Below are 141,880 nucleotides of genomic sequence, written 5' to 3' on the forward strand. Positions count from 1 at the left end.
TGCCATAAGGGTGGTGTCATCTGCATATCTGAGGTTATTGATATTTCTCCTGGCAATCTTGATTCCAGCTTGTGTTTCTTCCAGTCCAGCGTTTCTCATGATATACTCTGCATATAAGTTAAATAAGCAGGGTGACAATATACAGCCTTGACGGACTCCTTTTCCTATTTGGAACCAGTCTGTTGTTCCATGTCCAGTTCTAGTCTCCTAAGAAGCCTATATGCAAGACGAGAAGTAACAGTTAAAACTGGAGATGGAACAATGGACTGGTTCAAAATTGGAAAAGGAGTATGTCAAGGCTGTATATTGTCACTCTGCTTATTTAAATTATATGTAGAGTACATCATGCAAAATGCTGGGGTAGATGACTCACAAGCTGGAATAAAGACTTTGGGGAAAAATATCAACAAACTCAGATATGCAGATGATATCACTCTAATGGCAGAAAGTGAAGAGGAACTAAAGAGTTTCTTGATGAAGGTGGAAGAGAAGAGTGAAAAAGCTGGCTTAAAACTCAACGTTCAAAAAACTGAGATCATGGCATCCAGTCCCATCACTTCATGGCAAATAAATGGGGAAAAAGTGAAAGTAGTGACAGATTTTATTTTCTTGGGATCCAAAATAAGTGTAGACTGTGACTGCAGCCACAAAATTAAAAGACGCATTCTCCATGGAAGAAAAACTATGACAAACCTAGACAGTGTGTTAAAAAGCAGCAGCATCACTTTGCTGACAAGGGTGCATATAGTCAAAGCTATGGTTTGGTAGTAGTCAGGCATGGATGTGAGAGATGGACCATGAGGAAGGCTGAGCACTGAAGAATCAATGCTTTCGAATTGTAGGGCTGGAGAAGACTCTTAAGAGTCCCTTGGACAGCAAGATCAAACCAGTGAATCCTAAAGGAGATCAATCCCGAATATTCATTGGAAGGACTAATGCTGAAGTTGAAACTCCAATACTTTCGCCACCTGATGCAAAGAGCCAATTCATTGGAAAAGACCCTGGTGCTGGCAAAGACTGAGGACAAGAGGAGAAGGGGTGACAGTGCATGAGATGGTTGGATGTCATCACTGACTCAATGGACATGAGTTTGGGCAAACTTCAGGAGATGGTGAAGAACAGGGAAGCCTAGCATGATGCAGTTCATGGGATCACCACAAGTCGGACACAGCTTGGTGACTGAACAGTTCTAGTAGCCCATTACCAACGCTGTGTAGTTTCACATGAACAGGAAAGGGACTCGGCCATACACGTACAGGTACCCATTCTCCCCCAAACTCTCCTCCTATCCCGGCTGCCACGTAACATTGAGCAGAGCTTCCTGTGCTAGATAGAGGTCCTGTGCTATCCATTTGAAAGAATTTTGGAATGGACATGTACACACTGCTATATTTAAAAGGGATAGCCATCAAACATCTCTTTAAATTACATATTTCTTCTACCATTTTATGGATGAGGAAACTAAGTCTCAGAGAAATTAACTAACTTACCCGAGGACACTTAGCTAGTAAGTCACTGAAATATATTTGGCTTAGTCCAGACCACCCCAAGGCCTACTTCTACTCAAGACACCACCCTGCCCACAAAGGCTGTAAACTGAAACCAGAGGACCAGAAGATCCAACAACAACTCAAGAGTGTTTCCAAACACCGTGGGAGCTGATGCTAGACAAACTTGGCAGTAAGCAAAGGGCCCTCACACACCAAACATAGTGGGTGTTTTTTAGAATGCTTTATGTCTTTTGTATTCCTTATCAGCAAAAATGCAACTTCACAAGGCCAGAAGATGTGAAAGTTAGTAGATCTTATAAATACTTTGAGTGGTGTGAACAAGGTAACTGATACACCCAAGGGAGATCATAATAAGCCAGAAAGAATGTGCTGGAAAGATTCAAAACAGTGAATGGTGCGTGGGGGTGGGGGGGGCGGGGCACACAAAAACCTCGCTGGGCTGCAGAAGACTCATTGTATCTAACCTTTGGGCTTTTGCACACAATGATAAGATTAGTGAACTTCTAAATACAAAGAACGGAGAAGGCAATGGCACCCCACTCCAGTACTCTTGCCGGAAAAATCCCATGGATGGAGGAGGCTGGTGGGCTGCAGTCCATGGGGTCGCGAAGAGTCGGACACAACTGAGAGACTTCCCTTTCAGTTTTCACTTTCCTCCACTGGAGAAGGAAATGGCAACCCACTCCAATGTTCTTGCCTGGAGAATCCCAGGGACAGGGGAGCCTGGTGGGCTGCCGTCTATGGGGTCACACAGAGTCAGACATGACTGAAGTGACTTAACAGCAAATACAAAGAAAGTGTCAGAGAAAGGGTGTGATTGGGTCAGGTGGAAACAATCAGACAGCGTTGCTCATCACCCAGTTCTGCAAGGATTAACTCGCTGCCATTGCTGACTGACAGCACTCTGCGCTCCAGACAGAAGAAATGACTATGATAATAGGCCGCCCCGTGCGTTGGACAAGCAGCCCTCTTAGATGTATTAATATTAATTTATTAATCTCAGGAAGAATTTTAATGACCTCAGATTCTCTTACCTTCCCATACATAGAAAAGCACTTAAATCAGCAACTTGAGCTATCTATTTTGCGTAACTAGCAGTAATGTTTTGCCAAGATGCATGCTTGACTGCACATCAATCAGTTCACTTCAGTCACTCAGTCGTGTCCGACTCATTGCAACCCCATGGACTGCAGCACGCCAGGCCTCCCTGTCCATCAGCAACTCCTGGAGTTTACTCCAACTCAGGTCTATTGAATCAGTGATACCATCCAATCATCTCATCCTCTTCTCCTCTTGCCTTCAATCTTGCCAGCATGAAGGTCTTTTCAAATGTGTCAGCTCTTCGCATTAGGTGACCAAAGTATTGGAGCTTCAGCTTCAATATCAGTCCTTCCAATGAATATTCAGGAATGGTCTCCTTTAGGATGGACTGGTTGGATCTCCTTGCAGTCCAAGGGACTCTAAAGTCTTCTCCAACACCACAGTTCAAAACTATCAATTTTTCAGTGCTCAGCTTTCTTTATAGTCCAAATCTCACATCCATACATGACTACTGGAAAAACCATAGCCTTGACTAGACAGACCTTTGTTGGCAAAGTAATGTCTCTGCTTTTTAATATGCTGCCTAGGTTGGTTATAACTTTTCTTCCAAGGAGCAAGCATTTTTTATTTCATGACTGCAATCACCATCTGCAGTGATTTTGGAGCCCCCAAAAATAAAGTCTGTCACTGTTTCCACTGTTTCTCCTTCTATTTGCCATGAAGTGATGGGACCAGATGCCATGATCTTTGTTTTCTGAATGTTGAGCTTTAAGCCAACTTTTTCACTCTCCTCTTTCACTTTCATCAAGAGGCTCTTTAGTTTTTCTTCACTTTCTGCCTTAAAGGTGGTGTTATCTGCATATCTGAAGTTATTGGTATTTCTCCGAGCAATGTTGATTCCAGCTTGTGCTTCTTCCAGTCCAGCATTTCTCACGATGTACTCTGCATATAAGTTAAATAAGCAGGGTGACAATATACAGCCTTGACGTATTCCTTTTCCTATTTGGAACCAGTCTGTAGTTCCATGTTCAGTTCTTATTGTTGCTTCCTGACCTGCATACAGATTTCTTAAGAGGCAGGTCAGGTGGTCTGGTATTCCCATCTCTTTCAGAATTTTCCACAGTTTATTGTGATCTACACAGTCAAAGACTTTGACATAGTCAATAAAGCAGAAATAGATGTTTTTCTGGAACTCTCTTGCTTTTTCCATGATCCAGCAGATGTTGGCAATTTGATCTCTGGTTCCTCTGCTTTTTCTAAAACCAATTTGAACATCTGGAAGTTCACACTTCATGTATTGTTGAAGCCTGACTTGGAGAATTTTGAGCATTACTTTGCTAGCATGTGAGGTGAGTGCAATTGTGCAGTAGTTTGAGCATTCTTTGGCATTGCCTTTCTTTGGGATTGGAATGAAAACTGACCTTTTCCAGTCCTGTGACCACTCCTGAGTTTTCCAAATTTGCTGGCATATTGAGTGTAGCATTTTCACAGCATCATCTTTCAGGATTTGAAATAGCTCAACTGGAATTCCATCACCTCCACTAGCTTTGTTCATAGTGATGCTTCCCAAGGCCCACTTGACTTCACATTCCAGGATGTCTGGCTTTCGGTGAACGATCACACCATCATGATTATCTGGGTCGTGAAGATCTTTTTTGTACAGTTCTTCTGTGTATTTTTGCCTCCTCTTCTGAATATCTTCTGCTTCTGTTAGGTCCATACCATTTCTGTCCTTTATTGAGCCCATTTTTGCATGAAACAGGAGATGGCAAGAGTGCACATTGACATTTTAGGAATCAGTGAAATAATATGGATTGGAATGGGTGAATTTAACTCAGATCACCATTATATCTACTACTGTGGGCAAGAATCCCTTAGAAGAAATGGAGTAGCCGTCACAGTCAACAAAAGAGTTCAAAATGCAGTACTTGGGTGCAGTCTCAAAAATGACAGAATGATCTCTGATGGTTTCCAAGGCGAACCATTCAATATCACGGTAATCCAAGCCTACTCCCAACCAGTAATGCTGAAGAAGCTGAAGTCGAACAGTTCTATGAAGACCTATAAAACCTTCTGGAATTAACACCCAAAAAAGATGTTCTTTTCATTATGAGACACTGGAATGCAAAAGTAGGAAATCAAGAAACACCTGGAGTAACAGGTAAATTCGGTCTTGGAGTACAGAATGAAGCAGGGCAAAGACTAATAGAGGTCTGCCAAGAGAACACACTGGTCACAGCAAACACCCTCTTCCAACAACACAAGAGAAGACTCTACACATGGACATCACCAGATGGTCAACACCGAGATCATACTGATTATATTCTTTGCAGCCAAAGATGGAGATGCTCTATACATTCAGCAAAAACAAGACCGGAAGCTGATTGTCATTCAGATCATGAACTCCTTATTGCCAAATTCAGAGTTAAATTGAAGAAAGTAGGGGAAACCACTAGACCATTTAGGTATGACCTAAATCAAATCCCTAATGATTATACAGTGGAAGTGAGAAACAGATTTAATGGACTAGATCTGATAGATAGAGTGCCTGATGAACTATGGATGGAGGTTCGTGACATTGTACAGGAGACAGGGATCAAGATCATCCCCATGGAAAAGAAATGCAAAAAAGCAAAATGGCTGTCTGAGGAGGCCTTACAAATAGCTGTGAAAAGAAGAGAAGCAAAAAGCAAAGGAGAAAAAGAAAGATATACCCATTTGAACGCAGAGTTCCAAAGAATAGCAAGAAGAGATAAGGAAGCCTTCCTCAGTGATTGACTGCACATAGCCTGTAGCTAAAAATTACACGTAAACTGGCCTCTCTGTGTACCTCTTTGGATTCATTACTCTAAGCTACTGAACGACTATCTGCTGGGCTGTTGTCCTCAGTAAGATACTGAATAAAACATAAACTCACAGCTCTTACATTAGGGGTCTTTCTTATGGTTAACTGTTTTAGTGCCCACAAAGAGACCCAGAGCAAATTTCTCTTCTTTACCTGAATCGACAAGGATCCAGAGCGTTGGTACTGGTAAAAGTCTCCTTGTGCCCTTCACCTCCTCAACGAGTCCCAATAACTGGATGTCTCTCCTGGCCTCAGATCTCACATCTTGGTTGATGATCTTGAGTTTTATTCCATGATTGGTAAACTCCTCACTATGAGGAGAAAGTTTCTCTGAACTTAAAGCAGTTCAGAAAGAAGTACCTGGACTTTCAGTTGAAAGACACTGAGAAGGAAGGTCACTCAATGGAAAGGGTTTTTAGGTAGGGGGCTGACCTGGCTAAAAATGACCTGGTGTTGCTGGAAAGGGTTGGGGGCAGGAGGAGAAGGGGACGACCGAGGATGAGATGGCTGGATGGCATCACGGACTCGATGGACGTGGGTCTGAGGGAACTCCGGGAGATGGTGATGGACAGGGAGGCCTGGAGTGCTGCGATTCATGGGGTCGCAAAGAGTTGGACACGACTGAGCGACTGAACTGAACTGAACTGAACTGTTCTTTGTTAATTAGCTACTTTAACAGAGTTTATTTGAATAAAAGTGAAGATATCATATGAGATCTTTCAGCTTCGAAGATAAGGGACAGAGTTCCTCCTGGCCAGGCACAGATTTCTCAGGCAACTGAGAAATTTACAGAAGTGGTGGAGGTGATTCCTCTACCTGGGCAGTGGTCCCTCAGGGAAAGCCACTCACTGGTTTAAAAACTGCTCGTCTGAGGGTCACATGCATTAAGATTGGCCATGTGAGAACCCATGTTGAGATTGGCTCTGAGAGCCCATGCTGGTTTTAGACTGCCGGAGGGAGAAGAAATGACTCTTGAGTGACACCTAGAGGATTTCAGCTCAAAGCAGCACACCAGCCCGCACCGTTTTCCATAGTAATTCTGTCCTGACAAACCACCTTGAAATGGGAGGCAAAGGCTTCAGATTGAACAAAAAAGGGGCGACAGATGGATGGTGAAACCCTGACCACCCTAGCCGAGTTTATGTATGTACAGAGAGTATACTTAGAAGTACTTACTTAAATGGGAACTAAAGAAGATCTGGCCTTGAAATAGTCAAGATGAGGCTCCAAATGGGTTTTTTGTGTACGCAGCTAGAGAAAGCCAGCTTGAGAAAAACATTGTTTCCAAGTTCTGACCCTAGGGGAGCAAAAGTCCTTCTGGGAGGAAATTACACTTATCTTCCTGTGCCTGTGAAATGTGGATGTTTCTCCAAGTCTTCTCAGGATGCTCTTATCTAGACCATCTCCAATTCCTGAGACTGAGAGGGAAAAAGGCCTTTCTAAACTCTAAAACCTTTGCCAACAAATGTCCGTCTAGTCAAGGCTATGGTTTTTCCTGTGGTCATGTATGGATGTGAGAGTTGGACTGTGAAGAAAGCTGAGCGCTGAATAATTGATGCTTTTGAACTGTGGTGTTGGAGAAGACTCTTGAGAGTCCCTTGGACTGCAAGGAGATCCAACCAGTCCATTCTGAAGGAGATCAGCCCTGGGATTTCTTTGGAGGGAATGATGCTGAAGCTAAAACTCCAGTACTCTGGCCACCTCATGCAAAGAGTTGACTCATTGGAAAAGACTCTGATGCTTGGAGGGATTGGGGGCAGGAAGAGAAGGGGATGACAGAGGATGAGATGGCTGGATGGCATCACTGACTCGATGGATGTGAGTCTGAGTGAACTCCAGGAGTTGGTGATGGACAGGGAGGCCTGGGGTGCTGCAATTCATGGGGTCGCAAAGAGTCGGACACGACTGAGCAACTGAACTGAACTGAACTGAAACTCGGGCAAGAGACATAATCTATTCCAGCTGTTATTCATAAACTAGTGGGCTTCCCTGGTGGCTCAGTGGTAAAGAATCCACCTGCCAATGCAGGAGATACAAGTTTGATTCCTGGTCCAGGAAGATCCCAGATGCCTCAGAACAACTAAGCCTGTGCCCCACAACGACTGAGGCCATGCTCTAGAGCCTGGGAGCCGCAACTACTAAGCCCAAGCACTGCAACTACTGAAACGTGCACACCCTAGAACCCATGCCCGGCCACAAGAGAAGTCACTGCCGTGAAAAGCCTGTGCAGGGCAGCTAGAGAGTGGCCCTGTCCTCGGAAACTAGAGAAAAGCCCGCACAGGAGCAAAGACCCGGCACAGCTTAAGTTAGAAATTATCTATAAACTAGTGAGTTGTGTTTTATACCTGATTCATAACTAAAGCCTTAAAACAAAAGCTATGTGATCTCTAGTTGTGTCTACCTATTATGTCTTATATATTTTATAGATGTTATGTTTCTAACTTCTGACAGTATTGCCAATCTTAATTTGTAAAGCAGCTCTATTTAACTAGCTTAAAAGTAAATGCTTGTGAATTAACTATTTCTAAATGTAATAGAAACCAACACATTATTTTTAAGATTACATGACCTAGGATTGGGGCTTCCCAGGTGGCGCTAGTGGTAAAGTACCCGCCTGCCAATGCGGGACACATAAAAGATGCATTTTTATCCCTGGATCGGGAAGACGCCCTGGAGGAAGGGATGGCAACCCCACTCCAGTATTCTTACCTGGAGAATCCCATGGACAGAGAAGCCTGGTGGGCTACAGTCCATGGGGTCACAAAAGAGTCAGACACGACTGAAGCCACTGAGCCAGCCCGCACTCACGATCTAAGATTAATACTTAGTAAATATAAACAAGTTTGTTGCTTGGCTTAACTTACATAGGCCTATCTTGTCTACAGAGTTATCAATATTAAAACCTTTATTCTACCTAGGTTTACTGAAAGTGAAATAAGTTCATGTTATCTCTAACAAAATTTGTCACAAGAAAAATAACTTGGTATGATGGTATTTTCATAAGTAAACTAAATGTAAGTGAGATAAGTGCCGGGGGCCAGCGTGAGGAACTCCGCCCATGGCAAAGGTCATGAGGAAAGAGGCTTGGCATATGCAAAGGCGTGATCAAGCCTCAGGAAACCCCCTGTTCCCGAGCATCTACCCCAAAACCAGAGTCTGTTTTATGTTCTCCCCCATAACTATTTCTCTCGGAGAAGGAGCAAACGTGCAGCTCCAAGGCAATAAAAATTCTTGGGCGTGACAAGAGTGTTTCAGCTTACGGACTCCTCTGAAGGTTATCTAGCCCGCCTGTATAGGTTCGTCCAGCCACATGTGATTGTTTACAGCCTCCCAACCTGAGAGGCATGAGATGTTTTAGACTTACTACAGGCAAATTCTTTTGGGGAGTTAGAAATTATTAGTATAGTGGGTTGGTTAGGAATTATATTGGTGAAGGGTTTTTCATTTGTTGTGCCAATAATTGCTGCTAATTCCCTACCCTGGGTGTGACAAGGGTGTCTCAGGTCAAACCTCTCTGCTGACAGACTAGCTTGTGTGACAGGATTATCCATACTCCTGCCACTGAGCACATGATTGTTTACTACCTCTCAACCATAAACAGCACAGAGAGTTTCGGAGTATTTTGAGAGTCTTAATTAGCATAGGGCTTGTCTCATTGTTGAGTCAATGATTGCCACCAGGCCTCCATATCCTTAGGCACCTGGAAATATATTAATCAATGTATTTGGAATATAGAAAAGGAAATATAGTAGTTTTTGATGTTAGCAATACTAGACTTTTTGAGTTAATGAATTTTCTCTTTTGTAATAGATCACTGTACTTTGTTATAAATCACTGTGTCCTTGCTATGTAAAAATGTAACTTTTATCACTATCTTAAGACTAGATAGATCTTAAGGGGAGCATTGGTGAAAGGATTTTCATTTGTTGGGCTGATGTTTGCTGCTAAATCTCCATATTCCCTGCCCTTATAATGAATATAACTAGCCTATAGGAGAAATAAGCATTAACCTTTAAGCATATAGGAGAAATAAGTATTAACCTTTAAGATTAATCATGTTAACCTTGGGTTAAATAAATTCCTTTCTTGATTGTAACTCACTACACCCTCACCCTACAGGAATGTAACTTTATTTGGAGGGTGGTGCCTGGTTTAAGAAAAAACACCCTTGGAAAAAATAAGTTTTTTTGGTTATCAGAAAGAAAGGATCATAAAATGTCAGCAGGTCTCACTCATGGCCAGAAGATGATGTAATATCCCTAAAACCTTTTTTTTTTTAATACATTTATGTGAAGCACCTGATTTTGATAAAGGTCAGGACTGCTGACCCCCGCGTGACTCTGTATTCATCCCTATGTGTAACAAAAGGTATATAAGCAAACCCCAAAATAAAGAAATCGGATCAGTTTCCAGAAAGACTGATTCCCCCTGTCGCTTCTTTCTTGCTCCCGTTTCTCTGGCTGAATTCCCATCTGGATTCAGCCTCCTTTTCTCCACTACACTATCTCCTACTACACTATCCATTTCTAATCTCTCTCTATATCTGTAATTAAATATGTATTTTTCCAAAGATGCCGACGCCGTCCCCACCTTCGAATTCCCTGGATCCACCGGGGCTGGACCCTGGCAGATAAGAGTTTGATGTAAACTTTTGAGAATAATAACTTCCCTGGTGGCTCAGATGGTAAAGCATCTGCTGGCAGTCCGGGAGACCCAGGTTCGATCCCTGGGTTGGGAAGACCCCCTGGAGGAAGGAAATGGCAACCCACTCCAGTATTCTTGCCTGGAAAATCCCATGGACAGAGGAGCCTGGTAGGCTAAAGTCCATGGGGTTGCAAAGAGTTGGATACGACTGAGCAATTTCACTTTTGAGAATAATTATGTCTTATGGTATATCTACTGAAAAATAGTTTCTCCAGGGAATGCCCTGGTCAATGTTTTCACTGCCACATGCTCAGGTTCAATCCCTGGTCAGGGAACTAAAATCCTGAAAGGCATGCAGAATGGACAAAGAAAAGGAAAGAAAGATCTTGAATTAAAAAAAAAAAAATTTCTACAAATCTTTATGGTAACTTGAAACTTTGGAGTTTTGCTACATTAAATTAAATTATGGGAATTCATTGAATGTCTAGATTATTTTCAAAATAAGACAAAATACTTAGGCATTAATTGCTCAAGTCTAAGTTTACCTATTTTTATCTTCTTAGTAGAGAAAAAAAAAAGATGTTTCGGTTTATCAGACACATATCTTGTACCATAATGAGGAAATAAATTATGCTGGGAGGACATGCGTGTTTCTAGAGGCTGTGGAATGTGTTCATAAGCTTGCCAATCTCACACTGCTAATGTGAAAGTGAGTGAGAGTTACCCCAGTGGCTCAGAGGTAAAGAATCTTCCTGCCAATGCAGGAGATGAGGGCATTAGACAGGGCTTAGACAGGGCTTAGATCCCCCAGGATCTTAGATCCCTGGAGAAAGAAATGGCAACCCACTCCAGTATTCTTCTCTGGGAAATCTCATGGACAGAGAAGCCTGACAGGCCACAGTCTATGGGGTTGCAAAGGAGTCAGACACAACTTTAGCCACTAACAACAAATGTGAATGTAAATTTACAATTGTTTACTTCTTAGTATTCACTAGAAATTAAGATTTTTAAAGGTTAAGAATTCCAATCAATATGTGTGATGAAAACTACTAAAATTAGTAAGGAAAAACATCTTGGTAAGCAAGGAATGAAAATGTGTTTGTTAAGGGAAAAAAGTAATTTTATTCTAAAAGAAGGTTAAAAAGAGTAAGAGAGAGAAAGGGAAAACATAGGACAAAATCTGAAGGTAAAAAAGTTGTAAAAAGTTTGTGGAAGAAACCCTGAGAAAAGAGTTTTGTGCATGGTCAGGACTGGCTAAGGTGAGAATAAATTTAATTGAATGAATGACTTTTTTATATTAAAAGTAAGATAGTGCAAATCTAGAAACTGGCTTTCTCCCTGTTAAGAGGACAAAGGTTTCTCGGAATATCAATCTGCTTTTGATAACAGATTGTACAGTTTCTTCATCTTTTAAGTAACCTGTTGTAACTTTCTATATTTGCCTTTGAAATCTTTATTGTCACTTTGGTTATGTGAATAAGCATTGTTTAACAGTGACCCGTGATCCTGTTTGTCCAGGTGTTTTAAAATCTTTTTATATCTTTGACAAACTTTCCCAAATCAAATTCTAAATGAAGCCCTTTTAACCTCTAACTTTGAAACATTTTAGCAGGACTCTGATACATCTCGAAGAAAGATATTAAACAAGGCTTATTTGATATATTAAATTACAGGGGAAGCACTGTCAAATGAATGATAATAAACCTTAATTTATATTTTATGGATAAATGTTATTAATATAAATGCTCTAGGAATTATATGAAATTTGCATATGCTCTGGCATAATGTTATCAATCACAGTTCTAGTTATTATCTTAAAATGTCATATGTCATAGAAATAACCAAATTTCTTTGTCAATCACATTATAATCCAATCTTTAACCATGCCGTTTTGTTTTGACATTTATAAATAGTTACTGTTTTACTTTGATGCTCTTACAAAATGCTTTGTCTTCAAGACAATTCATAGAAAGAACTTCTTGACAAGTAGTGGTTTCTGATACCTTTTAGACCAAACACTGAACAGGGGTGGAAATTACTGAACTCCAGAGGACCTGGCGGTTTCCTAAAACTGTTAACAGAAGGTTAATATCAACAAGAATTAGTTACATAGGACTGAAGGTTTCCTTAAATCATACTAAGTTTAATACATATATCAGCTTAATAATAGTAGGAAGGTGGACTGGGCACCTTATGAACAATGTGCCTAGTCAGTCATGTCCAACCCTTTGTGACCCCATGGACTGTAGCCCACCAGGCTCCTCTGTCCATGGGGATTCTCCAGGCAAGAAGACTAGAGTGAGTTGCCACGCCCTTCTCCAGGGGACCTTCCCAACCCAGGGATCAAACCCAGGTCTCCAGCATTGCAGGTAGATTCTTTATTCTCTGAGCCACCAGGGAAACTCAATACTGGAGTGGGTAGCCTATCTCTTCTCCAGAGGAACTTCCCAACCCAGGAGTTGAACTGGGGTCTCCAGCACTGCAGGCCGATTCTTTAGCAGGTGAGCTACCTAGCAAGCCCCACCTTATGAACCATATCAATATATAATTAGCCTTAAAGATAGTAGTTGATATAGAAGAGACTGGGTCAGGTAACCAGGGCTATACTAGGCTGCACCTAATGGGAGTTCTTGACTTAAATTTTTACTTATGAACTTATTAATGTTTAAGACTTGTATTCTATTTTACAAGATGTTGTTTCTGCAGGCTTCTCGTTGCAGGCTTCTCTTGTTGTGGAGCACAGGCCCTGGGGCATGCAGGCTTCAGCGGCTGCAGCTGACAGGCTCTAGAGCACTGGCTCAGTAGTTTGGCGCACAGGTTTAGTTGTCCCATGGCACGCGGGATCTTCCCAGACCAGGAATCGAACCCGTGCTCCCTGCACTGGCAGATGGATTCTTTATCAATGAGCCACCAGGAAAACCCAAGATTATAGCTTCTTGTATTTCCCAATGTGAAAGTGAGCCTCTGACAAAAACAATGATTTCTAAGCTATTTGAAATCATCAATCAAATATATAGTTCTATATAAGATTAAAATTATTGTCATACTGTAACTCTTGGTATGGGAAGAAGCAGCAAGGCAGAATCATGTCCTACACCATAACAGCGAGATAAATGGTGCAGAGACCTTTACGGCTACCATTAGAAGGGCCCAGTCCAACCATAACACATCAAGTGGCCTGCCAACAAAATCCTCATTTGACCTAGGAATGACCCTTCCTAGCACCATGGGACAAATTGGTCAGGAAATGTCTCTCAAACCTTGGTAGAATTTATGACCCAAAGGGGAGAAACTATAAGTAAACAGAGAGCATTGCTCATCACCCATTTCTACAAGGATTAACCCACTGCGCCGATCAACAGGGCACTTTGTGCTTCAGACAGAGGAAACAATAATAATAATAACAGGATGTTCTGCACTGTGGACAAGCAGGCCCATGGTTAGATGCACATCTCAGGAAGAATTTTAATGACCCCAGATTCTTGTACCCTTTCATGCATAGGAAAACACTACAATCCTTAACTTGAGATATGTGTCCTTTGTGACTAGCGTTAATCTTTCACCCAGATGTATGCCTGACTGCACATAGTCTCTAGCTAAAAATCACGAAAACCTGGTGGTTTACTCAGAGCTGAGTACTCATTTACTGAGCAAATGTCTCCTGAGCCACAGTCCTCAGTCAGATGCTAAATTAAACTTACACTCACAACTCCAGCCTTATGCGTTTTCCTTTCAGTCAATGGTGACAACGAGTGGGTCTGGCGGGAGCACAAAGCAGGTTGTAGGCTTGGCTCCAGCAGACTGGAACTGGGCCTTGTGTGCCTGCAGAAGGCCTGAGCTGAGGTGGGAGAAGCAGGAATCTCTAAGCAGTGATGATGTTACAGTGGTGGTGGTCTCGTTCAGGGAGTTCTGCCGTTGGTGGAGCATCAGGAGTTGGGGATACCCCCAGAGGAGGGGCAATGAGAGCTGTGGTCTCAGTGGGCAATCTGGGACAGGTCAACTAAGCCTGGCTTGAGAACTAACCAATGAAACATGAAGCAGAGGTGACGCAGACTCACGCAGAAGTGGCTGGGAGAGAAGGAAAGGCTGTGGCTTCAGGACACAGAGGGGTCGGAAACCCCTCGCATCCCCACACCCCTGAACCTCCAGCAAGGAGACCAACTCCAGCCCACCAGTTCCTGGGTCTGAGCCTTCCCACGATGGTCCTGCCTCAGCACTGGCCAGGCCCTGGAGTCAGGGGCAAGGCCAGAAGTGCAATAGCTGGATGGGGTGGATGGAGGGGTGGGTGTGGGCAGGGCCTGACCTCCACTCCAAGCCCATCTCCCTCCCTGCCAAACACACAGCAACCTCTATTCTATTCAGGGTGCATGCAAGAGAAGGAGAGGAGAGGAGCCAAGAGGGATTGCCTGACCATGGGGGAGGAGGGTTTTCCCCTCTTTCCCCTCTCAGTTCTTCTGGCAGGCATAAGGCAGATTAACAGGAGAAAATCAAGTTTATCATGTGCACACAGGCAATCCACATAAGTATGAAGAATTTCAAAGACAGCAAGGCAAGATTAGGTATATGGACACGAGAGTGCTCAGTCATTTCAGTCTTGTCTGACTTTTTTGCGACCCTATGGACTGTAGCCCACCAGTTTCCTCTGTCCATGGGGATTCTCCAGCCAAGAATACTGGAGTGGGTTGTCGTGCCTTCCTCCAGGGGAACTTCCTGACCCAGGGATCGAACCCACATCTCCTGGATTGCAAGTGGATTCTTGTACCACTGAGCCACCAAGGAAGCCCAGGTATGTGGATATATACATTGATATTTGGTCCATCTCCTAGTGGTCAGATTTTCAGGTCCCAGGCAGGTGAAAAGCCGCGCCTTGCCTCTTGCCCTGGGAATGCCCAGTTTCAGCCCCTGAGGCCTCCCACAGGACACTCGCTTGTTCTGCAGTACCTCCACTACTCTTGCAAGGGGCATGTCTTCATCCACATGAGAACAACAGCCCATTAGGTACCATCTCACACCTAGAGCTCTTCGGGATTTTTGCCCAGGGAGGTAAGCCACAGCTCCCAGGAGCCAGCAGGGAGACTGGGGCATCCCTGATGCAACCTTAGGAAGTGGCATTCAGAGAACAACAGGCACCTTTTATCGAAGAGCTGAACAGGAGCCACTTTGTACGTACTGTTTTATTCCTTACCACCTCCCATGAAGTAAGTAATATTTTAGCCTCTTTTTGCCAGTAAGAAAACTGAGACTGGTTATTTCTTCTCACATTTGTTTTACCTTGAGGTGAAATTCACCTACCATAAAATTTAACGTTTTAGGTCAGCAATTCAATGGCAATTAAGTACATTTAAAATATGGTGAAACTGCCACCCCTATCTAGTTCCAAGGGTTTTATCAGCCCCATACCTCTCATGCAGCTGCTCGCCTTTGTCCCTCTTCAAGCCCCAGGCTGTCTCTATGGACTCACCTGTTCTGGATATTTCGTATAAATGGAGTCACGCAGTATATGGCCTATTGTGTCTGTCTTCTCTCACCTAGCACAGTGTTTTCAAGGCTCATCCGTGCTGTCACATGGCTCAGTACTCCATTTCTTCTTTTTAAAATTTATTCATTAATTTTATTTTGGAGGATGGATATTTGTTTTTACGGCTGGATAATACTCCACTGCATGGATATACCCCTTTTGTTTACCCCTTCTTGTGTTGCTGTATCTTTGGGCTATGTTTACTTCTAGGTTATCATGAACAGTGCTGCTATGAACATAAATGTTCATGTATTTATTTAAAAACCACTTTTCAATTCTCTCAAATATCTAGGTAGAACTGCATTTGCTGGGTCTGATGGTAATCCTGTGACTCACTTTTTGGGAAACCAGCAAATTGTTTTCCACAATGGCTGTACCATTTTAAATTGCCACCAGCAATGTATGAGGGTTTCAACCTCTCCACTTATTTTCTATTTCTTCCTTTTAATTATAGTTATCCTCCTGGTTGTGAAGTTACACTGAGACTGATTTTTTAAAATTATTATTACTTTTTTCATCAGATACAATGTTAACATTTTCCCTCCTGCACAGCATGTGGGATCTCCAACCAGGGATCAAAGCTGTGCCCCCTGCATGGGAAGCGCAGACTCTTAACCACTGGAACACTAGTGAAGTCCTGAGATCGTTTTTTGTTTTTTGTTTTTTTTTTTACGTGAATTAATTTTAAATCAATTTAAAAAAAGAATAGCTTGGCTGTTTGTGGACAGGGTAGGTAAGGCTGACAAACACAAAGCCTGCAGCCTGGAGGCAGGAAAACAGATTTTTTGCTGGTTTGTCACTCCACTGGCCCACAGTGTCTCCCGTGTAGCACCCCCAATGCCAAACCCAACCCTGACTCTGCAAGAAGCCTCCGAATCTCCTCTGTCCCCTGCATCGAGGTTAGCCCCAGGCTGAGGCAAATCTCCTCTGGGTAGAAGGGCCATCACTGTGTCCCCCACCTTAATACCAGGGACCTGACCACAGAGACCAAGTCTCTTTTGTGGGCTCTACCTGGTCCTGTGCGTGAGAACGCCCTGACTCAGATCTCAGGGTTTCCCAGGGCAAGTCTGTGAGTTAGTCCCACCCTTCCCCGTGATTCTGGTTTTTAACTTATTCTTATTTCCTATATGTATTAAATATGTATAAGAAAAGTACACAAGTTTCAAGTATACAGTTCGATGTATTTTCACAAAATCCAGACTCTGGATAACAGCATCGAGAAAAAAATAGGACATCATTTATACCCCCAAACAGCCCTAAAAGTCTGTACTACCCCTCAGGGGTTACCACTGGCCTGACCTGTAACACCACGGGGTGGTTTGGCGTGGCTTGAGGCTTGGTAACTGGAGTCACTTAGCACATGTGTCGCGTTTCTTGCGCAGCACTGCCTGTGCGGTGCTCCTGTGTGTCTGTGTGTCTGTGTGTGACTGTGGTTTGCTCATTTCCCCCACTGTCTGGCACCCCTTTGTGTGACTCAGCCGCCTCCGTTTCTTTATTCTGCAGTTGACCGGCACTGAGGGGACTGCTTGCTGAGCTACCTGGATGGTGCTGCTATGACAGCCTACCGGGGAGTGGCGTTCCTGGTCACAGGGCGTGCCTGTCCTGCTGTGCCAGATACCACCAAACAGCTTCCTGTACCCACACCCACTGACACTCCCGCCAATAGCACCGCACAGTTCCAGCGGCTCCACACCCCCATCAACGCTTGGCGCGCCACCAAGCTTTTTCCTTCGGGGCCAGTTTGGCAGGTGTCCAGTAGCAGCAATCTGAGGTCTTAGTTTAGACTTCCCTGATGGCAAATGAAGATGAACGCCGCATGTGTTTATGGTCATTTAGATGTTCTCTTCTGTGAGATGCCTACGACCTCTGTTTATTTTCTGTTGTTACCTTTCCATCATTGCTTTTTGGGAGTTCTTTATTCTAGATGCAAGCCCTTTATTTTATGTTCTCATCCTGTGGCTTTTGATAAATAGAATTTCTTAATATAAATTTCATTTATCATTTTTTCCTTCATGATTAGCACTTTTGGTCTCCTGTTTAAGACATCTTTGCACTCCGGAGTCATCAAGATGTTCCTGTTATTTTCGTATAAAAGCAGATCTTCAAGACATGCAGAACTGACTTCTGTACATAGTGTGAGGGTAGAGTTGGCCTTGTTTCTTTATGCATATCCAGTTATTGAAAAAGCCATCCTTTCCTGACCCCCAGTTTTCAAGTAATAACAGTGGTTTTTCTTTGACTCACAGGAGCAAGTGGAAGGCATTTTGTTTTCTCCAGGTTTTGGATAAGGGTTGCACTTAGAACTGTATCTATCATAGCCATACAAATGGTAAGTAGTCCCTAGGAGAAAAAAAATTCTCCCCAGGAGGCAGGAGGCAGTAAGGAAATCAAAAACTTAGGAGCCAGAAGAAGTATATAGGTGGGACATTCACAGGGAGTCCAGGGGATGGAGCTTTGCCTTGGTAGGTATAAGACAGAAAATGAGGACAGAGTTGACTCTAACTTTGGGTTACAGAGACAGGGCAACCTCCAGTTGCCATCCCAGAGGGTAGAGGTTGTTGCTCAGCTCCAGGGCTGCAACCACATCTTACACTGAAAATTCATCCTGGGGCCTGCCATGGGCACCCTTCTCTTACAGTCTAAGGGACCTGCCCCCACCTTAGCCACAATGGGCTCCTTGGCCACCTCATCCACAGAAGCCAAAGGAAGAAGATAGTGGGACCCAACAGATAGAGCCAGATATCCTGGGTTGGCATCCTGGGTCTACCACTTCCTAGCTGTGTGACCTTGGGAAAGTTACTTAACTACTCTGTGCTTTTCCCCTCTGTAAATGTCAATAATAATAATGCCTTAAAAAAAAAAAACAACAATAATACCTACTTCACAGGGCCAATTTGAAGATAAATGAAATCATACATGTAAAATTCCTAAAACAGTGACATGTGGAAAGTGTTCACTAAGTGTTAGCCATTGTTATCATTATCCTGGACCACTGAATTCAGGACCTCAAACTCCCTGCCAGAGCTATATGCTGAGCACCCATGGGAAGCGCCCATTGAGAACAAGCCTCCCATTACAGCTGACACAGTCCCTGTCTCCAAGAGCCAAGGAGACCCCTTCAGGCTCCACCCCTGGGAGGCACTGCCCATGTGGCCTTCAGGACACTGACCCCACACCAGAGGATGAAGGGGAGATGCCCCCCAGCCAGCCCTAGGATGCCTTCCTCCGTCTCCCTCCTCCATACAGGTTTTCCCCATCCTTGCAGGGCCCAGGCAAAGCCCACCTCCTCCTTAGAGCCCAGAGCTTCCTCCTTGCTGACCACCACAGCCCACACCCGCCTCTGCCAGCACTCTTAGCAAGAGCCTTGTCTCCTTGACTAGGACCAGGGTACAGCCGGAGCGCGTCAGGAGCATAGGCCTTCCTCAAGCTCTGAAGGCTACAGGAAAATCCACTCAGAGGAGATGAAATGAACTCCTGCAGTGCTCAGCTGATCTGTCACGTCTGCCTCTTTGTGACCCTATGGACTGTAGCCCACCGGGCTCCTCTGTCCCAAGGATTTCCCAAGCAAGAATACTGGAGTGGGTAGCCATTTCCTCCTTTAGGGGATCTTTCTGACCCAGGGATCAAACCCACTTTTCCTACGTCTTCTGCATTGCAGGTGAGCCTCTGGGGAAGCCTGAACTCCTGTAGAAATCATCTTAAAACTAAGAGGTGCTCCAGATGAAGAGCCTGGGCAGCCAGGAAAGCCAGTCAGGATCTGCTGACTGTAACAGGACAGGGGGCCTGACTACGTGTGGCCCATAGACCTGAAAGAAGAATGTGGTGATGAGGGAAGAGGGGTGGAAGGGGGTCTGGAGCAGCAGAGCAAAAGGATTCAAATCCTCGAACGGGAGACAAGAGTGTCCACACCAGCTCACCCCGGGCAGCTCTTCTCCTGGGAGAGTCCTGCCGTAGCCTAAGCCACATCTCAGGGGGAGGATTCATATGTGAGCCAGCCTGCCTACTGGGCTAGTGGGGTGGGGCCCCATAGGTGCCAGCTGCATGAGACAGTGATATGGGTGCCTGGAGAGGGTGCCCCAGCCCAGCCTCAGAGGCAGGAGCTGAAGCCCTTGCACGTCTCACAAGGATCTCACTACTGCCACCATGTGGATCTGTTTGAAACCACATAGGGCTACCAGTTAGTGGGGCAAGTGGAAGCTGAAATTCGGTCTACACTCTGCTCACCAAGGAATTTGCCCTGGTACGGCTGCCTGGGCCGGTGAGGACGAGGGGAGGTGGTGGCGGGGAAGGGGGCAAAAACTCTACCCCAAAATGCTATCAGGGCTACGCCTGCCCAAAGGGCACACATTTTCCTATCTCCCACAAAGGTGACACGTGGGTGAACATCAGCCCTGGGTTGGTGCGTGACCCAGTGTTCAAGCAGCCCAGCAGTCCCCTGCTGCACAGCAACGATATGTGGCAGAGGGGAAGGAAGAGAGTCACCTGATTCTTCACATCAGGGGCTCCAGCACCCAAGGCAGATTGCCCCAGAGGCACCGTGACATGAGTCTGTGTACCCCCACCGCAGCGCCGAGGCCCCCCGGGCAGCGCTGTGGAAACTGAGCTTTGTTCAGCTATAAGACAGGGATGGGTCAGAGGGGACTGCAGCTTCATTTGACTTATAAGCTCAAGTAGGATGCTGCCAGGAACTCCCAGATCTGGCTGGGTGACACCTTCCAAGGGCAGATGCAAGAGCCAGTGGCGTCAGTGACAATGTGGCTGCACACACACCCTCAGGTTGCAGGTGCCCAGGGGCCAGTGACAGTCTACCACCTCCACCCAACAGGGTGTCCACTGACAAGAGTTCCTGGGTGATCAGGGACCAAAAGCCAGCCTCCTGTCTGCTCACCGAGCTGTGTTCCCCAGCATGAGTCCTGTCTCTTCAAAGAAGGAGCATCTTTTTCTAGTTACACAAAGGCACTCTATGAGCTAGTACGGCTCTGCCCGGGGGCATATGGCTGCAGAGGAGATGGGGGTCCAGGGCCAACGGAGGCTGTTCAAAACCCTGGTTCCATCTCACTATTCACCAAGCCATTGCAGGTGGACTTTCGAGAAAACCCTCTGCTGGTATTTGGATTCCCTGTTATAAGTTGGTGAGCAGTTTGCCTGGTCTGCTGCAGGCCTCCTGTGAGCTGGGTCAGAGGGAGTCAGTTTCCGTGCTCCAGTCATCTCCAGACATTGTGACAGATCGAGGGTCTGGCCTGCAGGGTCACCTTCTCCAGCAGCCTTTTGACTACCATGCTACCGTCTCCATCTTGACCTCTGCCAAGGTGTTCACCCACCGAGGCCCTCAGCACGTACTCCCTCCCTTCTGCTCCCCTCCCCCACCTCTGCCCCAGTACATGCCTCTCGCCCAGCAAATGTCTTTGCTGACTCTGGGATGTGAGCAAAAACCATCAGCAGGAATCGGACTCCATGGTCTGCTGGGGAGAAGCCGGCGGGGCGGGGGGAGGTAGAAAAATAGAGACAGGAAGCATTAAGCTTTCATAAATTTCACATGAACACTCTGGCTTTTCTGTGTGCTGATCACCCAGCTAAGAGCTTTATTTAATGTCCACGATAACCAGTGCAGAAGACCTTGGTATCTGCAGGAGACCTTGGTATCTTACCTGTATCTCTCTTACAGGTAAGAGAACTGAAGCTCAAAGTTCATACAATTTTCCTAAGATCACAGCAATAAAGTGAAAGAGTTATATACCATGAAACAGTGATTTTAACCAGGGGTCACCAAGTTAACTACCTCCCTGACAGTATGTAGATTGAGCCAGGTGAAAGGCTCAGGGAGGGGTGGGGTGCTTTCAGTCCTTTCCAGATGTTGCATCTGATTCTTGGAACATTGAAACAAACATTAAAATTGCACACACATCCCTCATTAAATAGAACCCTCTTTGCTTGAAGCGTGAAAGGATTTTCATGAATTTCCTTTTGAAATGACTTGCCTCTGAGTAACTCATTCAATTTACTATTGGCTATGATTTCTCTTCAATCATCCTGCACTGTCTGGAACTCTTGCCAAAAATCCAACTTACAAATTGTTTTCAAATATAATGACATGTGTATGGATACCAAACTTAAATATTAAAGTTGATGTTACTTTCTGAAGGCACGTTGTTAAACATTCAGCAATTTTGACATTTTTTTTTTCTTAGTTTGCAGCTCCCAAAGATTTTCTTTCAAATCTCCAACATTCCTGGGCCTTTGGAAGTCCACCCTGGCCCCTAAATAGGAGGGTGCGTGCTAAGTCACTTCAGTTGTGTCTGACTCTTTGCGACCCTAAGGACTGTAGCCTGCCAGGCTCCTCTGTCCACAGGTTTCTCCAGGCAAGAATACTGGAGTGGAGTGGGTTGCTGTGCCCCTCCTCCAGGGGATCTTCCCGACCCAGCGATGAAACCCATGTTTTGTCTCCTGCATTGGCAGGCAGGCTCTTTACCACTAGTACCACCTGGGAAGCCCTCAGTTCAGTTCAGTTCAGTCGCTCAGTCGTGTCCAACTCTTTGCGACCCCATGAATTGCAGCACCCCAGGCCTCCCTGTCCATCACCAACTCCCGGAGTTCACTCAGACCCATGTCCATCGAGTCCGTGATGCCATCCAGCCATCTCATCCTCGGTCGTCCCCTTCTCCTCCTTCCCCCAATCCCTCCCAGCATCAGAGTCTTTTCCAATGAGTCAACTCTTTGCATGAGGTGGCCAAAGTACTGGAGTTTCAGCTTTAGCATCATTCCTTCCAAAGAAATCCCAGGGCTGATCTCCTTCAGAATGGACTGGTTGGATCTCCTTGCAGTCCAAGGGACTCTCAAGAGTCTTCTCCAACACCACAGTTCAAAAGCATCAATTCTTCAGTGCTCAGCTTTCTTCACAGTCCAACTCTCACATCCATACATGACCACAGGAAAAACCATAGCCTTGACTAGACGGACCTTAGTCAGCAAAGTAATGTCTCTGCTTTTGAATATACTATCTAGGTTGGTCATAACTTTTCTTCCAAGGAGTAAGTGTCTTTTAATTTCATGGCTGCAGTCACCATCTGCAGTGATTTTGGAGCCCCCAAAAATAAAGTCTGACACTGTTTCCACTGTTTCCCCATCTATTTTCCATGAAGTGATGGGACCAGATGCCATGATCTTCGTTTTCTGAATGTTGAGCTTTAAGCCAACTTTTTCGCTCTGCTCTTTCACTTTCATCAAGAGGCTTTTTGGCGCCTCTATTTTCTGCCACAAGGGTGGTGTCCTCTGCACATCTGCGGTGATAGGGTTGCTCATAAAGCCAGGACACTTGGCTCCTCCCCATCTCCAGACATGCAGGCTGCCCCAGCAGGTCCAGCTGCAAGACCACCCACCCAAGATGGTCCAGGGCATCCTAATTTGGGCAACTTGGGCTTCCCTGGTGGCTCAGACGGTAAAGAATCTGCCTGCAATGCAGGAGACCTGGGTTCGATCCCTGGGTTGGGAAGATCCCCTGGAGAAGGGAATGGCTACCCACTCCAGTATTCTTGCCTGGAGAATCCCAGGGACAGAGGAGCCTGGTGGGCTACAGTCCATGGGGTTGCAAAGAGTCAGACACAACTGAGTGACTAACACTTTCTTCATAGATTATTCTCATTTTGAAAGCAGAATGATTTGCCAAATGTTGGGTTAAATGTGATTTAATGCTTAAATCTTTATTGGAATTCCATATAAATACATTTACGAATGAGGCAACGCTTTGATGTGTGAATGTTCTTATAAAAGGTTTGGAAATTAGGATAACTGTCATCTTAACCAAGCCTTACCAGCCCCTCCCATCTAGGGGTGCAGCCAGTGGCCGCCCTGGTCCCCTCAAGTCCTGCAGGATGGGGCACGGGAAGGTGAAGTAGGGCAGGTCAGGGTGTGATGTGTCCCAGCACAACCCGCCCAAACACAGTGTTTTGTGACTGACAAGGGACAGTCCCCCAGTGCAGACTTTATTCATGGCTGGCCCCATTAAAGGCAGACTGGCCAAGGCAAGCTGACTTGCCTATCTTATTGCATTCTGTTTGGGGCCTTTTGGAGCAGAATAGTTTTTTAAATTCCTTCTGCCACCCACCATCACTCCACTCCCTTCTCCATGTAAGAGGCAGAAGCCCTAAGGAGGGAAGATGCATGCCTCCCGAGTTTATCATGCGGAGGGGCTCAATGTGATCCCATGAAAGGGAAGAAGGCAGGACTGCACAGGAGACGTGGGAGAGGTAGAGGGCGGGAAAGAATTTTAACTGCAGTTTACACACTTTGATTCATTCTATCAAGAAGCAGTAAGACAGATAGATGATAGACACCTTGGACCTGGTCATTTTACTCATGGTCGTCGAGATTCGGAATATTCTGTAAAGCCTTATTTGCATGCTAAGTCGCTTCAGTTGTGTCCAACTCTTTGCGACCCTATGGGCTGTAGCCCACCAGGCTCCTCTGACCATAGCACTTTCCAGGCAAGGATACTGGAGTGGGTTGCCATGTTTTTCTCCAGGGGATCTTCTTGACCCAGGGATCGAACCCAGGCCTCCTGCATCTCTGGGATTGGCAGGTAGGTTTTTTACCACAAGAGCCACTTGGGAAGTCCAAAGCCTTATATGCAGAGATAATAATATCTAATACTTATTGAGCACTTAGTGCTTTATATCCAGAGATTCAATGAATCCAGAGTCAACCTGTGAGGATTATTATTATTGATTGCTATTACTACTATTATTGCTGTTATTATCCCTATGAAATCAGTGAGGACATGGAGGCACAGAGAGGGGAAGTAACTTGTTCAAGGTCACACAGCCAGCAAGCAGTGGAGCCAAAGTTCAGACCCCTGTGGTCTGGCACCACAGCAGACAGTGGTAGGTAGCCATGACATTGCTGCTACTGCTGCTAAGTCGCTTCAGTCGTGTCCGACTCTGTGCGGCCCCATAGACGGCAGCCCACCAGGCTCCCCCATCCCTGGGATTCTCCAGGCAAGAACACTGGAGTGGGTTGCATTTCCTTCTCCAATGCATGAAGGTGAAAAGTCAAAGTGAAGTTGCTCAGTCGTGTCTGACCCTCAGCGACCCCATGGGCTGCAGCCTACCAGGCTCCTCCATCCATGGGATTTTCCAGGCAAGAGTACTGGAGTGGGGTGCCATTGCCTTCTCCGAGCCATGACATTAGGCCACAGTTATTCCTAACAAAGAAGAGCCCTGATGGTCAATTATGGTGAGGTTCACCATGGGACAGTGTACAGTAATTAAAATTTATAAAGAATATGAAAATATCAATGAAATGTGGAAAGACATTAAAATATTTTTAATGCAAAATAATACATGTATGATCTCATGTTGATATAGGGCAGAAGCCAACACAGTATTGTAAAGCAATTATCCTCTAATTAAAAAAAATTTTTAATGTCTTTTAAAAAAGAGCTAAAAATATGTAATATAAAATATATTTTAAACATATAAATTGCATCTCAGAAGTTGACCAAATATCTGTTGAAACTGGTGGATGGTGAGTGGACTTTTTTCTTCTTATTATTTTTCTGTATTTTCCAAATTTCTTTCATGAAAATTATTCTTTTCAGTTAGGAAAAAGTATTAAGGGCTGATTTAAAATTATTTGCTCTCAATAAGTGTTTAAAAGAGAAATTTCTGAGAAACAAAAACTCCACAAGTAAGTTGTTTTAAAAAAAAATAGTGGGGGGAGTTGCTAAGAAACTTTCTAAACTGGTAATATGCTTACAGCGATGCCTCAGAACACTGAGAAGAGTCTACAAGAGACGAAAAAACAGAAGGAAGGATTCTATGATAAGACAAGTTCATTTACTCATTTGAGTAAATAAGGAGTCTTTGCTGTCCTAAGGCAGCTCTTGCCTTTAAGGAACTCTTCTAGAAATCCTTTTCTTATCTTACAAATGAAGACACAGCAAGTTTGTTATTAAATACATTCACTTCCTTGAAAAGTAAGTTCCCATCAGCCTGTTAAAGATCCTCCCGTGCACAGATTTAGGCCCAGCGTGGGCCCCAAGCTCCCCTGGCTCCAGCCCAGACTCAGCCACTGGCCCATTACATCTCCTGAGCCCATTCCATCCCCAACAGAAATCAGCCAGACTTGTACAATCTCTTGCTCATCATCCAGCTCTAACACTCTGCTCTCCACTGCAAAAATGGCTAGAACGAATTGGCTAGAGATGCCTTCTGAAGACAGAAGGACCCTGGGTCTTGGCCAGGAGCGAGCCCATAGCCCTCAGGTGGCAGCAGCATCAGGGAGCCTCTGTCCAGAGGTGCAGATGCAGGAAGAGATGGGGCTGGAGAGCGGCCGGCTGACGGAGAGTAGGAAAGTAGGGAAGAAGCCAGCCTTCTTCCTGCTCCCTCACCAGGCCCTCAGTCACACAGGCTCATGCTGTTCTGGGGCTAATTGAGTCAGAAGAGAATGAACAGCGCGTCTTTCTCCCCACTCAGCAGCAGCAGCAGGAAACAGCTTCTCTATCACCAGCCCAAGACCCTGCACAGCACAGGGCACATTCCACTCTCCTCCCTACATGAGCAAGACTCCAGCAACCTCTGTGCCCAAGGAGGTGCTCCCCAAAACCATGCATTAACCATGAGACTGAAGCCAAGTTGCTTAAGTCTGCATTCAGAAGGCACAGGCTTGCTCCAACCCTTTGCAAGAGAATCTGCTGGGAACATGTAGATTTCTGCACTACGCCTCCCACCTACTGACTCAGAGTCTCTGAGGGCAGGACCTGGAAATGGCATTTTAAACAAGCTCCCCAGAAGAGCCTGATGCTCCTAGAGTTGCAGAAGCACTGGCCTCAGGGTTGCATGTAAGTGCATATTCCCACATCTACTGGAGGCTGGGAAGGAGGAGGATGGAGAAAGTGGAAAGGGGACGCTACTCCACAAAATGATGTGATATGGATGTGCCCCAGACCTGGAGCCAAGCGTCCACTTCAGAGGGGGTGGGCCGGGCTGGATGAGGGCCTAGAGACAGCAGTCGGGTCCCTGGTGGGCCTCTCCTCCCACCTCGCTTCCTCTGTCAGTTTCCACATGCATAAACAGTCAAGTCCATTCGTTCCCCTCAGAACTTGCTGTCCCTCCATCCATAATGCTCCTGGATCCAACCTCAGCCACCGTTCACCACAGCTCTCCCTCTCCCAACAGAGACTCCACCTGCCTCATTACTTAAATAACCTTTATTTCTCATGCACTAGGAAAGATGGGATTGTATGAAACACTGCATTTCACAGCAAAGGCCTCAGTCCATATCACAACACAAGGGACCAGGGGGGATCCAGGTGTGGTCAAAACTCTGGGGACCACAGTGGGGTTACTATCCTCAGGGCTGGTGGCAGATCCGGAACCCTCCTGCTACAAAGGCCCCGGACGTGGCACAGGGCAGCTACCCCCTCCCACAGAGGCACAAGAAGATGACACCAGAGGAGCACACAGACCAGAGAAAGGACAGAGAAAGCTGCTGGGCAGTGACTTGGCAGAGGCAGTGGTCCAGCACCTCCAGGGCCTGAGTCCAGGAAGCCAAGGCTGGGACTCAGCCAACCCTACCTGCCGAGGAGCTGCTGGAGCTCACAGATCCCAGGCAGCCCATGCCCACAACATACGTGTACAGGCCACACCTGACTGCCTCCCTGGCCACATAAACAAGACGGGGGCCTATATTCAAGCTCCAGTCAAAGGCTGAATTTGCCCAAGCAGGACCCCAAGGGTTAGAGGGGCCAGCCCCCCACAACCATCCCAAGCTCTCAGATGCCCGAAGGACTGGTCAGGCTTCAGAGGATCCTGGGACAGAGCTTCCAGTGGGGCACACCTCAAACCTGGACCCTCAGGTGCCACATGAGCCAAGACGAGGGCAAAGCTGCTCCACTCGCCCCGGGGCGGCACAGGGACAGACACAGGTAGAAACATGCAGGACAGAACAGGGAAGAACAACACATGCAGAGACCGGAACAGGCTGGGAGGGGTCTGCAGACAGAATGTGGGCAAGGTGCCGAGATGAAGGGCACTGCAGGGGCCGGGCTCACTGAGGCCCGGGGCTCATGGTGATGCCCGCCTCCTCCGGGATGGTCTCCAGCATCTCGCTCTGCACGGCCTGCGTGATGAGCGCCAGCTCCTGGCACAGGGTCTCGTGGCGGTAGCCCACGCGGATGTCCGGCACGTTGGTGCGGCGGATGTCGTTGCCCTCGGGGCCCTCCTTGGTATAGTTGGGTCCCAGCCAGTGGCTCTTCACCTGGAGGAGAAGGGTAAGGTGCAGGGCTGCAGCCCACTCTAAGAGGCCAGCAGCCCTATGTGTGTGTGTGTGTTAGTGACTTGGTCATGTCCGACTGTGTGACCCCATGGACAGGACCCCACCAGGCTCCTCCTTCCCAGGCAAGAATACTGGAGTGGGTTGCCATTTGTTCCTCCAGGTAATCTTCCCAACCCAGGGACTGAAGCCGAGTCTCCTACATTGCAGACAGATTCTTCACCTCCGAGCCCAGTATCTCCGGGACCTTCCCAAATGCAGAGCAGGGGGAGAGGGATGGCGAGGGGGTGTGGTACCTTGTGGGAGAAGCCACTCATGAGCACGCTGTTGCGTGCCAGCTCGCACATGTCACAGGAGCTGAGCTTCCACACCTGGGTGGCGATGCTATACTCCTCCATCAGCGGCTCCTGCAGGGGCCAGGTTCCCTCAGGCAGGTGCACCGGGGCCTGCTGCCCACCCCCTCCCAGGGGCTGACCACTAGGCACGTTGCACTCCAGCAGCAGAGGGCAGCACCAGCCCCGAGGCCCCTCAGTCCAGGTGGCCTTTGTGCCCCAGGACACCTGCCTGCCTGGCTGCCTGCCAGGCGCTGACCTTGGTGAAATGGAACTGCAGGGGATCGTCCGTGGACAGTGAGACCATGAGGCCACGGGACAGGTACTCGGGTAGCGGGTTCCGGTGGTAGCTGAGGAAGAGGCTGTTGTTGCTGAGCGGGGACATGGCGATGCCAACCTGGGCCAGGTAATACAGGTACTGCAGGACTGGGGCCTGGGTGGGCGATAGGTAGGGTGGGCCTGTCAGGTTGGGGAGGACACCTGGTTCTGAGGGGTACAGGCCACAGTGCAGGTTTGGGGGCAGTCCAGGCTGGGCAGGAGTTGCAGAGGGTCGGTTACAGCCAGGTTCCGAATTGGGGCCTTGGTGTGGAGGCTGGGGTCCCAGCTCGGGGTGGGTGAGAAGGACCAGCTGCTGAAGAGGCCTGATGGGCAGGGAGGAGGGGAGCCTCTGGGATGGGGCAGGCAGGGGTGCAGAGCCTGACCTTGCGCAGAAGTAGCCCGTGCGAGATGTTCTCAGCCAGCATGAAGGCCGACACCAGGTGGTGGATGGGCCCCGCCTCCCCACAGTGTGGCCTCAGCACGAACGTATGGAAGCCCCTCTGTCTGGGGGGCCAGAAGACAGTGTTGGGTCCCAAGCCTGGTGCACCCAGGCTCCTGAACCCCAACCCAGTGACTCTGTGGGCCAAGGACCAAGGGTCAGGGGTAGGTTCTTGGCTGCAAGGGTTGAACTACAGAGCCCCAGGGGCAGAGAAACAACCCATCAGATTCAAGAATGGGGGTAAGAGGTGGGTCAGGTGGCCCCAGCAGGCCCCGGGGCAGGCCCGGAGCAAGGCCTGCGGACTGAGAGCTAGCCAGGCGGGTAGAGACACGGAGCCCAGTGCAGGCACCTGCGAAGGTGGTTCAGCATGGCCATGTTGGCGAAGGTGTAGTACAGGTAGTAGGCGTAGGGCGGGTTGTCCTCCTCCACCCAAGCCTCAGGGAGTGGGCTCTCCAAGTTGAAGACGTGGTTCTCGGGCTTCGACTCATCATCCACACTGTCAAAGCCATCCACCTGGCCCAGGACGCTGGGTCAGGCCCAGAGCTACAGCCGGGCCTGAGGCAGTGTCCTCCCCACACCCAGACCCGGGCCACCCCCTCACATGCTCCAGGAAGAGATGCAGCTCCGGGTGGCTGGCAGGGTGGATGGTGGCCTCGAACAATGGTAGGAAGATGTTCTCCAGCATCTCCTGGAAGTTGGCCAGCTGGCCCTTGGTCCGGTACACATCGCTGCGGGTGAGATGTAGGTACACAGGCGCACGCAGGTCAGGGCAGAACCACAGAAGCACTTCTGAGCCATACTGAGTGAGAGGGGCTGGAGAGACCGTGAGTGGAGCCAGGGCTCCCTCCTGTTCCGAGGGCTCAGCTGGGATGGGGGAGGGTCAGCCATCCCAGATTGCAGGAGGCCAGCCCTGGCCCCATGACTTCTGCCCGCCAGGTTCCCTCCCACGCCCAGGGACACTCACAAGAGGCGGGGCACCTGCACGAGCCAGCGCACGTTGGGGGAGTGTACACGGTGCATGACAGCCCAGCGTGCTAGCTTGTCCCACTCGTCCCTTGAGCGGCCGTAGATGGAGAGCCGCAGCTCTGCGTTCTGGTATTTGCTCTCCTCCAGGTCAGACATCACCTCCTGAGCAGCATGCGTGGGCAACTGTCACCCTCAGGCATCCCCCCCATCCCTGTCCCCGTGCCCACGAGGCACGCTCCAGCCGACCTCTTCACGCCTCTTACCCACCCCGCAAACCCCCAGCCACCCAGGCTCTCACTCAGTCAAGGGGGGTGCCCTCCTTCTCACCTTGATGATGTGAGCAAAGTACTTCCCAGAAACCCTGTTGTCTGTCTTGATGAAGATCTCTCGGAGGACGGACTCCCCAATGGGGTTGTATTTGGCATTGAACTTGTCAAAGCGATGGAAGGTGTTTCTGTCCTGGGGGAGAAAGGCCAGCCCAGGTCACCCCTGAACCCCAGCCTGCACACCAGCCCAGCCTCTCAGCCCCCGTGCCGTGGACTGACGGCGTGCACGTCGAGCGTGTCCACACTCAGGTCGTAGGCTGTGAGGTTCATGCTCTCGAAGACCTCCCGCAGCGTCTGCTCACGACCCTGCTCCACGTGCACGATCTCCTCCAGGTGCCGCTTCATCGCCCGTTTGATGAAGCGCAGCAGATGCTTCTGGTTCATGCAGGACGAGGCATGGATGTGCGTGTCCACCTGCGATGGAACAGGGACTGCTGGGGCCTGGACGGTGGGATGGGAGAAGACTCTCCAAACCGGATGCTGGGGAGGTGGGCAGGCCGTGGAGGGGGAGGCTGGGCACGGGTGCTGGGTCAGTTGGGTGGGGAGGGCTCACCTTGCGGATGTTGTAGAAATCTCGGTGTGGCACCTTCTTCTGCGCAGCCAGCTCCTTCATTTCGTTGAGCAGCACGTGCATCTGGAACTTGGAGCTCAGGTACTGGAGCCGGCGGTAACAGAATGACTTTCTGGGCAGGAGAAGAACCAGGCAGGGGCTCAGGCATGCAAGGAGGCACCCAGGAGGGCCTAGGCGGCAGAGCCGAGGGCGGGAGCCAGTGGGTCAGGAATGGGGCTGCCAAGGGGACAGCAGCCGAAGTCAGGGGATGGCTAGGACTTAGGGACTATGAAAGGGTGAGACTGGGTGACAGGTGTCAGGGGCCAGACTGGAAAAATCCAAGTGGGGAGAGGAGCTGAGTGTCTGGGACAGGCGCAGACTCACATGGGGCCATTGATGATCAGAGCCATCAGCACATTGACATCTGCCACAAATTCCTGCAGGTCGGGATACGGCAGCTCCACCTCTGAGCAGCTGGTGTGTAAGGGGAGCTTGAGTGAGGAGAGCAAGCCAGGAGGCCCCGCGGGCCCTCCTGAGCCAATGCCATCCCCCTTAGTTGCCGCCCCTCCACGGCCCCCAGCACACCCTACACCCCTCTTACTGCTCATCAGGTTCCCTGCGGGTGTACACATGAACCACGCCCCGCACCATGCGCAGACCCAAGCCCAGGTCCCCTGGCATGGTGCTCGGCTCACAGTGCTCATAGGGGTGCTGCTCCAGCACTGGTGGGTGCACCGGGGCATCTGCAAGGGGGAGGAGGGTGAAGTCAGGGCCAGAGCTCTTCCAGGCCACCTGCTTCCCGGCCCAGAGGCCCCAGCAGGACAGCTCCTGCCCTTGCCTCCCCACCCTGCATGCCAAGAGGCTGGGAAGGAGGAGGCAGGCTGAGGTTCCTGGGCACTCAGCTCAGGGCGGCTGGGATGCCAGGGCACACGGAGTAGGACAGGGATGGGGGGTCCCACCAGCGGACACGGGGGTGTCGGGGCCCTGCTCGTAGGTGCGTGTCTCCAGGGGCTTCTCGGCCAGCTGCTGCAGGTACCGGCGGGTGGTGGGGCAGAAGCTCTGCAGCGACAGGGCCATGTACTTCTCCCGGATGAACAGCGCCCGCACCACGCTCTTGGCTGCATCCAGCAGGTCTGTGAAGGGCACCTGGAGACAGAGATGTGCATACGCTCTCCTCGGTCCCAGACCCAGCCCGCTCTCACCTCCTTCCTGAGGCCCATACCCCAGAAACACTCAGACCATTCTGTGCTCAACAGGGTGACTAGCTCCCAACCAGAGCCTCTGTCTCTCCAACTTTTAGAAAGAGAAACAGCCCCTCTAGCCCCTATCCCCATAGCCCCAGACTTGGGGAGCCCAGCAGGATGCAAGGACAGGGACACTCACCCCACACTTCTCCTCTCCGGAGATGGTCACCCGCTGAAACTCCCGCTCCAGCACCGCGTCGCGCTCCCACAGGCCCCGGTCACCCTGCCCCTCACCTTTCTCCCTGTAGAGCCTATAAGTGGGGAGGTCAAGGGAGGGGCTGGAAGCAGCAGAGGGACAGGCCCCAGCCCCGCAGCCCCCGTACCCCTCTGCCCTCCTCACTGGAAGTCCGAGTCACTGTCAGTCTTCAGGAAATCTTGCTTGGCCCGAAGCAGGATATCTGGCTCCAGCCTGGAGGTGAGAGGAGAGGGCAGGCACATGATGAGGCCCGTGCTCCCAGCCAGGGCCCTGCACTGCCCGAGGTGCCGTGCACGTGTTGTCACATGTGGCCCTCACAGGGCTGAAGAACCCTGGGCCACGCAGGCTGCTCTCGCCCCACATCAGAGATGAGAAAACACACCCATAAGTTAAGCAACATGTTCCAGGACACGCTGGTGGGCAGAAGGCTGAACCAGGCAGAGCCCAGCAGCCTGACCCCAAAGCCTATGTCTGAACACCACTACTCTGGGCCACTTCCCGGGGGCGGCCCAGGGGGAGGACTGGTTGGACAAGAACAACGACGGGGCTCCGCAAGCGCCCAGGTGGAAAGAGAGGGATGCTGGGTGGACTGCCCTGTCCCCTCCCCACAACTCCACAGCCGCCGCCGGGCTGTGCCCCTGCACCCAGCAGCGGCCTGGCCGAGCCCCCGCCCCGCGGCCACCTGGCTCTGCAGCTGGGGGCTCACTTGACATCCTGGCTGATCTGCCGCTCCAGGCGCTGCCTCCGCTCCTCCAGCTGCTCGATGGGGCTCTCCTCCGGGAACTCGTAAGGGGCGCTGCGGAGCTCACTTTCAGCCAGGGAGCGGCTGAACAGCTCCTGGTGGGAGGGAAGGAAGGGTCAGTGTGGCCGAGCTGTCAGGGTCCAGGGATGTGGGGAGGGCACAGGGGGCCGGGGATACCTGGGACAACCTAGGGATCAGAGCAGAGCCAAATATAAAGTAAGGGGACAGCTTGAGGTGGAGGAGTGCAGGGAGCAGGGACCAGGCGTGGAGGCAGCGACAGGGGTGAGTGGGGGAAACGCAGGGGGTGGTGCCAAGCGATACCTCGGCGATCTCCTTGCATTTGCCATCCATGGACGTTCGCAGGTCGAGCGGGAAGTGCTTGAGGCAGGGGGCAGGGCCTGGCAGGGATCGGGCAGACTGTAGCGGAGGGGCCCCCAGCCCACCCCGAGCCTCTGTGGAGACAGTGATGCAGGGTCAAAGGGTGCGGGGCAGGGCCTGGGTGCACTGGAAGCCCTGGGCCCCGGCATTACCCCAGGCCAGCCCCAGAGAGAGGCCAGTCCCGCTCAGAGGCTGAGGCGTGAGCCCACCTGTGGACCTCACCTGCAGTCTGGCCCCGGGACCCCTCAACCCATTCCAGGTTCGGGGGTGGGGCTAAGAGTCTGCCCCTACAACAAACGGATTCATTCACCTCAGGAATAAAAATCTGAATCCTGCACTAGGGGCCACTCCATCGGGCCGTGAGAGAACCTCCAGGTGAGTACCTGCTACAGGCAGCACCCAGGTGTCCATGCACACATATGCACACTCTCACTCTCTCTCTCCAGGCGCTCATCCACACCAGCGAAGCCCGGCGCACAGCTTCCACGGCAGACAGTCCAGGGTCAGACTTGCCACTGGATGAGCAGACAGCCTCTCGAGGGCAGGCTGACCTAGACCTACAGAGCCTAGGGGAGCCACAGCTGCCACTCGGCTCTGGCCTGGGGACCAGCCCCCGAGGGAAGAGGAGGAGAGGAAGTGGAGGACTTGGTTGGGAGCAGGACCCTGACCTCCTCCTGGAAGGCCTGCCCTTTCCCCCAGGACCCCAGGGCTGCCAAGATGTGGCCTGGCCTCAGCCTGCCCCTCCCACTGCTGGCTGCCCCTCCAAAGGGAGCTGCCACAAACAGTCTGCGCCACTCAGAGGCCCCAGGATCTGGGCCGGAGGCCCTGGGGAGGGCCTGGGGAAGGGAGGATCGGCAGCTGGAGTCTCTCTCCACAGAGGGAAGGATTCCTCAGCTTTCACAGGAGGCTGGCACTAAAGACCTTGAAGCTGAAGAGTCTAGAGAGGCTGTCTGAGCTCCCAGCCCACCCCCAAGAACCCTCCCTGGGCTCCCCAAGCCACTCTCCCCGGCAGGAAGCTCTCAAGCCAGCTCTGGGGAGCTCCCCTTCAGCACCCTCCTTTCCCCTCCCCACTGTGGCTCAGGGATGGACTGGAAGCTTTACCCAGGTGGTGCGCTTTGAAGTCTCCAGGCTGCTTCCCAAAAACCTGAGTCCTGTCCCACAGCTGGACAAAAAGAAGAGGGGGTATCTGTCCCAGATCTAGGATCTACCCCCCGCCACACACACCCTGCTGCCTGCCTGGGTCCTACCTGCCGAGTCAGGCAGCGCCGGCCAGCAGCCCTGTGCCCCTCGCCCGCCTGTTTGCTGAGTGGAGCTGCAGCCAGTCCCCCAGGACAGCTCAGGGGCCGGCACGGGCTGTACCAAGTGCAGCTGTGTGCAGGGGAGACCCTGGGATGCTGGCAAGCAGGGGGCTGGGGAAGCTCAGGGGAGCTCAGAAATCAAGGGAAGAAGTAGCACAGCTGGGAAATAAGAGAAACCCCCAAACTGAACAGGGCCTTAACCTCCACAGTGCCAGGGCCCAGCCCAAAGTGGGGCCCCCAAGGGGGAGGAGCAGAGCAGGCTGATATGGGCAGGGTGGGCTGGCAGGGAAAGGACAATCCCCCTTAAAATGCAGTGCCCTAGGGGACAGCATCCAGGGCCTGGCTGACCAAAAGGCAGGAGAGGGCAGCAGCCCTCCTGGGCTCCACACCCCAATACCCCTAGGTCAGCTCCCTCTGCCCAGTGGCCTTGTTTTGCTCACCACTGTCCTCTGGGCCCCTGACTATGTGGTCCCTTGGGAGAGACGGGGCCTCTGCAGGGGGGACGTGCTGGCTGGCAGCTGGGGTAGACAGTCCAGGGAGCAACCAGTTTATGGAGCTTCCCTGCTGCCCCAGAGACCAGTTCTCAGCCCCCTAGACCTCCAACTCTTCTCCAAGCCTATTGTTGGGGACAAAATGCCTGGGAAGAGAGGTTCAGACATAGGGCTAAAATTTGGAGGACTTAAGTTTGACTCTGTTCCCAATTACTGGTGAGTCTCTACCATCCGGGGGCTTCAAGTCTGCCTACAACGGGGTGATAAGGGGTCCTGCCCTGCCTAGCCACAGCTACCATAAGGCACACAGAGATACGGCTCTGCAAGCATTCTGGAAAGCCCCATCATCTGTGATTAGGAACTCCTGGGACCCTCTAAACACTTCCCACACCCAGTCCCTCCCACTGGGGGTGGGTGGAGCTTCGGGTCCCAGTGCAGAGAGGCACACAGGACTGAGGGCGTGAAGGGAACAGAATGGGTGGGGTGGGGACACTATCTCTAACTTGGAAGAGAGCAGAGCAGAAAAAGGAAGGAAAGATGGGCACTAGCTCGGCTCTCAGAGTTTAAGGCACAGCCTAAGGTTTTTGTATTCCGCCCAAGAACCCTGATCTTACCCAATCCTCCCCTTTTCTAACCCCTCCAGACAGGCCGGCCACAGACCCCCAGGACTGGTCTGTATCAAGTCAGCAGAACTGACACAGAGGCCCTGATCTCAACCACCTCTCCTAACAGGGTGACCCAGGGCCTCAGAAATGCTGGGGTGGCCCGGACAGGTCCTAGCAAGCAGCACCATCCCCTCAGGCTGTTGGGCCACCATAAAGGACTGCCAGGGCTCACTAAAGGTGACAGACAGGCAGTAACCACCACGCTCCCTGAGGACCAGTCGCCTACTGGTCACTTTCTCCCAGGGACACACACACATGCACACGCACACACGGCGTGGGAGAGGTGGCCAAAAGTCACAGGGGCTATGCCCTAGCCATTCCCATTAACTCCAGGATTCTTGCCAACCCGTCTACCCACTTGACCAGAGCCCCTCACTCACTGCCAAGGCTGCCCCGGTAGGCAGAGACTACTCAAGGCTTTGACCTACAAGTATCAGCTGCTCCCACCATGCGACCACCCGAATGTGGACAAATCTAGCCTCAGGGGACACACCCTGTGGGGGCACAGACCTAGGCACAGAGAACAGAGCCCCTCGAGCCAATACAGAACTCAGGCCACCATCTTCAGGAGCATAAGAAAAACAGAAGGTAGGCAAAAGAAAAATCAGACAGCTGCTGGGGGGATGCGGAATACTGGCTTGACCTGGTCATCAAAGTAGGGGTGGGCTTCCCTTAGCCACAGGCCTGAGACCAGCAGACAGCAGGTAGATTCCCTCAGCAAACACAGATCTGGGCAGTGGAGCCCTCAGGAAGATGGGCACAGCTGCACCATGCTGCCAGCTCCAAATGGTGCAGAGATGTCTACTGGAGTGGGAGCCGAACCAAAGAGTGCAGGAGCACACACAGGCGAACAGCAGCCCCAGCCTGAGCCCCAGCACTGGCCCGGCCCAAGGGCACCCCACACTTCCGAGGAAGCTCGAAAGACAGACCAGAAATGAAGAAACTGCAAACAATAGATACAGCTGAGCCTTCAGCCCCTGGATGCCCACAGCAGTAAGTGTGCCCTAATGTCAGATGTCCAGTAAGAGGGTTCGAGATCTGGGATCCTGGAAACAGAAACTAACCTCAGGAGGACAGCTCAAGTCTGCCTGGTAACCACACAGCCGCCAGCAGTGTGGCCAGTCCGCAAACCAGTCAGTCCCACACATCCCCCACTCCACACACACTCCACATGCAAACAATCTTAGCACAGCCACACACGGACACGTGTGCAAATACACTCTCGCTGCACCCACACCCACGCCCACTCCTCATTACAGAGGACCGCATCCCTGACACGGAAACCAGTCACCATGCACCCCACCTCCGTCCCCAAACCGCCTCCCAAGCCAGCTGTCCCTGGGAAGAGGACAAGGGGCATCACTGCCGAGAAGGTGTGAGAGAAGTCCCTCTCGTTAGGGGACCAGTGGCCTGGGTGAGAGGTGGGGAGCAGGGCCAGACTGAGGGCAGGAGGCATACACTCACCTGGTACCGCAAAGGAAACCTGGAGGCTGGCCCGCTTCTTAAAGGGATATTTGGCCTTGGGATTGCCGGGGCCAGATGAATAAGATGCCATGGCTCAGGCTGCCGCGGAGCCCGCGGGGGTAGTCTGAGCTGCACCAGCTGGGCTTGGCTCTGCCACATCCAACCCCTTCCTCCGCCCCGCCCCCAGCGGGAGTGACTGATGCAGGAAGCAGAGGCCCCGCAGGCGGAAGAGGCCCTGGCCACGATTTCTGATGTTGTCTAGGCAACCTCAGGAAGGGGCGGCCTCCATCCCTGCCCCTTATCCCTCCCTTTCTCAATCCCTGGAGTGACTCGACTGATGGTAGCTGGGCCTGAGGGGGTGGAGGTGAGGGGGATGGGCCAGCCCCAAGCACCCTACTAACCCCGCTATGAGCCAGGGCTCTGGAGCAAGAGAGTCAAAGTTCAGGCTAACTGGTCCAGCCAGCCTGGGAGGAAAAAGATAATACTAGAGAGAGGAATCCAGCGCAGGTACGCCAAGCTCAGAACACATTTCTCTCAGGGTCAGCGGACTCCGTGAAAACACAGCCCCTCTGGGGCAGAATCCCCTTTTTTCCTTATCTGAACCTCCGGCCCCAGGTGGCTCAGTTCTGGGAGGATGGGGTAAACTGAGAATCCCAGTCCAGTAGGGAAGAGCCTGTCTTGGGAAAATTCCACTGTCCACAGAAGCTGCCCTCTTAGAAGACAGGGAGGCCAGGAGGCAGGGGCTTTCTCTGGGGTCTGGGAAAAGCGACCCCAATGGCTTCTGACGTTTCCTTCTGTCTTTCCATTCAGGCTCTGCTCTCCTGGCCGCTCCCCAGGAGCCGACCGCCTTCCCTGGGTCTGAAGGCAGTGCCCACCCTACTGTCACTCTGGTCACTGCACTTCTCTGTCCCAGAGACCCTGCCCCCTTCACATGCACACACTCACCTGAGGCCATGCTGCTCGAACCCTGGGGGGAACCAGGGAGTCTGTTCGCCAGGGTCTGCACCGCCTGGAAACCCGGTCACGAGGGAGGGGAGGAGGGCTAGGGTCCAGACCCTAACAAGTGGCTCCAATGGCCCCTGCCCTGGCACTGAGATGGGAGAAGTAAGACAGTCTTTCAAAATTGCTGGCTGGTTGGAGGCAGGCCCCCTTGCCGACCTGGGCCGCTGCACTGGCCTTGTAGACCCCGGAGCCCCGACCCCCCAGCCCGGCACTCGGGAGGCGGTCAGACCACGTGCTCCCCAGAAAGCGGGACCCGGAACTCGTCTGGACTTCTCTCCACACTTTCAGCGTATTCGGGGTCGGATTCCGGTAGCTGGACCGTGAGGGAGTCACGCAACAGGTGCGACCCCACCAAAACCGCCCTAGCGACGGCGCTCTCCTCCGCAGCCCCAGGCCCAGCAGGTCTGTGGCCCCGCCCCTGCCCCGCCCCGCCCCCGCTAAGCGGCCCCGCCCCCGCCATTTTCGCTCTCCCCGGCGCCACGTGGGCAGCCGCCACTCAGCATCCGCCCGGCAGCGTCTTGGGTAACTTCTGTGCGTCAGCTTCCTCACCAGTAAAGTGATGGGGTAATCGCAGTACCTCACTCAAAGGAGTTATTGTGAGAATTAAACGTTAAGCACCTTTGCACGATGCTGGGCAAAAAGCCAGTGCCCAATAAAAGACAGCTATTATTATAGTCCCAGGATTCTCTTTTAGCTGAAGCCCTTCCCCACATTCTTATTCTAGGTCGTCTGTTTTCTTACTCAGGCAGGCGTAGCTGGGCAGGGTGTGCCCTGCAATTCTGGCTCCCATTCCCACATTTATCTGTGTACTTGTTGGTCAAGAGCTCAGGCTCTGTAGCCAGAATGCCTGGGTTCAATTCCAGACTCCACCTACTTCCTGACTGCCCCTGGGAATATTGTTAACTTCTCTGTGCTTCTTCTATTTCCTCTATAAAATGAGTGTGAGACCCTACTTTATAAGCTGTTAGGATAAATGAAGTAACAGAAGTGCCTGGCTTTAGTTATACTCAATGTCTCCTATTATTGCTGTGTCCTTGGCCTCGGTCCCCTTTACACTTGGTCCCCTTTACACTTGGTCCCCTTTACACTCTCAGTTGATTCACCTGTTGCCTATAAAGAAGGTGTGTTGGGCTATTCTGGGGACTGCAGATAACCCCCCTAACCAGCACCCCTACTCCCAAGTGGCAGAGAATCCTACCACCAGGTTTAAAGGAAACCTGTGGGGGAAAGGACCTAATGTATTAGCAGCTCAGTCTTTTTCCTATTCTCCACCTTGTGGGAGCCCTTTGTCCCCCAAACCCAGTTGTATTAATGCTGTTTGTCTAGCTCCTCCCAGTCCTCACCATCCCTGCAGCCAAATTCCTTCCCAAACTCTGCCTCCTCCTCCATTCGCCCAGGCTGGATTGTGGACCCTGAACCCTATTCTCTATCTGGTATTGCCTCCGTTGATCCCTGCCTAATGCTCTTCACCCTGAACAACTAAAAAAAAAAAAAAAAAAAAAAAAAGGCCTCTGTAAACTAGGGGGGGAAAGGTTCACCTCACAAAGAATCAATAAAACTAAAAAGAGAACAAGGAGAAACCATGCTAACCCATCAAATTAGCAAAGATTAATGAGAAAAAGAGTCCTAAAGCAGGCAAGGGTGTGGTTAGTGAAATGGGACACATACATATCCTACTGGTGGTTGTAAACACTGGTAGAATTTTTCTGAAAGCATTTGGCAACTTATAATCAAGAGTCTTAAAAAGGTTCATATTATTTGACATAGTAATTCCACTTCCAGGAATTTGTTCTTTAAAAAAAAGCTGCAAGAAAAATATGCCCAGAATTGTTCATAACTGCAATGTTTATCACATAGAAAGGTTGGAAACTTAAAAGCCCAACAACAGGAAAATGTTTAAATTATGTCATATGCACACAATGAAATACAACCATTAAAAATTGTTCTGAAGAATTTCTTAATAAGGTGAAAATGTTTACAATGTAAAATTAGGGTGGAAAAAATGGGTGCAAAAATCTGTACAATACAGTATGGTCCTAATTGACACATATGCATAGAAAATAACCACCTCAACAAATTTAACAAATGATTATCTGTGAGTGGTAGAATTATGGGTTATATTTATTTTCTTCTTTATGCTTACTTGCATTTTAAAACTGTCTACCATGCATATCCATTATTTTTATAATCAAGGAAATAGAAAGCAACAGAAGTCTATGAAAATTTGTAATAGCCTCTACACCCCACCCACTTAATACTCTTCTGTGTTTTAACCCCAGACTAAATTGGTTTGGTGGCCTTTAAGAATTTTGAGGCTGCTGTGCTCTCAACAATGAATAATAAAATAAATCTAAAAAAAAAATTAAAAATCAAGGACCAGGTAAACCACGCAGAATGTCATCTATATTGTGCTTGCACTAAATCACTTCTGTTGTGTCTGACTCTTTGCGACCCCATGAACTATAGCCCGCCAGGCTCCTCTGTCCATGGAATCCTCCAGGCAAGAATACTGGAGTGGGTTGCCATGCCCCTCCTCAGGGGATCTTCCCAACCCAGGGATCAAACCCATGTCTCCTATCTCCCGCATTGCAGGCGGGTTCTTTACCACTACCGCCACCTGGGAAGTCATCTATATTGATACAATGCAAATTTTGACATAGTTTTATGGGGAGGTATCTTGCATTGGACCAGGTCTTTTTAGGACTCCCCCTTAATCCAGACCTACCTACCTAACCAGCCCGTAGGTCGCAAGGCAAACCAGTTCACTAGTCCCTTCCTGTCCCTCCCTAGTCCTATCTACAGCACACCCTTCACCCTGTAATCCTCCCTATTTCTAGGCCTTTTGGTATGCTGTCCCTGCTAGGAAGTCTGCACTGATTACAGTTAAGCAGTATTCTCCCCACCTACACATTATCAGCAAGAATCTTGGTGGGATTTCACTGTCTATCTAGAACAGTTTGGGAAATGAAGGAGTGAGTCATTCTCTCCAACCTCTAGCTGTTTTCATGTTGGGGACTGAATGTTGTCTTTGAGCCTCTGAGATCTTCCTTAGCTTGAAACAAGCTTCCTTACCTCCTAGCCTATAACCAAGATGGTTTCTTGAATGCTCTCCCTGAGCCCCGGGCCTCACTGACAATGCACTCATCTCTGAAGTACTGCTTCTCTTTTCTTGCCTGATGCTCACTTGTGATGTCAGCCTCCTACCAAGGCCAGACCACTCTCAGCAGATGGTAAGCCTGGGAGAGAACACCAGCAGCCTCAAAGAGATCATTGGCCCTGACGCTTTCCCAAACCATACCTTATGCCTAGACCCTTTCAGAATCAAGCTGTTCAGCTCTTTTTCTCAGCTTCTATCAGAAGCCAGCCCCTCACCCAGCCACCCAGCATTGTTTATGGCAACATGCAGCAGTATCCAACCATATTTGTTTGTAAGTCTTCAATGAGCTTTAGCCAAACCTTTGTCATTCAAGGCCCTTCACTTTTCCTTGTTTTCATCTCCCAGCCCTTCCCTCCATGTACTTTTCACTTTTACTCCAGTCCCATCACATCAAACTAGCCAGTCTTCTCCAAGCACACTTTGTACCTCCTGCCTCCATGCTTTTTCTCATGCTCTTTCTCTCCTCCAAGTGCCTATCCTCCATTTCTGTTGTTCTCCTTTTCTGTTGAAAGTCTGTTTATTTTATAATTTTCCTCCCTTCTCCTACTATAGAATTCATCCATCTGCCAGTGAGATGTGTGTATAGTTTCTTTCCTACCAGGAGTCGAGGCTAGGTTTTAAACAGCTCTGAATTCTCCAGCACTAGCTGGAGTGTTCCTTTAACTATGTTGTTTCTCTGTGAATTTACACCATCTCTTCCTTTGGACTGTAAGGTCCTAAAGGAAGTTCCTCCTTCTTCATGGCCCCAACCCCAAACTCCAGCTGGGTGATAAGGCTTTACCCACAATCCCTACCACTGGGTATAAGACAGATATTAAGATTTCCTCTTAACTCAGAAAGCAGGACTTAAGTGGAAAATGGTGATTTTTTTTTCTTTCATTTAGAATAATTTGGTTATGCAAATATTCAAACAGTAAAGTCTGTTGCTAAAGAAGATAAAAATTTTATTTCGGTTATAAGGGCTATGAACTAGGACACCTGAGCTCTGGCTGACTCTAACTTGTTTATTAACATGAGGATCACCTTTCCATGCTTCAATTCACTACCTCTAAAGTGGGAATAGCACCTACATGCTTTACTGACTCGATCAGGACATTAAACCTAAATAAAGGAGAACAGCCACAGGAAAGGCACAGGAGCTGAAGACAGGAGACAGGAGGCAGGAGGCATCATGGTGGTCCATGCACAGTAGCAGGTCTACATAATTAAGAGGTCAGGCGAGGGCCAGGAGTGCCCATACTCAGGTTAGTAGTGGAAATTGAGAGCCTAGCAAGCTAGGAAACAAGCAGAAGCAGTTTGCAGAGGTGATAGATGAGAAAGAAAGTGAAAGTGTTAAGTCACTCAGTCATGTCTGACCCTTTGCAACCCCATAGACTGTAGCCCCCAGGCTCCTGTCCATGGGATTTTCCAGGCAAGAATCCTGGAGTGGGTAGCCTTTCCCGGGGGGATTTTCCCAACCTGAGGATTGAACCCAGGTATCCTGCATTGCAGACGGATTCTTTACCATCTGAGCCACCAGGGAAACCCAGATGAAAAAGGAACAAGTACAAACATTTTCCCCACTTGTGAAACAAATTAGAGGTTCCTTTAACAACGCAAGTGCAGCCGTTATTGAGCTCATGCATTTGCCTTTTTTGCCCAACATTCTTTCAGTGGCTGCTTTTATGGAGCAGTGGAAAGAAAGATCGCCTGGTCTGTTTACTAAGCTATAAGACCTTGAACAAGTTATTGATATTTAACCCTCAAGTCGCAGTTATCTGTTCTGTAATTTGGGGACAAGAGCACTTACCTTGAAATTAGCATGGGTTAACTGAGATGAACCATGTAAACTGTCTAGCCCAGTTCCCAGCAGTCCCTTGCTCTGAACAGTGCAGGCCTGGGTATTATATGTTGCCGATATTGTGGGTAGGTTAGGCAGGGCTGGTGAGATATAATTACTGAAACTTTATAGCCAAGATTCCAAGCCGGTAACAATTTCAAAGACTCTCCTGTTTTCCCTCAGTAAGCATTTGCCAATATCTGACTGGGAAAAGATGATCACTGTGGAAGGCACCTTGGCGGCTGCCTTCTTCATCAGCCCTGAGAGTCTGGGCCCAAGGCCCAGGGCTTCTCGGCCAGATACCCAGATATGTAGGCAAGCAGCAGTAGAAAGGAAGATGATGATTAAGGATGGCTTAGAGTTCCTGGCAGGCAAGGAGACCTAGGTTCTACCCCCCAACTTTTTCAGTCTACCTGGCCACACTGCTTCACAATTCCACTCTAAGAGGAATAAGCAAGTTAAATCCTTCAAGGTCAGTGGCTCTCCACATTGGCTGTACGTTAGAATCACCTGGGAAATTTTTAAACTCTTCATGCCTGTACTGCACTCTAGACTCATTAAATCAGTATTTTTTAAAAGGCTTTCTGGGTAAATTCCAATCTACACCAAAAGCTGAGACCACTGTTCTAGATCAGGATTTTTCAAACTCTGTTAACTTAGAATATGGTTTCTCAGGCTCTGGGATTGGCATTACCACCGGAACACAGGGCTTCCCTGGTGGCTCAGTGGCAAAGAACCCTCTCCGCCAATGCAGGAGACGTGAGTTCAATCCCGGAATCAGGAAGATCTGCTGGAAAAGGAAATGGCAACCCACTCCAGTATTCTTGCCTGGAAAATTCCAAGGAGAGAGGAGCTGGCGGGCTACAGTCCATGGGGATGCAAGAGAGTCAGACACAACTTAGCAACTAAACAACAACAAAAACTGGAACTTATTGATTCAAAAACACACTCTTTTTAAAACATGTATTAACATCTTTGAAATCAGAATGATCTTCCAATCAGTGCCATCTAAGATTTGATGAAATACAGAAACAAACATCTCAGGTAATTCTTATGATTTAGCCAGTCTGAGGGGGAAAAAACAGTTCTCTAGTACTCCCTAGGGCAGAGCTTTCCAATCTTTAGTATCCTTAGTCACCTGTGATCCTGTTAAAATTCAAGTTCTGAATTGGAAGGTCTGCGCTAAGCCCTAAGATTCTGCATTTCTAAGAAGCTCCCAGGTGATGTGTGCGGGGCCTTGCACACTTTGGGTAGCAATATTCTACAGTATGTCCCTCTGAGGAGCTTCCACAACAACTCATTTAAGTAAACTTGCTTCCCTCATAGCTCAGTTGGTAAAGAATCTGCCTGCAATGCAGGAGACCCTGGTTCGATTCCTGGGTTGGGAAGAGCCCCTGGAGAAGGAAATGGCAACCCACTCCAATATTCTTGCCTAGAGAATCTGGTGGACAGAGGACCCTGTCAGGCTACAGTCCATCAGGTCACAAGAGTCAGACACAACTTAGCAGCTAAACCACCACCATCCCCATTCTCTCTACCATATACTCATTTTCCTTCCTTCTTTCATCCATCAAACCATCACAGAGGATCCACAAATAAACCACAAGATCTGAAGGATTCAAAGATGAATCAGATTTGGTACCTGACCTCCAAGGGGAGGAATTCGGTCTGGGGAAACCCATTTGTAAAACCGAAAATAACGAAGTGATTAAGTGGTAATAACAGGAGGATGTAAAAAGAGACAAGCCAACATAAAGGAACACTAATAGCTTCCTAGTGCAGCAGCCACTGGAGGAGCTGGAGGGAACATTTCTAATCTTTCCAAAAAAGGGCAAACCCTAAACAAAGATTCTTTGCCAGGAACCGGCCTGCTATGATGGGAGCAGTGCTTTGATGCCTTGAAACCATGAACTTTGGAGTCACAACATGGGGAGAGCTTCCTCTGCACCTCTAATCTCTAGCTCTATGCAAGTGTAGTATCTGGAAGAGACTTTTAGGAGATCAGCCCTTCCAAAGTATGAAGCCAACCATTATCTTACTCCAGAGTTCCAGTATCTGCATCCTAACCTCCTGTGTCAGAATCCAGCACATCATTTCCCTAGTTACAGAAACACTTGAGTCTTTGCCCTTTGTCATACTGAGCTCTTAATTGGTTTAGCCCATCACACCGCTAGATATAAAGGCTACAATCTCTAGACTTAAGTAGGTCTGCGGCTGGGATAGAGTCTCAGGCAAGACAGGCAGGGTGCAAGAATATAGCACCTGCTCTTTCACCCAGCTCCCTACAGACTGGCTTTTTAGAACTAAGAAACTGATACTCGATCCCAATTTATTTTTCCTTATCTTCCCATCTCTCAGATAGGAAACCCTGGAGAAGATCTTAAGGGCTGGAGGAAGCCGCCGAGGAGACGGATGAAAGATGGGGAGTGGAGCCAGTGCTGAGGACAAAGAACTGGCCAAGAGGTCCAAAGAGCTAGAAAAGAAGCTGCAGGAGGATGCTGACAAGGAAGCCAAGACCGTCAAGCTGCTATTGCTGGGTGAGCGAGATGGGACAATGAGCCAGAGGAGAAGGTACTGCTCCTTCTCGCTTATCCTGGATGGTAGGTGGGTTCTAGCCTGCCATGTGGGGAGGAGGGATGGAAGGTTATTTGTCCTTCCCCCATGCAGTCTCAGGCTAGGGGATCAGGAGCTCTAGGGCTGAGCACAGCTACCCCAAGATGTTCTACCAAAGTTACTCTGGAATCATTTTGCTCTTCCTTGAACCAGGAACAGTGCAAGGGCCAGGGTGGGGCCAGGGTGGACCCACCCATCTCCAAATCTACCAAACCTAACAGCTAACAGCTTAGCAACTTACCATGAACTCTGGGCTCAAAGACACTTAATTAAGTCTGCAGTCAGAGAACTCTTGAGTCAATGAATTCAATAGGATAGAGAAGTCCTACCATATAGTCAGTGTCATCTAGACTCAGGAATATGATTTTTACCAGTTCCTTCTCCTTGCTTTCAGTAAAAAAAGAAATCTTTAAAAACGTTAGAAGTGGGGAGCCCTGAGTGGGAAGGAATGGAGTCTTTACAGAAGTCCTTTCCTGGCTTTCTATTTAATGACTGCCTCTAAAGCCCCTGCCAGATGGGAGGCTCATCAGCTTGATGAGCTCCTAAGCAGATCACAGGTTTGTGCTGAAAACAGAAAAGCACCTCAGTCAGTCAGAAACTGATCATGGCTGTAAATAGAACTAAGACAATAGAGTTTGGGAAACCTGGCCTAGAAAAAACCCCAGTGGTAGTACAGAGGTAGGCAAGCTGGAGCAGCTAAGATCTTTATAGCAGAAGACTGGTTGGCTGGGTCTCCAAGCCCATGAGGTGCCTGGGAACTAGAGCCCCAAGCTAAGGCACCTCCTTTTCCTCAGCTGATCTGTGGCACAGCACTAAGGACACAGAGAAAAGCACACCTCTCTAACAAGACTCAAGGAGCCCAGGAGGCTACCAAGGGGAGAGATGGCAAGGCCACTGAGGGAGCTTTTAAGCCTAAGCTGCTTTCTTCTACATTCAGGATAAGCAGCTTAGAGGAACCAAGCACAGGATAAGTGGTGGACTGGGGACGGGGGTGGGGGCAGGGCAGGTATTAAGGCATCAGGGATAGTATAGACTGGGGGAGTGGGTTGAAGGGTATGCAGGTTTTTGATGGAGGGAGAGTGAAGTGTGAATGAGGATATAAGAACATTTTAATCAGTAAGGGAAACAGCAAGATAATAAAGTGTTTCAGTGAAGTGATTGAGTTCTCCACAATCCTGCTCCAAGATCACTCCTGAGTAAAAACAGGCAGAGCAGAACTGTGTTGAAGGAATTTCCCTGAATCTATCAGTGGTTCTCAACAAGATTTTGCACACCTGCTCCCCTCCCGCAAGACATCTGAAAAGGTTGAGAACATTTCTGGTGGTTACAACTGGAAGAATGGAATGCTACTGGGCTCTAGTGGATATTGGTGGGGACACAGGACAGTCCTCCACAGAAAACTCATCCACTCAAACTGTCAACAATGCAGACGCTAAGAAACTCTCCTCCAATTCCAGATCAAATGGCCTGAGCTCAAGGCTGGTACACACGGAGGTAGTCAGCATCCCTGTATGTTCTCCCCTAAAAAGGCTCCCAAGTGAGGAGTGGCTTCGACTTCTCACAGGCCCCTGCTGGAGGGCTGGGGAGAACCGGTGGAAATCTGAAGCATAAGCGTTTCTCCCTGCAGGTGCTGGGGAGTCAGGAAAGAGCACTATCGTCAAACAGATGAAGTGAGTAGGAACAAAGCCCCGCAGGACTGAGGTAGGGTTAAGAAGTCAGTGGAGTCAGTAGAGGCCGAGGATAAAGGGCTCTTTAGCCTTTAGGAACCCACATATAAAGAATATAAAGGACCTTATTCCCAATGTCCCTTATCTTCATGCCCCATGTCCCTCACTCTCCACTCTGGGACAGCAGTATGAATAGAGAGATTGGGTTCTTAGACTCCTTTAAATCCTCCCCGATTCACAATCCCTTAGGTCTGGTTATTCAAGTCCAACTAATGGCTGGGTGTCTTCTCCTTGCAGGATCATTCATCAGGATGGCTATTCGCCAGAAGAATGCCTGGAGTACAAGGCCATCATCTATGGCAACGTGCTGCAATCCATCTTGGCCATCATCCGGGCCATGCCCACACTGGGCATTGACTATGCTGAAGCAAGATGTGTGGTACGTGGTTAATGGTATATGGTTAAGAGTGGAAGGAAAGGCTAATGAGGAGAAGAAACAGACCAGTGGCCAACAAGCTATGAGGAAACATGCATCAGAAAAAGGTTCATGTCACAAAAATCCCACTCGAAAAACGTCAAAGTGTTAGTCCCTCAGTCGTGACCAACTCTTTGCAATCCCATGGACTATAGCCCACCAGGCTTCTCTCTCCATGGGATTTTCCAGGCAAGAATACTGTAGTGGGCTGCCATTCCCTTCTCCAGATCTTCCCAACCCAGGGATCGAACCTCAGTTTCCTGCATTGGCAGGCAGATTCTTTACCATCTGAGCCACTGGGGAAGCTCATTTGCTGAGCTTCAAATCTTTACTTCAGTCCTAGCAAAGTATGCAGTTCTTACCTTAGTGTTCATTAAAAAATCTGCTCTCAGCTTCCTTTGCCTTTTTGTCTTATTTTACCATGTAAATTGCTCCCCTCAGGTCCCGTGCCTTGAGTGTGGAACTTTCGTAAGCTAAATCCCTAGTTCCAGTATTATCCTTTTCGTAGATTTGAATAATTGAAGAAACAAGGAGGGTGAGCTCCTGTCCACCATGTTGTCCACTTCATGGCCAGTCTGGTCTTTAAACCAATCTCCCTGTAGCAGAGGACCCACATTTCCTGGCAGGACCCTCACGTTCGGACTAAGGATGGAAGATGAAAACACCTCAGAGGAAGCCCCTGGGATCTCTGCTATCCACCAGACATCCCAGGGCTGGGTGTACTGCCACGGTCCACACAGCAGAAGCACCCTCAGAAAGTAATCAGTGTGTTTACTTGGAATCTTTGTTGAACACCGCCTCCACCTGAGGCTTTGACAGAATGCAGAATGCTTTCCTTTCAGAATTCCCAAAAGCCTCCTGGAAAGTCATTACTCCCATGTAATTCTGATCCTGGTTTCTGCCTTACAGGATGATGGGCGACAGCTCAACAATCTGGCTGACTCCATTGAAGAGGGCACCATGCCTCCTGAGCTAGTGGAGGTTATCAGGAAGTTGTGGAAGGATGGTGGGGTGCAAGCCTGCTTTGACAGAGCTGCAGAGTACCAGCTCAACGACTCAGCATCTTAGTAAGACTCTGGGGGCAGGGTGGAGTGAGGTGTCAGCAACATTCTGGGAGAAATCTCAGCCAGTTGAAATTTTCTGGCCCTGAAAAATGGAGAAGTAAGGACTGAATTCAGCCTGTATACCTACCTGTCTTGTTCGGCTTTGAACAGTGTTTTACTATGCTCTGAATTTAATGCCTTTGAGACCTCTGCCCCAGTTCCCTTCACTCCGTATTTATTGCTTTAACATTGGTCCACTGCAGCCTACAATGCTGAAGACTCAAAATCCAAAACAGAGATGCTCTTTTAACAGCCCTCAGTCCCTGTCTTAAGTCAAACACAGAGCCTCTTCTTTCAGAATCATGAATACTAATACAGTCCTACAGTTCTGCCACATACTCCTTTAGGAGGCATGATTCATGACGGCCCTTTCAGTGCAACACAGGCTCTACTTAAGTCACTAACCTGAACTCTCCTTCACCCCTAGTATCCTATGTCAAGGTGCCAAAGGACCCAAACTGCCATGGCATACCAAAGGTCAGGGGTTAGAGAGCACCAACTTTGCAAAGCTGCTTTCCAAAATATAAAGTAGCCAGAGTATCAATCCTACTCAGACATCACGGTCTCACAGACAAGCATAAGCTTCAGCATCAAAACGACCCGGATTTAGCCACTGTTCTATCACCTGGTCTAATAATAAAGTTATCATTTACTGTCCCTGCAGCCCCCACTCAGGCCTAGACACTGCTCGGTGCATTAGGTACATCTCATTTAATCTGCACAATATGTCTTCATGGTAGATAGTAGTTTTTTATCAGTCCCATTTATAGAGGAAAAAACTGAGGTTCAGAGAAATAAATTAACTTACCCAAAGTCACACAGATAAATGGCAGAGGCTAGGATTTAAATCTAGGTCTATCTGACCACAGAGTTGAAGGTTTTTTATAATACACCCACAATGCCTCTTGTCCCGGACCAGTTATTTAACTTTTCTGGATCTTTCCTTCATCTGTAAAATGGGATATGAAACCTGAGGGTTTATGAGGTTAAATGAGAACTTAAATGGGAAAAGCCCTGGCATATTAAAAAAAAAAAAAAAAAGCCCTTTACTTTTCTTTTTTCTCTGTCATCTCACTTCATATCTGCCTTTTTTTTTAAACTTTTAATGGTAACTGTCAAACATATACAAAAGAATACAATCAATCACTTGGCTTCAGCAGTCACCAACTGATGCGTTTCATTTTATATCCATTCCCCATTGGATTACTTCGAAGTAAACTCAGATATACCATTTCATCCTAAAATTTCATTATGTATCTCTAAAAACATACTCCTAAAAAAAAAGGTCATATCATTATCACACCTAAATATTTATTAAGTCCTTAATGTCATCAAATATCCAAGTCAATGTTCAGTCAACTTTCTTCAGTTATCTCAAATGTTTTCCCTTCAACTTGATATACAATGTCTATGCATTGCACCAGTTCATGTCTCATATGTTTCTGAAATCCCTTTTAATCTACTCCTGCTTCCTGATAGAACTTTTGACACCCATTTAAACCAGCAGCTCCCAAAGACCAGTTTCATGGAAGATAATTTTTCCATGGACCCAGGGCACAGTGGGGAGATGGTTTCAGGATGATTCAAGTACATTACATTTATTGTGTACTTTATTTCTATAATTATTACACCAGCTCCACCTCAGATCATTAGGCATTAGATCCCAGAGGTTGGGGACACTTGATTTAAACCACCAAGTCTCATTCAAGAGTCTAGAAAACTTTGTAGTCAGATAAAACATAAGGAAAAGTTATCTGACAGCCTAACTTCCTTTTGTAAGGATACATGAAGAGGGTTTGAAGTAAACACTCCTAGATTTAACAATACAGATTCTCGTGCTGGCTCTATCACCATATTACAGTTATATGCCTTTGGGTAACACCCTTCACCCTTCTTGACTTCGGCTGTGGAAAATTTAATATCAATTAAATTGACAATCCCTTTTCTCCAGCTACCTGAATCAATTAGACCGAATTACAGCCCCTGACTACCTCCCTAATGAGCAAGATGTGCTACGATCCAGAGTCAAAACCACAGGCATCATTGAGACTAAGTTTTCTGTCAAGGACTTAAACTTCAGGTGAGTACATTGTTCCCTGGGAACTCATCAGATACCCCAAAAGGGGGCGTAGGGATGCTTCTTGGCCTTCACTAAAGCCCAGTGTGAACTACTACTACTTCCCCCCCTTTCCTCTCCACTTCCCATCTCACTGCTAACTGGCCCCAAGATGGCCACCTCTCTGGGGTAAACACCAAGGGCATGTGGGTCATACGTTGGGTATACGTTTAAGAACAGGTGTTTTTTCTCTCAGGATGTTTGATGTGGGAGGGCAGAGATCAGAGAGAAAGAAGTGGATCCACTGCTTTGAGGGAGTCACCTGCATCATTTTCTGTGCAGCCCTCAGTGCCTACGATATGGTGCTGGTGGAAGATGACGAAGTGGTGAGTGACTTTTGCACCAAGCAGCTTTGATAAACAGATCCCCCAAGACCCTTCCTCTAAGCTTTGTGTCACTGCAATGGCCCAACCTGGGTGATCTCTGCTAACACCAATAGTCGAGCAGTCGTCTAGCAAGCAATGTCTCAGGCAAATAATTCTAGAAATACTTCTTCTGCAGGTTCTAGGTTAGCACTTTAGAGCTCCAGATTTACTGAGCTTGGTCTCAGATGAGACATCCAAGTACTACTTGGGACATCAAAAAGTTCCTCAAAGAAACTGAGTATTAAAGAGATAAGTGATCATTAACTTAGCAAAGCAAAAGAGTTACTTAGTACTCTCCCAGGCTGCCTCTGGAAGTAAAGGAGATGAAAATGACAGAGCAGAACAATGAATGATGTGCATCTTTATGCCACTTGATAGGAGGGTGAACTAGTAAACTCACTTGAAGTCTAAATATATACTCAAGTGTCAACAGAACTACAGCGAGACTGGCAAACCAGGTTTCTCACATGCCACTTAATTTGGCAGCTGGAGAACTACCTGAGGGTGGTTCTCTTGAGCCTATAGAGTTTTACAAGACAGAAGCTCTGTAGGATACTGTCAGCCCATCCAGGTAGCATCCGAGTTTTAGACAGAGGATGTCAAAAGCATGGAAAGCCTGAAATTCACATAAACATCTGCTCCACAAATGGAGGCCCACAGTTAACTGCCAGAAGACAAAGCTCCTGTCCTCTGACCCCCTGCTCCAGTTCTCTGCCTTCTCCTTAGTGCCTCAGGTTCACATTAGAGCACTCTGAATATCCTCTAGCAAAAATGTCTTAGAGAGCCATTCATTTTCCAAGAACTCTTCTGTCCTTAACCTTAAAGTTTACAAGGTCTTAAAGGATTCTGTAGGAGTGTTAGCAATGAGCAAAGGTTACAAATTAAATTTGTTTTACAGGTGAAAAGACTGAGCCCAAGTCAGCTAAGAGCACATTCCAAGACCCTAAAGGCCTGCTCCCTAAAGAAAGGCTGCTTTGGGGGCACTGGGTAACCTCTGGACTCCACAGATTATAGCACTACCTCTCACTCATTCCAAGTGGCAATCAGAAAAGGAAATAAGGCAGAAGTGCTTGTGGTGTGGCACTGAAAATTTTTTAGCCCTTACCATTTGGCACTAGGGCCAAATAATCCCTATTATGTTCCTACCCAAACTGAGATCTAGGACTGTCTAACAGAAACCTATCAAAATCGTCCTAGACATGGAAATGGACACATGTTAACTGGCATCCAGTTTCAACCCTGAATCAGCAGCCTTTAAGGATATCAAAGTCCTTACCTGTGCCCTGGCTGCCAAAGATTTCCCAAACATTTATTGTACACCTATATGCCAGCTACTATTATGGACACTTAGCGAAGGAAATGGCAACCCACTCCAGTATTCTTACCTGGGAAATCCCATGGACAGAGGAGCCTGCAGGGCTACAATCAATCGGGTTGCAAAGAGTCAGACATGACTTAGTGACTAAACATCATCACCATCATGGACACTACAAACACACGGTCTCATTTAACTTTCATAATAATCCTATGAAATAGGGAAACAGAGACTCAGAAAAGCTCACTAATTTCCTCCAAATCATACAGCTGATATAAAGATCAGAAGGAAGTCAGATCTCTTTGGATCTACTCTACCACACTAAACAGAGATACGCTGTTCCTTATCTTTCCTTTTACATTTGGAATATAGGTCTCTTCAAGGGGAGCAACAAGAAGAAGCAAACAGGTATGCCATAAGCCCAATCTGATATTTCTGATGGTATTTCCTCTCAACAGAATCGTATGCATGAGTCACTGCACCTGTTCAACAGCATATGTAACCACAAGTTCTTTGCGGCCACTTCCATTGTCCTCTTTCTCAACAAAAAGGATCTCTTTGAGGAAAAAATCAAGAAAGTCCATCTCAGCATTTGCTTTCCAGAGTATGATGGTAAGTGCCAAAGGCTAGAGACAATTCTTTCATAGTAATGATAGGCAACTGCCTCATTTCCAATACCAAGAAGCTCCTATTCTAAGGAACTTGTCTTTCAGTTCAGTTCAGTCGCTCAGTCGCGTCGACTCTTTGCAACCCCATGAATCACAGTACGCCAGGCCTCCCTGTCCATCACCAACTCCCGGAGTTCACCCAAACCCATGTCAGAGTAGTAAGTGTAACTCCTTTGCTTTGCTGAGTTTATGATCCCTTATCTCTTTAATATTGTCTTATGAGTTTTATGATGTCCAACCTGAGAAACTTGAGTATTCAGTTAGAGGTTTAAATTCAGATATCTCTGGAATAGAGCAGACATTAAATACAGATGAGCCACTGATTATTCAAATGATACCTGCCAGAAATCAAAGGTGTCTAAAGAGACAGAGATGCCCTCTCTTCAATTCCTTTGCTCAAGTGTGAAACACTGGAGTGCAAGAGAGGAGAGGACCCACCCTCCAAAACTAAACCCCCAACCACAACTGTCTAACACATTTTGAGGATCAAATCAGTCACTTTAAAAGTGAGCAACTAAGAAGGTCTAATTTATCCCACTTCTTCACCATTTTTCTGGAAAACCAGGGAACAACTCTTATGAGGATGCAGGGAATTATATCAAGAGTCAATTCCTTGACCTCAACATGAGAAAAGATGTCAAAGAAATCTACAGTCACATGACCTGTGCTACAGATACACAGAATGTCAAATTTGTATTTGATGCAGTTACAGATATTATCATCAAAGAAAACCTCAAGGACTGCGGACTCTTCTAGTTCTCACCATTCCTCAAGTATGTTCTATAAACAGGCTCCGAATCTCGTTAACTTTAAGCAGAAAATTAAAGGTCAATATATTATGAAAAGAAGAATGAATCCACTCTCCCTTGGAGATGGAATATGTATGACTGCAACTGTGTCTCATTTGTTCTTTTAAAAGCAAGACAGCTAGCACAGTTTACAGAATGCGAGACCAGGGAATCAGAAGACCCACAATCCATTATTGGCTCTGCAACTCACTATTGATGCAAAAATGTAGATATTTCATTTGTCTGAGCCTTGAGTCCCTCATCTATAAAATGAAGGTAACTTCTCTACTACTTCACAAGGTTATTCTAATGATCACAAACATAACTGAAGGAAGGCACATAAAAACTGTGTGGTGACACAAAGAAATCCCAAATTAAAGCTCCCACTAATGAAATTCAACACCAAGGTTTAGATGAATTATCCCAAACAAAAAAGCAAACCTTCCCTGCTATCTGCAAAAAAGCCTAAATTAGTTAAAAACAGAATTTCAATAAACCTACCACCCTTTTTTACTATAAGACCTTTATGTGCCTTAGCTAAGAGATCTGAATCACCAGATAGATTTGAGTTTGTGAGCTCTAAGGCACACATCCAGTTTTTTTTTTTTTTTTTTTTCTGTTTTTTTGGCCACATGGCTTGCCTTGCAGGATCTTAGTTCCCCAACCAGGGACTGAACCCAGGCCCTGGTCAGAGTCCTAACCACTGGACCACCAGGGAGTTCCCTAAAACAATTTTCATTAAATCATATTATCCCTCTGCTCCCAAACTGCCAGACTGTGTTCCCTATATCTCTGTAAGTACAGGGATACTTATCCCTCTAATTAACTCTCTCAGCTATATAAGACACTTTCTAAATGAACCTGGAGGACAGAACACACTCCCACTAGAGTATTAATGACTATATTGCTGCTACTTCTTTGTCACAGAATTTAGAACAAGTGAGCAATCTTAAAATCCTCATTTCAACTGCTACATGTTTTAGAACAAAAAAGGCAGCTGATTTTGCTTTAGGCGCTGAAAATCTTTGCAGTTGGATCCATGTGATGCCTGGCTGAAAACAACATCTCCCCAAATAGGCCAACAATTAAATTATCCCTTGAACTCCTTTGAGGGGAAACAAAGCTTGTATTTATCTTGACAGGAGGTGGTGAAGTCAAGTATAGATTTAGCATTTACAACTACTAGTGAGGAAAGCTCTTGGCATCTAAGATTTAGTATATAAAAGAAAGTGTCAATTAAAATGAAAATCTGCTCCTTGCCAGAAAAACACATTCACACTTAGGCTACTACTAGCAATATTGATACTAGAGAGCCATATGAGCTTGAAATACACTGAAGAATAAATTTGCAGGTGTTAAAATTGGATTCATTTAATAGTCTTTCTGATTCTTTGAAAAGAAACCAACTTGGGAAAATTACCAGGGAAATAAGGAAAACTACCGTCTACTGCCGATTAAAAAACTTAAACCGAAGGAAAAAAATCTGGGCAAGATTTCTTAAATCCAAGCACTGTTCAGGGCCTATTCTAAAGGGCACACTCTAATGCTCACTAACCTCTTTGCTTTAACTCAACTTATAGGGGGTTCTGAGGTGTTTTTTTCTTTTTTCTTCCTTTTGGTATCATAAATCCCTCTAGCAGTCTGATGAAGCCTATGGATCTCTTTCTCAGGATACTTTAAAATGCATAAAACAAAATTCAGAGATCTACAAAGGAAACCAACATACTGAACCAACAACAGTTGTATCTTTGGCGTTCTGAAGCCCCACGTTAAGAATTTTGCTACAGCTATGATCTTAGCTATTCAAGGCCCAAATGTAGTTTTTCCCATTTATTCCACCTTCAAGTAGGGTAACCCCACCTACCCCCAAATCACGCCAAATTGTTTGCTTTTCTAAATTACCTTTTCCTTGATCTTTGACTCTAGGCAGGAATTGGTTATAGGTCAAACTACAGAAGCCCAACACAGACTCCTTGGTTATTAATGTTCATATAGAACTTGCCCTACAGTACTAGCATGAAAACAGAGTCAGTGGGACAGGTCTTATGGTAGAACAATCTCTAGCAGAATAAAACACAGTTATATTTTAGTTTTCTTCTGCTCTGGTAGACACCTCAACTTTTAACTGGTTTATAAACAAATTCCCAAAAGCCAAAAGATGCCCTATATTCACTTTGCAGAAAGGTTATCTTGGAGGCTGGATAGGGAAGTAGCAGTACTTAAAAGCAACACTTCTACAGCTGCTTTACTCAGGTTAGAATCTGGTTATTCATCTTATAATACTTTCAAGCTAAAACTCTTCTGGTGAGTTTACACAGAATAAAAATTGGGGGCCTTGGTCATCCACTCATCTGCTCCTTAAAACAAAGTCAAAATAATTTCCTAAAGCTCTTAGCAAACACCAGGCTCTTCTCTGAGTAAAGGTAAGAGGACTTGACTTCAAAATGTTCTGGGTAGGCTTCCAAAAAGTATATCAATCCTTACTGCAGCTTAATTGTTTGTCAGACCCAGAGATGATTCCTAAACCTTACACTATTAGAGACAACTACATTGGTACTTCTCCTATCCTATTGGCTTATTTTTATCTCATGGACATTTTGATTGTGTCCATGAAGAGTTCTCTTTGCATAAAACAGCAGCTAGAAAGCTTAAAACCAAAATTATGCAAAATACTCACTCTGCTGTCTATGTCTTTTGCTCTGTTTTAAATTTACATTATACTGTTGAATTTTATGTCATTACAAATTCTTTTCTGTAACAAGATAGGTTAGAAACTAATACTCAACCCTGTTTTCATACACTGCAACCTTAATGCCTAGGATGATAAAGCTATTCCAGGTCCATCACTAGCAATTTATAAATAAGAAACTGAGGCCAAGGGAGGTGGAGTGTCTTCATCAAGATCATACTGCTGGGAAAGTAACAGAACTTGAACTCCAAAATAGGTCTTCTGAATCCAAAGCCAGAAGTTTTTCTATTTGTACAATACCAACAGTCCACCAAACACCGTAATGTCGAAGTCAATTTTCTCATTCACCTAAGCTCCTTCTAGTCCCAAACAAGTCCTTGGTTATTTTTAAATTATGCCAACTCTAAATCATAGATATTTAACAAAACCATCTCCAAACTAAATACAAACTGGCCTCAAAATGGATGTGATATTAGCATAGAATAAAAAAATATATAAATAGCTTTGTTTGCTTAAGGTATAATTTCCTGTTCTTATTTTAGAGGGCAGAGACCATGTTTTCCTTGAATTGCGTGATTAGACATTGATGAAAGTAAGCCAAATATAAATTAAGTCCCATTTCATATCAATCTGATGACAGTTGCTTTTTTTCTTACAAAAATATGACACATAAGGACAAACAATATGATTTCACTTAGATCAAGAATCTAAAGTAGTCAAATTTATAAAGACAGAAAGTAGAATGGAAGTGAAGAGTTATTATTTAATGGGTACAGTTTCAGTTTGGGAAGATGAAAAAAGTTCTGGAGATGGACGGTGGTGATACTGCATAAAAACATGAATGTACCTAATACTACTGAACTATATACTTAAAAATAGTTAAAATGGCAAATTTTATGTTATGTACATTTTACTACAATAAAAAAATAATAGAAAAAATATAACTGGAAATGTGCTTTTATGTTTCTGTCAATTAAAGGATGGATAAAATGAGCACAAAAATTCAGTATAAGAACCATATAAAGATACATTTACTCAAAATAGTTCCTACTCTGATAAAAAAAAATTCACGCACATGTACCCCAAACAGTCAAAATCTGGGTGGCCCCATCCTAAGGTGAAAAATAAGAACCTTCAAAAACCAGGAGATGTGCCGTAGACCAAAGTGTGCTGGCCCTGCTGGGTGGAGAAGGTGGTGAAGGGTGAAGAGCTCTTACCTCCCACTGCCCTCTCTACCCGGCACAGCCCCCGGAGCACAGATTCCAGCAGGACTTCAGTGTTGGGCCAGGGACTGCAAGTGTGCCAGAGCCTCTGGTGATCCTGCTAGGCAGAAGTGTGAAGACATCTCTGTGAGGTCAAACAGATAAACTGCAGATTGTAGGAACTTTTCTGCCCTTTGGTCATGGAAAAGCAAACACTGGTCTGAACAGGAAATAAAGAACTGGATTTAAATGCAAAATTTTTAGAGACCTTTTCACCCTGCTTCACAAAATAAAATTTGCAGTTGACTTTGTAATAATTTAGTTCAGTTTAGGTTTTTGAAATGAGTAGCGAAAAGTGATTATGAGAAAAGACAACCGGCAACAATGAGCAACATTTGTAGGTATTGTCTCAAGACTTACTTTTTTTGGAGTATAATTTCGAATATCATAAAGAATATTTATGAAACATTTCTAATGTTATTTCTATTTGATCAGAACTATAGTGTATCAGAACTGGAAGGAGTACTTTAGTCTGTCTTTAGATGAGGGATATGACTGAAAGATTTCATAGCTAGCAGGAAGCAGGGAAAAGACCAGAACCCAGCACATCAAGCAACTCTCCAACCTTGTAAGAGAACCCTTCATCCTATGTAAGCAAAGATGAACAGTTAGAAAAAACAGGTAATTTCTTATAATTTGTTATGTCCACTGGGATTCTCTCTTACATATAAACAAGCCTCTTGATAAAAATGTTTGGATAACCCAAAGGAATATGGCTGGGGGCGGGGGGCGGTAAGATAGGGTATCTGTACAACCAGGGTGTACAGAATTTAATATTCCAGCTGTGAATGATCTTACAGCTAATGCTAACACATTGAGACAGTGCACCCCATAAGTATATTTACTAATATTTGATTATCTCTCCTACCATGTTGATTCCCACTAGATTTCAGGAAGGGAAAACATATACCATTGGGCATACAGAGATATATATTTAACTCCTCAATCATTCATTCCCTTTACCTACCTCATCCCCAACAAACTTTCATTCTATAGCTAGTTTTGCTCTTTATCTACCGACTGTAAATGGATATTCATGTTATTACAGTTATCTTTGTTATAGGATTTTATCTTTACTTTTGTGTATCTATTTTCACTGAAAATAAATGGAGTGAAATAAATGAAATAAATGTTTAGAAACCCCAAGTTTCTTGTTTTGTCTAACTTTTGTATAAAAACTAAATACTCTTATCCAAAATGCAGTAATGTTCTTTGGCTAAACATTCCTCAAACTAACTTTCTGGGTGAAAGGCACTTTAAGTTATGTACAAAAGGTGCTTTGTACTTACTGCAAATAAAAAATAACTCAAGTCTTTCACTAGTGACTTAGAGGTTGTTTACTATTCCTGTTGATCTTTAACATGAGGTCTACTCAGTTGTCCCCAGGATGTTGGCCCAGGTTAGTCACATCAGAACCACCTGAGGAATTTACTTGAAAAATACATATTCCCTGGACCTGGTTTGGATATTTTAATTGAGTCGAGGTTAGCCAAAGAATCTCTATGTTAATCTTGCACCACAGGTATCTGCTGCTGCACAATATTCCATATTATTTCTTATTCCTGAGAAGACTTGAGTAAAGCCAGGTGCAGGCCTGACATAGTATCAGAAAATAACTGTCCTGCCCTGATTTGTTCTGAAATATGCTCTCCTCAGCAGAAGTAATTCAAAAATGATTGTGAGAAAACTGGAGGGTGGATGGTGAGGGGGAATGGGGATTCAAAACCTAAACAAGGGTAAAGGAACAAAGATCCTGACCATCCTGGAAGTCTGTTCTTCAGTATGCCTCACTTAAATTAAATCTTACTTTCTGATAGTTGATAGCAAGAGGTATCTGAGTTTCAGGTCTCTAAGCAGCTTGGTTTTCTTTTGTGTTGGGACAGTTGTAAGTTTACAAGGAGACCTGTGGCTGGTTCAGGTCAGATCTCTGATTTGTATGTTGAAGCCTAAACTGGAAGAAGAAAATTACCTGGCAGTACAGGGAAACTGAGATAATTTTATTCTTAAAGTCAGTATCACATATGAAAGATCTCACAGGGAATCAGTAAGAGGAATTAGTACTATTAATATTTTAGGTTTGTATCAATGAGTACAGGGCCACTTTTTTTTGAACATCTAAAAGAAAAAAAAAAATCATTCAAAGGCAGCTTTTTGACTGACTGACAGACTAACTTCCCCCTTGCATGTAACTGCCAATACATCAAGGAGCTCTACAACAGGAAATGCCAGAACTATGCTAAGCAAATGGATAAATATAAAAAAGTAACTAACCAGATCAGGCGATCAAGGTCCAAACAAATTTAAAGCCACAAATCAGAGAGAACAGCCACACATCAGTGGCCAGAATGTAAGAATATAAGGTGAGCAAATAAATTCGAAGAACCAGCAGTTATTTTTAAATACTCCAAAATGTGTATATAGTAAAACACAAATAGAATACATAAGAGAATAAAAAATAAACAAGGCAAGGAAACAGGTTTTTAAAATGTGGTCCGTCTATTCTTCGAAAGCAGCACTTTGTGAAAAGTCACAACCTGTCAGGTACAATGCACTGAACTAGAAGTCTAGAGTCAAACCATCCAAGACGAAAATGATACTTCAAGATCCACTTATGAATAACTCTAACAGTTCTTAGAATTTTCACGCCAGGAGGTGAATCTGTTGAAAGGCTGAAATTGTAAGGTTATTTATTCCCTAAGACTGACCATTAAGGAGCAGAATTCTTCCTCTTTACATAGGAGTGTAACAGACGGCAATTTTACACCCCAGAGTTTTCATCAGGTGGCTAAGATGTGACTGTCAACAAAATAAAGCTGCTGTTAACAGTCCTTCCTGCTAACGGCTATTTATTGTTATTTAATTTTTAAATTTTCTTAGATGTGCTGATTTCTTAGATGGTCCAAAGCCTGGCCAACTAAATTCTGAAACATGATCCATCACAAATTTTCAGTATTCTCCACCAAAAAGATACAGGCAATTTTTCATTTCTTTGATATGACACATATGATGTGTCATCCCCACATTTTGGCTCTGCTATAAGAAAAGATCTTTTAATTCAAAACACAATAGTGGTTTGTAAGGCAGACCATCAGATTCATCAGATCAAAATCACCTTTTTAAAATTATAGACTGCTAGCCCACCAGCCAAGAGTCAGTCTCTGAGATGGAGCCAGGTGATTTTGACTGAAGGCATATTTGAAAACTACTGACTGAAACTGCCCTCAACGAATGTGCATTTTGATAAATTATTTGGGATGGAGGGGTAAGAGGTGATCCTCACAAATATAGGACAAATGTAAATGGTGTAAAGTCAAAAAAGTGGAGAATTACTATTTTCATTAATGAAAAGGCTAAAAAATTAACACATCAGATAGACATATTCAAATGAAAATACAAAATGCATTTCAAGTTAAATTAACTTTTTTGGATTATCAACAACACGATCCCACTAGCCCAGACTATAGAAAAACTACAGTTAAAGTAACATTCTACCAGTTCTCATTTCCAAATGATTCTACATCATTTTACAGAATACCATAAGGAAAAGATATATTCAAAATGAACAAGAACTATCCCTTATTTACACTGTGGGCATAAGTCAATCACCAATTGAAGCTGATAATTTTCTTTCTTTTAGATCCAGTTTTGCCAATCCTAAAAAAAAAAGTTGTTAGATAATACAGTTCTACCACCTGCAGAGTTATAATTTTCCCAAGAAAGCAAAAAGAAAAAAAACCTACCAATAAAGGCACTGAACTGCTGTGGGTTGCTTTCTGAACCAGCTTTGATGACCACCAACCTTTTTTTAAAACTACTGAAAGGTCACATCAAAAGATGAAATAGAATCCAATCCAAAAAGACTGGACCCCAAAAGGCACTGCTCAAATTACTGATTTGGAATGCTCAAACTGCATTCTCTTCATTTGCCTTCCCCTAATGGACCATTCACAAATGGTCATTGCACAAAAGGACCTGCAGGCTGACGTGAAAAGAGCTCTTCACAAAACCAAAATGTAAATCTGGAAAATGGGTTTTGACTGTGCATCACTTTACAGATATGACATAACAACCTCAGTCAGGTCAAGACTCAACAATACTTACACATCAAAAGACTTAAGACCTTCAGACAACCCTTCTACCTAAACCCATTCTCAGACAAAGGCCTAAGCACACTCAGCAGGGGCAAAAAACAGCAGAAGAAAATATTTCCAGAAAGGACTAATTACAAACAGGAACAAACCTGGACTCTTTACTCACCATTTTAATACTGCTGTCAACTATAACAGATTAAAAATCTGTACACACAACAAAGTAGAAAAAAGTCCCCAAATCAATAGTTTCAGCAGAACAAGGTACTGACTAAAGATTACTACAATCAACATTGCTACAGTAAAAAAAACAATGGCAAACAGGGATTTGGCACCACATTTACAAAGTAAAAGCATGCACTTTTAATACACTTCAGATGTTTCTCAACAGAAAAGGCCAATGGAAGATGGAAAACATGGGGCATCTTTTACAGAACTCCCTATGACTGAGACAAACAAGCAAGAATCAAAGTGATCAATTAAGCAGATATGTAGCAGCCAAGTCACTGGTTCTGTTTGGAATTTAGCAATATACTTTTCTAACTGACAGCTGCCCTGGGTGTGTCTGTATCCAAGAAGCTGACTTTATCATACTACATCAGCATTTATCTCGTAACTTGGTGATAAGCATAAACTAGGTTAACCTTCAACCACAAGCTTAAAAAAAAGAGAGAGAACTAGAATCTTATTATAGACTTCTTCAATGTAACTGCCATTTAGAAACCATAATGGTACTCTGAGCAGGATAGTAACATAAATTTCAACCAAAAAACCTATAATTAGAGCTCAAATAACTGAAAAGAATTAAGTTATTATGGAAATATTATATTCTGACCATACCTAGAGTTAAAAACAAAGTGTTCCTACTAAGAGGAATATTTTCAAGATGATCTGGTCACATCATGTGCATAGTTAAGATTGTGTTTTAATAAAGGTTCTTTCACAAAAAAATAAAATTCAGTGACGTTATTCTTCCCTTGATGAAAAAAAAAACTTGAAAAAATGAACTACTGGTGGTTTGTCAAGAGGGAAGAAGAAAAACAGTAAGCTACATATTGAAGTTCTGGAATGCAGCACCTCAACTTCACATCTGCCCTAAACGTTTGAAACTATGAAATCCAAGTCATGTCTCGATGATCAAATCATACTACAGTTGCTCCAATTCCAATGTCTGACTTTACATCTTGTGTCAATTAAGAGTTCCCTAATACAGAAGATTGTGCTAAAAGAGTGCTAGGATTCTGCATGCTGCTGCCATTCCCTGGTCCCGTTCATGCTTGCAGCTGCCCAATGAGGCAGCAAAGGAAGTCTGGTCTCAACACTCCACACCGTAATAACTAGAAAAGAAAAACAGCTGTAATTAGAAAAAGTTTACAAAGTCAAGAGACATCACTACAGCACTATAACTAAACTGTTCAAAGTTTTACCTTTTATTAACATCCACACTCTTCAATAAAGTCCACATTCCTTTAAGTTGTTTTTAATGATGACATCTGTTACAGCATCAAAAACAAACTGCACATTCTTGGTGTCTGTGGCACAGGTGAAGTGGGTATAGATCTCCTTGGTATCTTTTCGTCTGTTCAGATCTTCAAACTGGCACTGAATGTACGCAGCTGCTTCTTCATATGTGTTGGAACCTGAGGCAGACACCCAATATTCTTAGTTCAAATTATAACAGCTGCCTGAACTCAATTAAGTCAGGCCATCACCATTTACTTATGGAGAGAGGGACTATAACCCAATCGAAATAAACAGATTTCTATTTTTCTATAATCATTAGGTTTTTCTATAATCACATGTTTCTTGAGTGCATAATCTCATTGTCAGTAAACTTATCACAAAGATCCAGGAAAACAAAACTTTTTTCCTTTTTCCCTTTTATTGGCATTTTTTAGCTAAAAAATTTAGAAAGTATAAAAACAAACTAGGGAAATAGGAGAATGCATTTCTAGAAGAACACAATTGCTTAAAAAGTTAAGAGAACTTGTGTTCCTTGGGTCATGTTGAAATAAACAATTCAAAAGGGTAACTCATGCTTCTTTTCAAAATCATCCAGTTTTAACAGAGCTTAGCCTCAGAGCCTTACAGCAATAGTTTAAATAACCAAAGGTAATCAGTAGGTGCAAATGGGAAGGGGCTTGAATTGCACACTTTTAAGTGGTGCATTTTATGGTACGTGAAGATCTCAATAAATCTGTTATTTCTTCAAAGAGGGGGTTATCCAAAGTAACCCTATTTCAACAACATTTGAAATTAACACTCTTAATCACCTGCTTCCGAAACAATCTTGTTTACTTGTGAGTTTTTAGAATAGCCTTAGAAATTGGCTACAGAGCCAGGGAAACTCAACAAAGACAAAACACAGTTGCCTGAGAATTAGGGGCTATTTTCAGTGACATTAAACATGACCAAAAAAATATCAACAACCAAGTATATAAAGAAGACTAAATAACAAAGGAAAGCTTAAGAAAAAAATGACTATTATTTAAACAATATTTTAAAAGAGGAAAGAAGATAGCTTTGTAGGTGGTCGAATAAGATTTGCTGAGATGTACAGAACCTCTGTAAATTAAAGCACCTGCTGTTGTTCAGTCCCTCAGTCATGTCTGACTCTCTGCAACCCCATGGACTACAGCGTGCCAGGCTCCTCTTTCCTCCACTATCTCCACAAATTAAAGTCCACTGAGTCAGTGATGCCATCCAACCATCTTATCCCTCTGCTGCCCCCTTCTCTGCCCCATGAGGAATAAGGAAAGGCAAAAATTTAGGCAGATGACCAAATCATGACGTGAAAATTCTTAGGAAGAATGACAGCAATGGAAAACAGGCTTGGAAATTCACCCCACCCACTACCGAAAAATGGATAAGATATTGACAACTCTTTGCTGTGTGTGAAGATTCCCAGCTGAAACATTAACATCAATCCTTTACTTGTCTTAAAATTTTTCTCCCATTCTAAAATCTATCTACCTTTTATAAACTTAAACCAACTCTCATCTTCTTCCTCACTCTTAACAGAGGCTGCAATTCTAAATTCCCTATGAAGAGAGAGGTCACAGGGCTTTAAAACTATATCTCAACTTTTTAAGTTGAAATGAAACTCACATAACATGTAGTAAGTTTACAATCAGTGGTATTCAGTGCAGTCACATGCTATATAATCACCACCTCTCTCTAGTTTCACACTTTCCTACCACCCCAGAAAAATACCCCATTAAGTAACCATTCCTCATTCCCCTGTGTCAATTTCCTGCCAACCAACTTGCTTTCTGTCTCTATGGATCTGCCTATTTGGGATATACCATATGGAAGGAATCATACAAATGTGACCTTTTCTGTTTGGCTTCTTTCATTTAGTATAAAGTTTACAGTATTCATCAAAGTTGTAGCATTATCAATACTTTGTTCCTTTTTATAGCTGAATAGAAGCCTGGCAGGCTGCACTCCATGGGGTCAAAAAGAGAGAGACGCGACCGAACACACACACACACACACATACCTAAATAATATTCCACAGTACAGATATACTAATTTATTTATCCATTCATCTTACCTAGACTCTTGATTCCTTCTTTTCCCACCTGATTCCAAATTTTGCTCCATTAATTACATCTACTTTTAACAACTTCTCTTTTGCTTTAGGATCTTACCTCTAAGCCTATAAACACTTAAAGATCTCTCTCTCCTTCCCCTGTCATCTAAGCTGCTCAAGAGGAGGCTACACTTGTCTTTATTTCTTCACTTCCTACTCAGTGACTCACTGGTCCTGGCTCTGCTCCCATCATTCCACTGACAATGCTCTCCATTAACAGTCAAAGATCTTCTAACTGCTAGCTCCACAAGACATTTTTTCAAAATGCATTTACTTTACTTATCTGCATATGACATTGTTGACCACTCCGCACTATTTAAACTCTCCTCTTACTTTATGACACTTTAGCTTTCCAGATTCTTCTCTTTATATCCAATACAAACCTTTCTTTCTCTCCTGCCAACAGAGGCTGGTATTTGCTCCCATTCTATTCTTTTCTCTCCTCATTCTATATCACCCTAGGTCATCTCATCCATTTTCATGTTGTATTTACACATGATCCCAAATCAGTATCTGTTAACTAACCTTTAACCTCTCCCCAAGCTCCAAGGCCATACATATAACTATTAAATATCTCTATCAGGATGTTTCAGAAACTTCAAAACCAACATTCCAAAATATGAACTCATATTTAACATTCCTAAATGAATTTATATTTAGGAACGTACCAAGTACCAATCAAGAGTACCTCTGACTCTTTCCATTTCCTTACCCTAGCTACACCCTTTCACCTTATTATATAAAGCATTTACAGCTAACAAGAGGTCTACTTTCCTAGAAACACTTAATTCTGATCTAAAGGTCATAATGATACAGCCCTAGCGCTCACGTTTGTTAACCATAACCTCAACTGACTGAGCTAAGGGTTTTTGCCTTACTTAACCTTGGCCAATCAATCTGAACTTTGGGCCAACAAATCCCAATCTAGCCTGGTTTTTTAAATGGAGGAGATATAGTAACCATGACAGGGCCAACTTTTATCATATACACTGAACAGGAGAGAGTTGGTAAGGAGAGAGAGAAGAATAGGGAAGACACAGGAGAGAAAAAAGATGGGCAAAGAAGGGCTTCCAGGACTTCTGACAATATTTCCTAATTCTAACTGCATTCTTGAGAACCGTCTGCATTCTTGTCCCTGAATTCTATATCTCTGTACCTTCACCAAGAAAGTCCTTACTAATTCAACTCCCCTACTATCTATCTTTATTGGCATCTATTATGTAATCTTTTAAAATCAGTTCCTACTACATCATGTACCCCAAAGAATATCCTTCAAAAGTTCCCCTCTGTCTCAGCATGGCGTACAATGCCCTCTACGAGCATCCCTGCCCATTTCTCTAACCACTCCTCCCCACAGTCTAAGCTCCAGCAATTTCAAATTCCTCCTAGGTTTCAGAACAAATCATGTCTTTTTCTTTTTTTGCACATGAAGTTAGTTTATTAATGATGACATTTTGAAGCCAACCATTTTGATCCAGTATTTAAATAACAAGCTGTTTAATATTAAAGCAGAAGCTACTGTCACAATGCTGCAAAAATACAGCTTTACCCATAAACCTTTCACACAAATATACATTAAATGCTATTTTTATTTAAGCAAGGCACCCCTATTTGTTCTAAAATATGAGATGTGCTCTCCACTGAAACACCAAATAAGGAGACTGAGATTTTTTCCCTATCTAGAGCTGGTTTAAATTCAAGTGAACCCACTGATGTCCTTACCAGTCATGGCAGTTATGACAAATAACATCAATTTTAACTGCAGATTTTTATATATGCTATTTTCTTTTCCTAAAATGTTTTTTACTCCCCCATCTGCCTGATGATTTCTAGTTCATCCTCCTACTCTCTCACTCCAAGTGTCATTTCCTCTAGAAAAAGATTACATTGATCCCACTGAGGTAACCACTTCTTTGGTTCTTCTATTAATGAACATTTCACACTAAAATGAAACTCTTTACATGTGTCTCTCTCTCTCTCTTTCTATAACTAATGTTAGTTTCTTGAGTGAAAAACTCTATCTTATCCTTGTTTTTTGTGAATATATTTATATCAAATTTTTATCTTTCTTTACCTCAAAAAATGAGGGCAGAAATATAATCATCATAAATATGATTATGTCTGGAATAGCACTTTAGACTTAAGGGGTCTTAGGCACATGCTTAATACTGATACCACTACAAATGAACACTCTCCACAAGGAGATACATACAATATTCAAAATGAATGACAGCTGTAGGAAAGTCATGAAAGTTTCGATTCAAGATGTATACCTCCAACAGAATCTTTCATGACCCTTTACCTGTGTATTCTGGATAACAGATAGTTAATGAACTCCTCTTTATTTTTTCCTCAAAAAGATCTTTCTTGTTGAGAAACAGAATGATCGAAGTGTCTGTAAACCATTTGTTGTTACAAATGCTGTCAAAGAGTTTCATGCTTTCATGCATTCGGTTCTGAGAAAGAAACAAAGGATGATATAGGTCAGTAGCAAAAAGTAAAAGTAGATTAACTATTAATGAAAAACAGACCAGAAAGGGTTTATTTCTTTTCTTTCCTTTGACTGTGCTACACAGCATGCAGGATCTTAGTTCCTCGACCAGGGGTTGAAGCCATGCCTCCTTCGGTGGGAGTGTGGTGTCCTAACCACTGGACCACAAGAGAAGTCCCAGACCACAAAGTTTTAAAACCACTGACGCACAATCATGGAAACTTGTCAGATACTGATAATACAAAAGCTGAGTCAGTCCTTATTTTTATAATTCTTAAAGCTTGGGAAGTGGGAATAAGGACTAGCTAATAAGAGACCTAATCCTGTCCATATACTCAGTGTGCTATCATATCTTCTTAAGGTTAATAGGGTATAGATCAATAATTTGAAAATTTAATCTCACTGACAAGGAGAAAAATTAAGACTATTAGGTTCTGGTTCAATAAGTAAATGGATGCACAAAGTCTTCCTGAGAGTTATTTTCCATTTCCTGCTTGCATTAGACAGGTCTTTTATTTACCAGAAGCTCCAACATACCATCTCCTCATCTTCAGCCAGAACAAGGTCATAATCACTGAGGGCCACACAGAAGATAATTGCTGTCACTCCCTCAAAACAGTGAATCCACTTTTTTCGTTCTGATCTTTGGCCACCTACATCAAACATCCTGAACAAGGGGAAAGAAGGCACAATTTTAGCAAGGTCACACACACATATTTCTAAACTGAAATGGTTAGGGAAGTTCCCACTATTGCATTTTCAAAACCCCATTTATAATAAAAAAAGACAAACAAGAAGCAAATAAAAATTATCTGTAGTTAAACGTAAGAGAATATGAGAAAATAAAGTTGAAGAATAATCAAGATTCTCATTTTAGAGAAACAGTTGAGCCTCCTCTCTATCAAAGCTTATGCCAGACATGCCGAAAGTCAGCAGAGTGAGCAGTGAAACAGATTAAAGGAAGGAGGGAAAAAAGAAAAGAAAAATGAAAAGCTGAACAATACTGAACAATCTGAGATAGTAAAAATAATAACTAACATTTGCCAGACACTACCCTAAACATCTTTAAGTACATTAACTCATTTAACCCTCATAACACTCCTGTCAGTACTATTATTATCCCCTTTTACAGATGAAGAAACTGAGGTGCAGATATGTTCATTTGCCCAAGGGAACACTACTAACAAATGGGGACTGGAGCTCTAATTCCTGTACCCAAGCTGGTACTCACAACACCACTCTACCTCTCAAAATGATTTATCTCTTTAGTTAAAAGAGATAAAAAAGAAAAAGAACAATGAAAAAACATAAATCCCCAACTTGCATCCTGCTTCCATAACTCTACTGATTCAAAATTTTGTTCTCCTTACTTTTTCTTTCTTTAAATCGAGTTATAACTGAGATATGTTTTTCTTACTTTGAGGAAAATATTTTCGAGATTAATTGCAGAAAAAAGTAAATTATATTTTGTAGTAGAACTCTAAGAACCCAGTGTCTAAGCACAAAACCAGTATTTTCCAACTTCAAGTCTCATTCAACCTAATGAATAATAACAAAGCCTCAAAACCGTTCACACACCTTATGTTCCACTTCTGATTAGTTTTACTCCACTAATCCCTTCCAGGAGACTTAACTTGATATTCTGAGTAAACTGCTGAACTTCTGTCAGCAGTGTCCTCTTTTATCACCTAAGGTAAAAGGAGGACCTGCACTGCTTTGTTTTTTAACTGGTTACTTGTCTGAGGAGGTATGTATACAAATGGTTAGCTACTCTTAAGATATATGTTTGAATGATAATGATAAAATGTTTTAAGGTTAAACTCTGCCAAGCTTGTTCAGTGTGTTAGATCTACAGGGACTAGGTGTCTATTTCAAGAGAATATTTACTATAGAGATTGAGAGAAATTTAAGACATAGTTGAATAATTTTTCAGTGTATGTTTTAAAAGAACAGTCATCTCAACTTCAACTTTTGGCTGATCTTAACAGTTTTTTTTAAACTTTAGTCCTGACCCCTGAAATGAGGCAATCACAAGTTGGAGCTAATACAACTTCTAAAACTTTTAAGTTTTAGAAAAGTTAACATCACACATTTCACCATGGACCTTCCAAGGGCAGACACACACTGGTACACCAATAATTTCAGTATGCTCTACCATTTCTTTCTATGAAATCCGCAAAACTGGTAGAACACTGTGAAGTTCCCAAAGTGGGCTTTTCACATATATTAACATTTATAGTATCATTCACTAACATCAACATTTTATAAACATTACCTCATAACTGAGAGGCAAGTAAGCAATTACAGAATGCCTTGCATATAGCAGATGTTCAATAAATGTTTGAATAAATGGATAGTGGTTTTTGCCTAGAGAGAAGAGGAAAAGGAAGAAGTGATAGTACTTCATAACAAGATATCTACATGCCAACAATAAAGTGTGTGCAGAACCTTAATTAGATCAGGCTATTAATCCTGACGTAAAGAGACCAATAGGATTTACCTAACTAAAGATCAACTATGACATCGACAAGTTTCCCACACTAAATAAGTAAAGGTCATGACATATAAATGGATTACTAATCTTATAGCATACATCTCATTTTTACAGTTTCATGACTTATAATCCATGGAGACTCTGCTATTCTTGTTAATAAATTAATCAATACTATGATAAGCAGCTCTTCTACTCTAAAAATATTCAGCTGAACTGCTATTTTCCTCCATCAGGTTTCAAATCCATTTTGGTGTATTAAGACTTCAAGACCTCAACTAGTGTCTAGTAATAGCTAAACTCTGTATGGATTTTGCATACTGTTTTGCATACAGAATTCTATGAAGCAATTTTTTTCAGAGAAAAGAAAATTGAGAGAATCTGAGCTAGAAGTTACATTTGCATGCAATAATGCTGAATGTCACACTCTACATATAAGTGTAACAAAGTAGCTAAAAAGGACATCATATATCAAAGAGGGAAGTTTACTCCTAAGCTCAAAGGTCACAAAAGCAGAAAACAGGAACCAAAAAGATAGGTCTATTATTAACACGGAGACAAGCTGAAGCCTATTCTAGAATTACTAATGCTGATGAGAAAATCCTCTGTATTAGAATACTAGAGTTTTCTCTCTCTAAAACAGTAGTTGTTTATAAATCATCTTACTTCTGCAAATTAACTCTACCCCTAGATCAATATTCCACTCTGTACATAGTATTAAGAATTAAGCTGTGCATTATACTGTGCACTAATCAGTCAAAGGCCATGACAATATTAGCTTCATTCCATTAAACGTAAAGAGAAGTGAGATCCAGTAAGAAACGGTTGACACTGGTGAGAAAAGCATTTCTATTTTAATATCAAAATGCCAGAACAAAGCCACATAAACTAAACCAAAACACTACTTTCTATCCTTTTAGTATTGTTGCTACCCTTCTAAACAACAAACATTCAATACCTGTTTTGGTGACTCCAATAAAAAAGCAGCTGAAAAGAATAAAATTAAAGATAAAATAAATTGGTAACCACATGATTACTTTTATTGATACGTAAGTTCTAATTTAATTTTGAATTCAAATTGCTCCAAATAGAAAAAATATTTGACACTATTTGGAGAAAGAAGAAACACTTGGACCCATTCACTTAAAAGAGCCAAATACTAGCAGGTGAATATAATTATAAATTTCTGAATCAAAGAAAGTTGCCTAGATAAATTATACCCTGATTAACAGATACTAACTAAAGGAAAGATATTTGTGTTTGGCATATCTAGAAAAAGGCTAGTGACTTACTTGAAGTATAGGTCTTTGAAAGTGAAATGTGTTTCCACAATGCCTGTGGTCTTCACTCTCGTCCGCAAAACGTCTTGCTGAGTTGGAATGTAGTTGGTTTGGGATATTCTATCCAAATCATTTAGGTAACTAAGTAAGTAAAATACACATTTATTTTTACCTAATGAAGCCAACCATGTGCAGAGCAAGTCAACAGACTAAACTAGTTCTTTGCTGAAAGCAGAATCTGTACCTGTCACTAAAGTGGCAGAACAAATCAGATCTTCAGTATCTTAGAAATGATAATGAGGAAAAAAAAGGGGACTCTAGCACAGGACAATTAAAGTAGATTCTTTATACACTACACAAAAGTCGTATTAATTCTACCAAAATTTAACTGTGAAAGCCAATAAAAAAACATGAAAACACTATTCTTAATAAAGACTCCTGAAATTCAATACTAAATCAACTGTGCATTGCACAGTACAAAAATCCAATCAAACAAAAGCCCTGAGACAGTTAAATTAATGGGTCATTTGTCTGTTTAAACATTTGCCAGGGCATTAGAAATGCTGTTTGAATTATTAAAATTAAAAAGAACTACTAAGCTCAGTAAGAATGAGTATTTATTTCCTCCTGTTTTCATTCATGAAACAGAAAAGTTAAAAGATTTCTTTTTAATCTAAGCCAAAAACAAATACCTCCAAAGAAACTTCACTTGTTCAGTGAAATAATTTTAAAAACTTCTTCAAAGCTAAATTAAATTCTTCACAATTTCAGGTCCACCCCCCCCCCCATCTTTTTTTAAAGAACAGCTGATACCATAGTAAGTGAATTATTAATGACCCTCTATAAAACTTGGTAGGAAATGGCAACCAACTCCAGTATTCTTGCCTGGAAAATTCCATGGATAGAGGAGCCTAGCAGGATATAGTCCATGGGGCTGCAAAGAGTCGGATACGACTCAGCATGCACACACACACAAAGCTAAGTACCATCATTAATGTTAGGGAATTAGTCAAGCTTAGATCAACAATTATGAAAAAAAAACAACACTCTATAAATCATGTGTCTTCAAGTATAGTTAAGAGGATTCAGAGCTTACTGAATGCATGTTTTAAAAATTACAATCTAGCTTTGATGACTATGGAGAAAATTATAGAATCCTGACAGGAGGAGAAGGGGACGACAGAGGATGAGACGGCTGGATGGCATCACCGACTCGATGGACATGAGTTTGGGTACTCTAGGAGTTCGTGATGGACAGGGAAGCCTGGCATGCTGCGATTCATGGGGTCGCAAAGGGTCAGACACGACTGAGAGACTGAACTGAACTGAACTGACATGTTTCTAAAGTCAAGTTTTCATTTTAAAAATATGTTTCTCAAATATCAATTAATTTCTTCTTATAACAATTTAAGCTAGAATGATAGGAAAAGTAGGAGAATATAATATTGGAAAAAATACCTTAATGCTTAGAGATGCCTTCATTTAGTACAGAGATGAATACAGGTAACAAAAGCACACCAAGACCCCAAAACAACATTAAGAAAAAACCCACACATTCTGAATATAGGTCTTATAAACACACTGTAAAAGAAGCAATATAGGACAACATGTAATAGCTTAACAGAAGTATTAATTACAAATTTTCTAAAACTATGTAACACTCCAGAGAATTTTCTTAACAAACAGATGCTTCAACTTTGTCCCAAGACTCAACATTCTCCTTTTATACAAAGTCTATCATCATGATCTAGACAGAACATTTTTAAGTGGTAACTGCTAAGTTGCTTCAGTCGTGTCCGACTCTGTGTAACCCCATAGACGGCAGCCCACCAGGCTCCTCTGTCCCTGGGATTCTCCAAGCAAGAACGCTGGAGTGGGTTGCCATTTCCTTCTTCAATGCATGAAAGTGAAAAGTGAAAGTGAAGTCACTGAGTCATGTCCAACTCTCAGCAACCCCATAGACTGCAGCCTACCAGGCTCCTCCATCCATGGGATTTTCCAGGCAAGAGTACTGGAGTGGGGTGCCATTAGAGAAATCCATAGTGTAGCCCAGCCACAAAGAGTTGTGTGCATAAAAGGGATATCATAATTTTAACTTCTCTTGTTAGCTGGCAATCAATGTAAAGCCCTTATACAGAGAGAACTTACTGAGTAGAAAGAAATTCAGGACTCAGCTGCAATTGATTTCTCTCCTCTCACTTATTTACTATAAATGACCACAGAGCTACTCTAATGATGCCAAGTCTCCCATTTATATTCCAAGAGGAATATTTTTCTCCAAGCCACACAAAATGACCAATGGCTCTATAATCCCAAACTGAAACAATTTTTATAAATATATCCTACAGAATTCTAAGGGTGTCTGTTCCTAAAATATTCCCTTAAGAATAGGCACTGAACTTTCAATAGGGTCACCAAGATATTTTCTGTTTTAGTTTCACAAGGAAAAATTACTTACTATGAAGCAGAATCATTGAGCTGATATTCCCTGGATCTGCTGAAGCAAGCTTGCACCCCACCATCTCGCCATAACCGTTTAATCACTCCTGCTAATTCTGGAGTCATGACTCCTTCTTCGGCACTGCCAGCTAAAACAAACAATTGCCGGGCATCGTCCTGAAGAAAGCATTTAAGGGAGAGAGACAGATGATTCTCTATTTCTTGAAGACTTAATAAGTGTCTCGTTAACACACACAGGCAAATAGTACCACACATAATACATGGTAACTACTTCTAAAAAGAGACATGAAAGAGACCTTTCTTGGCAGTGTAGTTTGAGAAAATTTACAATGAAGCCTGTCTCCTCCCTTCTCACCCCATTACAGTCAGAAGTGCACTCCCACTTCTCACACCACCATTCCTTGAAAAGATCTCTCCTGACTGTCCTACAAATCTCCATGCCGGTCACTCGTGATTTCTTTGACAGAAGAAACTGGTCTGAGAGACAGGCACATGGAATACATCCCCATTCTGTTAAAGGAAGCCTACAATAAAAATAGAAATGAAAAGACTAGCAGATAAGAGGTAAAGTCTAAACACATCAAAGGGAGTAAAACATTAATCAAGTTTAAGGCAACACTGTTCTCTTTCCCCCTCCAGATCTCACACAGAAGAACAGGAAGGAGAGACTGAAGCATTTACGGAGTCTGGACGTCTAGTGGGGGAAATAAATCCCTAAGGGAAAGATTTAGAGTCTCCAGGTTTCCCCGAAGTATAATAATCTTCTAAATAAGAAAGAGGAAGAAAGGCAGAAGGAGGAAAAGAAAGTACCATGAAGAGATTTGATCAAAACTTCCTGAGTCACAGGCACGGCTTTCTAAGTGGTTACAGTTTTAAAACCTAAGACGTGAGAGAGAAAGAGGACAGAAAGGGCTGTGAGAATTGTGACTGCATTGTTCTAACCAGCCCTGCTTGTCAGATACTTTAAAAATAAACACAGATCTCATGGGATGATTTCCCTGCCTTGAATCTAATTATTTATCTGTCTCAGGAGATTTTTAATTAACTATAAGAATGCAACTGCTAAACAAATTCATAAAGAAGTAGTAAAGAGGGAAGGGGAGCAATCAACTATATCACAAGTAGTCAGGTAATCTTCTTCTTTTGCGATTCTTTCCAGTATTTTTCCTAGTAATATTTGAGACCCATCCCTCTCTAATAAACTTTATCTAATATCTATATTCCTCTTCTCTATTTTCAGATATAATAATTTTATAAAAAAGGAATGAATGAGAAAAGCTCAAAAATTACACAAACTGGCAATGTACTCAACAGTGGGCATGTCCTTTTACGTATATGGTGTAAACCCATGGACTGTAGCCTACCAGGCTCCTCTGTCCATGGGATTCTCCAGGCAAGAATACTGGAGTGGGTTGCCATTTCCTTCTCCAGGGGATCTTCCTGACCCAAGGATCGAACTTGGGTCTCCTACACTGCAGGGAGATCCTTTACCGTCTGAGCCACCAAGGAAGTTATACGTGGTAGATTGCCTTATTTAACATTTAAAGATTTTATAGGGATGTCCCTGGTGGCTCAGTGGTAAAGAATCTGCCTGCTAATGCAGGAGACACAGGTTTGATTCCTAATCCAGGAAGACCTCACATGCTGCCAGAGCAACAGCCCTTATGCCACAACTCCTGAGCCTGTGCTCTAGAGCCGGGAGCCACAGCTCCTGAAGCCCACACGCCCTAGAGGCCGTGCACAACAGAAGCCACCACGGTGAGAAGCCCAGGCACCACAACCAGAGAGCAGCCCCTCACTCACAGCAACCAGAGAAAGGCCTACGCAGCAACGGAGACCCAGCACAGCCAGAGATAAAACTTTTTTTTTTTTTAATTAAAAAAAAGTTTAAAAAAGACTTTACAGTCCCTTGGTTCTGAAATTTGACCTATACTCATACAAGTATTCAAAAACCTCAATAAGTATGTTTTTTAAAATATCATGATTCTGATTTTAGAAACTTTAAAACAGAGATACTTATACATATTTTTGCTGTCTTGACTTTGTTAAGTTTTAGGAGGAAATGTCTTTCCCTTAACCCCTTCCTGAGACCTACTCCTGCCTGTCCACAATAAACCCTCTTTTATAGGTTCATAAAGAGGCCCCCCTTTTCAGTGATCATCATACCTCCGCCTATAAAGCAAATATGAAAAAGCAACCTATCCCACACCAGTTCTATGCTTTTCCATTCACTCTCCTACCAACTACAAAAAACTAGCAAAAGATAAGTGAGGAGCTATAAATATAAATCCTTACATATGAAAGAAAAAAAAGAGAAACTTCAGAAAATTATATAGGGTTGTAGATTATGATGAGTAGATGCTGGAGGGCTAGGTGATTCAGCAGGCATGAAGGAATTAACAATATCAACTGCTTCTGGTGCCACAGGAGTGTTAGGACCTAGAGATTAATGGTACTGATTTGATCAAGAAAGAAATGAAAGGAAGAGGGATAGTATGGTGTGAATGTTTGTATCCCCCTCAAATTTCTATCGGAGAAGGCAATGGCATCCCACTCCAGCACTCTTGCTTGGAAAATCCCATGGACGAAGGAGCCTGGTGGGCCGCAGTCCATGGGGTCGCTAAGAGTCGGACACGACTGAGCAACTTCACTTTCACTTTTCACTTTCATGCACTGGAGAAGGAAATGGCAACCCACTCCAGTGTTCTTGCCTGGAGAATCCCAGGGACGGGGGAGCCTGGTGGGCTGCCGTCTATGGGGTTGCACAGAGTCAGACACAACTGAAGCAACTTAGCAGCAGCAAATTTCTATGTTGAAATCGTAGTCCAAGTGATAGTTTTAGGAGGTAGGCCCCCTGGGAGATGCTTAGGTCATCAGCATGGTGCCCTCACGAATGGGTGAATGCCCTTATAAAAGAGACTCCAAAGATCCCTTCCCCTCCTGCCTAGTGAGGACACAGCAAGAAGTCTGCAGCCTGGAAGAGAGCTCTAACCAGACCATGCTGGCACACAGTTCTCAGGCTTCCAGCCTTCAGAAGTATAAGGAATACATTTCAGTTATTTATAAGCTACTGAATCTGTGGCATTTTATTACAGCAGCCTGAACATTCTAAGACAGAATGTCAACTTGCATCTGGTGACAAAGGAATGATGGGACCCAAAGATTAATAACAACTAATTCGACAGACGAAAGACAGGAAGGGAGAAGGAATGGCCAGGATAGAAAGGAGGTCAGATAGAGAGTGAGAAATAAAAGAGGAGGAAACTAAGAAAGTAAGTAAACAACTGAGACGGAGAAAAAGCCAACAAAGAGAGGGAAGAAAGTAAGTATTACTAACCAGTTACTGGACACAGCAAACACGATAGAGAAACAGAGTTGGGTGATAAGAAGGAATGAGAAGAGAGAGGAAGAAAGTAAGAAAGCGAGAAAGACCTGGTAGATGGTGTGGGGAAGAAGGAAGAAGAAGACAGGCTGGTGAGAGAAAGGACAGGAAGGAATACGACAAAAATCAAGACTTCATTTATTCTTGTCTCAGCTACCACATTTTTCCTGCTCAGAGGGTTAGAAAAACAGTGTCTAATTTCTGTGATGTGGAATTTCTACAAAAATGTCAAAGTCATGCCCCACACATTCCTCTTCACTTCTTCTTTTGCTCTCTTCTCTCCAATCATTTTACAGTCCTTATTACAGCTTCCCTTCTTTCATGGCACCTCTAGACTTCCTAGTCTAACATTATCAATTATAACCATCCTTTTACTATGATTCTCTACAATACTTTTCCCACTTATTTACTGAATATTAATTTGCATTTGAAAAGTTGACAGTTGCTTAGAAGAGTTCAAAGCTACTCTACAGACATAGAGGCTTTGCCTTTCCAGGCAGTCTCCCGAAGTCACTTCCTTTTATTGACCATAGCATCTAAGTATGAGAATGAACACAGCTGATGACTCCCTTAGTTCTAGGAAAGCGTTGTATACATTCCCAGCCTTCTCTTGGAATTTAGCTAATGATGATATAAAAAATCCTCCACCTTCATTTTGGCCCTCTCCCCACCGTATCAAATATCTTAATTTACAAACTACACGTTCAGGGCCCAATAAGTATTATAATCAATCAACACTACTTCTGAATATCTGACATTTCAAAAATTATACTAGGACATGGTAAAAATCAATTCTATAGCCTACAATACAGTGTAGTATAAGGATACAGTATTCTTGAATACCAGAAAATCGCCTCTAAAATTGAGACTTAGTGTTCACGTCCTTATCAAGTTTATCCCAGAGACTGGTATTTGTTTTTAATCTCTGCACCTCAGAAAGCAGAGCTACTTATCATGACAACCTCTTTCAGATCATTTTAATTTATCATTTACTACTACAAAAGTCAACAGCGCTGTAAAAGCAGCAAGTAAATAAAACAGTTACCACAAAAACCGACAGTATATCCACAGAATCCCATTTCCTCGATTTATATTTGTGGCAGTAATCTCTTAAAGTAGACTGTTAACACATCTCAAATGAGCAGACAGTAGTTTGCTACATCTTGTCACTTACATTTATTTCCCTAAAACATGAAGCAGATTTTGCTCAACTGCATCTACTGAAAAAGAGCAAGTAAAGAGGAAATGAGAAACACTTACTGCTCTGGCAGCTTCCCCAAAGTCAACCTTCAGCCGTCCCATAGCCCTTATGATTGCAATGATGGACTGTATAGTATTGCTGTAGACAACTACTTTATACTGTTTACATTCTTCCTCTGAATAGCCATCTTCATGAATGATTCTTTAAAAAAAAGAAAACCACAAATCATTACCATGGAACTAAAATGAAAGACACTATGGACTTTTACACATTTTGAGGAAATGTATTGAACACTTTTACAAAAGACCATGTTCCAACTTACTTCATCTGTTTCACAATAGTGCTTTTGCCAGATTCTCCAGCACCTGAAAGAAAAGAAAACCAGACTTTCAATTCATCCGTAATCCAGCTCAAAAGTATGATGTCAACATGAGTGATAATTCTAGATTAACAGAAACCACAGGTCCCAGGGAAAACTTTGATGAGGTTTTTCTATCAGGAAAAACTACAAAGCTTCTCCATTAAAGATTTCACACACACACATATATATACATATATATTTTTACTTTCTTCAGCAACCAAATATAATTCATTGAAAGTGTCCCAGTGTCATCGTGATATAACTTGTGTAAAGCAGGCACTCTAAAGGAGATATGGCAACAGAAACACCTCTACAAACTCTTCATCTACATGAAACATCATGCATGATACAGATACTGAATACAGGCAAAAAGGAAATGATTATTTTTTGGCTATTGACTTCCACTAATTCCTCTGTCTGTATCAATGAACCTGAGAAGAAACTTCCATCTTAACAAATCCAACAGTCAATTCTCGGCCATAACTAAAGAGTTCAAAACACAAGCAAAGGGGGCATTGTCTCTACCACCTTTCCTCTGTATATTCCCTCAAAATCACATTTCCCTCCTCAGCCACCTGGAATCACTTTAATAACCTCAGATGGGGCCCCGGAACTCCCTGACATTCCACCTGCACTTCCCTAGTGAACTCTCTCTTACTCCCCAAGATGCCTATCTGACACCACCTCCTCTCTCTCAAACTTTACAAACCCCTTCCCACTCTGACTCTCAGCTAACGATTCCACCTCCTTCTTATGGGAAAAAGTAAAGCACTCTGAAAAAATTATCTCATTTTCCCATGACCAAACCCTTCAATCTATCTCAGTTCAGTTCAGTCACTCAGTCATGTCCAGCTCTTTACAATCCCATGGACTGCAGCACTCCAGGCTTCCCTCTACCAACTCCCGGAGCCTACTCAAACTCATGTCCGTCACATCAGCAATGCCATCCCAACACCTCATCCTCTGTCGTCCCCTTCTCTTCCTGCCTTCAATCTTTCCCAGCATCAGGGTTTTTTCAAATGAATCAGTTCTTCCCATCAGGTGGCCAGAGTATTGAAGTTTCAGCATCAGTCCTTCCAATGAATATTTAGGACTGATTTCCTTTAGGATGGACTGGTTGGATCTCTTTGCAGTTCAGGGGACTCTCAGGAGTCTTCTCCAACACCACAGTTCAAAAGCGTCAATTCTTCAGTGCTCAGCTTTCTTTGTAGTCCAACTCTCACATCCATACATGACCACTGGAAAAACCATAGCTTTGACTAGACAGAGCTTTGTTGGCAAAGTAATGTCTCTGCTTTTTAATATGCTGTCTAGGTTGGTCATAGCTTTTCTTCCAAGGAGAAAGCACCTTTTAATTTCATGGCTGCACCTACCATCTGCACTGATTTTGGAGCCCCCCAAAATAAAGTCTGCCACTGTTTCCATTGTTTCCCCATCTATTTGCCATGATCTTCGTTTTCTGAATGTTGAGCTTTAAGCCAACTTTTTCACTCTCCTCTTTCACTTTCATCAAGAGGCTCTTTAGTTCCTCTTCACTTTCTGCCATAACGGTGGTGTCATCTGCCTATCTGAGGTTATTGATATTTCTCCCGGCAGTCCTGATTCCAGCTTGTGCTTCATCCGGCCCAGCATTTCGCATGATGTACTCTGCATATAAGTTAAATAAGCAGGGTGACAATATACAGCCTTGATGTACTCCTTTCCCAATTTGGAACCAGTCTGTTGTTCCATGTGCAGTTCTAACTGTTGCTTCTTGTCCGGCATACTGATTTCTCAGGAGGGAGGTCAGGTGGTCTGGTATTCCCATCTCTTGAAGAATTTTCCAGTTTGTTTTGATCCACACAGCCAGAGGCTTTGGCATAGTCAATAAAGCAAAAGTAGATGTTTTTCTGGAATGCTCTTGCTTTTTTGATGATACAGTTTGATGTATGGCAATCTGAACTCTGGTTCCTCTGCCTTTTCTAAATCCAGCTTGAACATCTGGAAGTTCACGGTTCACATACTGTTCAAGCCTCCTGGCTTGGAGAATTTTGAGAATTACTTTGCTAGTGTGTGAGATGAGTAAGGCTGTGCGGTAGTTTGAACATTCTTTGGCATTGCCTTTCTATGGGACTGGCATGAAAACTGACCTTTCCCAGTCCTGTGGCCACTGCTGAGTTTTCCAAATTTGTTGGCATATTGAATGCAGCACTTTCACAGCATCATCTTTTATTTGAAATAGCTCAACTGGAATTCCATCACCTCCACTAGCTTTGTTTGTAGTGATGCTTCCTAAGGCCCACTTGACTTCACATTTCAGGATGTATGTGAAGGATGTCTGGCTCTAGGTGAGTGATCACACCATCGTGGTTATCTGGGTCATGAAGATCTTTTGTATAGTTCTTCTGTGTATTCTTGCCACCTCGTCTATCTGCACCTCCATTAATCTTCTCTACCTTCATCACTGGATGAACTATCTCTGCCAGTATATCTAAGACTAACCCCTCCAACTTTGCACTTTTCCACCTTATTTTACCTACTCAGTGTCTTGGCTGCTACAATTATTCCATGTCCCTCAAACAACATTGAGTTTTCTCTACCCACTGGTTTACTCTCATCAGTATACAAACTTGCTATATTACCTTCCATCTTATAATCAGTACAAACACACCCCATGCATGCATGCGTGTTAAGTCACTTCAGCTGTGTCTCTTTGCGATCCCAATGACTGTAGTCCACTAGGCTCTTCTGTCCATGGGATTCTCCAGGCAAGAATACTGGAGTGGGTTACCATGCCCTCTTCCAGGGGATCTTTCTCACCCAGGGATCGAACCCATGTCTTCTGCATTGGCAGGCAGGCAGGTTCTTTACCACTAGTGCCACCTGGGAAGTCCCTCAAACACACCCCACTTCCTACCTTTTCTTGACTCCACAAATCTTTCTCTAGCTACCACTTCATTTTCTCTCTTCCTCTCATACCCAAACCCTCTCATACACACAACCCTCTGAGTTGTGTGTGTGTATATATATATACACACACATTTTGGCCAAGTCTGTGCCCCTAATTCTCCTTAACCTATTCCAATCAGGTGTTTATGCACTACTCAACTGAAACCACTTCTCAGTGTCTTCAGTAACTTCCATCTTAACAAATCCAATGGTCAACTCTCAGTCCTCATCTTACTCAAACCCTCAAAAGCAGAATTTGTCCAAGTTGATGACTCCTCCTGAAATATTTTCTTCACTAGGCAGCTACTAGAACCCACATCCTACTGGTCTGACTCCTACTCCACTCCTTCTCAGTGTCCCACCTCCTGCCTCTGAATTCTAAAGGTTGTATTGCTTCAGGGCTCCTTCCCTGGATGGTTTCTCTACCTACATTCACTCTCTAGGCCATCTCATCTAACCTCACAGTTTTAAACACCATTCATAAATTGGTAATAGTTAACATCCACTGAATAATACATGCTAGACACTGTTCAAACACTCTGTTTGTGTTAACTTATTTAATCCTCACAATAACCCAGTGACGTACATATTATTACCATCTCCATTTTATGGAGATGTCAAATTAACTTGTCCACCATTACATAGTGAATGCCAAAGTTGAAAACTGCATTTACACAGGATGGTTCCAAAGTTCTTGTACACTGCCTCTTTCCTAATGATTCTCAACCTCTAATCTAAATCCTGGCTTCTAACCTTGACTCCAGTGTCATAAATGTAAATCACTTACCTGATAATCTCATATTTCTAGTAGACATCTCACAATGTCCAAAATGAGTTACTGCCTCCCCACCCTTATCCTCACACAAACCTTGCTCTACCATGTTGTCTCTTCTCAGTAAATGACATCAGCATTTACCCACCTGCTCAGGCCAAAACTGGTGACATGCAGCTAATATACAGATGGAATGTGGGTGCCAGGACAGATATGTATACTGAATTAGTAGAGCTTAACTTTAAAAATAAATATAAATATACAGCTCTAACAGTTTCTTCTTGCACCACAATGGATGGTCATGAGCATACTGGAAATCATAGACCTAGATCACTGCAAAAGACTCCCAAATGGTTGAATGCTTCAGATCTCACCTTTCCTATGGTCAGTTTTCCACTCAGTAGCTGGAATGAATTTTGTAAAATGTAAATCAGACCTTGTCACAACTCTGTCCCCAAACTCTCCTATAATGTCCAATTACACTCAAAATCAAATTCACGGGCAATAAGGCCCAATATGCTCCAGCCCCTGCCTGCTTCTTCACCCTCAATTCCTGTTATTCTACACTTTGTTCTCTGCACTTGTCAGACCAGCTTTCTTGCTTTTCCTCCAGCATACCGAACTGGTTCTCAATGAGCTAGATCCTGACTCATGATTTTCACATTTACCATTCCTTCTGCCTGGGATAAATTTTTGCAATATCTTCTGCATCCAGGTTTCTACTTCCCTCAAAACAGCCTTCCCTGACTAATCTATCAAAACAGCCCCCACTTGATCACATTCTCTCCCTTTACTCTGTTATTTTTTACAAACTACCAATCACTTCCTCACATTATTTATTTGTTCATTTCCTGTCTTCTCCACAAAATATAAGCTCCATGAATCTTTGCTCATCCTTGTATTCCCAGGGTCTAGAACTGCGCTTGATATAAATTGGTTACATAGGTAAGTAATGTTGAACAGATGAATAACTTTTGTTTTATGTTGTTTTAAAAGCATAATCCTTTATAATCTGTTGTTAATATTTCTCAACTTTATCAACCAAAATTGTTGGTTAAAATAACGTTCAAATCATTTTAAAATTCCAGATATCTACATTTTTACAGAATCAAAAAGAACATTTATATATGGTTTTATCTCTGTTCTTACCACTTAATTGACAATCAGAGGTGACACTAAAATAGTAATAAGCAAGTAGCACACAAAGAACTTTCTTACGGTAGTGAAGAAGCCGAAGTTGAATGGTCCTGTGAAGACCTCACCTACAAGATCTTCTAGAACCATCACCCAAAAAAGGTGTCCTTTTCATTACAGAGGGCTGGAATGCAAAAGTCAGAACTCAAGACATACCTGGAGTAACAGCAAATTTGGCCTTGGAGTACAAAATTAAGCAGGGCAAAGGCTAACAGAGTTTTGCCAAGAGAACACATTGGTCATAGCAAACACCCTCTTCCAACAACACAAGAGAAGACTCTACACATGGACATCACCAGATGGTCAACACCAAAATCAGGTTGATTATATTCTTTGTAGCCAAAAACAGAGAGGTAAAACAAGACTGGGAGCTGACTGTGGCTCAGATCATGAACTTCCTATTGCAAAATTCAGACTTAAATTGAAGAAAGTAGAGAAAACCACTAGACCATTCATGTACAACCTAAATCAAATCCCTTTTGATTATACAGTGGAAGTAACAAATAGATTCAAGGGATTAGATCTGATAGAGTGCCTGAAGAACTATGGACAGAGGTTCTGACACTGTACAGGAGACAGTAATCAAAACCATCCCCAAGAAAAAGAAATGCAAAAAGGCAAAATGGTTGTGTGAGGAGTCCTCACAAGTAGCTGTGAAAAGAGGAGAAACAAAAGGCAAAGGAGAAAAGGAAAGATATACCCATCTAAATGCAGAGTTCCAGAGAACAGCAAGGAGAGATGAGAAAGCTTTCCTCGGTGATCAATGCAAAGAAATAGAGGAAAACAATAGAATGGGAAAGACTAGAGATCTCTTCAAGAAATCAGAGATATCAAGATAACATTTCATGCAAAGATGGGCACAATAAAGGACAGAAATGGTATGGACCTAACAGAAGCAGAAGATATTAAGAGGTGGCAAGAATACACAGAAGAACTATACAAAAAGATCTTCATGACCCAGATAATCACGATGGTGTGATCACTCACCTAGAGCCAGACATCCTTCACATACATCCTGAAATGTGAAGTCAAGTGGGCCTTAGGAAGCATCACTACAAACAAAGCTAGTGGAGGTGATGGAATTCCAGTTGAGCTATTTCAAATAAAAGATGATGCTGTGAAAGTGCTGCATTCAATATGCCAACAAATTTGGAAAACTCAGCAGTGGCCACAGGACTGGGAAAGGTCAGTTTTCATGCCAGTCCCATAGAAAGGCAATGCCAAAGAATGTTCAAACTACCGCACAGCCTTACTCATCTCACACACTAGCAAAGTAATGCTCAAAATTCTCCAAGCCAGGAGGCTTGAACAGTATGTGAACCGTGAACTTCCAGATGTTCAAGCTGGATTTAGAAAAGGCAGAGGAACCAGAGTTCAGATTGCCATACATCAAACTGTATCATCAAAAAAGCAAGAGCATTCCAGAAAAACATCTACTTTTGCTTTATTGACTATGCCAAAGCCTCTGGCTGTGTGGATCAAAACAAACTGGAAAATTCTTCAAGAGATGGGAATACCAGACCACCTGACCTCCCTCCTGAGAAATCAGTATGCCGGACAAGAAGCAACAGTTAGAACTGCACATGGAACAACAGACTGGTTCCAAATTGGGAAAGGAGTACATCAAGGCTGTATATTGTCACCCTGCTTATTTAACTTATATGCAGAGTACATCATGCGAAATGCTGGGCCGGATGAAGCACAAGCTGGAATCAGGACTGCCGGGAGAAATATCAATAACCTCAGATAGGCAGATGACACCACCGTTATGGCAGAAAGTGAAGAGGAACTAAAGAGCCTCTTGATGAAAGTGAAAGAGGAGAGTGAAAAAGTTGGCTTAAAGCTCAACATTCAGAAAACGAAGATCATGGCAAATAGATGGGGAAACAATGGAAACAGTGGCAGACTTTATTTTGGGGGGCTCCAAAATCAGTGCAGATGGTAGGTGCAGCCATGAAATTAAAAGGTGCTTTCTCCTTGGAAGAAAAGCTATGACCAACCTAGACAGCATATTAAAAAGCAGAGACATTACTTTGCCAACAAAGCTCTGTCTAGTCAAAGCTATGGTTTTTCCAGTGGTCATGTATGGATGTGAGAGTTGGACTACAAAGAAAGCTGAGCACTGAAGAATTGACGCTTTTGAACTGTGGTGTTGGAGAAGACTCCTGAGAGTCCCCTGAACTGCAAAGAGATCCAACCAGTCCATCCTAAAGGAAATCAGTCCTAAATATTCATTGGAAGGACTGATGCTGAAACTCCAATACTCTGGCCACCTGATGGGAAGAACTGATTCATTTGAAAAAACCCTGATGCTGGGAAAGATTGAAGGCAGGAAGAGAAGGGGACGACAGAGGATGAAATGGTTGGATATCATCACCAACTGGATGGATATGAGTTTGAGTAGGCTCCAGGAGTTGATGATGGACAGGGAAGCCTGGAGTGCTGCAGTTCAGGGGGTCGCAAAGAGTCAGACATGACTGAGCGACTGAACTGAACAGCAGTATTGGAAAGAAGTGATTTTGCCCATGCATATCTAAAAAAACCTTAATGATTTCATTCTGAGGAAGAGAATACAAAAGCATACCAGGTACATTTTATATAGTCTCAAACACACGATTCCCAGATTATCCTATGTTAGCAACAACTACAAAATTAACTATGAAAAGTAGTGATTAATGAAGTAATGTGTACCATTCTTTTATATAATGAAAACAGCATTTCAATCACTAATGTTGGATTATTTTGAGTGAATAAGTTTATTAATCTCAGAATCAATTTCTACTCATCCCACTAAGTTCTACGCTATGAAGGTGCTGATTTTTTAAAATGTTGCTCTCTCTCATGTTTTTCCAAAGTTACTCATAAATTGTCAGTTTGTCTTTTCTTTATCATACAACATTATCACACAACATACAGGTTTTTATCAGGCATCTAGTTCTATTCCTTAAAAGAAAGCACCTCTTACCATAGAACTAAGCACAGGATCTGTTTCAGTGGGCATTCCATGGCACTTCATACAAGAAAAGAATCACTTTATACCAAGTCTTTGCCCCATTCAGTTTCTAGATCACTATGAAAAGCACCACCATCTTATGTTTCTTCCAAGTATGAAATCTAAGAGTCATCTGGAAGCCACTCACCCTTCTCTCTTTACATCTGGCTGTAACAAAATCTTTTTCTTATGCATTTCTCAAATTAATCCTTTCTATTCTTCACATATCTGAGCCTGACATTACATCTATTGTATGTTACTGCTATAATTTTCTCAAACTTCTAGTTTAAGGCCCCTCTTCCTTCTCATCATCTCCAAATGGCTCTATTAAAAAAAAAAATCAGTTTAATAATTCTCCAAATTCTTGTAACATTTTCTATAAGCCTTTTTCTTACTAGTTTGAACTCTTTACTTTCACCTCAATCCTCTGTGCTTCCCTGCTTCAATAGTAAGCTCTCTAATAACTTCTCACTCTTAGGTTTTCCCTAAACTGCTTCCCTTGTCTCACCTTCTTCCCCCAATATACACGTGGTGTTTGAAACTTCCTAATTTTATCTTCATCTTTTTACATATCTTCCTTCAAAATTCATCAAATTTAAGGAGAGATTCATTTAACTATCTCCAATCTTCAACAGTAAGGATATAAAGAATGGAGTAAACATAAAGGAATTGCAAAGACCGACTCCATGGCTTGGAGAGGAAGGAACTGAAGATGACTTTGTAGGCAGAAGAGGCAGAACTGGGCAGGCGACAGATATACAGGGGAAAAATCTCAAAGTTTCCAGAGACAGGAAGGAATGGGATAAGTTCGGCTTAAAAGGTTTATCCTTATAACAATATTTATCTAAGGGACATCCTATATAAAAAGGAAAAAAGGCTGAGAGCTGAAGTTATAGAGATTTTTGAGAGAAAATGAAGACAAATAACTAAGTTAGATGGCCCTGTTCTCAATAAAAGAAGCAAGGCAGTCTGCAGAGAATAAAGGAATAGAATTATTAATAATTTAAAAATCATGTTATAAACTGTCAAACAGAACAAGAAAGAAACGTGCACAGCTTAGTGCACACAATCACCAACACTGTAAAACCAAAAACAATTTACCAGTACATACTCTACTGTAAAAATCACTGCAATTACCTAAATATATTCTAAATTTCACTTTTAAGGAGCTCCTTGAGAGCAGGTTTCAAATCACAGGCCCTCTCTATTTCTTCCCACAACATATATTATATTATGGGTGTAAAAAGTAAGAGGTGGTGATGATTTCTTTGCAGGTTTTCTTTTTTAAGGTCAGTGAATCACTAGCATAAATAAATCATTACATGTCAGTAAACACATTTTGCTTACATACACACTGATTTTAAAAATTAACCCTGAAAGATGGCTGACGCTCAAAAACACCATGTCACCTGATACCTCCTCTTTTTCTCTTTCACTTTTGACTAAAAGAAAACTTTAAAGTCAGCCCAAAGAAGGTACGTGAGTTTATTATGCTCTTTCATATTTGTGTGCCATCAGGTATAATAAATTTCTTCATCTATAAAACAGGGGTCCATAGGAGGTTCTTAGAGCAGTGCCCAGTACATATTAGGTATTCAATAAATTTTAACTAGCCATTATTTATGAATGTTGTTTTCTCTGTTCTGAGTACCACCAAGTGATGTTAAGGCCCAAAGAGCTTAACTTAATAAAAACTTGTTGGATATTGGATATTGATGTTGATTCAAAATCGCAGTAGAGCGTTGGTTGTACAGCGGTGAGCATAGCTGCCTTCCAAAATCGCAGTAGAAATGGTGTAACTACTTAGCTGCTCTCTCACAACAATACTATAGACAGAATCTGGATTCACACACTTAAACAGCAACTTACAACCTAAAAGCTATAGCAAACTACATCAAAGCATTAGTCATTTTCTCTGCCCCACCCTGAGGAACAAAGACACTTTCTTCCTTAAATTTATTTTCAGTTCTAGATTCTCCTGTCTGCTAGCTCTTCTCCCACACTTCTCACCCATCTGCACCTCTGCAGCTGTTTCTTTAGGCTTCCCCACAGGTCTCTGCACTACTACCTTCTTCTACCTCATATACTAGTAGTTACTCCAGTGGCACCTGAAAAATCTCTTTTCCTTTCAAATACTTGTTTCTGTGGAGAAATCATGAAACTTCTAAAAGCCCAGGATTACAGCTGCAGCGTAACCCACTTTCTAGAGGTGTCCACAGCCCCCAGCATGTCACTATTTTTGGATAACCCTCTAGCCAGTGCTGGACCAAGATACAGCTCATGGACTCTCCAGAGGCCTCCAAAATCAGACTATGGGAACATATGACTGGAACAGGTATAGACAGCGTCTCTCCCACAGCAAATTGAAAGCTTGGTTGGTACATTTTATTTTTCTTTCTAAATTATTTTCACCTTTCATTTACAACTCAGGCACATAAAAAGATTTTTTTAGTCAAATGCCTTTCTCCAGGTGATCTTCCCAACCCAGGGATCGAACCTGGGTCTCCCACACTGCAGGGAGATTCTTTACCATCTGAGCCACCAGGGCAGCCACGTAGTAACACACTCTATGCAAGAGGAGACTTTGGTGCTAGCTCTGCCATGACTAGCTTGTGACTGTGGGCAAGTCACCTAATTTAATGTCCAGTTTCCTTATACATAAAAGGTGAAGGATTTTGGCCTCAATGTGCTTTATGGCTGTATGCTAATATTCAATGACTGTATTATAATACTAAAGACAGGCTACATAGAGGCTTCAAATCAAACCATGGAGCCACATCTTCCTATTAATCCAGCAATCCACAGTACTACCATAATACTGTGATCAGCATGTTCTCCAATTATGCACTCTAGTCAAGAAGGAACAAAGAGCAGAAAGAATTAAAGAGCGCAACAACAGTGAGAAGGTAAGAGCTGTCTAGCAGCCAAGCTCCTATAATCATGCTCAAGGATACTCTGTATTTATACAGTCTCAAACTAGAATAACATTCAAGTTGATTACTATTCATAAAAAAAGTGAATATCTATAACTAAAGATCACAGATGCACAAGTCATGCTATTTCCAATAAGATTATCTATTGTGGGAGGGGTCTCATGTTGATGTTTGGCATAAATCAACACAATACTGTAAAGCAATTATCCTTCAATTAAAAATAAATGTTTTAAAAAAGATTATCTATTGTTCATACTGATTCCTTTCTATTAAGGCAAAAGTAGCTAACAGAATAAAAATTCAGATTAAGGTAAAAAACTGACATTTCATCCAACATGCTTTTCAAGGTACGATACTTAACACAAAGACTAGTTTCCAGCTTTCTAACTCAGTAAAAGAAATGGTTAGCAAAATTACAGATGGGGAAAACGTCACAGAACAAACAAAAATTGTTATTCAGCCTTTGAAACAAACAAAAAAACACAAACATATCTTGCATTGCCTGGCACTGCTAGACACTGAAACTTCAAAGACAAATAAGTTTAGGAATTTATGGTCTTACAGGAGAAGTTAGATCTATTTTTCTTGTGAAATTAACCAGTTTCCTTAACCTAAAATATAATTTTTTACCCCAGCCCACTGTCCCTCTAAGCATGCCAGTCTTCTGCATTTAAACATTCTTGAAATTACTATTCAATTCAAACTCAACTCTTTGCTGAAGCCTCCCCTATTCCCTCTGAACACAGTCAATTAATACTCCCTGCTCTGATGGCTGGCACAGATTATTCCCTTTCAGCATCAGCCCTAGAGGTTAATTTCCAAAATTAAGCCCCAAACTGTGCTTCCCAGTCACATCATCTCATTTCATCTCTAGCCAGCTCTGGCTACTCAATAAGAAAAAAAATTTTGACTCTCTTTCCAGCTCCTAATCTCATAAACTGCTAATGGGTTTTTCTTAATTTCGATTAAAATGGTAAACTTTTTGGTACAACCTGAAAATCCTTCCACATCTATGTAATTCTCCTTCAAAGTGACCCTGACCAGGTTCAATCTGATCCTACACAGGCTAATGTCAAACACCAAAACACTAATACTTGAACAAATTATTTTAATTATTTGGGTTGGGGTCTGTTTAGTATTCCACTAGCCCTAAACTCAAAAGCATGATCCTTGAAAGCACAAAAACACTGCCTTCTTTTTGTGTCTCTATCCCCAATCTAGAGCACATTCTAGGACAGAGTAGACACGTAATAACTGTGGGGAAAATGGCTTGAGTTTCTATGAGATTCAGTGGTTGCCTAATCACATTTTGCAAATGCCAGTTCCCATAGATGGAATTTTCAATGTGGGCAGTTAACAGAAACAGGACATTTCCATTCCTCTGCTACCTTTAGTCAGCCCCACACCCATTCGTGGTTACGCCTTCAACTCTCACCTCACAACTATACTTGACAATAAATTTGGACTCACTCACAAGTCTCCTATTCTCCCTGAGCTGTACTTAGGCGCTCAGTCATGACCGACTCTTTGCGACCCCATGGACTGTAGCCCACCAGGCTCCTCTGCCCATGGGATTCTCCAGGCAAGAATACTGGAGTGGGTTGCCATGCCCTCCTCCAGGGAATCTTCCCAATCCAGGGATCAAACCCAGGTCTCCTGCATTGCACGCAGATTCTTTACCATCTGAGCCACCAGGGAAGCCCCCTATTCTCCCTATTCCCCTCTAAACTTTATTCTCAAACCCTGTTCCAGCTCTCTTATACCCATTATCCACTTCAGTGAAATTAACTGCTATCAATCTGTCCTGTCCACTCTATATCCAATACCTGAAAGAGTGTAAGAAATGTTATGAGTGCTCATTACATATTTGTTCACTGAATGAATGAATGAATGAATGAATATCTTAACAATAAAAGATGGCAGTGAGTTGTGAAGAGGACAAAGATAAAGGGTCTCCTCTCTGAGAAAGATTTTTCTAGGAAGTAACTATATCCCAATCACCAAAGAGACTAGAAGTGCACTAAGAAATTTTTATTAAACTTAACTGATATATTAAGAGTACCTGCCTGCCCATAACCTCTTCTGGAGACATCCCTATTTCATTAAGGGGTTGGGGTCTACAGGATCTGGGCCATGCCCCTCTCTATGACTGGATAATCAGTAAATACCTCACACAGGACCCACCCAGTCACAGCCTGACAGAAGGCCTACACCCTGTGTGACCCAGCTCCAAAAGATGAGTGTGTTAGTGTTAGTCGCTCAGTTGTGCCCCATGGACTGCAGCCCACTAGGCTCCTCTGTCCATGAGATTTTCCAGGCAAAGATACTGGAGTGGGTTGCCATTTCCTTCTCCAGGGCATCTTCCCAACTCAAGATCAAACCCGGGTCTTCTGCACTACAGGCAGATTCTTTACCGACTGAGCTACAAGAGAAGCCCTGTCTGAACCATAGCCACTCACTCTATTTTGACTTTTTAACTGTAAAATTTTCCTTAATAGCCAAAGCAGATGTCACCATTAATGACATCAGTATTTCTCTAGGTATGAAAAGATGCAAGAATTGGAACTCATAAAATCTTTTCCTGAAAGGATCTAACTATCTGAAGGCCTGTTCTGACAGTTTTTCCCAGAGCACAGAGTGCCTCATTTATGATTTTCACCCTGAACTCCTTTCATGGGCATTGAAAGTCAGCAGTTGCGGTAGCCATGATTGTATTTCATGACCGTTTTATCCCATGGTGCTGAGAATGTCCATTCTCACGTTTGGCAAAGATTTTGTTGATAGGCCACTCAATGTGCTGTTACTGGAGTGAGTGAGTGAAGTCGCTCAGTCATACCCGACTCTTTGCAATCCCATGGCCTGCAGCCTACCAGGCTCCTCTGTCCATGGGATTTTCCAGGCAAGAATACTGGAGTGGGTTGCCATTTCAATGAGTCAATTATTGGAGGACTCTGCACTAGAAAACACAGAAAAAGTCATCCTAAACTACAAGGTCATAATGTGTGAAAACTTAGACTACCATTATAGCACATCAACACCAAAAAGGTATGTTAGTCGCTCAGTCGTGTCTGACTCTTTGCAACACCACGGACTGTAGCCTGCCAGGCTCCTCTGTCCATGGAATCTTCCAGGCAAGAAGACTGGAGTGCGTTGCCATTCCCTTCTCCAGGGGATTGTCCTGACCCAGGGATCGAACCCACCAGGTCTCCTGCACTGCAGGCAGATTCTTTACCGTCTGAGACATGAGGGAAGTCCCCCCATAAAGGAAAGGATTCAGAAAGTTGGTCTGGAGAGAAAACAGTATAAACAAATGCACACAGAGACTCAGAGATGTCATGAGAGAGACTGCACAAAAAGACACTAAAAATAACTGAGGCAAGAGAGAATGTATGGGACCAAGGAGACAAAAGGGAGAGGAAGACACAAAGGAGAATCAGTAAAGACAAAGTAAAAAGAGGCAGAAACAGTGGACCATGAAGACAATGAGAAACAGAATAAAGGCAGACAGCAGGTGGCCAATGCCAGCACTGCTTCAGTTTCTGCAGCCTGATTCTTCAGCTCTTCCTGCACTTTCATAAATCTATCTCTAGTTTAACAGTAATTCCCCTCTTCAACTCTAAGCTAGTTTGAGTTTTCTATCCCTTGTGACCCAACAAAACAAAACCACCATGACCACCACTTTGAATGGAACTGGCTTAAAAAGCTAATTATAATCAATTACCCCTTTCCTTGGAGAAGGAAATGGCAACCCACTCCAGTACTCTTGCCTGGAAAATCCCACGGACGGAGGAGCCCAGTAGGCTACAGTCCATGGGGTCGTCCTGGCCTTTAAACCTTTTTAAGTTGCTTCAATTAAATACTGAATATGAGAAGAGATATTTATGACATGTGCGAGACAAAACAAATATATGTGTACCTATCACTCAATATAAAAAGTTAAACATTACCAGTTAACTGAAGTTACCTATGTGTCTCCTCCTAGTATCAATTACTTTTTCATTAAATATTTCTAGAAGGTAAATACTCAATAAGGGATGGGGAGAATTTTTTTTTTAATCTCTAACAACCAAAATATGTCTTGCTTACACAGTGGTGTAGGGTTTGTTCAGCTTCACATCTTTCATGGACTTGATCCTATCATTTTACAAGCCATATTATAAACCACAAAGTAGAAAGTTAACATTCATAAACCACCTAAATGGGGACAAAATATTAAAAAAAAAAAAAAAAAAGAGGCAGCTCACTTAGCCAAGTAGCTCTCCTCAAAATACTTTCACTTGAGAATATGAACAGTGTTACTAAAGATCATGTGTTTTCTTTGGACAACAAGTCAATTAAAAGGGGGAAGTAGGCTCTCTTCACTTTTATGAAATATAACAAGTGTGCTTAAGGGATCAGTCATTTGCAAGCAAGAAGGGGGTTCATTTTCTGACTGCTGCAATATTCTAATCCTGGCTTCTGGTGAGTAACTTTCCTTTTATTTCTTTGAGAGCAGAGCAACATAAAGTCACTGTAATTACATGGTATGTACATGTGACCTGACTGAAAACTATTTTTGAATAGGCACATTTCTTACCAGCTAGCTCTGCCTCAAAATTTTCTTGTGAGACAGAAATGTGAAATACACATTTAACCCATACAAATAATTCATAGCAGTGATGTCCTACAAAGTTAACTGTAATGTTACATCCATTCATCAATTTTCACATTTAAAAATATTAGAATCATATCACTACCTAAGTCTCAAACATTGATGGCAGCATACAGCACTTTTCTAAATGCCTATTAAATGCAAACACCAACTTTAAAAATTCACCAATAACACAATATAAATTCAGTTGTCTACAATTTCAATTCAGTTTCAATTCAAATTCAGTTATACATCCCTATGGATGTCTACAATTTCAATTTCCTTTACCATATAAATGCTCACCAATGCTGTAAGTCGAAACCCCAAAAACTCTGGGTTCATACATGTATTTCCTTCTACTAACCTTTATTTCAGCATGAATTAGTAGTAGAATGGCAAAAAAGAGGTAATAAAAGGGAGGAGAATACAAAGTCTCTAGATGATTTCCCCAAAATTCTATCTATATTTATCTTTATCTAGGGGCTTCCTTGGTGGTTCAGTGGTAAAGAATCCACCCATAATGCAGGAGATGCATTTCGATCCCTGGGTCTGGAAGAGCCCCTGGAGAAGGAAATGGCAACCCACTCCAGTATTCTTGCCCAGGAAATCCCAGGGACAGAAGAGCCTGGCTGGCTACAGTTCACGGGGTTGCAAAGTTGAACTAAACAACAAATCTTTATCTATTTAGCTATAGTAAAATGTAGCTTTTTAAAATGCAGGTAGTAAAAATTCAAATCAATACTCTCCAAATTCGCTGTATTCCTTTCCAGCCTTACCTCCTACACTCCTCCCATGCCAACCCTTTACTCCAGGGCAAATCTATCTGCTCATTCATATTTCTGAGTCTATGTACATACTATTCCCTCTGCCTGGATGTGCTTCTCTCTACTCTCTGCCTTAAGAGTTTCTATTTATCCTTCAAAGTCTATCTCAAATGTCACCTCGGAGAGGATTTCGCTGATACGTCTCTCCCTCCTCCCAAAACTGGCTACTCTTTCTATAACAACATTCCATTACCACTGTTTACTTGTGTATCTCTACAACTTGAACTGCTTAAGAGTTCTATTTCTCATTTATATCTCCAGGCTAGCAAAGTACCTGTGTACACAGAAGACAATCAGATGCCTAATCATCAGTTCAGTTCAGTTCAGTCGCTCAGTCGTGTCCAACTCTTTGCGGCCCCATGAATCGCAGCACGCCAGGCCTCCCTGTCCATCACCAACTCCCGGAGTTCACTCAGACTCACGTCCATCGAGCCAGTGATGCCATCCAGCCATCTCATCCTCTGTCGTCCCCTTCTCCTCCTGCTCCCAATCCCTCCCAGCATCAGAGTCTTTTCCAATGAGTCAACTCTTCACATGAGGTGGCCAAAGTACTGGAGTTTCAGCTTTAGCATCATTCCTTCCAAAGAAATCCCAGGGCTGATCTCCTTCAGAATGGACTGGTTGGATCTCCTTGCAGTCCAAGGGACTCTCAAGAGTCTTCTCCAACACCACAGTTCAAAAGCATCGATTCTTCAGCGCTCAGCCTTCTTCACAGTCCAACTCTCACATCCATACATGACCACTGGAAAAACCATAGCCTTGACTAGACGGACCTTAGTCGGCAAAGTAATGTCTCTGCTTTTGAATATGTTATCTAGGTTGGTCATCACTTTTCTTCCAAGGAGTAAGCATCTTTTAATTTCATGGCTGCAGTCACCATCTGCAGTGATTTTAGAGCCCATAAAAATAAAGTCTGACACTGTTTCCACTGTTTCCCCATCTATTTCCCATGAAGTGATGGGACCAGATTCGATGATCTTTGTTTTCTGAATGTTGAGCTTTAAGCCAACTTTTTCACTCTCCTCTTTCACTTTCATCAAGAGGCTTTTGAGTTCCTCTTCACTTTCTGCCATAAGGGTGGTGTCATCTGCATATCTGAGGTTGTTGATATTTCTCCTGGCAATCTTGATTCCAGCTTGTATTTCTTCCAGCCCAGCGTTTCTCATGATGTACTCTGCATATAAGTTAAATAAGCAGGGTGACAATATACAGCCTTGACGCACTCCTTTTCCTATTTGGAACCAGTCTATTGTTCCATGTCCAGTTCTAACTGTTGCTTCCTGACCTGCATACAGATTTCTCAAGAGGCAGGTCAGGTGGTCTGGGATTCCCATCTCTCTCAGAATTTTCCACAGTTTATCGTGATCCACACAGTCAAAGGCTTTGGCATAGTCAAGAAAGAAGAAAGAGATGTTTTTCTGGAACTCTCTTGCTTTTTCGATGATCCAGCGGATGTTGGCAATTTGATCTCTGGTTCTTCTGCCTTTTCTAAAACCAGCCTGAACATCAGGAAGTTCACAGTTCACATATTGTTGAAGCCTGGCTTGGAGAATTTTGAGCATTACATTACTAGCGTGTGAGATGAGTGCAATTGTGCGGTAGTTTGAGCATTCTTTGGCAATGCCTTTCTTTGGGATTGGAATGAAAACTGACCTTTTCCAGTCCTGTGGCCACTGCTGAGTTTTCCAAATTTGCTGGCACATTGAGTGCAGCACTTTCACAGCATCATCTTTCAGGATTTGAAATAGCTCAACTGGAATTCCATCACCTCCACTAGCTTTGTTCATAAATAAGTCAATAAACAAGCCTCCTTGTGAACACTGAAAACCAAAAAGCTTAACAAAAAGTAGCCTTGACTAAACGCAATGCAGTGTCCTGAATTGGATCGTGCAGCAGAAAAAGAATATTCATGGAAAAACTGCTGAACTTCAAATAAAGTGTGAAGTTAACATTAATGTATCAACATTAATCTCTTAGTTCTGACAAACAAACCACAGCTATGTAACACATCAACACTAAGGAAGATCAAGCAAATACTATACAGGAACTCCATGCATTATTTCTGCAGCTTTCCTACAAACCTAAAATTACTCCCAAACAAAAAGCTTACTAAATAAACTTTTAAGTAGTCTAGAAAAAGTTGAAAACTACAAAATCAATGAGAACATGAATGTGGACTTTAATTGCAACTATAATAACAAAAATAAAAGAATAAGAAACATATGTGTCTTCTTAGACATAGACAAAGAAAGGAAATTATTTTCAATAATCTGAAATGAGCCTAAACATGTGAAGAATTATTAATGCTGCAAAATGGTAAAAAAAAAAAAAAAAAAGACTTCCATCATTAAACTGAAGTAGTTCAATTTTTATTTTCAGAAATACATACATAACTCAATATTAAAATAACTTGCACAGAAAGGTTAGGACTGTGCCATCACATCACATACATCAGAACTAGAATATCTACGTAAGTCATTGTAGTATTTATATCATTACTTCAAACAGAGTCCTGTTCTGAAATTAATGATTCCCATGTTCTAACTGCAGTAAATAGAGGGGGAAATGTTCTATTAAAGGTGTCTCACTCTAAAACAATCCTTCTGTAATTTACAGTAATTTGTAAAACATAACTCCAAGGTCCGGGGCAAAATTCATTTCCTCATTAGTTCAAAGCAGTGACTAAAGAGAAGCTTTGCTGCTCCTCAATTGATTTTAAAATACTTTTAACCTAATGATTCTAAAATTATATTGGTAAGTTCCAAGGTCATATCTAAGTATAAAATACTATCCATTAAATAAAACCTATAAAAACTAGAGATTTCAATACATGACTAAAACAGAAATCCAACTACAATGTTTAAAGATAACATGTTCGTAAGTTCTCAGAATTCAATGGGATACTATTTTACTTTTAAAATCCAACTTGAAAGGATAAAGGAAATTTTTTGAGTACTTAACCAAGTGTAGATAGGCTGCATGATCAATCACTACAGGAAGATTAATTACAATATGACAAGAATCAAGTTATCCTGCTCATTTTTAAAGAGGTCTGTTTTAAATGGTCCCTATTTTACAAGTATAATAAGTGTTAACAGCAGGCCACGTGAATAAAAGCAGGAAATACAAGAACAATTTAAATATACAAATAGTATATGTTTCAATCCTGGTGAGACATGCCTGCCATGCCAGCTGTATAGATTTATATGAGCGGCTAAAAAAATTAGGACACCGTCTACTTTTAAGCAATGAAAATTTTTTGAGATGTAAAATACTAACAACACTCAAAAAACTTAAGACTTTTATATGATTATTAAAATATTTACCTATTTGAGATACAGACATGTGACTATAGCAAAAAAACAGTAACGGAACAATGTATCTCAGCTAACCCTCAGAAGTCCTAAACTTTAAATATCTTCTAAGTTAAACTCAGAAATCAAAGGAAACTCCTGTCTAAAGACTGTATCTGGGAATTCCCTGACAGTGCAGTGGTGAGGACTCTGCACTTTCGGTGCCATGGGCCCTGGTTCAATCCCTGGTTGGAAACTAAGATCCCATAAACTGTGCAGCACATCCAAAAGGAAAATAGAAGACTACATCCTCCTGAAAATTGTTTCAAAGATCACCTAGGCCATTATTCAGGTACAAATCAAACAAATTTGGTCTTTCTGGTATCCTTTCTTTGCTTGGTTCTTATCAGATATGTTCACTTCTGTTGGCACCTAATAGCAAGACATCAAAAATAGTGTATTCCATTTACATACAGTGCTGCATCAAAACTGGAACAATTAAACAGTGATCCTAACACACTGTTATTCAGTTTAAGCAGCTTCAATTACAGAAATGACAAGGATGACTGCTACGTAGGTAAAACAATAGCCTGGATAGATAAAGGTTTAAAGATAACTCTAACTTGCCCAACACTGATAAAGAATTAGACAAAATGAAGATAATTAAAATAGGTAGGAAAATCAAATACTAGAAGACATTATTTATATCCTCTTGAATACTGACATACAAGGTACTTTGTGAATTTGTCTTTCAAATTTTAAACTTGTTTCTATCTTCCTAAACAGCTTTATTATGTTACACTACTTTCAATCAAACTCAAGAAAAAGAGAAATAACACAAATATAGCCTTCTTAATAACTTGCTAAAATATTCCATCTAGTTGACAATATTAATTTCACAGACAAACGACCCCTGAGGTTGGACCTCACTGTACGGAAAAAGGAAAACGAAGCTCAGAGATGAGGACTGCTCTTCCAGCTTTCAGTCTCTGCCCTACATTACATGCTATCTCCTACTGCTCAACTGAGTTACTAGTCCAAATAGATGGATTTTATTAGTGCTAGTCTGCTGTATTCTGTTGACTACAAAACAAATGTTTTTAATTAATTTTTATTGGAGTATAGCTGCTTTACAATGTTGGGTTAGTTTCTTCTGTAGAGCAAAGTGAATCAGCAGGACATACACATATCCCTTCTTTTGTGGATTTCCTTTCTTTTCATTTAAGTCACCACAGAGCACTGAATAGAGTTCTCTGAGTTACACAGTAGGCTCTCAATAATTATCTATTTTATACATAATATCAATAGCGTATATACATCAATCTCAATCTCCCAATTCATCCTACCCTATGGACTTCTCAGGTGGCTCAGTGATAAAGAATCTCCTGCCAAGCAGGAGATGCCTGCTTCAATCTCTGGATCAGGAAGATCCCCTGGACAAGGAAATGGCAACCCACTCCAGTATTCTTGCCTGGGAAATCCCATGGACAAAGGAGCCTGGTGGACTACAGTCCACGGGGTTGCAGAGAGTCAGACGGGACTTTCACAAAGAGTCAGACAGGACTTAGCAAATAAACAGCAACAACAACATACTACAAACTGTAATCTGAACAAACTTAGTGTCCACTGCTCTAGACAATTCTTATAAGACCCACGTTTTAATTTTTTGGTCTTTAATGCTAATATTCTAGCTCCTGAATACTTAAAGCATAATTTCCTTCCCATTTCTCCTAACAAGCCCCACTTCCGAATAAAACCAAACAGAAGAAGACATGGCATGGATAACTAAAATCTAAGAGCAATCTCTTTGCCAAATGTTTTTACCTACTCTCTAACAAAAACCTCTAAGCAACGTTATTAACAAGGAGAAAAATGGTCCATTTTCCCTCCTCCCTTAGCTCTGGACAATTTTCTGGTGCTTATAAAAATAACAGGGGGAAAAGTTAGCCAGGAAAAAGTAGGGACAATGATGCACAGATTCTGAACTGATTATGCGCATTTAAGAAAATTAATTCCTGAATTAAAAATCAAAGGTAATTAAATTCAAGTGACATTAACTACTCTGGTTGGATGTGCTGCTTTTGTTTGGCCTTGCCATACACCATGTAGGATCTTTGTTCCTCTACCAGGGACTGAACTCAAGCCCCCTACAGCTGAAAAGAAAATCTCTGAGTTGGATATGTTGATAATGGGAGTTTAAAATCTTGCATCTACCTGAAGCTGAATTTAATTACATCTCCCAACCACACAAAATGACAACTTGATGTTGAAAATTAGCAGCCATGTTCTTGTGAATTAAAGAAAAACTAAACAGTGATATGTTTAGCTCTTCATCTCATTCCATTAAGTTCAGCTTACATTTAATGAGTGTCCACTAGCTAGGCATTATCATCTATTAAACATTAACTCTCTAGCCAAGCCTTTTTAATAGAGAACTTGGCCCACCTAGTCCCTGAAAGGGTCAGCCTTATGAAACTCATGATACCCCACAGCCCTGCCATATTCCCGCCACAGGTAGGCACCTGACAGGGATGGGCCAATCTGATATTCTTTTCCAGGAACCCAGAATAAGAATCCTGGGAACCTGAGTCAGACGATATGAAGTACCTGAACTACCAGATTAGGCAGTGTGTGAGCCAGAGGTATCACAGTAAGTCAAAATTGAAGACCTGAAGGGAAGTAGGAGCAAAGAGGTCCTGAGTGAGCAGAGAAAGCTGATCTGAAGAGGTGACTTACCAACGAAGCAGAGCAAGTGACCAGTCTCTAGGAGAAATGGAGGGAGGGGACATGTATTACATTCCACATGCATTCAACCTGCTTGTATTTCATTTCTTATCTATCCTTGGATGTCTGATGCCTATAAAGTTGCCTACTGTGTCTTTTCAACAAAGACCTCCTTGACTGGAACAAGTATGAATGAGTTTCTATTTCTTACAGGCAAAACACCTTAGCGTTATATTAGGTGCTGCAGCAAATATAAAGATATAAAAATACCAAATTCACTCAGCTTTCAAAGGCCATACATAGTTAGGAGCTGCTAAGTTTACAAATAACCATAATATAAGGCAGATGATAGCATAAAAAGTACTATGAGGTTTCAAAAAGAGGGATACATCATATCCAACTCAGAACATCAAAAAGGTTTCATGGAGGAAAGGAAACTAAAATAGTAATCATAATAGATGGTGCTTGGGATAGTTAAAAAATATATTTACAAGAAAAATACAATGTTGGAGACATGAGTGGAGTTAATAACAACAAAAAAAATAATTTTACTGGTCCAGGAAATACAAAAATCTGGTTTACAACTGAGTCACAGAACTTGGCAACTGACTGGTTATATGGATGAGAGCAAGCAAGGAGTTAAAAAAAAGTTCAGTTTTCAGGGTAGGTGATTTTGAGAATGACAATCCCAGAACAGAAAGGTTCACAGGAGGCAGATTTGGAGAAGAGAAGTGAAGAGGGGAGGCAAGTTCTGTACTGGATATATTGACTTGAGGCAAGTGGCAGTGACCAGTTCATTAATCACTGGGGAACTGAAGAAAGAGAAGCCATCTCAAGCACAGTAAATGGTTTTCTCAAAATTCCAAGTAAAAAATCTTTAGAGAAAAGAGGTAAAAGATTTTCCAGTGTCTAGGTTTTTCCTTTGTATTCTGAATGTCCCATTTTTGCCCAGCTAATGATTTTCCTGGTCCAAAGATGACAGACTTTAAGGAGGTTAGGCAGTATCATAGAAAAACCTGATGAAAATATGGTTCTTCTCTCCAGAAAACCCCACGTAACCACAAATATTGCTAACAATTTTATGAAGTTTATGGATCTTCTGAAGCCCTAAGGAGTACACACATCCCAGGTTTTTTGTTCTTTTCTTAAAAGGCATGATGTGAAAGACCCTGTGGAAGGAGAGTGTGGGTTGGAAGAAAAAGAGGAAGTATCTGCAGGGACTCATCCACTCCCTTTTCCCTTCCAAGAACTAGAGCATGAAGCGGCACACCATAGGGGAGAGGCAGAGTGAAGAGCACAGAGCTCAAAGTCTGCAGTTTTACCAACCATCTGTAAGAGAATGAACTATTTTTATCAGAGATATCTGCCCCCAAACTAAAAGATTTTTAGTAGTAGTCTAACGTTGGGCTGGAGGAGGCACAAGCTGGAATCAAGATTGCCGGGAGAAATATCAATAACCTCCGATATGCAGATGACACCACCCTTACAGCAGAAAGCGAAGAAAAACTAAAGAGCCTCTTGATGAAAGTGAAAGAGGAGAGTGAAAAAGTTGGCTTAAAGCTCAACATTCAGAAAACTAAGATCATGGCACCTGGTCCCATCACTTCATGGCAAATAGATGGGCAAACAGTGGAAACAGTGTCAGACTTTATTTTTCTGGGCTCCAAAATCACTGCAGATGGTGACTGCAGCCATGAAATTAAAAGATGCTTACTCCTTGGAAGGAAAGTTATGACCAACCTAGATAGCGTATTAAAAAACAGAGACTTTGTCAACAAAGGTCCGTCTAGTCAAGGCTATGGTTTTTCCTGTGGTCATGTATGGATGTGAGAGTTGGACTGTGAAGAAGGCTGAGCACCGAAGAATTGATGCTTCTGAACTGTGGTGTTGGTGAAGACTCTTGATAGTCCCTTGGACTGCAAAGAGATCCAACCAGTCCATACTAAAGTAGATCAGTCCTGGGTGTTCACTGGAAGGACTGATGGTGAAGCTGAAATTCCAAAAGTTTGGCCACCTGATGTGAAGGGCTGACTCATTTGAAAAGACCCTGATGCCGGGAAAGATTGAGGGCAGGAGGAGAAGGTGGTGACAGAGGATAAGATGCTGGATGGCATCACCAACTCGATGGACATGGGTTTCGGTGGACTCTAGGAGTTGATGATGGACAGGGAGGCCTGGCGTGCTGCGGTTCATGGGGTCACAAAGAGTCGGACATGACTAAGTGACTGAACTGAATAGACTAAAATATGTTTAATATGCTAAAAATTATTTTAAACAAAACACAGTTGCAGCAACAATTAAAAAGTTAAAGGTCCCATCAAATCCAGAAGTACTAAGCACCCAACTCTATGGTCATTCCTGTACTTACTACAGAATTAGCATACTCAGGCAAGATCACAATACTGTAACTGCTGAAAAGGATACCACACTTTCAGACTGTAGAAATGCAAATAAAAGACACAAAGAATAGTAAATTCCTATAAGAAACAAACCAACCTATTTTTGTATGTGAATTTCAATTTTTTATGCCAGTTTCTTCTGCCCAGGCATGAGATGCATCATCACAAGAAATCAAAGCTATGAATCTTATTGCAAACAAATAGCAAACATTATAAAGAATATCATCTTATAAGAGTTTAAAATAATAGCATATTTATCAAACGACAGTCTGATTTTCAATAACAAGCATATTCAGTCAGTAACATGCAGATACTTAAATGTAAATAAATTATAAAATATAGGGTTTAAGTGAATTAGATAGTTCCAATCCAGTATTCTTGCCTGGAGAATCCCATGGATGGAGGAGACTGGTGGGCTACAGTCCACAGGGTTGCAAAGAGTCAGACACGACTGAGAGACTTTACTAATTAACTAATACTCTGCATGCAACTTAATTTTTGCCCTGCCACTACCAGCAAAATCCTAAAGAAGAAAGCATTAACCTCATTTTGTATAACAATGCTTTCTCAAGGTCTGCTAAGGGGAACTATCAAGAAATGGATCGAGACAGCACAGGAGTAGATCATTCAATAACTCACAAAACTAAAAGATAATGTTTAATTCCTTTTACCACAAAAGAGTTGTATTAAAATTCTTTGAAGGTCTTTGAAAAGGGTTCATTAATATTTGAAAAATAATCAAATATCTGTCTGAAATACCCTTGAAAAAAGCAACTAAAATGATGTTTTCCAATCGTTGTAATAACAGAAGTCACCGTTTAGTTAGTATTTATTTGCTAAACAGTTTACATATATTATCTCATTTGAGCTTTAGAAATAAGTATCACATCCCCACTTTATATGTGAAAATAAGACTCCTAGGGTTAAGTTACATGCTCTGGGTCTCACAGCTAGTAAATGGAGGTGGGAATTGAATTCAGTTTTATGTGACTCCAAAAGCAGTGCTCATATCCATTATACCAGTGATTCCCAACTTTGGTCACATCATGCTGCATGCTTAAAATTATAATACTTGTATAGACTGCCAAATAAACTGGAGGGACCTGATGAAAATAACATACTTTTTTATATTATAAAATTATGACATGAAAAATAAAGTATAAAATGTTATAGATGATATTAAACACTAATTGGTATAAATCTTCCAAATCAAATATTTTCAATTGCCAAATTCAGAAAGTGTACTGGTGGAATCATACCAAAAATGTTCAAATATCATTCTAACTGCTGTGAAATTTGAAAAGTTAGTTACAAAATGATTTAAAATCATAAAAATGATTTAAAATTTCAAAACCATAAAACATTTGCAAACAGCACACTGCAAGCCTTCCTATGCACTACCATCTGCCTAGGAAGCCCTGTATAACATAATTTTGTTTCTTTACAGAATATTATGATTAGACACTAGTATATCAAGAGCTTCTCAATAATACATCTAAAAGAAATTTAAACAAAAAGTAACAAAACAATTATAATACTGCATTCTTCCTGAACTTCTATAGTAACTTTAATTGGTAACATTCATTTTGTTAAAATAATAACAATGACTGCAACTTAGACCAAGTTTGATAGTTTTACAGAGAGGAAGTAAAAATGACTTGCATGTATATCAAAGGAGGTATTCAACAGCAAAATTATTTGTATACTGTGATGAGTACATTTTGTTTATAGAAACAGCCAAGAAGATAACTTTAATTTCATATATGTGTTATGTCATGACTCAAGCAAATGCATCTCTCTCTGCAACCTGCTTGAATCTGTTCACTTAACTTGCTCAAGAATATTAAAAAAAAACTTACTTAAAACAATGAAATTGATTAAAAAGGAAAAGCAAATGTTGTAGTACTTTGATTTTTACCTACTGCTTTTGAAATTTCCTAAGTGATCATGTGTTTAATTTTGTTTTTAATTAAATGCACTATTTATAAAGTCCTGTATTACAACAGCCTAATATCCTGAGGGGCTCTCTGATTATGAATGTAAACCAAAATAAACATAGAAGATAAAAACACACCTTTACTTTCATAACCAACTAATCGACAGAAAACAATGCTAATGCCTTGAGTACTATAGTTTATATCAAACACCTGAAAGGTCCCAAGGAGCTATGTCCAACAGTAGCTGACACACGCTGGTTAACAGTTTATATTTAAGCATCTACTACATACCAGGGACCATGCTCATTCACAAATGATACCCGTTATATAGAAGAGTAGCAGTCTGGAACTTCAATTTTTTTTTTCATACATTCTGTAAGATCAAGTATTCAAACTGAAGGCTCAAACTCCAGTGCATAACTTCCTCTCTTTATTCAAAAAGCTGTTACCAGGGCTTCTGCAATCTACAAACTGTCAAACACGTTAGCATGAAGACTAGCACGAGCACCCTGAACGCGCCAGAGCGCAGAATAAACCCTGGGTTACGGTGGTGCGTTCTGTCCTCTGGAGCTTCACACCATAAGAATTTGGCACTTCTCCTAAAGCAACTTCTTTTTCCCCAAAATCAACTGTTTTAAAAAGCAAAGTTCTACTGCTTACAGAAACCGTTACTTCCATTTATTCTTCCTTAACAGATCCCTAGAAAATACTAACAGTGAAGGAAAAATGTGGCCTGATTTATTGGTAAGCTGACATCAGGGTATTTTATATGATTCACTGAGCTTCTAGAAAACAATCTCTCAAAAATTCTAAAACCAACCAGCCTCAGTAAAATGCATCTGACTGTACATAAAAACTACTTAAAACGAATGTCAAGTAAAATAAACAGTAATTCCTGAAGCCAGCTCAAAAGAAGTCTGTCACAATCACATCTTTTACAGTAAGTCCAATTCCATAATTTATCCTAAGATAACTGCATTCCCACTGAACATCATCCCTAGCAAATATTTATCAACTCCCACTGTGTAATCTATTGTCATCATCACATCCTATGCCACAAACCTCAAACAAGCCAGTCTTTAAATATCCTCAGCTCACACCAGCTCTTATAAAAACAATGGAAGGAGTTATAAAAAACCTTAAGAAAATAAAAATAATAGGAAATAGTGGATAAGTACACACAGCCTCTACACTCAAACTCTTTCCCTTTACACCTGAGAACTTGTCAGTTATTTCAACCATACACCTTTATGTTCCTGGATGACCCAGGGTTCCTCCACCTCAGCGAGAGCTCAAAATGTCCACTCTCTAATAAATGACAGGGTCCTACGTGACCACTCTGTTCAAGACCCCCTCTCTACTTATATCAATTATTCAAGCCCCCCCCCCAGCTCTAATGTCATAAAGTATCACCACGCTCCAAACTCACAATCCATTATACAAGCCCAACACACTCTCCCGTCCTCAACACCAACTCACTCTAACCCTTCCCTTGAAAAACCTTCTCTAACATCAGCTCTTCTTTTATGAGCTTTTCCCATATTCCTAATACAGTCTCAATGTCCTACTGGACCACATTTAGAAGCTCCTTCGCTAAACACAATCTCAGCATGGTGGCACACCCTCTTTCCAGCCTAATTCCTACAACCCCAAAACCCCACCCCCTCATCACGCCCTCCGACATCAGCCACAACCCCACACCCCGCCCCACGTCCGTCACGCCCTCCAAATTCTTCGGGGTCCTCTCCTCCCGCCCGGCCCGACCCCCCATTAGGACTCTCAAGTGCCTGGGCCCTCTAAACCACCCCGCCAGCCCCGCCCCCAGTCCCTCACCGAGTAGCAACAGCTTCACTTCTTTGGCCGCTTTCTCCCCGTCCTCCCGCAAGTTGCGGTCGATCATCTTGCTTCGCTCCACCGCCGCCTTATCTTCGGCGCTCAACGTGCACCCCATGGCGGCGGCGAAAGAAGGGACCGGGCCGGGGCTCACTCAAAAACCGCGGAGACTGCGGCTTGGCAGGCGGAGACAGAGTCTACTACTGGGCGGCGGCCCTCTCCGTCAGCTCCCAGGGCGCCCAGAGGAACCGGATATCCGGCGTTTTACGACACTTCCGGCAACGCCTGCGGCAGTTACTTCTTCGACCTCCTTAGCTTGGGTAAAGGAGGCGTAACCAAAAGCGGAAGTACGGGGAGAGAGAGACCAGGACGCCGAGAGTCGGTTCCGAGATGTAGGGCGGCCCTGTCGAGCTTACCGGGAGCCGCTCGACCTTAATCCCCTTTCACCTTTTTGGCTGTCTTATTTGGATGAATATAGAGATACCAGGGACTGGTTTCCCCGGTTCAAGGCACCCTCCCGAGGTCGCACGGCGGATTGGCGTGGGGAATGGGAATTCCCAAGTAAAAGCCCGAAATCCGCACGGAAATTTCTGCTGGGAATTTTTCCACTGGCCAGAAAACCAGTTTAATTCTGGCTGTGGAGATCTGAGACCAAGTGTAGGATAGTTTGTCTGTTGGCGTCGTCCCAGCCAGAGCTATGGGATGAGAATTACAGAGTCTGGGCCTCGCCGCAGTCACGCTCCACATCTGGAATAAGTTAAGACCCACCATGCCTGGGACTTTGCAGTCCCTTTCTGCCCTCTCCTCTGGCTCACCTCCTGGTACCCAGTGGGCTTGAGTTGCCCAGCTACTATGTCGGTAAAGGATCTCTTGAAATCGGTAACAGATCTTACATAAGGTAAGAATGTGGTTTTTCCATGAAATTTCCATGCTGCCTTTCCCCCACACAAGCCAGATTTAGCCCTGACATATTGTGCGTTAAGGGCTTAGGACTTCTACCAAGATTAGTCAACCAAAGTTCCACACCCTAAAACAAACCAGTGCATCCTGTGAATCTCCTATTAAAATTTCCTGTTGCGGTAACACACGAAAAGAGAAGTCATAGTAAAATTTGTTTCTCAGCTATCATATCACCTGGAAGTTGATAAATCCCCTATGAAAGCCCCACACTGATACTCTTTTTACTCATAATCCTGGATTCTATGGTGAAAGTAGCCCTACATTACCGTTGCTTCCAAAGAACCCCACAAAAACATTCACCGTGCATTCTAGGGAGGGGAACTCTTGCAGCCTCCAAGACCTTTCCCTATGATTAAATATTATTTCCCCAATCGAACCTAGACCTTAGAATATAAGATCCCAAAAGAAAGATATATACGGTGACTGATGATCATTAGAGGGATTTCTTGAAAACCACATTAAATAGCTTCATGCACCTTAATTTATCAATGCCAGTTCTTCAAAGTTCCAAGCCTCCTCCTCTTCCTAGTGACTGTTAGAATATCAATACTTACGGGAAGAAAGGGCAAGAAGAAGGGAAGAAAAAACACTATTTATTGAGTACCTATTTGCCAGGTATGGCTAGGTACTTCGATGTGTCATCTCGTTTATTCTTCACAACAACCCTGTGATTGTGGGTTGTTGTCCACATTTTTACAGATAAACAAATAGGCTCAGAGAAATTAAGCATCTTTCCAAGTTCACACAGTGAATAAGTAGATGTGACTCCAAATTCACTCCTTTTCTACCATGCCATTATAAGATGTTACCTGTAAGTCCTGACAACAGCCTTTCATTTAGGATTGAGAGTTACTCCAACAACACTAGGGTGAGGGAAAAAACAACTTGAGAGCACAATTCTCTCAACCTGTTGATTTCTTCAGTGGATTTATAAGTCAAATTTTGCCTAGGAACAGCTTTCACAAGCTTAAGAATTACGTGTGGAACTTTACCAAGTGATCCTGGTGATTAGAATACTGGAAGGTGGTCATGACAGAAATTGTTGGGAAAGTTCTCAGCAGAACAGAAGAGAAAATTTTATTTCCTTCATGATCAACTCAAGGAAAAATAAATGCGAATAAACCAGCATATGTCAAATTCTGTAATAAACGCCAGTGAGGTCACAGTGTCAAGAAATTTAAGCCTAAATTAGCAATATCCTTGCACTCAAGATTTTCTCCTTCTGAAGTATGGTGAAGGAAGAGTTGGAGGGCAAAGTCAAAGGAAAAGGCAAAATTAACAAAATGGCTGCCAGGCAATGCTCCCCCTCCCCACCCACACGCCTCTTTCCTATTTCCACTAGACTCACACTGCCACCTGCTGGCAACGCTCAGTCTACTAGTTCATCAGTGATGTTTGGACGGTTTCCCCTGTCTAGAACTGCGATTCCTCATGAATTTATCTTAAAAGGGAGGAGAGAGTGGTGGAGAACATGCCTTCAATCGCAAAAGACTCTCTTCGACGTATAAATTATCTGAGGGAACTCCTCAGTGCAATAGGCCTTGCGCTAAAATAAGTCTAACAGTAGGAAGACAGAAACCTGGAAAATTTCCTAGATCTGGAGAGAAAAAGCTGCCCTATTTCATTTAATAAATCATTTTCTTCAACTAGAGTTTCATCTGCAACCCCCACACTTTCCAGTCTGCAGGAAGCCTCCATGTAGACATCTTGCTGCAATGGGCTGAACTCTCAAGTTAGAATCATGAACATATTTTTCAATATATTTCTCTAAAATTCTAAAATGCTTTACTATATGTGAATGCTCTGTCAAAATGTAAAACAAGGTACCTGATCAAATTAAGACTGTGCACTCCTTGAAGGCAGTGACTATAAATCTGTGTGAGTCCCAGAGAGTGGGATATTCAGCTATTATGCACTGGGTTGAACTGAAAGAGTCAATGTTGATATCAGCATAACTTTTTTATAATAAAAATTATTTATTAGCTGTTCAAAGGGGAAACTATCCTACTCCCACCAACCCGACTTCCCCCTTGAAGCTCAATAAACCAGGAATTTGTTCAAATACAGATCGCATCACCATCTGGTCCTGCCTTGACTCTTTAATGTTACCTGATTGAAATGAGGGAAATGGATGAACAGGTAGTCCCAGATGGGTGTCCTGTCCAGTTTTGCAGTTATTCCCCTCCCTTGAATATACTGCCATCAGTACCACCTAACACAGTTGCTATAGTCTCAATCAGTGAACAGCTGAGCCCAGTTCCTGTGCCCCCTGTCCAACCCAGGGCTGCAGATAGGAGAGAGATTTAAGTCTTTGTCACTGAAGCTAATTTTGAGAGCGATGAATGGGAGTAAGGAAGCATTTAATGAACCATGGAAACCCCACCTTTCCCATTCCCAACCTTAGTCTCTTGTACCCGGTTGTCCAGGGGGCTGGCGATGGGTCACTGCCATGAGGAGAGAGATCAGGGAGGCCAGTTCTGGAAAATAAAGATTTACAGTATTATTGGTCAGGGTTATTTTGGGCCTCTCTGTATCCAACCACCTTAGCAATTCAAATGCTAACCCCCACCTTCAGCAATCCACCCCCAATCCTTCCAGTTCATCCTAAAAGACAAAGAGAAAGAGCCATCCTGCTTTAATCTTTCCTCTGCTAAGATCAAGTCCCAAAATTGATCTCTCGCGTCTAAGAGAGAGACAGAAGAAATACAACAGAACAGCTGTTCCTGGAAGGTGAGACAGAACTGCAGACAGCTTTCCTCCCTTCTACTCTATGGGCCCTGATTACTACTTCCCCTTGCTCTGACCAAACTCAAGAAAGGAATAAAGCTGGTCCTCTCACTTCAAGGAGACCTCAGGTTTAAAACTAGAAAAAAAAAATCTGTTAAATGGAAACACTTGGCTGCAATTTTGTCCTTTTTTTTTAAAGCCTAGCAAGGAAATGAGAAGTCAGGGGTCATTTTCTTACCTTGCCTGGGTGCAGTTTCTACCATGGACTATTATACTGAAAAATGAAAGATCCTAAAGAGTCCTCAGAATAACTCCATGCCTGGCCTGCTGCCCTATATCCTCCAACTCCTGCCCTTAGAATTTCCCTGCTTTCTGAAGCATGGAAAGTTCACTGGTTGAAAAGCAGCATCATCATCATCATCTCACCTTTGTGACCCTTGACTCTCGTCACCATCTCACCAGGTTCCCTCCCCCAGTAGTCAAGGATCATAGCCATGTCCAAGGCCTTTGCCACATATCCATCCAGTTGGCTCTGTTGCTGCCCCAGAAAACATTAAGCAAAAGCTGTGTGCAGGAACCCCAGCCCCAGCTAGCCAGGAAAGGGTGATCCCACAAGCAGTTCCTTGCAGTTATAACTGGCCCCCAGCCCCATCACCCTCCAGGGGTCCACCAGCCCATCATGACTCCAGTCGTGGTGAGGGAGCGGGACGGAGGTAGCTGTCTGACATGATGATATCGCTGGTGAGTTGTTGCTCCAAGAACTCAGAGGTCTCCTCAGCTATCTGGCCAGGGATTCGAAAGTCAACTGCAGGTGGCTCCTGCTTGGGGCTGGGTACAGGTCGGGAAGCCCAGGACTCCGTGGGACAGCCAGTGCTCTGAAGAAACTGCAGGAAGTTCTCCTCAATGGAGCCCTCCCGGCTTGGCAGCCTCAGCTCCTCCTCTGGAGCCTGTTTGAAGAAGCAGACAAACTGCTTGCTGAGCTCCCCCCGGATCTGCCGATTAAGACATCCATAGAAGAAAGGGTTGGAAGTGAAGCAGAAGTAGCCAATCCAGGTCACCACGTTCTCCACCTGCCCTGTTGAAACAGGCTGAGCGCTCAGGGCGGCGTAGAGGTGAAAAGAAAAGTAGGGCAACCAGCAGAGCAGGAACTGTCCCCCCACGGCCAGAAGGACCACTGCTGCCTTCCCCCCCCCAAACGTCCGGTGTGGCGTGCTCGGGGGGGCCCCCGAGCTGGTGACCATTGTGGAGCGGCTGCTGAGAGACTCGGAGCGTTGCCGGGGGGTCTCCATCCACGTGGGCAGCGGTCCGTGCTGCATGGCAGCCACACGAGCTACTCGGAACATGCTGCAGTAGACCACTAGGATGAGGAGCAAGGGCAACAGGAAGTAAAGGACAGCAAAGACCACCACAAAAAGCTGGCAGTAGGCACTGTGGCTCCAGTGGAGTGAGCAGCCTAAGGGGACACTGGGAGCTTCCTCCTCCCGCGAGACCCTTCCCAACACTGGCACAGAAGCCATGGCCAAGGCCTTCACCCACACACCCACCAGAACAGAGGCCACCAGCCCCAGCGTCATGCGCACCTCATAACGCATGGGGTGGACCACGTAATAGTAGCGCTCCACGTTGATGGCCGACACTGAGAGAATGGCCAGGCTAACAAAGCATATGCTCAGGAACAAGTAGAGGCGGCAGGCGACCTCCCCGAAGAGGTCATGGTCAAAGAGGGCGGAGCTGGAGAGCATGGCAAGGGGCATGAGGGTCAAGGCAGCCAGCAGGTCCACCAGGCAGAGGTGGAAGACAAAGACAAATTTTCGAAGGGCAGGTGTCTTGGCAATAACAGCCATCACAGCCGCATTGCCAGCCACAGCGGTCAAGTCCAGCAGGAGCATGAAGAAGAGGGCCACGGATTCTGAAGCCACGTCCCGCAGCCCTGCCTCCGGGACCCCACTGGCAGTAGAGGGACCTGGGGTTTGAGGGGCCCTCCCCAGAGTGGAAGAGTTCCCTGATGACTGGGGGATGGGTGAGGACTCCATGGGGCCGAAAGAGGACACCCAGGGCACCTCCTGTCACAGGCCCATCCCCCATCCTAGTCCAGTGCCCCTGGGATGGCAAGCCCAGGCCCAGGCTTCCCAATTTTGTGTGCAGAGCTTGGGGAGAGAGCGCCCCCTGCTGGAGCCTCTCAGCAGGCTCCTGTTGCCAGCCTTCAAGGCCAGTGACTGAGGGCTCAGGAGGCAGCTCTGGTCCACCTTGGTGACTGCAAAGAAGCAAGAGAGGGAGCGATGCAGGAGCCTCACCCACTCAACACTCCATCTTCTGAGTGGTCTCCAGCTCCTTTTCCACTTCCTTTTCCTTTCTTTTCCACACCCTTCTCCCCTTTCAAGGACTATTGTCCAGAGTCTAAGTCCTCTGTCTCCTTTTCTCAGGGTCCCGCTGAGCTCTAGGATCATGCCCCAGTTTTAAGGTTGCTTATGTAAATTTCCTGATTTCTTGTCTCCTCAGAATGGCAGGAGTCGTTGCAGAGAATAAGCATGAGATCCGGTTTCCAGTCCCAGGTCTGGGAATTACTAACTCTGTGGCTCTTCTCAGCTTCAGTTTCCTCATAAGCCATCTGTAAAATGAAAGGAATAATACCTACTTCACAACTGTGTTTGGAAGATGCTGCAGGGTTTATTAATAAGATCCTAATAAGCAGTAATGTATATATGGTGCTTTCCACATGCCAGGCCCTGTTCTAGCACTCCACATAATTAACTCATTTTAATCCTTATGCAACCCTACGAGGTAGATATCCTTTCCCTATTTTGCAATTGATAAAACTGGGGCCTACCAGAGATAAAGGAACTTACCGAAGGTCACATAGCTAGTAAGTGGCCAGGTCCAGTTACACACCCAGGAGGCCTGGCTCCAGGGCTAGTACTCCAGCCCACCGTGCCATGCTTCACCTGAAGGTGCCCTCCACAGTGGCTGCAACACAACAGACATTCAGTAAATAATTAATGAATTTGAAACATCTCTAAAAATGTCTCTCGGACTTCTCTGGTGGCTAAGTGGTAAAGAGTTCCACCTGCCAATGCAGGAGACACGGGTTCCATGCCTGGACCAGGAAGATCCTATATGCCGCAGAGCAACAACTGCAAGCCTGCACGCCTTACAGCCCATGCTCCACAACGAGAGAAACTGCCCACGATGAGAAGCCAGTGCACCACAATGATGAGTAGCCCCTGCTCGCTGCAACTAGAGAAAAACCCACACAGCAATGAAGACCCAATACAGCCAAAAATAAAAAGTAATTACTTAATTAAAAACTAAAAAATGTCTCCCACTGAACTGAGGCTACCACTGGGAAGAGATCACCTGAAAAGAGGAAGGATTGCGCTTGAGTTTGCTCCAACATCACCACCCCTGAGCCAAAGAGCTGCTCCTTTGGGAGTGTTTAGAAGGACCAGTGAAAATAACACGTCCCACTGGCAGGAACCTGGGAAGTCAATTCATCCAGCCTCCATTGCTCCCAAAGCCAGAAGGGCATAAGGCATACGATAGCTGCCCATCTCTACCCACTCATTAACTTCCCAAGGTTACTGTGCCCCGGAGGTGGGAGAGGAGCTGCTCCTAAACTCCCACTGTCCAGGGCCCTGGATCTCGGGTCATTGCAGCTGACCATGGAGGGACCTCTGGCCAAAGCCCTCCTGCTCCTGGGCTGTTACTGTAGATCTAGAACAAGAAGGGGGCGTAGGTGTCTGTGTAAAATGTAAAGGTGGGTGAGCATAAGGCAGAGAGGTAAACTGGAAGAAACTGGCAAAGGAGAAGTCTCCGGGTTCAGCGTTTCTCATTTCTCTGATAAAATCTGTTTTATGTGTCTCATTATCCATGCGGAGTTCGCACAGAATTGAAATAAGTCGCCCAACGTACAGTTGACCCTTGAACAACATGAGTTTGAATTGCTGGAGTGAGTCTACATGCAGATTTTTTTTTCAATAGTAAACACTACAGTACTACAGGATCCCATCAGCAGTATGGGATGTGGAACTGCAAGACGGAAGGCCGACTATAGTTTATACCCGGATTTTTCACTGCTCAAAGGGGCAGCACTGCTAACCCTCACATTGTTCGAGAGTCAGCTGTAATTTTAATATTTTTGATTTCCGTATGCCATTCTTGCAGTCCAGAGTCCCTCAGCATAGTGTACTAAGGCATAAAAATTAAAGGCAAACTGTGTCAATGCCAAGTCTGATGGGCTTTTTTGCAGACAAGTCAGAGGTTTCCTGGGTCACTCTCCTCATGTGTTAAACTGGAGGGTTGGACTGGAAAAACTTCAGGGTTTCCATATGTGATACATTGGATGGCTCAGTGAGTTCCTGGGCTATGGAGGGCCTGGTGGCTGCTCAATTAAAAACCCCATCATTTCTCTGACTGAAGTAAAGAGGCCCACATGGGGCAGATAGGTCCCTTGCCCCTCTATAGCTACAGCCTTACAATCACCCTTGGTTTTTGGCATTACCATCAACTTTGCACTAATTTAACTTCTAGCATGCCATGCATGCAATAGGTGCTCAATACAACTTTGTGACCTGAATCAAACTCAGATTGATCAGTTGAATCCTTTCCTACAGGATATACTCCAGGAACACTCAGTCCATCAGTTGTGTGCCAGCCAGGAGCCTCTTCTGGAATGAATAACTTGGGCTCCTGGACTTGAGTGAGTCCTAACTTTGGACTGCCGCCCTAGAGATGTGCCTCTCCCAGGGGGTAAAAGACAGCTCATATCACATAGACTCGGAGTCTGTGGAGAAGGTGAAAGAGAGGGCTCAGACTAGAGACGCTTATCATAAGACAACCTTCCAGAAAAAAATGTGGGAAGGAACACCAGGAGAGGCAAACTTGCCCTTTTCTTTCTATGCCGTGACTCCCCCATCCCTTCTACCTGGGGTGGGGCCCAGAAGACATGTCTCTGGGGCCCTGGAGCTAAAGGAGTCAAGGCCCACCACATCGGCCCAGACATCAAGAGTCTGCCAGCAGGGCCTACCCAGGGTCCCAGACCGCAGGAAGTGGATGTGTGTTCCACATGGAGGTAGAGAGGTGCTGTGCAGCCATAATGGAGCCCTAGGCAAGAAGGCATTGAACATTCTTCTTTTTCACCGCCCCTCTGAGCCTTACCAGTATCTCCGCACTGCTCCCTAAATTCCAGCATTCCCATTTACCTTCCAAAGAAAAGCCAGTATACCCGCTCCCCAGCACTTCCTCACGGATGGACCAGGGTAAAGGCTGGGAGGGACATGGGGTAACAGTTTCACAGTGGAAGCCCAGGGAGCCTCGCTCCACTCCTCGCTTGATTATCGTGGCTTCTCGGATGCTCTTATCCTCTCCCTGCTCCCTTCTAGCAACCCTTCCCTCACCTCCAGGACATCTCAATACCTGGAAGGCTTTGCCATCCTAGAGGCTGAAGTCTGGGCCTCTAGCAGGGGTATGGTCAAGTTACAAATAGCCTTGTCTCAGGAAGCAAGATGTACATAAGTGCCCAGCCGAAGGCCACAGAGGTGTTGGGATTCACATGCACCTGTTTCTTAGTTACAGAGCTTCCATTCTGAGGACCCGAGCCTGGCCTTCCTTCAGACAAGAGCATGCCCCCTCAAGCCAGGAGAGGTTTCCAGGGGGCTATGGCACCTCCCCCCAGCAGAGTTGCCCATGCCTAGGACACAGAGTTGGCCATCGGCCTGGATGCCAAAGGACCTGCTCCTAGGATGTAGGGGACCCATTTCTATGACATGGAGCAAGATAGATGGGGAACCCTGTCTGTCTGCAGGATGTGGATACTCCTTCTGTAGATCAACCCCCATCTCTAGACTTCAGAGATGCCCACACCCCAATATTTCCTTCAGGATACCTGGGGGCCCATCCCTGGACAGAACTGCCCACCATAAGGGAGGGTGGGCTGTATACCCTTCTGTGGGGTATCTCAGCACTCATCACCAGGCCTGGGTCTGGCCCCCATTTCTGGCCTAGTCGGCAACTCCTACCTTTGCTGAGCAGCTCCCGGCTCCCATGTGATAGCGCCTCTCAGCTGATGCTTCTCCAAGGCTGCTGAAGCCTGAACCACTGCAGTGATCAGTGAGAGGCAGCCGGCAGAGCAGGATGCTCTGAGAGCTTCTGGGTCCTAATGGCCTCCTGCTTCCCACCCAGACCCTTGGAGCCACTTCTGGAGCCAGGAGCCAGGGACCAGTGCCCCCAGGCAAGGTACCCAGGAGTGGGCCCAGCCCCTCCCACTCCTCTCAGGCTGCTAGAGTGGTAGCTCAAAAGCCTGGTGAGGCCAGGTGATGGCAGGCTAGGGAGACCCTCCTGGCTAACCTGATGACATAAAAAGAGCACTCAGAGTCAGAAGATCCAGGTTTAAGGCCTGACTCTGGCAGTTCCTAACTGTGTGACCTTAGGCAAGTCACTTGTCATTTCTGGCCTTGGTTTCTTATTTGTTCAAAGGGAATGAAAGTGAAAGTGTTTGTCAGTCATCTCCGACTTTTTGTGACCCCATGGACTATAACCAGCCAGGTTCCTCTGTCATGGAATTCTCCAGGCAAGAATACTGGAGTAGGTTTTGCTATTTCCTACTCCAGAGGATCTTCCCCACCCAGGGATCGAACCTGGGTCTCCTGCATTGCGGGGAGTTTCTTTACCGTCTGAGCCACCAGGGAAGCCCTCAAAGGGAACAGAAGACAGATGACCCCTGAGGCTTCTGACAGCTGTGCCATCGCTCGGTTCTGAGACATCAGCACCAAGGCACTTCTATAGCAGGCCAGCCAGTGCAGACACAGGGCCAGGGTCAGGTCTGACAGGGGCTGTGGCTCAAGAGCATGGCCCAAACTTGGGCTCCTTCAAAAGCTGCTTCCTGTATAGAGAGAACAGCTTTGGAGGAGAGCTAAGGGCCTTGTCCTAATCCTGCACTTGCCCCTCAAAAAGTGCTTTATCATTGTCTTCTTAGGTAGTATGTTTTTCTGGTATGGGGCTGCGAGAGCTTGTGGAGACAGGAGAATTGAACACGCTCATAAGCCACCCTATGGTACCAACCCAGCACTGCTCCCTCAAGGCAGGGTGGGAGGCAGGCGCTTGGGGAGGCTCTGATTGTTCCGGATCTGTGGGGCTGAACAGAGCTGGGAAACATCATTGGCAGAAGGGTGAAGAACAGGTGATGAGCCTTTGGAAGTGAGATGAAGGGGCATGACTTCCCACAAACTATGAAGAAAACAGCTCCCTCAGGATTGGGGCTGACACCCACGGATAGGATCCTAAGACTGTAGAGTTGCAAGACATCCTACAGGCCAAGGCATCTGTGCTTCTGGGCCCAGAGAGGTGAAGAGATTGCCCAGAGTCACGTATGGCAGAGCCATGAGCCTAGACAAGGAATTCAGTCATGATATCTGCTCCAGAGCCCTCTTCCCTGAGACTCACCTGTATGGGAACTCCTTCTGTCTCGAAAAAGGAAGAAAGGGAATTCTGAAACTGTTTACCAGACCCCAGTCAAACAGTCATAAGAACAATGAATTTCCCAGGGAACACGAAGAGGGCAAGGTGGCTGTCCCAGACCCTGGGTCGACAACAAAGAGTCCGGTGACCAGCCCAGACCTACACTGTGATCTCCACTATTCCCATCCACCCTCTCCTGAGCTCTTGTGAGTGCCAGCCCCTTTACATACGAGGCCTTCAATCTCCACACCAGTTCTATGAGGCAGCCATCATACACCTTACATCACAGATGAGGAAATGGGTACCAGAGGTGAAGTGACTTTGCACAGATCGCATAGCTAGTAAAAACCAGAGCCAGTATTTGAACCCATGTCTGTCTGAAGTCAAGGCATTTACTTCTTCCCCCTACCCCCATGGCTTCTCTGGAGGTCTGACATGAGACTCTGGCTGCTGCTGCTAAGTTGCTTCAGTCGTGTCTGACTCTGTGCAACCCCATGTACTGCAGCCCACCAGGCTCTCCCATCCCTGGGATTCTCCAGGCAAGAACACTGGAGTGGGTTGCCATTTCCTTCTCCAATGCATGAAAGTGGAAAGTGAAAGTTGAAAGTGAAGTCGCTCAGTCGTGTCCAACTCTTAGTGACCCCATGGACTGCAGCCCACCAGGCTCTCCCATCCCTGGGATTTTCCAGGCAAGAGTACTGGAATGGGGTGCCACTGAGGCCCTAAAGCCAGTTCCATAGAGATGGCCACCACCTTCCAGGAGATAGCCTAAAACAAAATTAGATATACCTGAGTATAGGGAAATCTAATTAAAATGTCAAATTAAACCCGAAAACAGCAAAGTGATTTTTATCAAACCTTGTGCTCTTATGTTGGCAGGATCATCCTGGCATCAGTCAGACCCTCTGGGATCAGGTAAAGCCTGTCCCTGATCAGGGCCCACATCATTCCTGCAGGGGCCTAGCTCAGACTGACCTGGCCCCCGTCCAAGGATTCACAAAGAACCAGAGACTACACTTAGAATGGGATTATAGGAGGGTCTTCCCTGGAGCGTTCATGGCCTTGGTTGGAGAACTAAGATCCCACAGGCCACACAGTGTGATCAGGAGAAAAGAAAGGAAGAGCACTGGATTGGTCAGAAGTCCTTCGTTCTAACTGGGCTTTACTCTGTTGGTCAACAGCAGGAACTTAGCCTGTGCCTGAGTATTTCTATCTATGAAGTGAAGTGAAGTCGTTCAGTCGTGTCCGACTCTTTGCGACCCCATGGACTGTAGCCTATCAGGCTCCTCCAACCAATGGATTTTCCAGGCAAGAGTGCTGGAGTAGATTGCCATTTCCTTCTCCAATTGGGATAAAATTCTTTACTTCCTGCTTACCCAACGGGGATTTGTTGTTGTTGTTTAATCACTAAGTCATGTCCAACTCTTTGGGACCCAATGGACTATACCTGCCAGGCTCCTCTGTCCATAGTGTTTCCCAGGCAGGAATACTGGAGTGGGTTGCCATTTCTTTCTCCAGGGGATCTTCCCAAGCCAGGGACTGAACCCACGTCTCTTGCTTGACAGGCCGATTCTTCACCACTGCCCCCCGAGAAGCCCATCTAATAGGAATAAGCCTGCTCCTCAGGCTCGGGGGAGCTAGTACAGTTACCCTAGCTGGTCAAACAACAGGTGGTGGCCAGCAGGCCAAGTCTCCAGGTCCTGAAGTCCCTCCCAGGATCCCGGCAGGGTCCTTGGTACTGAAGTCTGATTTAGTACTGAGGTCTGATTTCATCCCAGGCTTGCTCCTTGCCCTGCCTTACCCTTGCCCACCATCATCTCTTTTTTATTTTTGGCCATGCCGCATGGCTTGTGGGATCTCAATTCCCCAACTGGGGATTGAACCCAGACCCCAGCAGTGAAAGTGTTGAGTCCTAACTACTCAATCACGGGGCAGTTCCCCACCAGCACCCTTTGATGGGGTTATGTCCACCCCTCCCACTCTCTCCTGCCTCCGCAAGATGAGGCCTTGAAATGGACCAAGTTTATCTTTCATTCATCCACCCATGTGTTCAGAAGTCTCTCGAATGTTCCATGTGTTCCCACAGCCCCCTTCCCATAGCCCTTCGCCTGCTTAGTGGCACCCACTGCTCTCCTCCTCTCCTCTCTCTGGGTCTGTCAAAACCTGCTCTCGGGAAAGAGGCTGATAAATCCATTCACACTGATAGCAGCTTAATGTGTTCTCTCTCCCAGGAATATTAACAGTTTAACAGGGAACAAAGGGAAGAAGCCGGATGTTGGGCTTCCGTCATCGACAAGGGGTATCCCCGAGATCCCACAGCAAAGACTGGTGTTGCCCCCCAGGACTCTGACATGGCACCCTCCCAGCCCCCACCACACCCACATGGACGTGCAAGCCTCCCCATGTGGAGAGCAGGCTCACAGCTGGGACCTCCCCACCGCAGCTCAGCTCCTGGCTGTCCAAGAGCCCCCTGTGCCAGCACCAGCCGCACCTGCTCCCCAGGCAGCCAGCCCCCTGCCCACCATCTGTGGCCAAGCTGAGGGGCTGAAGAGGGAGTAGAAGGAAAGCAGAGGTGAAAGCCTTTCCATTCCCTTTATTCCCCCACAGTCTAGCCTACACCCCCTGCCAGGAGCCAAGATCCGACAGTATATTCAGCCTGCAGCTGCCACTGGTCATGTGAGCCCATTGCTAGGTTACAGGGACCCAAAAATAAATCCTTCCCAACCAGATTAGAAACTGAGGGCCTTGAATGAACCAGACTCACAAGAGTGGCAGGAACACCCACAGTGCCTGTGCAGGCCAGGCCTGCTATGAGACCACAGAACCTTTCCGTTGCTGCCTACCCACCCCCCATCTATCAGCTGGGGCTCAATGCTGGACCTCCAAAGAAAAATTCCCAGAGAGCTGCTGGACCCTGGCTAATTGCACAGTAAATAGGTATCCAGGCAGAGTGGCCCTTCCTCACTAGTATCAGGGGCTGGTTGGGCGATACCTCTCTGCCTCTTCTTCCCATCCAGCCTGCCCCCTCAAATGCCCCGCCACATCCCAGTGTACCTGCAAAGCACCATTAATCATTTGCCCTGTGGCCAGAGGGCCAATCTGTGCCAGTTACCTTTTTCCAGACTCTGGGAGGGAGGGAGATCTAGCGGTCACCCCAGAACTAGGCACTTTGACAGGAGAAATGTCACAATAATCTTTTGAGTTAGTTTCAAAAACTCCATTTACACATGTGGAAACTGAGGCTCAGAGAGGTTAAGTGACTTTCTCAGAGCCACACAGCTAAGCAGCTAGAAATCCCAGATCTCTATTTACTGAGTCTGGAGATGGGACAAGGAAAAGGACAGGGAAGAGAAGTGGTGGTCCCTGAAATCCCTTCCCTGGAGCGTGATAGCTGGACACTTTACTTTGAGTTGGGAGTGCTGTCTCTCTCTGCTACTCACTTCCACATCCTGAGACCAGCCACAGCTGACCCAGGCCACCTGCCTCCTTCTTTATGGCTTTGGGCCTTGTCACCTTCTCTGGTCTAGGACCTAGATGGGGTCATTCCTGATGCTCAGGCCTGAGGAGAGTCATGTACAAATCCCCAGTAATCATCACCCTTCTACTTCAGAGCCTTCTGCAGTCAAAATAGCAGAGCTTTGAGGGTCATCATGGGTACATGCTCAGCTGTGTCCAACTCTCTGCGACCCCATGAACTATAGCCCACCAGGCTCCTCTGTCCATGGAATTTTCCAGGCAAGAATACTGGAGAGGGTTGCCATGCCCTTCTCCGGGGGCTCTTCCTGACCCAGGGGTCAAATCCACATCTCTTGCATCTCCTTCACTGGCAGGCAGGTTCTTTACCACTAGTGCCACCTGGAAAGCCCCTGGTGGCTCAGACAGTAAAGAATCTGCCTGCAATGCTGGAGACTGGGTTCAATCCCTGGGTCAGGAAGAGTCCCTGGAGAAGGGAATGGCTACCTACTCCAGCTTCTTGCCTGGAAAATTCCATGGACAGAGGAGCCTGGCGGACTACAGCCCATGCAATTACAAAGAGTTGGACACGACTGAGCGACTAACACACACTTGAGGGTCATAGGGGGCTTCCCTGATAGCTCAGTTGGTAAAGAATCCACCTGCAATGCAGGAGACCCCAGTGTGATTCCTGGGCCAGGAAGAGAGCGTCGCAGGAGGTCAGATAGCAATTTTACAGATGAATAGGCCCAGAGACACGAAGTAACTTGCCCAAGGGTACAGAGCTAGAGAGCAAAGGAGAAATGACCAGAATCTAAGCCTCTGGATTCCTATCCCCTTTTTTTATGCCTGTCACTAAGGACAATTGGGGGTCTGTCATACCTGGCACTGGGGCAAACCCAAAGTTCCCCCAATACCAGGTTCCCTTCCTTGACCTGCTACATCTCCAAGGCCCTCCCACCTGCCTGTTCTCTTCAGGAAAGTGCTCCTCCCCAAGCAAGGGTCTAAGGAGGCCTAGACTTCCCACTCAGCTCCTTATACATGTCTTGCCTGCCCATTCTGATGACACTCCTATCATCACCTAAAGCCTCGGAGCTTCCCATTCTCACCTCCTGCAACTCCCAGCAGCCAGAACTACAGGCTTCATGTTACTCAATTCACGAAATATTTCTTGATCACCTTCTATATGCAAAGCTCTGTTTAGGAGGTAAGAGAGAGGGTACAAAGGTGAAACAAATACAAACATCGCCCTCTTGTTGCTTACGATCTAGAACGGAGATGAAGCAGGTTATCACCTTCAAAGGAGAATCAAAATGCTGTGGAGGTTCAAAGGAAAAAGTGAACCCACTCGCTCAGGAAATCTGGGAAGGCTTCCTGAAGGAAGTGGCAGGGGTCTTAAAGGAGGAGTAGGATTTAAACTCCAAGTAACTCGAAGAATTGATGCTGTTGAACTGTAGTGCTGAGAGAAGACTCTTGAGAGTCCCTTGGACAGCAAGGAGATCAAATCAGTCAATCCTAAAGGAAATCAACCCTCAGTATTCATTGGGAGGACTGATGCTGAAGCTCCAATACTTTAGCCACGATGTGAAGAGCCTACTCATTGGAGAAGATCCTGATGCTGGGAACGATTGAGGACAGGAGGAGAAGGAGGTGACAGAGGACGAGATGGTTGGATGGCATCCTTGACTCAATGGGCATGAGTTTGAGCAAACTCCAGGAGACAGTGAAGGACAGGGAAGCCTGGCGTGCTCCAGTCCATGATGTCGCAAAGAGCCAGACATGACTGAGTGACTGAACAGCAACAACTGAAAGAGGAGAGGAGAGTAGTTCAGGTGGAAGGAGCAGGTCTTGGGAAACAAGCAGACAGGCAGGGCTATGGAATGCCAAGGCAAGAGAAGTTGTCCGGTTTGAAAATAATCCATGTGTAGAGAAGTGAGAACAGAGAAGTAGACTGGCTAGGCTGTGAAGGCCTGGTAAGCCAGACTGGAAAGGCAGCACTGGAAAGTGTTTTGAGCAGGGAAGCACAGGGCCACAAATGTGCCCCACCTCCGGGCTTTCAGTGAGTCAGTTGATAAGTATTTACTGAACCCACAAGTTCCAGAGTGAGGGGTTGAACTCAAGGCTGGAAGTTTTCCTTATTATTCCGCCTAGAGAGAGGCACAAAAAAAACACGTAGATCATCATGGAGACAGTGTCTGTGAACGTACGACAGCATGAACTCAGAGGAAAGGGACCATCAGCCATGAAGTGATGTAGAGACCAGATGATACCCCTGCCTCCCAGGTGGGGCTCTCACAGATGACCTGCATATCTGTTCTGTGGGGGAGGTGAAGAGCTGAGTGGTAACTCAAATGCCTGGAAAGTCTCCCTTCTAGATTTACGTGTCATAAGATGCTGCCCAGCCTGATCTGCAGGGACAGGGCATCCTGGACCACCCAGCTGTTCATTCCAGGGCAGGTTGCCCAGCTGCCCACTCACTGCCGGGTCCTGGGCTCTGACCTAAGAACAAAGAGCTGAGCTGTGTTTCCCAACTTGGGTTCCACAGAGTACTCTCAGCAGTGCCTGATCTCGGACTGTGGGGGCATCCCTGCTCTCCATCTTTGGGACAGCGCCCCCTAAGTGACATGTACTCAGCCCTTGGGGACAAACTGAGAGGTAGGGTAACCTGACCCTTCCTTCTCCAGACTGGGCACAGCTGGGCATAGCTGGGCACAGGGATACGAGCCCCAGGCTTCTTTCCCACTTTTCTTTCCTCCAGAGTCCTCTCGCTCCATTTCTGACCCACCGAAAAACAGGATCCCCATCCCCATTCATCTCTCATACCCTTACGTCCAAGGAAGAGCCAGACTTCTAGAGCCAGAGCTCCTTAGGGATGGAGAGACAGCCTGTGCGTAGTCCCTCTGAGCAAGGTGGCGAGGGACGGATTGTCAGCCCTGGCCCACCCACATAGGGACCCTATTGGAGAATGATGTGTGAAAGCTTGTTCTCTCAGATGGCCTAGCCTGGAAATGTAGCCCCGGAGGGTCTAAATCAGCCCCAGGAATGCGGGATCGATCCTGGATAAGTGAGGGCCTGAAGGAAGACACCAACTGCTTGCCACATTTCTGGGCCTCTAGGCTGCCCTGACAGTAAGTAGCCACAAGAGGACAGTGTTGATCACAAAGCTGCAAATAGTCAACTGCTGTTTCCAGGTAGAGGCGCCTCACTTCCAAATCCTCGTCAGCTGTATCCTTCCTGAGGGACTTGCTGTCTTGTGGGCCCCAGTTTTCACCTTTTAGACTCCCACAATATATGCATGGAGGGCCAGGTAAGCGGGCCAAGGATCCCAAGAGAAAAATCTCTCCTACTCCTAGGAGGTGGGTAGGAAGAGGTAGCAGGCTAGCATCCTGGAAGGAGCACTGATTTCAGAGTCCAAAGGCTGCACCCTCATGAGTGAGCAGTGCACTTCGGGCTACTCTCCCCTCTTCTCTGAGCCCCAGCTCCAAATGAGGGTTGGACTAGACCTGTAGGTGCTCTCTCAGGTCCTTTGCAGCTCTAGATTTTGAGTCTGAGTCTTAGCTGCTGTTGTCAAGTGGCTTCTCTCTCCAGGGCCCTGGCAGCTTGAGAGAATCAGGGCTTGGGGGTAAGGGAGTGGATGCAGGAAATAGCAGTGGGCACTTCTACTCTCCACCAACCAGGTCATTCCTCTGGGAATTACAGCCAGAAAAAGATTCAGTCCTAAGCCTGGGAAGGGACCCAGGAAAGGATGAATGGCATCAGCCAGGCCCCAGAAAGACTCCTCTAAAGGATTCCATTGGATTGGTTTGTGTGTGATGGCGTGAATGGTAGGAGGGCTAGAGGCTGGCTGAGCAGTGTCCCCTCCCAGGCCCAGGCTACCCAAAAAGCCACAGGGCCAGATTCGACAGACCCAAAATGGAGACTACAGGAAGCCTAGACTCTTCCCTTGGCCTTTGCTCTCCAAATCCCCTAACAGTCACCGTGTCTCCTTCTCCCCACATTGCTCTGACCCCTGCCCTGCTTCCAGCCCACACCCTCATCCCCAGAAAGCAGAGTTCACAGCCTTGATTCTAGGGGAGGATCCCTGCCTGACCGACCCATCTCTGTGGGCAGCCCACCCGGCATCCTTCCAGACCAGCTCTGTTCCCTGTGCCTCTTTGTCCCCAGACAGTGTCTCCTGATTCCAGTTATTTCACAACAGGCCCCTGGCTACACTCTGCCCAGCACCTCGGCTTCCCTGGTGGCCATCTGATCCGACACCTGGGGCCTGACCTTACCCAGTACAGGGTGTGTCCTGCTTCTTGCATCCCATCTCCTCTTTCTTCCCTGCTGGCCTCATTTCTCACAGTCTTGTCTCTTATTTGGCTTCCCTCCTTCGACCTCTCTCCTCTGCCCTCCCTAGCCTGTTTCAGAACTCTCTAAGTCTCAGAGCCTCTTTGCCCTGGGCCTCTGCTCCCCCGTCTCTGTTTCTTTGCCTCAGCGTACACCTTTCCTTTCTCTCTCTCTCCTCCCTCACTTCCTCCTCTGCAGTGAGTACATTGAGAATCGGATCCATTCCTCCCTGGACTGAAGGTATAAATAGCAGAGGGAGGCTGGGCTAGGAGCCAGACTTGCTACCAGCCTCTTCCTTGCAGCCCCAGGCTTGGGCATTTGGGACCAGCGCTGGGAAGGGTCCAGGGCAGAGAGTTAGAGGATTGGGATTGAAAGCCACTGTACAGGGTGGCAGACCCAGGCAGAGAGAGCATGTGACAGGAATCTGTGGGTGTGGATCTTCAGGTCCTCCCCACCAGCTTATCCACCTGCACTAACATGGTTACAGAGTTCCTTCTTTGCTGCTGGAGAAGGAGCTCTGGGTCAGAAGACTCCTCAGGGCCGCTCAAAGGCCTTGCTACCTCCTTCTGGCCACAGATGCATGGGCCCAGGTGGCAGCCAGCAGACAGCAGCTGGGGACTAGAGTGGAAGTGGTGGCCTCAGGAAACAGGCCACAGTCTCACCCCAGCCAGCTCCCCGGCCTAATTAGAGACCGGAACAGGCATTGATCTTCCCTGAGCTCATTATGTCACAGCTGGGGAACAGCTGGCCAGTTTTTTCCAGGCCATTAGCTGCGCCATGAAGTGGAGAGAGGGAGGGGGCGTGTGAGCAGGATCAATACCCTGTCTGTCTGCGGGGGAAGCGCCTCGTGGCTGCCTCCTTCTGCACTCAGGGCCCAGCTTCTTCTCTCTGGAGTGGCCTGCCTGTGTGCTGAGCTCCTTGAAATTCACACACCAGGCTCAGCTCCCTCCAGCCGGGAGGCAGGAGAGACAGACTCTGACCTGACCCTGATCTGATCCACGGGGACCCCCTGAGTATTCTCTTTCTGGGGATGAGAAGGGCAGTAAAGAGTTTCAGGTTACCCACGCTGGGCTCAGAGGGAACCTTTAAAGTCCAGCTTCTCTCCACCCCCTAGGCAAGATGACACCTATGGCAGCTGTTTCTGCTGGCCCAGGGCCCACCTCTCTGTGCCCCCGGGCTGAGCCAGGTTTGGTTTCCAGGGGGCAGGGGCAGGGGTGGGGGGAGATAGGAGGGGACGCTCCAAACCTTGGGGAATGGCAGGTGGTGGAGGAGGGAGGCAAGCAGGTCAGCTGAGCGGGACCCAAGACAGGAGGCAAAATGCCCACACACCCTGATCCCCAGGAGGCCCGCTGTCAGAGGAGAGTTCAGCTTTATTCAATGAACTGGCTTTTTACTTACAAAGTTAGAAGGTGTCAAGACCTCTAAAATCCCCCAAACGATACTTCTCAGTTTACAGAGAGAGAAAGCAAACTCTGCTGCTGCTAAGTCGCCTCAGTCGTGTCCGACTCTTTGTGACCCTATGGGCTGGACCCCCCAGGCTCCTCTGTCTATGCAATTCTCCAGGCAAGAATACTGGAGTGGGTGGCCATGCCCTCCTTCAGGGGATCTTCCCGACCCAGGGATCAAACCCTCATCTCTTACGTCTCCTGCACTGGCAGGCAGGTTCTTTACCTCTAGCGCCACCTGGGAAGCCCAAGCAATTGCTAACGTGCCTTAGGCTCTCTATGCCTGGCCAAACTGCTCTCAGCATTTTGCTTTACTTCTCTCTGTCCTTTCCTACTGCTTCTATAGGAGTTCTAATAGAGCCCTGGGGACTCAGTCACATGTCCTTAGGCTACCAGTAGAATTGTGGGAACCACCAGGTTCCCCTCCATCCTGCCTCCACCCCACCCCACGCTGAGCACCACCCTGGGTCCAGTTGCTGCTTCCTGGGCAGTTCCCCTATCCCATGAACAGAGGCCAGGATGTGCCACGCCCTCTGCTCCCCAGACACCCCACCCTAGCCCCTGTTTCCAGAATCAGCAGTGAATTGAGCCTGGGAGTCAGAAGGCATGAACTCCAGACTTGAGTTCCTGCTAGGCTCAGCTCCAGTCATGCAGAGCTGGTGGACTGGTTTGACTAGATGAGCACAGAGGACAGAGGACCCTTATCCATTCCTCGTGTTATGGATGAGGAACCTGTATTCCAGTGAGCAGAAGTCGTTTGCCCAGCTGATTAGAGCAGATCTGAGACTGAGTTTGCCAGCTCCCAGCTGGTCAGGTTTGGTTCTGTTCCACCACAAAGCCTTGGCTCCTAGTTCCCAAAGCCACAGATCAAAGTCTAGTGGATCACCCTTGACCCATCCAACGTGCCTGTGTGTTCAATTGTTCAGTCATGTCCAACTTTTTGTGACCCCATGGGCTGTAACTCTGTCCATGGGTCCAGGCTCCTCTCTCCATGGATTTCTCCAGGCAAGAATACTGGAAAGTGAAGTCGCTCAGTCGTGTCTGACTCTTTGCCACCCGTGGACTGTAGCCCACCAAGCTCCTCCGTCCATGGGATTCTCCAGGCAAGAATACTGGAGTGGGTTGCCATTTCCTTCTCCAAGAGTACTGGAGTAGTTGCTATTTCCTCCGCCAAGGGATCTTCCCCACGCAGGGATAGAACTCATGTTTCCTATGTCTTTTACATTGCAGGTGGATTCTTTACTGCTTGAGCCATCAGGGAAGGCCCTGACTGATCCAGCACATCCTGACAAATCCAACAAATTGATTCCTAACAAGCCCAGAGTGCACCCTCTTCCTCAGGCCTCTGAGAACCAAGCAGAATGCAGGCTGGTCACCGCTGCTGCCAGAAACAGCTTCTTCTCCTGGAGCCTCTATGCAGTCAGGAGCAGCTGCTACCAAGGGAGCTGATGGAGCAGAGACCAGCTGGGCACTGCGGTGTCTGATGTTCATCCATCTGTCTGTCTGGGTGCAGGAGGTGCCGAGAGCAGAGGGAGTCTTGTGGTAACCTGGCCTTGCTGAACTTCCTCCTGCCTGATTCACAGAGATAGAGCGAACTGGAAGAAGTATTGCTCCTTCTGCTGGCATTGTGAGGAAAAAAATGTCTATGTGGGCTTGAAGATGACACAGCAACTGGCCTCAGAATCAGGAAGAGCACAGAAGTGAGGTCCAGAGGCCAGCCTCCCGGGGCCATCAGCAGGATGGCCTCGTCCTCGTCGGCTTCTCCTTTCACTCCAGAAGGAAGAGTGACAGCCGTAAGCAGCAGCGGCTAAGATGCTGAACCCCGTGGTTCCAGTCAGAACGTAGGGGTGCAGGGGTGGTCGGACAGCCTAGTGAGGGAACCCTAGCATAGGGTGCCTCAGATGGGGATCTTGTGGCAAAAGAGCTCTGAGAAGCCAGGGGCACAGGAATCAGCCCCCCTGAGCCTGGAAAGGGACAGAAAGGCACCAGTGCTGAACCATCTCCCGTCAGAGTGTCCGTCAGAATATCCATGATGAGGAGAGCCCTTGTCCTGGCTGGGCATCCCACGGGTGCCATTTATTAGCCCTGTGGACTGGGGCAAGGCCTGGTCTCTCTGAGCGTCAGACTTTCCTGATCTGTGACAAGATGCAGAGAGCAATGTTTGCCTCACAGGTTGCTGCAGCTTTAAGGCTCATGGGGTGGGGTGGGGGGAATGTCTGTGAGAGGCTTCAGAAAACAGGAATGATGATTTTCATTACCCTACACTGCCGGCTGTCAGTGCCTGTATGGTGTGTGGCGCTAGGACCCTGATGCCCAAGTTGCCAGCAGTGGTTTGTATCGCAACATTGTGTACACAAGGACTTTGGTCAGGAGGGACAGAAGCAAAGGGCCTTTCCTCCTAGAAGGGACTACCCCAGCCCCACCAGCAGATGTTTATGAATCTACAACAGCATTCATCAGTCCCCTCAGGGTCCATCTGCTCCCAGAGATGAGGCCTAAAATTGAAGCAGCCAGGATGTGAGTGCGTACACACACATGCACACCCAGGGACACAGGCACACGCATCACAGCAATCCATGGCTCTGCCATCAATGGTCCTTCCTTCCTAGGTGCTGGGCCTTCTCAGCTCACAGTCCGTTAAAGGATGAGTCTCTCCGGGTATAACATGTTGTGATGGTAACTGGTTGAAGAATTAAGAGAAATGTCAGGACTGAAGGGACAATTTTACATTTATTAGTTTTGGTTTTCTGGGGAAAAGATACTACTAATGATTTATATTTGGTATCATATTTTGTAACGTAAAAAAGAACGTCACATACATTGCTATATTAAGCCACATGGCACTCTTAGGAGATGCATACTATTATCTGAGGCTCCGAGAGTTGAAGGGATTTTCCTTGTCTTCATATTTCCTGACCTTATTATTTTCAAACACTACTGTCCAATTATTTTGTAGAATGTCCCTCAGTTTGGGTTTGGCTGATGTTGCCTAATGAGTGGATTCAGGTTAAGCATTTTTATCAGGAAGGCTTCAGCAATGATGCTGTATTCTCAATTCATCTCCAAAGAGACCCAAATGTTGATTTGTTCTGTTTCAGTCATGCTAACTTTTTTTTATTTTTTATTTTTTTGGCTGCACACTAGCTTTTCTCTAGTTGAGGCGCCTACGGGCTTCTCTTGTTGTGACCCACGGGATTCTCGCTGCTATTCACGTGCTTCTCTAGTTGCAGTGTGCACGGGCTTAGTTGCCCCATGGCATCTGGGGCCTTAGTTCCCCAATCAGGGATCAAACCCACGTCCCCTGCATTGGAAGGCAGATTCCTAACCACTGGACCATGGTTCCCTTGGCCAGGGAAGTCCCCAGGCATGCTGACTTTTATCAGTTGGTGAGGATCATGTCAGCCAAATTTCTCCACTGTAAATACAGTTATAAGTACTGTGGTTATAGCTTAATAAGCATTTGTGGGGAGATATGCTGAAACTGTGTAAACATCAGGTTCCTCATCAAATTTTCACCCACAGGTTTCAGCAGCCATATTCTTACCTATTTATTACTATGATGGTGACCAAATGGTGATTTTCTAATTTCCTCTCTTTTCTGTCTTTATCAATTGGCATTCCAGTGTAAGTTAGTGCCTTGCCTTCTCACCATGTATTTATTTGTATCTGTATTAACTCATCCATTCCTGTTTTAATCAGTGGGTTACTATCAGTTCAGTTCAGTTCAGTCGCTAAATCTTTGCAACCCCATGAATCACAGCACGCCAAGCCTCCCTGTCCATCACCATCTCCCAGAGTTCACTCAAACTCACATCCATCCAGTAGGTGATACCATACTGAATACTAATACTAAAATTAGTTACTTTGATGCCTAAATTGTCCCAGACTTGGCCTGCATGTATCCTTTCAATCTAGATTATGTATCCTTTTGTTGCCATCATTCTTTGAGCACTTCCATACTTTCTTAGCACAAGGAGATGCTCTAGGTTCAACTATAAATTTTTAGGCTGATCAGTCTTGGTTCTTTTTAGAGGAAAATGGTCTTTAGAAATAAAGAGCTGAGTGATTGGTGTGTTCACTGCTATTTGGGTATCATGGCTTATAGGACCTCTCAGCAGACAGAAACAGAGATATGTATGTATACACACACACACACACACACACACCCCTACATCTGTGTGTCTGTGTTTAAAACATGGGTTCAAACTAATTATGCCCATTCTGATGGCTTATTTCCTTTCTATAAATATAATTCCTTTCACTAAAAAGCCATGAGAAATATGGCTCCCATTATCCTCAACATATTATTTTCTCAAGTCCTCTACTTGAAAACAATCTCCTAACCATACAGGCCATATTCTCTGCCCCAGCCTCACCAAACATTCTGGTTGCACTGGCCAAATTTTGACCCTAGTCTCACTGACCACATCAGCTGTGCTGGCTGAATCCTCCATCTATATCAAAGGGAAATAGGAGAGGAAGAGCACTTGTCATTTTTTTAAGGATTGGATTTATCGAAGTTTGTCCTCATCACATAGTGAAATCAGTTACAGCCATTCAGACACATCACATAACCTAAAGATATTTCTTCCAATAACAGAGCACCTTAATGTTTCTAATAGAGCCGGTATTTATGAAATTATTTCTAGATGAATCTGAAAACAGATTATAATATGTATGTATTCTTCATTCTATATTTTTAAAACCCTCATAATCTGTTTTCTTATTTTATATTGATTCCAACTTTGTAAAGATGACTAAGAAGAGAATCTTTGTTCTACTGGTAAGTTCAGGAACAAACTTTTTAAAAAGGTATGTTAGAGACTAGTTGTTTACCCAACCATTTCTTTTGCCTCCTGGGTGCAAGTTGGGCTACATTGCTCAGTCTCGCTTGCAATCAGGTGTGGTCATATGACTGAGTTCTAGCCAGTGGAATCTGGGCAGAAGTAATGACAGCCACTTCTAGACCTATAAAACCTTCCACACAGTTCTGCAGGCTCTCAGTCTCTACTCCATCTGCTGACTGAATACAGAGGATTCAGTAGATTCCAAAGCCTAAAACAGTTAGCAGAGCCACAAGGTGGATAATTCTAGGTTCCTGAATCACCCTGTGGGAGGCCATCAACTGAACATCTGCATTTAACCCTTATATGAATGTGATGTCTATTTGTATTGTGATAAGCCACTGAGACTTCAGGGTTATTAGTCAGGTCAGTTAGCTCACCCTAACTAATACAGAAAGTAAACAAATTGCCACTGTTTACCCTTTAGAAGTGGTAAAGTATCATGTGGAATGTGACCTTCTGATCCCTACTTGAGGGTTCCTTCTATCAGATTGTGCATGTGTGTGTGTATGTGTGTGTGGGTGTGTGTGTATGTGTGTGTGGGTGTGTGTGCTCACATACTCTTTGCGACCCCATGGACTGTCGCCCACCAGGCTCCTCTGGAGTTTTTCAGGCAAGAATACTGGAGTGGGCTGCCATTCCTTCCTCCAGGGGATCTTCCTGACCCACGGATCAGACACAAGTTTCCTGCATCTCTTGCACTGGCAGGTGGATTCTTTACCACTGAGCCACCTGGGAAGCCCCTTCCTATCAATCAGACCAAGTGAAAAGTAACATTTTCCTTTTAGCCCAAGCATGACACTAGACCCCCTTTTAGCCCTTCCCCTTTCCCAAGGGAACCATGGCCCACATTTGCTGTTTCGTGGATTCATCTTCACCAAATGAAAGCACCTCGCCTGCCTAACACCTGACCTCTGACAGGAGACTTACTCACCCCGTAGAGGTCTCTGATGAAAGGTGACCGCCCTTTCCTGCAAGCAGACTCTGTGGTTGACGTGGCAGTGGTAACAGAGCCCAGCGATGGGATGGTCCAAAGGGCCTGGGGGACAAGTTGATTTCCTCCTCTGACACAGGAGGTCAGCAGCAGTTCCTGGTCACTCCTACATCCTGGCTTATTCATAAGCTGATAGCTACTGGTTCAGTGTGTCAGCACAGTCCAGGCTGCTAAAAACATATATCTTCTTGAACAGGATGTTCCTCACCTTTCTCTGTCCAGACAAGACAAGTTTTAGAGACTAAGAGAGCTACGAGATCAGGTCAAGTGGGTGGGGAGCAATGCAATAATACAGAGGAAAGGAAACCTCTGACTGCAGATGTGGACATGAAAGACCTTGGGAGTTTTCTCAGTATCACAGTCTAAATTTTATAGTAATTCACAAACTCATATTTCCAGAGTTGGGCAAAACTCCAAGGTTTGCCTAGCCTTCATTTCATAGAGAAAAGCCTAACTGTCACTTCATAGAGAGGGAATTGATGACCTGAGTGATTAAGGAGCATGTTTAACGTCACAGAGATAGTCAAGGCTAGGACTAGACCCCAGAACAGTGCTCTTAGCGCTTTTCTGCTTTGCTTGCAGGTCTGATGGGAGCCACTCAGTTCAAGCAGTTGGAGCAGCAGATGTAATTAGGATACTAAGTGCTGGAGAGTGTGGTCCCTGAGGACATATCTCTCCATGACCTTGGCCAACCCCCAAGCCTCTCTGAAAGCCTTTCCCTGCTTATGTGAGAAGCCAGCACCCATCACCCACCGGGGTCTGACACAAACATGTCTGGAGTGAGTCGCTCAATTCCAAGGTGAAGCAGGAGTGGGAACATCTCCAGTTAAAACTCCAGAGCATCTGGGAAGGGAAAGAGTCTCCAGACTGGAAAGGCATGGAAATTTCCCTGAACCCAGAAGCATGTTTGGAATAGCACCGCTGCATCACCACTCCAGCCCGGCCTTGTTAGTGAGGCAAGCCACAATCAGGAGATAATTAGCTTGCTGTTATTTATTCCCTGCTCTAATCAGCAGCCCACTGCTTGCACAGTAGAGAGGGCTCCCACCCCCAGAGCAGTGGGGGTTCTCAGGGACCTTTAGTTACCAGCCAGGAAACAAGTGGCAGAAGACAAAAGGCTGGGGACATGAAAAGAGGGAGGGAGAGCCTTGACCACAGGACCCAGGCGCTGCTGGACTCTGCACAGCAAACAAATCCCTGGGGAGAGGCAGCTGGGAATCACCAGGAGCCCCGGGCAGCGCTACACTCCGCTTCATTTTGTTCCTGGAGTTGGGCTCTGGTCGATAAAGGGCGGCTGGCGTTCAGCTCCCTGTTCTGCCTCACTGCAGTCAAATTGCCTTTTTCCAAGGCGACTTTCAGAAAAAAAAGATGACATTTATCAAAGCCTGCTGAGTGGTGACCTTGGTGGGAGGGAGAGGGGGTGGGTGTACTGTCTGTGGAAGCAGGCAAAGAAAATGAGGAAAACCTAGAGGGAAGGAAATGCTTTCAAGCCTCAGAGTTGTTGGAACAAACACAGAGAGATGACTCAGGGTTGGAGGATGTGCTCAACCACCCTCCCTCCTGGCCCCTTCCTCATCCTCAGTAACTCATTCTCACAGGCAATCCCTGCTTTTCCAGGCCCAATAGTAGACTGAGGATGCTCCATCAAACAACAGCCTCTGGAAAGGGGTCAGGCCTGTGACTTGATAACTGTAAGATACACAACCTTAGAATCAGTAACAGTTCCAGAATTTCTGCATTGGGCAGGCTATGAGGCTGCTATTTGATTGGAGCAGCAAGAAGTGAGGAAACCAGAAAACTTGTACTTTCCGTAGCAAATACATTGGTGTTTGTTTGTTTGTTTTTCTACGTATGTCATACATCTGTAGGGCATGGAGGGCATGCATAAAGTCCTCCCAAACCACTTATTAGCCCCAGTGCTACATTTATTGTTGTTTTTCAGTCGCTCAGTCATGTCCGACTCTTTGTGACCCCATGGACTGCAGCATGCCAGGCTTCCCTGTCCTTCAACCAACTCCTGGAGCTTGCTCAAACTCATGTCCTTTGAACTGGTGATACCAGCCAACCATCTCATCCTCTGTTGTCCCCTTCTCCTCCTGCCTTCAATCTTTCCCAGCTTCAGGATCTTTTCCAATAAGTTAGTTCTTCACATCAGGTGGCCAAAGTATTAGAGCTTGACCTTCAGCATTGGTCCTTCCAATGAATATTCAGGACTGATTTCCTTTAGGATGGACTGGTTTGATCTCCTTGCAGTCCAAGGGACTCTCTAGTCCACTAAATACTACATAGGATCCCAGAATTGGAAGAGAACTTAGGAGTCACCTGTAGGAGCTTGGGTCCTACACAGGATTCCACCGTAAATCTTTTCCCTTCTCTTCTCTGGCCTCGTAAGCCCTTTACACACAGGCTTTTATAGCACCTGTCCCCATGCATTGTGAACGTCGATGTCTCAGTTTCCTTTACCAAACAATGATACTCAAGAACAGACAAGGCTTCTTGTGCCTTCACCTCTGTATTTCACTTTTCTATTCCTAAACACTCACAGTTCTTGCTATATGTGAATCAGGGTATGTGTAATAGAATGAATGAACAAACAAATGAAGGGACATCTGAGCAGAGCAGTCACCCAGCCCCTGCTTTAACATGTCCTGTGATGAGGAGTTCATTACCTCAAGATGGAAAAGATCCATTACGGGACAGTTGAAATGTCAGAAGATGTTTCTGGACATGGAATGTAAATCTGCTCTTATGACACTTCTATAGAACAGTTCTTCCCTTTAGAGGCCCAGAAGCACAGAGGTCCTCAATCTAGGTCTTATGAGATCACTGCCCCCAAGAAATATGTGTAAAATTCTGTGTGTGTCTGCCCGTGTACTTAGGGGTAGGGGATCCATGGCTCCACAAAGGAGTCCTATTGCCACATTTTATTTATTTATTTTAAATATTTATTTATTTATTTGGCTGCACCTGGTCTTTGTTGTAGCATGCAGGAATCTTTAGTTGTATGGCATGTTCCCTGGGAACACAGAGTCTTAAGCCACTGGATCACCAGGGAAATACCTGTATTTCCAAATTTTAGAGCCACACTTCATTTGTTTACTCCCCCATGAAATGTATACTAGACAAATCAAGAGTCCTCAAAAATGCTTACTTTTTAATATTTTTACCCTCCTACTTTTCCAAAGAAAGCAGACTCCTAGGTTGTTATGTATCTTGAGCAAAACTAGCTCTGCTACTCTAACCACGGATGATTAGACAGGGATTAATTCACATACTGAAGTTAACCATGAATGGGTGGGGCACACAGGAAGCTGAAGGAAAGAGTTTGATAGGAATTGTGATCAAAAGGGCGCACCATGTTGGATGGCAGCAATTTGACTCATTCAGAGGCTCTTCATGGGGAAATAAATATCTTTGGTGATACTCACAGAAAGTGGGTGACTTTGGAGTTGCCAGCCTCTTTTTGCCAATTCAAATCACTTTTTCAATTCTCCAAGCCTTGGAAGCACTGGGCTCATAGTGACTACAGCTAATAAGACAACTCCCCAGTTACAATAAACCTCTGTGGGATCCTGCAATAAACCTGTCTTCCTGAAACCTATTAGGTGTGACTCTTCTTTGCAGTTGCAAAGATTCTGACTAATACACAACCCTCCAGTTTTCACAAGTGGCTATTAAGACTTCCTTCTAAAGTATAAGATCCTCATTGCTAAGCTATCTTTCATATATGAGCTACCAAAATAAATATTCACACACATTCTCATTAAATCCTTATAAAATCCTACAGTAGTCATTCTCTGGAGAAGGCAATGGCAACCCACTCCAGTGTTCTTGCCTGGAGACTCCCAGGGACCGGGGAGCCTGGTGGGCTGCCATCTATGGGGTCTCACAGAGTCGGACATGACTGAAGCAACTCAGCAGCAGTCATTCTCAACTTGGGTACGGTACAAAAAACCACCTGACTCTACCTTAAATATAGATTCCCAAGTCCCCATCTCCACAACTTCTAAGCAAGTCTGGGGTGGACCTTGAAATTCATTTTTTAAAACAAGTTACTTGGAGATTCTGATGTTGGTAGTCTAAATCCCTCACAAGAAGAACACTGCCCTGGGAGTTTTTCCCAACTGCCTTGATGATCAAAATGCCTCTCAGACTCTGCCCATAGAAGTTCTGATTTAGTGGATAAGGGGCTCTGGAATTGCCAATGCAGGAGACCCAAGAGACACAGGTTCGATCCCTGGGTCTAGGAGGATCCCCTAGAGGAGGAAATGGCAACCCACTCCAGTATCCTTGCCTGGAAAATTCCATGGACAGAGGACCCTGGTGGGCCACAGTTCCATGGGGTTGCAGAGAACTGGACACGACCAAGCATGCACCAAGCATAATGTCCATTTTATCTGTGAGAAATCTGAGCCCCAGAGAAACTTATCCACAGTCATATAGATAGTTGACAACAGGGGTGAGATTAGAATCCAGCTCTCTTGACACTCAGTCCCACGCTCTTTCTACTGGGTCACAAAGGCCACACCACCTGTACAGAGGCCTGGACATAATAGGCAATTGATAGAGGTTCGTTAAATAGAATCCATGCAGGCTCTAGAGGGAAGAAACTATTTCTATAAAGCATATTTGCATCTTATTCCACCCAGCCTCACCCCAATGCACATAATACAGTGGTCTGCCCTAGGGGCTCAACAGATGCGTGTGAGAGAATGCATTATTGTATGATTACTGGACTCTGTGCTGCTCTATCAGCTACCTCTGCCTGTGCTCCAGATTGTAAATGAGCTGCCCAGAACTGAACTTGATACACGAGTGATGGTCTGATCCAAACTGAGGATGGCAGGATCTCCTTTGCCCATGTTTTTATAAGAACTCCTGTCTGTTCTGGGGAACAGGACCTTGCCCTTCCTGCCAGTCTGGGGTGTACCCTCATAAAACCAAGAGGAGCTGACAGCTCTATTACTGGCCCTGGGCCTCCTCCTTCCTTCAGCCTCCACTGTGGCTACCTAATTCTATCTTCCCATTCATCAACACTTAGAACTCTGCTATACCCATAACCTTGACAGCTTTTCCCCAGTAGTTCTTTGCACTACTCCTAGAAAAGAACCCTAAAGAACCCTGCGCTGAAAAGAACCCTAAACAAGGATGATGGGCACCAGACCATTATTACCTCCCCACATTTGCAGAATGCATACCACACGTTACATACTCCATAGGAGCATGCATGCTAAATTACTTTAGTTGTGTCTGACTCTGTGTGACCCCTATGGACTGTAGCCTGCCAGACTCCTCTGTTCATGGGATTCTCCAGGCAAGAATACTGGAGTGGGTTGCCCGGCCCTTCTCCAGGGTATCTTCCCAACCCAGGGATCAAACCCACATCTCTTACATCTCCTGCATTGGCAGGCGTGTTCTTTACCACTAGCACCACCTAGGAAGCCCTCTATTAGGCACATGAGCTTATTAAATACACAACACCATTGGGTAGATACTTTATGCCCTTTTTACAGGTTAAGTAATTGGTTCAGGTCATCCAATGAGTGGCAGAGCCAAGATTTGATCCTGAGGAGCCTCGCTCCAAACACTATGGTCTTAACCACAAAGTTATACTCCCTTTCAAGGTTAACTCAGTTCTGCCTTGACCCAGCTTGTGAACTTGACTGCTAAGGCATCTTCCAGCACTGGTAGTCTAAACTTCTCTCATCTCATAAATTAGTACCAGCCCAGGTGCAGTGTGATTAGCCTGAGAACAGGCTAAGAACAGTAGGATGTAAGTGGTCAGAGTAGAAAATTCAGACACAAATGAATAGGTAAAGACTCAAAAAGTATTATTACAGGGAAACACTTTATTAATTCAAAGAGTTAGCCCAATGGCCTTAGATAAGAGAAAAAAAATCCTTAACTGCAAGTTTATCATTTAGTTTAACTATAATTCTTTACAAAATTATAAAAATACCAACTTCCTACACTGGAATATTAACTCCTCATATAATAAAAACTAATCAAAGATTTATACAATGTGAACTAGCTTAGAAGTCTCATGTTAGTTAAATTTTAAATGTAAAGCCTTTCAAAATCAAAAGAGAGTGTTGCATGTGCATGAAAAGAAAATATTTTCAGACTTTGACAAAACTTCTTAATGAAAAAAAAACACCAAATACCTTTTGGAGGACCTTCTGGTGGCACCCCACTCCAGTACTCTTGTCTGGAAAATTCCATGGACGGAGGAGCCTGGTGGGCTGCAGTCCACGGGGTCGCTAAGAGTTGAACACGACTAAGCGACTTGACTTTCACTTTTTACTTTCATGCATTGGAGAAGGAAATGGCAACCCACTCCAGTATTCTTGCCTAGAGAATCCCAGGGATGGGGCAGCCTGGTGGGCTGCCATCTATGGGGTCACCCAGAGTCGGACACGACTGAAGCAACTTAGCAGCAGCAGCTGGTTATCCAGACTTCCAGGGAGGAACTCCAGAGTAGTCTTATTTGTCACAATACCTTGGAACAAAAGTCTTTCATTTCTGAGATATATGGTCAGCTGCAGGCTAACTGAGGTAGGAGAACCTCACAGCTAAAGGCTAAAATAACATTCTGAACCATGAATTTATTTGTCAGCAATATTTCAAAGACACACCTATCTGATGACGTGTTCCAGAACTATTTTGAGATGTCCATATGTGGATGTCAAAAGTCAAGAAAGTGTTTATGATTTAGGAATGATCACCTCTATGAAAGCAGAATAACCCTGACCAAGAGCAAGGGCTACAGATTGAACAAGATGACTTTAGAATTATTAGACAATATATATGTACAGTGGAATATTACTCAGTCATCACAAAGAATGAAATAATGCCATTTGCAGCAACATGGATGGACCTAGAGATTGTCATACTGAGTGAAGTAAACCAGACAGAGATGCTGAAACAGCATATGACATCCCTTATGTATGGAATCTAAAAAGACATGATACAGATGAACTTATTTACTTAACAGAAACAGACTCACAGACTTAAAGAATGAATTTATGGTTGCAGGGAATTGGAGGGAGAATGCAGGGGAAGGGATAGTTAGGGAGTTTGGGATGGACATGTATCCATGGATGTATTTTAAATGGCTAACCAACAAGGTCCTACTGTGTAGCACAGGGAACTCTGTTCAATGTTATGTGGCAGCCAGGATGGGAGGGGAGTTTGGGGGAGAATGGATACATGTATATGGATGGCTGAGTCCGTTTGTCTCCACCTGAAACTATCACATTACTAATTGGCTACACTCCAATACAAAATAAAAAGTTTAATAAAAAAGAATTATTTGACAAAACTGAAGATATCAAGACACTGAACGATGTTTATGGCACCCTTCTACCCACACCAGTGATTCCTCTTCTGCCCCTGGTCAGTATTCACATCCTTGCACTCCCTGCAGACCAAGCAGAGTTTCCAGAAGGTGTACAGGGTAGAGGTGGAAAAGAGTAAGGAGTAGCAAAAAGGGAGCTGGATATCAGATGTCCAAAAAGACATTAAACAAAAAGACAGTAAACCATGGGTGAGCATGCTAAAAGGCAAGTTAAAAGATTCAGAGAAATGAATGCCA

At 44.6% G+C, this 141,880-nt stretch overlaps 4 protein-coding genes across 8 annotated transcripts; 1 reads left to right on the plus strand and 3 right to left on the minus strand.

Annotated features, from left to right (window-relative positions):
• Nucleotides 1-26,743: 26,743 nt before the first annotated feature.
• On the minus strand, nt 26,744-49,204 carry AMPD2 (adenosine monophosphate deaminase 2). Of its 5 annotated transcripts, none has more exons than XM_040232115.1 (18): nt 38,181-49,204; nt 33,261-33,337; nt 32,904-33,034; nt 32,342-32,410; nt 32,141-32,252; nt 31,717-31,903; nt 31,359-31,500; nt 31,142-31,231; nt 30,761-30,890; nt 30,427-30,621; nt 30,209-30,340; nt 29,880-30,043; nt 29,517-29,643; nt 29,265-29,428; nt 28,860-28,980; nt 28,418-28,591; nt 28,123-28,233; nt 26,744-27,811 (listed from the first exon to the last, which is right to left on the minus strand). In XM_040232115.1, the coding sequence occupies exons 1-18, from the start codon at nt 38,188-38,190 to the stop codon at nt 27,602-27,604; spliced, it is 2,346 nt and encodes a 781-aa protein (XP_040088049.1). In that variant the 5' UTR covers nt 38,191-49,204; the 3' UTR covers nt 26,744-27,601. The 5 variants fall into 5 exon arrangements, with proteins under 5 accessions (XP_040088049.1, XP_040088048.1, XP_040088045.1 ...); XM_040232114.1 differs by having other exon boundaries at nt 33,261-33,391; XM_040232111.1 differs by lacking the exon at nt 38,181-49,204 and adding an exon at nt 37,236-37,414 and having other exon boundaries at nt 33,261-33,391.
• On the plus strand, nt 45,633-63,355 carry GNAT2 (G protein subunit alpha transducin 2). Its single transcript, XM_040232118.1, has 8 exons — nt 45,633-45,750; nt 47,454-47,496; nt 47,791-47,932; nt 48,878-49,035; nt 51,023-51,151; nt 51,384-51,513; nt 53,326-53,479; nt 54,101-63,355. Exons 1-8 carry the CDS (start codon nt 45,633-45,635, stop codon nt 54,289-54,291), a joined length of 1,065 nt encoding a protein of 354 aa, XP_040088052.1. The 3' UTR covers nt 54,292-63,355.
• On the minus strand, nt 60,752-108,350 carry GNAI3 (G protein subunit alpha i3). Its single transcript, XM_040232116.1, has 9 exons — nt 108,083-108,350; nt 79,585-79,627; nt 79,322-79,463; nt 74,678-74,835; nt 72,232-72,360; nt 68,986-69,115; nt 68,260-68,413; nt 63,790-64,002; nt 60,752-63,699 (listed from the first exon to the last, which is right to left on the minus strand). The coding sequence occupies exons 1-8, from the start codon at nt 108,198-108,200 to the stop codon at nt 63,812-63,814; spliced, it is 1,065 nt and encodes a 354-aa protein (XP_040088050.1). The 5' UTR covers nt 108,201-108,350; the 3' UTR covers nt 60,752-63,699; nt 63,790-63,811.
• Nucleotides 108,351-110,998: 2,648 nt separating this feature from the next.
• On the minus strand, nt 110,999-117,859 carry GPR61 (G protein-coupled receptor 61). The gene is made up of 4 exons (XM_040232119.1): nt 117,784-117,859; nt 114,616-114,733; nt 112,196-114,377; nt 110,999-111,519 (listed from the first exon to the last, which is right to left on the minus strand). The coding sequence occupies exon 3, from the start codon at nt 113,800-113,802 to the stop codon at nt 112,447-112,449; it is 1,356 nt and encodes a 451-aa protein (XP_040088053.1). The 5' UTR covers nt 113,803-114,377; nt 114,616-114,733; nt 117,784-117,859; the 3' UTR covers nt 110,999-111,519; nt 112,196-112,446.
• Between the last annotated feature and the right edge of the window lie 24,021 nt (nt 117,860-141,880).

The sequence above is a fragment of the Oryx dammah genome, unplaced genomic scaffold (assembly GCF_014754425.2).
Source record: "Oryx dammah isolate SB20612 unplaced genomic scaffold, SCBI_Odam_1.1 HiC_scaffold_28, whole genome shotgun sequence".
Lineage (NCBI taxonomy): Eukaryota > Metazoa > Chordata > Mammalia > Artiodactyla > Bovidae > Oryx > Oryx dammah.

Excerpts from the sequence above, each read along its gene's own strand:
- GNAT2 (XM_040232118.1), top strand. The coding sequence starts at position 45,633 with ATGGGGAGTGGAGCCAGTGCTGAGGACAAAGAACTGGCCAAGAGGTCC. Across the intron at positions 49,036-51,022 it reads CTCAACGACTCAGCATCTTA|CTACCTGAATCAATTAGACC; the intron begins GTAAGACTCTGG and ends CCTTTTCTCCAG. Across the intron at positions 53,480-54,100 it reads TTGCTTTCCAGAGTATGATG|GGAACAACTCTTATGAGGAT; the intron begins GTAAGTGCCAAA and ends CTGGAAAACCAG.
- GPR61 (XM_040232119.1), bottom strand. The coding sequence starts at position 113,802 with ATGGAGTCCTCACCCATCCCCCAGTCATCAGGGAACTCTTCCACTCTG.
- GNAI3 (XM_040232116.1), bottom strand. The coding sequence starts at position 108,200 with ATGGGGTGCACGTTGAGCGCCGAAGATAAGGCGGCGGTGGAGCGAAGC. Across the intron at positions 72,361-74,677 it reads CTCAATGATTCTGCTTCATA|TTACCTAAATGATTTGGATA; the intron begins GTAAGTAATTTT and ends TTACTTACTTAG. Across the intron at positions 68,414-68,985 it reads TGGCTGAAGATGAGGAGATG|AACCGAATGCATGAAAGCAT; the intron begins GTATGTTGGAGC and ends TTTCTTTCTCAG.
- AMPD2 (XM_040232111.1), bottom strand. The coding sequence starts at position 37,326 with ATGGCATCTTATTCATCTGGCCCCGGCAATCCCAAGGCCAAATATCCC. Across the intron at positions 33,392-37,235 it reads GGTTTCCTTTGCGGTACCAG|AGGCTCGGGGTGGGCTGGGG; the intron begins GTGAGTGTATGC and ends CTGTCTCCACAG. Across the intron at positions 30,622-30,760 it reads ATTTCTACAACATCCGCAAG|GTGGACACGCACATCCATGC; the intron begins GTGAGCCCTCCC and ends GTTCCATCGCAG.